General features: G+C 38.6%; 1 protein-coding gene, 1 long non-coding RNA gene and 1 other non-coding gene across 12 annotated transcripts; 1 reads left to right on the top strand and 2 right to left on the bottom strand.

The window, feature by feature from the left end:
* Positions 1–32,399: 32,399 nt before the first annotated feature.
* On the bottom strand, positions 32,400–133,999 carry LOC149140290 (uncharacterized). The gene is made up of 2 exons (XR_016264607.1): positions 133,517–133,999; positions 32,400–32,805 (listed from the first exon to the last, which is right to left on the bottom strand). It is a non-coding gene; the product is annotated as an uncharacterized LOC149140290 (long non-coding RNA).
* LOC149140292 (uncharacterized) lies at positions 53,372–56,548 on the top strand. 10 transcript variants are annotated; one of them, XR_016264211.1, is made up of 7 exons: positions 53,377–53,784; positions 54,896–54,972; positions 55,090–55,155; positions 55,274–55,321; positions 55,525–55,711; positions 55,857–55,945; positions 56,109–56,548. XR_016264211.1 is itself a non-coding variant. In XM_089447441.1 (6 exons), exons 2-6 carry the CDS (start codon positions 54,907–54,909, stop codon positions 56,132–56,134), a joined length of 267 nt encoding a protein of 88 aa, XP_089303567.1. In that variant the 5' UTR covers positions 53,372–53,784; positions 54,896–54,906; the 3' UTR covers positions 56,135–56,548. The 10 variants fall into 10 exon arrangements, 4 of the variants coding, with proteins under 4 accessions (XP_089303567.1, XP_089303564.1, XP_089303563.1 ...); XR_016264212.1 differs by having other exon boundaries at positions 55,525–55,672; positions 56,109–56,145; XM_089447441.1 differs by lacking the exon at positions 55,274–55,321 and having other exon boundaries at positions 53,372–53,784; positions 55,653–55,672.
* Positions 87,417–87,490, bottom strand: TRNAP-UGG (transfer RNA proline (anticodon UGG)). The gene has a single exon. It is a non-coding gene; the product is annotated as a tRNA-Pro (tRNA).
* Positions 134,000–141,664: the final 7,665 nt, after the last annotated feature.

The following is a 141,664-nucleotide window of genomic DNA, read 5'->3' as shown; positions in this document are numbered from 1 at the left end:
GGTAGTTTTATTTATGATTTCTCGTTCATGGATGTTGATAATATTTTTCCAACCCCGCCAACATCCCACATTACACCTACAAAATTTGGCAAAACTCCTGACCCATCACCCACCTTCCAACCTTTATCTTTTCTAAGATGAAGAATTCAGCACCTCCATCACTCACAGTATCTCCTTGACTCAATTCTTTTCCTTCATCCTTTGTCCCTCCATCATCGAAATCCTTCACCCTTCCTTTCAACAAAAACTCCCAGACAGATCTTCCAAATGATTGGCCCTGACATTAACTTTTTCAGGATGAGAGATGTAGACTTCAGCACAATCACTCACAGTACCTCCATCCTCCATCCCTCCATCCCTCCATCCCTCCTCAATTCCGGACATTAAAATTTGATCTCCTGACTCTAACATGTAGACTTCAAGACAATATCACTCCTCAAACCTTCTCTCCCTGATTCTGACACCTTAAACCTTCTCTCCTTGACTTGACACCTTAAACCTTCTCTCCTTGACTTAACACCTGGTAATACAGTTGTCACCTACAATAGTCTGACCTTCCAGAGGACCATAATAGAACATCAGACTATCAAAGACTGTAACCCGATTACTCCTGGAACCAAGAATTTAGGATGAATTGATTCCAAGAGGTTGATTATGAATAATACTTACTGTTGGATCCGGGAAAATAGGATGCAAGAGCTTTGTATTGATTACATACCCTAAAGGCTGCTCGAAAACAGTAATGTCTTTTTTCCAATACCTACCTATTATGAGTAGAAAGAGACATATCAGGATGAAAATATCTCTTGGTCCAGAATCTGTTAAATGAAAGTTCGTCACATTTTCAACTTATATAGAATATTCAATGTAACATAGACAACAAGTGGATGGGAGTTCATATTGTTCCAATTGCCGCTATTGCAATAACAATGATTCAATTTGAAAGGTCGAAGAATATTCAGTCATTTTTTTTTATCGGGAAGAGAATCTCATAGATTCTGCCACAAAACCACTGATTTCCGGCAATGCAAGAGAAGCCATTTCAAAACTACTGGACATAGTTGGTATAGACCTACCATTTCTTTCATCAAGAAGAAGAGTACGTATCCTATCGTCACTTGTTCCCGCTAAGAAGAAAAATGTCGCATCAATTGATTCATGAAAGATCATTTTCAAATGGATCCATTGAGACTTGTATCTGCCGTGGAACCGATAATTACAAAACCATATGGGATAGTGAAGACTATCCTCCTTTTCCAATTCTGTTGACCAGAGAAGTTGGAGCTGCATAGACGATTTGAACCATTCCTATCATTACCAACCACAGCGAAAATAAATATAAAATGAGTATGAGGTAGCAATTCCATGTTTGAATTAACCCATTCCCTTTTTTCAAGTGAACTCCGGCTACTAAAGCATACATGTACTATAATAATGCGCTTACCCATGTAGGGTAACCGGGTATGTGAAAAAATTGGCGATTTCATTATATAAGCGATGAAGAACCCTAAATAGAATACTATTTCTTATCCAATATTCCTGAACCTAATGTTGGTCTATCAGATCTCTAGAGACCTATACTTAAAGCTCCGATTAGCAGAAAGATAGAATTACTCGCAGTGTATTGTGGCCAAATAGAAACGTCTTTCCCCCCCCTCCCTCCGTATGGATAGAAGTGGGTGAACGAAAATTTATTCCAGTTCCCGCATAGGAAATAAAGGTATAATATATCGAGGAGCAAATGATCCTAATTGGCTACTGTATATTGCTAACATCAGTAAATGCAACAATCGAGGATTTTGAGTAATTGGCCAAGCAACTGAAATGGCCAAAGTGGTAACAAATCCTGTCAAATAGGTCCGATGGAAAATCCGTCAATTCCCATTCTCCAATGAAAATCAATAAGATCTGTCCAGTTATACTCTTTATTCTTTCAATTGGATCAATAATTTATCAAATTGGAAATGGTAATGGATGGAATGTATATATAATGAAAAGGAGTTAGAGTAAACAAATACCTAGAGTATACCATCGAATTAGATCATTCCTTCCTTCTATGGGTGGGAAATAATGGGACTAAGGAACCCCAGATATAGGTGAACCAACAATTATAGTTGAGCGAGCCAAGGTAATTCGCTCATTATAGAAGATACTTTGCATCTCCACTGATAAAAACCCATACTTGAGATCTTGGATCAAGTATGGGTTTTTATTAGTGGATAAAAAAAAATATTAATATGAAATGGATTTAACCTTTTTTATTGTGCATATTGATCAGTAAGCTAGACCCATACTGCGCGTCGTCTCATGCCATAAATAAACACATACACTCAAGAAATCTGTTGGACAAGCGGATTCACGTCACTTACAACCTGCGCAATCTTCTGTTCTTGGAGCAGAAGCAATTTGTTTAGCTTTACATCCTTCCCAAGGTATCATTTCCAATACATCTGTGGGACAAGCTCGTACGCATTGGGTACAACCAATACATGTATCATAAATTTTGACCGAATGTGCCATTGGATCTCCATTAGTTAGTAAAAGGTTTTAATTTGATAAGATCATATATAGCCAAATCTTCTAATATATGCCCAATAAAGATGGCTAATAACGGGATATTATGAATATAAAATGAATCAATAATTGTAATCTCCATTATATTTGGAACCGATCTGTATTTTTTGGATCATTTCGATCCCCCCAGATCACCCCGAATATGGTCCAATCATGACAGGTAATTTTCCTAATGATTTTTATATGGATCAATCATGTTTTTGATCGACCGTAATACTATAGAGATTTTGATAGATTCTGGTCATATAGAATAGATATATCTTCTAAGATATACCTTATTTTTTGATAAGGTATAGATATACCGATATACGATACTTCATCACCATTTCGACAAATGAAATTGATCGATACGAATTGATTATATGATACAATGTCAGTAGCTGATAAAATAGTTGTTTCAGCATCTACAATAGCTATAACAAAGATTGATAAGATGCCCCTGGCCGGCTATATTTTAAGATAATCCGAATATGCTACTGAATTTGAATCGACCGTATGCAGTATTGGCGACACATAAGTGCTCTAACCACGTTTTGACTTGTAATACCAATAGATAATGAAGAAAGCACCTCGAACTCGAATAAGTGTATGCTCGAGCATAATAGATCAACCCCTTATACCTTTATCTTCTCAGATACAAAAGTTATATTTAGTTTGTTATTTTCCATTATCTAATGATCTTCTATTATAAGATCAGGAATAGAATTATACTTCTCATCATACTTATTAGACGAAAAAGATATCCAGGTGGATTCATTATGTGCGCGAGAATTTCCAATATTCTGACTCATGATCGCATTCACTAAAAAAAACGTGACCTTATCCACATACCTAATCGGATTTAAATATTTGTATTTCAATGGATCTGGGAATTACATGAACTGGTCTATAATTCCGTTGGTTGATAATAGACTCTGATCAATAATACATGTGACATTCTTAATCAGATTATAAATATCTCGATCCTTATTTATGATCCATCCGGAAAAAAGGTATGGTCTCGACCCATCAGTCCTCTCTGATCGAATCCAAACTGAATCTGAAGAATTGGTAGAAATTCTTTAATCAGTCAGAATGTTCGTCCATAGTTCCTTCGGACAGACAAGTTAAACTTTGAATTGTTTTAATTCTCGAATCTTTGATCACCGATATTGGTAAACGTCCCGAAGCAATATAATCATAATTTCATTCATGACAATCATACATAGGTTGGGAGTTCATTTTCTTCAATCATAAAAAGAAAATTTGATGAACAATACTCAACACAATTTCCACGAAAGATGCAAATTCCAGAATAAATACTATAAATTACCAATTGTTCGTTTTTCCAATCAACAACAGGTGGATTAATCAGGCATAAATGCATACTCCACAAGCAATACTTTGAAAGAATCTGAAGTGTATTCATCCACGAAATCGAGGATGGGAGATCCGTTTTTTATAGGGAGATTTAATAGTCATAGGTAAACGATTCATGTGATATAATGATTATGCATCATTCGCATACCTGTAGCAGAAATAGATCATATATCATGTCCCTATCTCCAAAAATAGAAGAGAATGGAGTTTTTGGAAAATATAAGAATAAAAAGTTTGAGCATCGATATTCGCCATGAAAAAAACCAGGCTATAAAAAAAAGCTATACGACCCAACTTTAGCATAATCACTCTGCTATAGCTAGCCCTTTGGGATACATATTTCCTGATCGATCTTTTCGGTGCATTTACCTTTATTGCCTCTGCGAACATAGTAGTGCAATAATCCCATTGCATTACATAGGGGAGATATTGTTCGGTTCTAAACAATTTGCTTAGAACCTGCTGGACTAGTACCCCCATTGGGTGGAAGGCCTTAATAAGCCCCAGTGCCAGAGAAACAAGCCTTTCAATAGAGTTTCCATAGTGAATATCATCAGCTGTAAAGCTCCCTATTGTGGACTAGCTGACCGAAGTCTTTCCATTTGGACCTGACTAGTACCCCCTATTTGGATGGAATGCAAGCCCTAGAGTCTTTATTGATACAACAAACTATATTTAGCCTCACTTAACCCACTTAGGAATGAATGGATGCCACCTCTTGGTTGAATAATGAATGCTTAGTCAGTTAGTGGTAAGTAGGTAGGTAGGGTAGCAGCACTATCACTATTTCACCTCGTCAGCCTACTTGATGATGGAAGTGGATGGGTTGCACAGGAAAGGAGGAACAACCCGGCGTGGGTGGATCCTCGGAACTGCCCTATTCATGAATTACTGCCCCAGAACTGATGAGATTAGATCAGATTATGGAGTGGGGTTGGCACTTAACTCAACAATACTTGCCTTCCGCCAGGAAGAGGAGGGTAGGCATGGCATGATGCTATGAACTCCCTACCTTGGTTCCACACAACCTCTTTACCCACCTTAAGACCTAGACCTGGTAGCCCTCACTTGGATGAATTAATCGAGTGGGGACATTTACCCTTCTCTTATCAGGACCGAATCAACCAACCTTCTTTAACTGCCAAATAGAAGCAACAAATGGATCGGGCCATAAACCACTAGCCTATCTTCATTACTGGATCAGCCATAATTCCCTAGAATCCTCGTGCCCAAACTAGGAGGATTCAAGTCCTTGTGCCCAAATTGGAAGGACTAGGCAGAGACCCAGAGACATATCACTTTGCAAAGAAAGAAGAGAATAAATGAAAATGAAAAGAATAAGGGAATGGTACGAATCCTATTGATTTTATTGCTGAATTCATAGATTGAATTGAATGGCATAATGTCAGGAAGATGAGATTATGAAGCTCTTCGCTTAATCCATGGGCAAGCATGCTAAAGACTGGTACTATGGCCTCCCTCCAGAGTAAATATCTTCGTTCCATGGACTTTCTCGTTATTTGAAAAGAAGCATGGTGGAATATCTATTTTCATGACTAGGGTTGAATCATGTATATATAAATCATCAACATTCATGAGTTATTGGAGCTTCGGGAGTGATAGGCAATTATTTGTAGCATAACTAGTGAGGTCACATAATGCACATGGGGGTATGTTATGAGTGGGTGCATTGGTCAAGGTGGCCATGGCTAATATGGTAGTAATTGAACTCCCAAGCTTCTTATTCTTGTCCCCAACCCTTAGTGTATTCTTCCCATTGGGTTGTATAGTTGGTGGTGTCTATGGTTGTAGTGCTAGGTAGGTGTGCATGGGTCGAACCTAATTTGAGATTGACTAGGGGGTAGGTACCATTGACAAGGGTTGAGGGGCAAGGATTGGTTCCAAAGGCACACGTTGTTGAGGGAAGCTAGGTGCCAAAGGAATGGGTGGATGAGATGGGTTAAGGTATCTTATTGGAATCCTGAGAGTAAGGTTAGGCAAACTTAGTGTTCCCATCACTAGGGCGTTAACCATTCCAGGGGGAGGGTAAAGGAAAGTTCTTTAAGTGAATGTAAGCCATGACCTAGGGATCCCACCCCACCCAAGAGCTAATGAAACCAAAGTAGAGGGCATCCTAGATGGTTGAGATGAAGGTTCAATCACTGAGGTAGGTGTGGGGTTAGCCAGTTTTTGGGATGAAAAGTAATTGTACACATGCTAGATGCGCTAGGTATTAATACTATAGGAGGTGGAACATATTAGGTACCTAGTAAGGTGGAGTCTTTCAAAACTCCGAGGTGCATGTTAGTGAAGGAGGATATGGTTTGGTTTCCATCAAGTGTAGGAATAAGATTGTTTGGATTAAGCTAAGATTTTGGATCATAGTAAGTGACTTGATCCACGGTTGTGATCTTTCCATTATGGGGAAACATCATTGTGCAACCCAAAGGCATCCTTACATAAGAGAGAATAGCACCTAAATGAGTTACAGAAGCTACGAGAGCAGATCTAGCGAACACATAATATGCAGATCCAAGAGTTGGACCGGAGCTTTAGAGAGAGCAAGAGGAGAAATCCAATAGCCTTTATATGATGTAAAAGAATAGTACTAGCTGGTGAATGTATACCCCTTTCTCTATTTTAAGGAGATCTTACTCCATTGGAGCCAATTGAAAACACGGGATTGGAAGCATATTCGGTTACAGCATCTATATAATCTCTGTGAGCACTCGACTAAAAGCGGTATTCCTCTCCCTTATGGTCGAGCCCCTCCGGTCCTCAAATCGTAAGCAGTACCGGTTTCAACATATGAATCATTAGAGACAGCAGGCCCAATAGCGAGAGCAACAACCTTAGGAAGCTTTGAATCAATAGTTGGACCATTACCTCTTTCTATCAATCGTATCTATGGGGTAGCTCCCTCTATGGTGAGAGTAGGCGACATCGGATCAACGTGTTATTCCTTAGCATCCTCGGTGAGCAACCGGAAAATTGAGAATGATAGGAAGGACGAGGATCAGAACCAAGTGGAGTATAGAAATTACCATCGGCAGAAGCTGGTGAGCCATCAAACAGAAGGAACGGAGATGCAAGTAAGCGAAGGTAGGCCCAAGCATTCTAATCTCAGTTTCGTTACTCCAATCCTATTTCTAAACCATATTTCTATCAGTAAGCATTTTATAAATAGCTAGTTCAAAACTACTGGGCATCATCCCTTGCTTTGCTCGGGAACTTATAACTCACAACTGGAGCAAATCCTACTTCTATCGGCTATCGGAAAACAGTAGGCTTAGCGAGAGATCCTAGCTAGTACCGTTGAGCAGAACCAGTTGCGTAGTATGAGTAATTCCCTCCAATCGTGATTAGTGCACTTGGTCAATCATCTGAATGAAAGCTTCGATACCGAGGGGAGCAACATATGGGGGTGGAAACAAACTACTTGTATTTATAAGTTTAGGGTGGAGTCCTTCCATCCTTAGGAGCTTCGTAATCAGTTGAATATTGAGAGGCAGATTATTGGGCAAAACCAAAAGCATGAGAATGGGCGGAACTTACTCAATCATACCAGCATGCATTTCTTAGTGCCAGTGAACCACTTAAGTACTCATTCATTACTCCTGAGCCATTTCCCTCGGATCTACCTGGGAGTATCCTTATATTACGTGGTAGGATAGCCTAATTATCGAGTTGTAGCAGACATAGCGGAAATGGTATTTAGTTCCGGTTCAAAAGTGACTGAACTGGAAAGATGAAAAGCTTATGGTTAAAACAGAAGAATCAAAATTGGAGGTACCGCCACCAGCCATTCAGAAGGTACCCCTATCGACTCGTACGGGTTACCCAATGATCCGTAGCTTTTATCCATCATCCATTACTATACATGAATAAATGTCTTCAATCGGTTTAGCAGTTGGGGCAGGACAAGGTAAAATAGAAATCATGGTTAAAGCTACTAACGGAGGAATCTAATAAGCATTCTAATCTCAATTGGTTCAGTCATATCATGAACAGTATCGGTAGGAGAAGGCACCTTCTCAGTAAGAGTAGCTATAGCGGGTTAACAAATAAATAGATATAGATAAGAGAGTTACCGAACACAGGCATTCTAAGCTCAGTTGGGTTGGAACATGTCACTCAGAAAGCAAGGTAGACATTTCCAATCCAAGAGCCTTTATTCGTAGCATTCTTTTTGAGGACAGGGTAAAGCTTTTAACCAGAACGACAAAGTGTCAGAAAGCAACTCCTAGGCAAGAAGGCTCAGTACCGGGTGAGAGAACCATAGGAGTGGCCTTTTCCAGGTGCGTAAGGGTAAATGGTCGCATATCGATACCTTTCATTTCAATCATTTCTCATTCCTTTCCTACTCCGTCCCAAGTAAGCCTTTCTAAGCATATATCATTCTAAACCAATATCTCTTTCTAACCGTCGAACAACCTCGCCCCTGGCTCGGAAAGGACCCCTATCACTCATCTCATTCCCCAGGCACTCAATTCTAGCAGTTGGGGCATCATACCTACGAGCAAGAAAAGCTGGAAGTGGTGGAGTATAACAACTAAAGCCAGGTGGTAGAGAAGACATACTCATCCACATACCAAGGGCTGTCATTGATCTTCACTGTTTGCCCCAGATGTCATGACATATGTAGCAGATTGCATCGCCAAATTGACTGGGTATGGATAAGTAGGGTAACTGGCTACTCCTTGTCATTAGTCATGGTAATCCTGTACCATAGAGAGTGTGTTTGTGGTTTTCTATCCTGCTCAACCTGTTATATATATAGATAAGTGAGAGAGCTAATGTGGGGTAGAATTGCGTATGATCCCGATTCCTAGGTATTGGGGTATACCCGATATTGGGCTCTTTCGTTGGGCTGCGAGGACCTATGCATACCCATTGAATGTATAAACTACTACTACTATAGAGATCCTACCTATTGCTTCCTAAATAGCTTCTACTTCCTAATCCCTACTTTCTAGTCCCCTATGATGTACACTTCTCTATTGATTATATAGATATGTTAGATTCTTCCCTCCACTTTCATGTGTGGTTTTGATCTAGCCTTGAGTAGATTGAATTAGACCTAGAAAGTCATTGAAATGCCAGGTCTTATGAGGGAAACTACTTTTTACCGGGTGTGCGCAAACCGATGGCAGGGTGGAGGCGAACCATTCGGGGTTAGGGCCGTGGGATTGAACGAGAAAGAAAGACATAAACTCCCACGGCGGGGGTTCGATTCGGTTTGCGCAATAACCCTAATATCTTAGATTGACTGTACCCTTCATTCGGCCTACTATACTCTAATCTACATGACTGATGTGCCATCCCCGCCTACCATGAGGTATGGGGCTCCAGTAGGACCGGTAGTAATCTTCTTGTTCATCCCTCCATCCGCTTCTCCATCCCCCACTTCTAAGAAAGAATAGCTAGAATTACGTATATAATATCTAGAGATCTTCCCCCTCTCCTTTACGCCATGCTTCTCTCCCCTCTTCATCATGCTTCTTCCCCTTCGTCAAGCATCTCCACTCCTCCGTCAAGCATATTCTAATTATCCGTCGTAGGTCGATCTAACCAGATTGCAGTCAATCCTTCGTGTTCAATCCTGGTTAGTGGCTTGTTTCCTTCTTAGCTTGTCTTTTTTGCTGGCATCTCTTATTGGTCAGTCAATATCTATATGGTCGGTGAATCTAAACGGTGAGTTCAAGGGGCTAGGGCTATAGATTGGGGCAAGGACCCCTGCACCGCACTGCACTACACCGAATAAATATTCAAAAAAGATAGGCCCGATAGGGACTCGGCCGAGGTTACGAGGTCGAGGAATTTCTTGCTTGCCCGCATCGGGAAAGGTGCCCTAAGGCCGCTCTATTGTGAAATAGAGGATGCACAAGCAAACTCGACCAACGGGCCGCCATCAAGGATGAAGGATGGCTCACCTGACAAAGGAAGGTGAGGAAAGCTCAAGCCTTCTATTTTGACTGACTGCTGTCTGGGGCCGGGCCAAAGGTGATTCGTTTCTCCCCCCGGCTGGTCCCTTTCATCGCTATTCCTATTGGACCAATTCGGGAATAGATTGAATCTTTAAACGACGGCGGGGAAACACTAACTCTCTGCCTTGGTGCCTCGCTCTCGCTTGGCCTTCAGTTCACATGGTAGATGTATATCAATTCACTCAAGACCAGGTAGGTCTCGGGTGGGTGTTTTTCACTCTGGTCAGGTGCGTCGAATCACTCCATTCTTTTTTTGCTAAACCAAACCATTGAAAACGAAGATAAAGTGGGTGGTACGCAAAAATGAAATAAGGAGTAGGGGCACCCCCTAAGCTTGTCGGGCATCTTACAAACGGCGTTCCCGGCAGCAGTGCACTAACATATCTCTCGGCGAACCAACTATTCTTCTTTGGCTTTGGCCATTGATACGAGATCGAAATGAATGCTCCCAAACTATTTGACAGGCCTCCACTGCGATTTCCAGATAAGCTCCTTAACCTTATCTATGAAACTGTGATTAACTATGATCGAGTGAGATGGGAGTGGGAACACTGGAGACCAACCTGACCTTAGTAACGCTAGCCACCGCTTCTATTCAGGGAGCCAGCCATCTATCTAAAGAAACCTATCTTATTCCTTATTCTTGGTTACGCCTTGTCGATCTATAGCAAGTAGTACATTCAGAGCTACTTAAACACTTTCCTCTCCCCTTGGTCGAGCACTTCGTTCCTGGGTGATCCATTTCCGTGTCGTTTATGGTATGTTGAACGACGTTTACGATATTACAATAATGCAAAAAGTCTTATTATTATATATCATAAACTAATATGATAATATTAATAATACTCACTAATAAACTAAGAACACATCGCAGCATTTCATAATTTATTGTAATAGATACAGACATGCAGATGCTTATGTGATTGCCGCATGAAGCTATAGACAGGTGACAGGCAAGGAGCTAAAAAAAGTATTGGCAAGTAAAGTTACAGGAGTACAGAGATAGAGTACAGATACAGCCACAGCAAGCAGATCTCAGAAGTAGGATGGAGGAAGAGTTGGGCTATCACAGTAAAGAGGAGGAAATCAGAGAAGAGCACTTCAGGCCTGGTAATCTAGATAAAGGGACTAATGGGCACAAAGGCAGTATGGAGCATGCAGATTTGGAGACTATGATAAGTCTCAGGAGGGAAGTCCTGAGTGTAAGAGCTTATAATGAAAGAATCTTGAAGGCACAATAAAAGCAGAACCAGATAAATGAGCATATAGTGGAGAGCCTATGGCTGTGACTCGCTCACTCACTCGGCCCCGTACCGTACCGTATCATGATCATGCAGGGGGGTATGGCCTCTCCGGGTATGATTGAACGTGTCCTTTTCTCTATTTTAGAACCTTGGGAACATGCCTTCTCTCCCGTCTGTTGGAAACTTGTCTGCAATGTTGGAGTTTTGGGAATGGCTCTACCTATCTACCTGCCTCCCTGAATGGATCTCCCCCTATCCTATCCCTGAGGTTTGGTTCAAGGCTTATGGCAGTGAATGTAATAAGTTGAAAGGCTAAAGGAGATAGGCTGAAGGCTTCTGTAAAAAGGTGAATGGATTGTGTCTCCCTTGTGTTTCCATGGCCATGGTAAAGTGACTCATCATCCTCCTACTCCTCATCCAGCTCCAAATATATCGGTTGACTCTGGTATGGGGAAGGCTCATAATCCATCTCCTCCTTAATAAATCCGTAAAGTTTTTTGTTGTGAGGTGGCAAGAATAGAAATGGTTCTAAATCGAGAGGGAGGGGTATCAAGATCGATACGGACATTCATCCATTGAGATCGAAAACTCAAATTGTCTTTAGGGTGAGTAAACGAACTCTCGACCAGGGGGAGAGGTAACTCGCAGAATTGATCAATTACCTGGGCTTTAATAAACTTACTGGTCCCCCTATCGATGTATCCCCTCGGCAATATAAAACCACTTTGTCCCTTCTATCTCCCTACGCGGCGAAAATGCATTAAGGTTCGGAGGGCTTGCGCTTCTGAGGGCAAGGAAACTTCTTCTATTCAGGAGATACCCTAATAAACTAGAACTCCCTGCCTCCTTGATCTCCCACTTCCTTGGCTGGGCTAGAACTTGAACCTACCTACCTACAGCCTAACCAGTGTAGAGGGTCAGGCAAAGCCCCGTAAATGCCATTTCCCGGTCATCTGGCTAACACAACGGGGAGGCGCTTAGATAAGTTGAAAGGATGCAATGTCCACATAGTTTCACCATCTTTTCTTCAATGTTTTGGCATCTTAGTGGCTCCTGCTGAAACTTCTGTAGTTCACTTTTCACAGTTGTACCCATCATAGCTGACCTAACCCTCCCTTCCAAAAGGTGTGGCCGAAGGAAGGTGTAGCCAGAGAACCAAAAGTGTAACCAAAGGAAAGGATTTGGTGTGATGTTTCCCCCTCTTTACTTGCATAAGTAGTTTGGACTAGCGACGTTGAAATAGATATATATTAACCTTCCTTCTTCTGATAGGTTGGTTGTTTGCCCAAGCCGAAGTGGTTAAGATCAACCAAATGCTACTCCGCCTAGTGCCCTATGCCCCTATCTGTTCTCCTGTCTCAGTACTGTTCCGACCTGTGTCTGTCTAAGCCCCGTCCTCCCTGTGGCTAAGGTATGTCCTCGGTAAGCTAAGCACCTGCTTGGTTCGTTCTGGTCGTAAATAAGCTAACTAGTTATTATGGTCCTATCCGTTAAGCCCGCCTTGTTGTGCACATGAAAAAACCAGTGAATGACCGGCGGATTCAGTAGCAGCCTCTGCAGTTGCTCGTGAACCAGTCGATGATCCAGTCGGTGAAGCAGCACCGTCTAAAGATCCAGCTACATAATCAGCGGAATAAGCGGTTTAAGCAAAGGCAAAGCCGGCATCCCCGTTCAATAGCCTATTAAAGAGCCCTCACTTCGCCCGGCACCCCTTCCTATTCGAGATTCAGTTGATGACCCATGATCCATTGATTCATTTGATGACCCAGAAGCAGGAGTTTACCTTGTTTACACAGCATAAGATCCTTTAGTTCGATGATCACCATCAGGAGAGGCAGAGACTACAGTTGCTGTGTTTTTCCATCCAACTCTTTTGCAATCTCATCTCTGCACTCATCTTTTAATCTATTATCTGCTTGAAGTTTTGCAATCAAGGCACTCATGACTTTGATCCTTGTCTCTAAGCCTACTTGGTCAGTAGCATTGATTTTCTCTTTAAGATGGGATTTAGGTAATTTGACAATACCTTTGGCTTTGGCCCCATACTCCAAGGTGCTAATTTTTTTTTGAATGTCTTTTGGATCAGTGCTTGCACATAGAGTCATCAATATCCTAGATTCATCATCTTCAAAAGAATCCTGAAAAAGAAGAGAAGTTTACAAAACCCTCCTATTGGAAATGAATAAATGCATTGACAAATATTATGTTCCCTAGACCTGCAAGTGTAAAAGCTATCTAGAATCATTTTTATAGTACAGTATAGCAGAGATTTACAGAATCTAAATCATGTTAGTGAAATGGCATACATCATGTTACGGTTTAAAACACAAAATACAAATAGATCTTGCTATTGAAAGGTCAGTGATGACTACCATATGAAGGCCTTCAACCACTCTAATATCCCACATTGTTGGATGTGCATCATATTTGCTAGGGATGAAAAAAGAATTATGTGAGAATAAGTGTAGAAATTAGGCAAAAGAGTAAAGGACTAGTGCCAATTAAGAAAAATTAGAGCCACACAACAAGTTCATTTTGCAAGAATTAAATTCATGCATTGACGAAGTCTGGGTGAAACTGGTGGAAGTGGAGAATAATTCAAAGGCACTGATAGGCATTTAAAGGTTATAAGATTGAAGGCCAGGCAAATGGCAACAAGGCATGACTTCTTGTGGCTTCAAGATAAACTCTATAAACTTGGTGGCTAGTTGGAAGTTGTGCAGATGGAACTTAGGTTTTGCCCACACTTTGTTTGTTTTGATGAATTACAAGGTCAGGCCAAACTTTTGTTTGTTATTACAATTTTATAGTGAGGGGATCTTGATTTCACGGTTGCTAATGTTATGCATTTCTTTAAGTGAGGCTTCATGCAGTTCATGTTCATAAGACAAAACTGCCTCTCTATCTTGTTTTTCGAGACAGTCTCTAAAATACTCTATTGTTCCTTTCCTTAGCTCTACTGATGTGTATCAGAAATCTAGCAAAAGTTCTAAACTATCGAATAAACAGTCTCCAATTAGATATGAGAAATTGTCCACATGAAATAAGTGATGCTTTTGCAATACTAATTGCAAATTGTGTTTCTCAGACATAGGAGACATGATGACGACTAAGTGTTCGATGCAATATTATGTTTAGTGATGCAATGCAATTACAAGTCACAGAATCATAATAGAAAGTTGAACAATGAAAATGAATATAGAACAGGAAGTGATTGTGTGAACCTTTGGGACTGCAAATGTCTACTGAGCTACTCAGACTGCTTATGTCAGTTAGCATCCAATGCACAGTTTTGATACCAAAGTTCAAAATACGACTGCTAAGATAAAAAAGAACCTGTAGAACCTACTGTACGTTAGGATCAGTCATTGTAAATGTATTGATCAATGTATATCAATCCAATGACTAGTCAAAGACAGCTTAAAATTAATAAGTGAAATCAAGAAATTAGATACTTGCTAGGTTCTGCAATCCAAATTCCCAATACTGCATAATCAAACTAATGAAAGGAATGCACCAGACCTTAGGAAAAATTAAAAAATACCCCTGTCAAGAAAATTATAACCTAGGGTGGAAGAGATCTATCATGTGCTTGTGTTTTTTCCAGTTGGGTTGTGCATTATTGTAATTTATTATATGCTTCCCCCAATTATTCCTATGTTCTATCTAGATCAATATTGAGAGGAATGAAATGAACAAAGGCTGTAAATTGCCCCATAAGGCATGATAACCTGTTGTTTGATCTTTGTTGTTATTGATTTGAACCTTACAAATGTCATCTTTTCTTGCACTTAGAACTGGGCTACCATATTTTTTCTAGAATCTAAACATGACTTTCATAGACTAATTACTTGTCCTGTCTAGCCAATTGTTTGTGGTTGATAACTACTAAAATTCAGATAGTGCCCAACCAAGTTTTCCCTTTAAACTTTAATTTCCTATTAGTTACTGCCATACTTATTAGAATGGCTTGGACCCGCCAGAAAGTGAGTGTAATATAATCTCTTGCCCACAGTCCTTTTGTAAAATGCGACATCATTTTGATTAGGTTCATGCTCCCAGGTCTGCAGAATTTCCAAACACAGGATCTATACCATACTTAGTTATCTAGTATCTTCCCCTCATTACTTCCACTCTTTCATGTATCTTCCCCTCATTACTTCCACTCTTTCCCTTTATAGATTTCCATATCACTGACTATCATATCCTTTCTTCTGTGCAACGAGAAGTCTGAGCCTATCACACTCAACTGCCAAAACCTCACTTGCAATCTAACACCAAGATTTTATTTGAGATTTGCCTCTGATGTCAGATACATCACTTAATTTCTGATTTACTTTTGCTATCACATACATCATTTCATATGCCATCTGCCTCTGATGTTAGATAGATCACTTAATTGCACCGATTGCTCACTTAACTGCACCGATGCATATCAAATTCCGCACCTTCCATCTTACAACATTGAAATGGTAAGTTCTTTGTTTTATGGCGATCATTAAATACCGGTTGCTCCAATAAATGCTCTTCAGATTGGATTATATCCTCTCCAATCTGATCTTGAAGTATTTCAGCTCCATTTCAAATCAGTCCGTATATGTATTTATTTTTGCACCTGTCAGAAATTTATCCCGCATTCAAGTGTTGCGATCTTGCACGGCTTTCCCTATTTGGTTGTACAACACTTTTCGGTTGCATCTCTTTTAGCACATAGGTTCCAAAAATGCGCGTTCCATGAGGTTGAACAAGCCTATACAAACATCCATTACCCACTGTCTTTCAAACTTTTCAAATGATTACCTCTTGCTTCCAGTAAAATATTCTCAAAAACTCAGTTCCATTCACACTTAAAACCAGCTTGCAAACACGTTGAACTCTTTTATAAATTGGCAAAAGCAATGCCTAATTCCTCACCTACAAAAAAAAACTACCTTCTGCACCTACATATTGACATACATCTCTCTACTTCACATAACATGGAATCCATTAGCATAAGCCAACTTACTCAACTAGCAACATTGTTTCTCTTAGCACTTGTTCTCATGACTCTTCTGATTATGGACATCGTAAAAGTATAAGCACAAAGAAAAAAGAAACCAAGAAAACAATAACATCTCAAACGAGGAGCATAGGAATCTACAACAAGTACTTGGCTATTAGACTATCCATCTACTGCTTTTGCCTCTACAGTGTCCTTGCCAAGGAATAGAAATAAGTGGCTTTTGGGTTCAATTCTTGTCCTTCTTCTGGGTATGGTTTTGCACAATGATTATGGAGTATATTTGAGTTACAGCTCACATTTTTGAGGAGAGATTGTCAAAATTCTGAATCTCAGGCCTATTTTGGCATTATTTTACGCATTGTCTTAATTCCCGTCTTCCTTCTCTGTTACAGGTCTATACAAAAATTTGCAATCACCTAGAAAGGAGGTTTTCTTGAGTGTCTTCCCTGATAGTCAGGGTTTTGTTAAGTGCTTCTTAAAGGTGAGGTGTGCCTGTTCTAATATTTCAGTGAGATCAGATATAGATTTGCTATTTGGAAAAGAAAATCACTCCTGTTTGGCATTTTGTCTGATGCAAATGTTCCTGGTGAGGTGGAACACAAAGTCATGTCCTATATTCTTCTCCAAAGAAACCACCCTGGTTTCAATCCAAATACGTGTCACTGCTTGTATGGATTAGTAAGTGCTCTGATTTCTAAAAAGAATGGCGTTGCTTGAACCTGGTAGCTGGTGTTTGGATGAAGCCAAAGCTTGAGAGTGAAAATGTCACATAGGATGACAGAGTTAAAGATGATTTTAAGATCGTTGAATCTAAACTCAGGACTGACTCAAGGCCTGTGGTAAGGTGAACAAGAATCTGACCTAAGGAACATGCTGAAGCGTGACTACAAGCAGCCATTTATTTCTCTCTTTACTGAAGGTGCTACTTCTGGTTGAAGCCTAGCTTGCCCACTTCGTTGGATCCTGTTAGCTATCTCTCTAACATGCTTGTCAAACCAAAGTAAGACCTTACCTAAATCACCTACCCTCAAAGCCTAGTATATCTTCGGTACTTTCGCTACAAATTGGCTATGAAACTACCGAATCATATACATCTTCGGTACTTCCCTCTCCTTTTAGTCGAGCCTGCTTGCGCACCCTATGACGCCCAGAACCTATGCTACTGGAGCAATCGAACCTACAAGCAAATCCTATCGCAATGCTCACTTGCTACGAAAATCTATCCATGGTACCAACCAAACACTAAGTTCACGTCATTCACACCTCGTTCCAAATAGCACCAATCATACACATTGGGAGAAACACGAAAGTCGTAAACACACATAGAGAGACAGAGGGAAGCACATATTGACAACGGGGGGAATTAAAACCGAATGGACACCCCTAAGCAACCAAACATCATCCGGAGCACATATCAGTCGGGAGGAGCAGATCAATCGGTGAACACAGGTAAGGAAGAGCATACAGATCCATGCAGGGACATAGATCCATCAGAAGAAGCACACATAACATCGGTGGAGCTACGCATCCTCAGTCAGGAGTATACATTGATTGTAGGAGCAAAATGTGCAAAGACTTATTTCAAAAACACTTGGTAATTGCAATTAGTTATTTCAATATTATCTCAAGCTTGGTAATTGCAACATGTATCTATTATTTTGATTTAGCAAATTGTTCTTTTCATAGCCCATCAAGAAAAGTCGTTAGGCGAATACTTCTAAACATAAGGCAAGGCCCTTACATGTTACAGGAAGGCATTGCAAGGCCATTCTGGTAAGTTCATCACTTATAGCTCAGGTAAGGTATAACCTTCTAGCTAGCGATTTGAGGGGAAGAAATCAACTCAGCCTGCTTCTGTAAACGCAGCTGTGAGCTACCCTCCCCAGCACTTTGTGTATGTCCATTAAAAAATTCTCATAATCAAGATAACACCAAACAAGAAGAACAGTATACAGAATTTGAAGCATCCATACTAAGCATCAACTTCTACAGGCATCCCATTGAAGTAAAAAACAAAAAAACTGGCTGGTGTTCCTAGAGATCATGAGGGATTGATCTCCACAGATTAGAAGGCATTTCTGGGTTGATAGAATAGAAGAACATAAATATGAACAGAAACAGAGCAGCATGAATAGAAACAGAGCAGGTGGCAGCGCAGCTTCTAGCTCTTGGGCTGGTGTATGAGTTATGCTTTATCAATATGTTGGGAGGTAGGCTCGAACTGTCTTCCCCAGCTGCTTGGGATGGGAGGCACTGTATTCCTAAGTTTGTCATAGTTCTAGAAAAATTCTATGTGGTTCCAATCAATTGTATTCCCAGTGACCAGGTTAACGATAGTGTTAGTTGAAGTTATGTTAATTGACAATCTGTTCTCCAGACCAGATTGGGAACAAAAGGAAGAGAAGTTTCCCCCGATGGCTCAATCTCCGAGAGGCCCAGTTAACAGAGATGGCAGATGACAGGAATCCTTGGTAATTGTTGAACTGTATACAAAATCCATTAAAGAAGATACAAAGAACACAACAGTTGAAGGACAGAGAGGAAAGCTTCGAGTTAGTGATATAAAGCCTGAGTCCGGTTGCATCATAGAGTTAGGAAAAAAGGAACCTTCAAGAATAACCAACTTTTCTCAAATTCGGAGAAAATAGGGCGACTGGCTCCATGCTTCCTTTTGAAAGGGTCATATTCAGAGAATGAATGATCAATAGCTTATACATATAAATATATTTTACCATCCGTTTTGAAATATCAACACTGAGAAGGCTAACTTGACAAGGATTTTTTTCATATTGATGATATTAGAAGCTACAATCTATCTGCTAAATATATATTCATCTCAATCTTTCCAACTCTGCTAGCATATAAGTCAAAGAATCTTCTTGTTATATAACCTCTCAGGTTAGACACAAACATAAAATAGACCCCATACAAAATAAATGCTAACAATTAAGACATTAGACCTATCAAGCAGGCTGATACTCTTTTCAGAAAGTTTTCATATATATAGAAAACTGTCTCAAACAATTGATAACAGCAAAGCTTCTTGCAATTACAACTCTAAATGAGTTACAGTGAATCTCCAAGTATGAGATTTATCCTTATGCAAGACAGAAAATGATCAAAAGAGCCCTCAAATGCATCCACTCCCAATGAAAAACATAGATCTCAAATGCATCCACTCCCAGTGAAAACACAGATGGTCCATTAACAAAGTTAATGAGTCCAGGCAATCTTCATGTTGCAAGATAGCCTCTTCAACCCAAAGGAACAAGCATATGTCTATAAAATATTTCCCTTCACCTAGCAGGTTTAGATATTCTTGGTTATATGCATATGGAGAAAAACAGGTGCAAACCACTAAACTGCAACTGCTGCCAAACAAAACTGGAAACTTGCATACGATACTTTCCCTGAAAGGAATATTGGCATCAATGATACATTTTTCAGTCCTGAGTTTAGATTCAACGATCTTAAAATCATCTTTAACTCTATCATCCTATGTGACATTTTCACTCTCAAGCTTTGGCTTCGTCCGAACACCAACTGCTACTGGAGCCCTGCTATTTCCAATCAAGGCAGTCTGCAATGCCTCTCCTTTGTCAGCCTGATATTCTAGTTTTGTAATCATTGACATCTCCCTGCGCCTGATTAACCAGTAACCCAAAAAGCCCACCATTCCTAGTAGTGTAAACCCTCCAAGAAAAGGCCCAAGTGCAGCTCTTAAAGTACTTGTTTTCTGTTTCTTAGGAATTTCTGCAACCACATGAGGGATGCTGTTTGGAACCTGCTTTGATGGTGAAGGAGCAAAACTAGAAACTTGAATTGGCTCTGGTGGCAGTGTCATGAAGACAGCAAGCAATCAACCAACTTTGGTATTGCATTCGGTTGCATTCGGTACCTACCATAGCATTTAATGCTTTGAACTAATACTAACATTAGTTTAACACTTTCAAAATGCAAATAAAATGTAAATGAAACCGATGAATATGAGGAAACAAAATATCAGTGTTTATGTTGCAAAGAAGTCAACAACCTTTCTTAAAATTGAGAAGCATGTCAGGTTCAAGCAACGCCATTCTTTTTAGAAATCAGAGCACTTACTAATCCATACAAGCAGTGATGCGTATTTGGATTGAAACCAGGGTGGTTTCTTTGGAGAAGAATATAGGACGACTTTGTGTTCCACCTCAGCAGGAACATTTGCATCAGACAAAATGCCAAACAGGAGTGATTTTCTTTTCCAAATAGCAAATCTGTATCTGATCTCACTGAAATATTAGAACAGGCACACCTCACCTTTAAGAAGCACTTAACAAAACCCTAACTATCAGGGAAGACACTCAAGAAAACCTCCTTTCTAGGTGATTGCAAATTTCTGTATAGACCTGTAACAGAGAAGGAAGACGGGAATTAAGACAACGCGTAAAATAATGCAAAAATAGGCCTGAGATTGAGAATTTTGACAATCTCTCCTCAAAAATGTGAGCTGTAACTCAAATATACTCCATAATCATTGTGCAAAACCATACCCAGAAGAAGGAAAAGAATTGAACCCAAAAGCCACTTATTTCTATTCCTTGGAAAGGATGCTGTAGAGGCAGAAGCAGTAGATGGATAGTCTAATAGCCAAGTACTTGTTGTAGATTCCTATGCTCCTCATTCAAGATGTTATTGTTTTCTTGGTTTCTTTTTTCTTTGTGCTTCTACTTTTACGATGTCCATAATCAGAAGAGTCATGAGAACAAGTGCTAAGAGAAACAATGCTGCCAGTTGAGTAAGTTGGCTTATGCTAATGGATTCCATGTTATGTGAAGCAAAGAGATGTATGTCAATATGTAGGTGCAGAAGGTAGTTTTGTTTTGTAGGTGAGAAATTAGGCATTGCTTTTGCCAATTTATAAAGGAGTTCAACGTGTTTGCAAGCTGGTTTTAAGTGTGAATGGAATTGAGTTTTTGAGAATATTTTACTGGAAGCAAGAGGTAATCATTTGAAAAGATTGAAAGACAGTGGGTAATGGATGTTTGTATAGGCTTGTTCAACCTCATGGAACGCACGTTTTTGGAACCTATGTGCTAAAAGAGATGCAACCGAAAAGTGTTGTACAACCAAATAGGGAAAGCCGTGCTACACTACTTTTCAGGTTCTCCAGTTGCTGTGTTTTTCCATCCAACTCTTTTGCAATCTCATCTTTGCACTCATCTTTTAATCTATTATTTGCTTGAACTTTTGCAACCAAGGCACTCATGACTTTGATCCTGGTCTCTAAGACTACTTGGTTAGTAGCATTGATTTTCTCTTTAAGATGGGATTTAGGTAATTTGACAATACCTTTCGCTTTGGCCCCATACTCCAAGGTGCTAATTGTTTTTTGAATGTCTTTTGGAACAGTGCTTGCACATAGAGTCATCAATATCCTAGATTCATCATCTTCGAAAGAATCCTGAAAAAGAAGAGAAGTTTACAAAACCCTCCTATTGGAAATGAATAAATGCATTGACAAATATTATGTTCCCTAGACCTGCAAGTGTAAAAGCTATCTAGAATCATTTTTATAGTACATTATAGCAGAGATTTACAGAATCTAAATCATGTTAGTGAAATGGCATACATCATGTTACGGTTTATAACGCAAAATACAAATAGATATTGCTATTGAAAGGTCAGTGATGACTACCATATGAAGGCCTTCAACCACTCTAATATCCCACATTGTTGGATGTGCATCAGATTTGCTAGGGATGAAAAAAGAATTATGTGAGAATAAGTGTAGAAATTAGGCAAAAGTGTAAAGGACTAGTGCCAATTAAGAAAAATTAGAGCCACACAACAAGTTCATTTTGCAAGAATTAAATTCATGCATTGACGAAGTCTGGATGAAACTAGTGGAAGTGGAGAATAATTCAAAGGCACTGATAGGCATTTAAAGGTTATAAGATTGAAGGCCAGGCAAATGGCAACAAGGCATGACTTCTTGTGGCTTCAAGATAAACTCTATAAACTTGGTGGCTAGTTGGAAGTTGTGCAGATGGAACTCAGGTTTTGCCCACACTTTGTCTGTTTTGATGAATTACAAGGTCAGGCCAAACTTTTGTCTGTTATTACAATTTTAGATGTTTAACCATGTAGCTATACTCTCTTCGTAAATAAAAGGATTTGTATATCATACAAGAAAAAGATTAATTAAAAGCTAAAGGGCATAATTAATAAAAAGAAGGGCTAAGAATTCAAAATTGTATCTTTGAAATTTATTTCTTGCGAAAAATAAAATAATGATCAAGAGCAACTATTTGACATAATTGAAAAAATCTATTGTAAGCAATCAAACCTCAAGGAGATGAGAATCTTCTTGACATAGATTCGAGAGTGGAGGTTCTAATCAATGTCCAATGGAGGGTGAAGGTTGCTTCAACTTGCGCCTCTGACATGCCTGACCAGGCTTTTAGCAGAAATTTTTAGGATGCTAGGGCCTGCTGGTTTAGTTTTTCTTCTGGCTCCTGGAACATGTCTTGTTCAATCATGTAGTTTCTTGTGTTCGAAGATTGAACTTTGAAGGTCAAGGAAACAAAAATAAAGCACAACTTATCAAGCCTCAAGGAGATGAGAATCTTCTTGACATAGATTCGAGAGTGGAGGTTCTAATCAATGTCCAATGGAGGGTGAAGGTTGCTTCAGCTTGTGCCTCTGACATGCATGACTAGGCTTTTAGCAGAAATGTTTAGGATGCTAGGGCCTGCTGGTTTAGTTTTTCTTCTGGCTCCTGGAACATGTCTTGTTCAAACATGTATTTTCTTGTGTTTGAAGTTTGAACTTTGAAGGTCAAGGAAACAAAAATAAAGCACAACTTATTGCAGGCTTCAAGATAAATTCCACCAATTTGATAGAAAGTTGGCAGTAGGGTGGATGGAATTTAGGCTTGGCAAGTGCTTTTATCTGTTTATGCTCAAAAATTAAAAGCTTGCTCCATGATTTTGTTAGTTGATACAAATTTTCATGTTTAGTGTCATATACCTATGCTCCCTTGGCAAATTAAAGGATCTGTAATGATTATATCATTTTGAAAAAAGACTACAATGATAGGTCCATCTTAACTATGAACTCAAAATCAAACTAACTGAAACTATTTAAGGTTTGTGTCAATCTTAACTATGAACTCTTTAAGGTTTAATAGATCTCCGCCGTCGACAACGAAAGTATGGCTAGCTGATTATATTTCCTCAACATACAGTAATTAGGTGCTAAATAACCACTGGTTCTATCCCAAATTTATTAAACATCTATGTGCTGCTGGGCTAGATTCATCACTGAGCAAGGTTGAAACCATGAATGGCATAGACTAGTGATATCGCTGAATTCATGGCATAGACTAGTTATATCGCTGAAACCTTCCCGACGATGGTTCAACACAATCCAAGGCATGACTTCTTGTGTCTTCAAGATAAACTCTATAAACTTGATGGCTAGTTGGAAGTTGTGCAGATGGAACTTAGGTTTTTCCCACACTTTGTCTATTTTGATGAATTACAAGGTCAGGCCAAACTTTTGTTTGTTATTACAATGTTAGATGTTTAATCATGTAGCTATACTCTCTTTGTAAATAAAAGGATTTGTATATCATACAAGAAAAAGATTAATTAAAAGCTAAAGAGCATAATTAATAAAAGGAAGGGCTAAGAATTCAAAATTGTATCTTTGAAATTTATTTCTTGTGAAAAATAAAATAATGATCAAGAGCAACTATTTGACATAATTGAAAGAATCTATTGTAAGCAATCAAGCCTCAAGGAGATGAGAATCTTCTTGACATAGATTCGAGAGTGGAGGTTCTAATCAATGTCCAATGGAGGGTGAAGGTTGCTTCAACTTGCGCCTCTGACATGCCTGACCAGGCTTTTAGTAGAAATGTTTAGGATGCTAGGGCCTGCTGGTTTAGTTTTTCTTCTGGCTCCTGGAACATGTCTTGTTCAAACATGTATTTTCTTGTGTTCGAAGTTTGAACTTTGAAGGTCAAGGAAACAAAAATAAAGCACAACTTATTGCAGGCTTCAAGATAAATTCCACCAATTTGATAGAAAGTTGGCAGTAGGGCGGATGGAATTTAGGCTTGGCAAGTGCTTTTATTTGTTTATGCTCAAAAATTAAAAGCTTGCTCCATGATTTTGTTAGTTGATACAAATTTTCATGTTTAGTGTCATATACCTATGCTCCCTTGGCAAATTAGAGGATCTGTAATGATTATATCGTTTTGAAAAAAGACTACAATGATAGGTCCATCTTAACTATGAACTCGAACTCAAACTAACTGAAACTATTTAAGGTTTGTGTCAATCTTAACTATGAACTCTTTAAGGTTTAATAGATCTCCGCCATCGACAACGAAAGTATGGCTAGCTGATTATATTTCCTCAACATACAGTAATTAGGTGCTAAATAACCACTGGTTCTATCCCAAATTTATTAAACATCTATGTGCTGCTGGGCCAGATTCATCACTGAGCAGGGCAGAAACCATGAATGGCATAGACTAGTGATATCGCTGAATTCATGGCATAGACTAGCGATATTGCTGAAACCTTCCCAAAGATGGTTCAACACAATCTATCTTGGAGTAGGTATTTATTAAGAATCTGATTGAAATATTCAAACATGGAATCTTGAATATGAAGATGACTTACTTCTAAACTCTGGTTTACCCATAAAAGAAACTTAGCATCTTCCTAGGAAATTGGTTGTGACAGACTGTTTAACTATGAACTCAAACTCAAACTAACTCAAACTATTTAAGGTTTGTACTGGCATAGGTCCATGGCATAGGTCCATCTTAACTATGAACTCGAACTCAAACTAACTCAAACTATTTAAGGTTTGTGTCAATCTTAACTATGAACTCTTTAAGGTTTAATAGATCTCCGCCATCGACAATGAAAGTATGGCTAGCTGATCATATTTCCTCAACATACAGTAATTAGGTGCTAAATAACCACTGGTTCTATCCCAAATTTATTAAACATCTATGTGCTGTTGGGCCAGATTCATCACTGAGCAGGGTTGAAACCATGAATGGCATAGACTAGTGATATCGCTGAATTCATGGCATAGACTAGTGAAATATTCAAACAGGGAATCTTGAATATGAAGATGACAGACTTCTAAACTCTGGTTTCCCCATAAAAGAAACTTAGCATGTTCCTAGGAAATTGGTTGTGACGGACTGTAATGAGATACTTCATCCTCTTAGTATCTAAATTTGAAAGAGGCTAAAATATATCAAATATATTGAAAGAAATTAGGTTTCTTAATGAACTAAGAAACATCGGTAATTGATCATTTAACTAAATGCTATACCAAGGTTCAAATACAAGTTAATATTATAGATAATACCAACTTTTTCTAGTCACACATTTAATAAGGATGCAATTTTTGGATCAATATGAACTTCGATTTCTTATTTTAGAAAGCTCTCCTTGTTGTTCTCTCATCTTGAATATCAGCTCAGCTTCTATGTCTTGGACCTTATCAATTTTGACATGTGCTACACTACTTTTCAGGTTCTCCAGTTGCTGTGTTTTTCCATCCAACTCTTTTGCAATCTCATCTCTGCACTCATCTTTTAATCTATTATCTTCTTGAAGTTTTGCAATCAAGGCACTCATGACTTTGATCCTGGTCTCTAAGACTACTTGGTCACTAGTATTGATTTTCTCTTTAAGATGGGATTTAGGTAATTTGACAATACCTTTGGCTTTGGCCCCATGCTCCAAGGGGCTAATTGTTTTTTGAATGTCTTTTGGATCAGTGCTTGCACATAGAGTCATCAATATCCTAGATTCATCATCTTCGAAAGAATCCTGAAAAAGAAGAGAAGTTTACAAAACCCTCTTATTGGAAATGAATAAATGCATTGACAAATATTATGATCCCTAGACCTGCAAGTGTAAAAGCTATCTAGAATCATTTTTATAGTACAGTATAGCAGAGATTTACAGATGTTTAGAAACTCTAAGAAGCCAAACTAGGTGAGTCTGCATGGGCTTCTTTCTCTAGAGGCTTCTTTCTCCAGAACTAGTCAGTCCTATTAGCAGAGGAACAATTATAAACCTGTTACTAGGAAGCACTGCATGCAAAAGTCAGCCTACCAATATAGGGTATCTACTATCCAGTCAAAGTTATATCCTATTGCATGCAAATGTATTGAGATCTACTTTAACCCATGATCTTAACCACCAATAGAGATCAAAACTACTCTTTTTAAATTATTTTATGCACTAGCTCAGGTTCATTTTTAATAATGAATATGTTAATAATGCCCCACATTAAGGTCTGTCTTAAAACCTTGAATTGGTTGTATAAGAGCAGCTAGCTACCTAGCACAATACCTTGAATTGGTTGTATAAGCATAAGAGTAGTTGGCTCTCTGGTACAATAAAAAGAGTTCAAACTATTTTATGCACTGGGATAAGTCTATCTTAATTATGGACTCGAAATAATTATTATGGACTCAAAATAATTATTTTTTGGTACAATAAAGAGTTCAAACTATTTTATGCACGGGCATAAGTCCATCAAATTAGTTATTCTCAAAATAATTATTTGAAGTACTGGCATAGGTCCATGGCATAGGGCCATCTTAACTATGAACTCGAACTCAAACTAACTCAAACTATTTAAGGTTTGTACTGGCATAGGTCCATGGCATAGGTCCATCTTAACTATGAACTCGAACTCAAACTAACTGAAACTATTTAAGGTTTGTGTCAATCTTAAGTATGAACTCTTTAAGGTTTAATAGATCTCCGCCATCTACAACGAAAGTATGGCTAGCTGATTTATTAAGGGAAAGATGTATAGATTTGCAGGAACTGTTATGCAGGCCCAATATGAAAAAAAAATTGATACCTCCAAGTGATTAAGATGGATAAATTGGTTGTATAAGAGCAGCTAGCTACCTGGCACAATACCTTGAATTGGTTTTATGAGCATAAGAGCAGCTCGCTCTATGGTACAATAAAAAGAGCTCAAACTGTTTTATACCCTGGCATAAGTCCATCTTAATTATGGACTCAAAATAATTATTTTCGGGTACAATAAACAGTTCAAACGATGCGCTCAGATTAAAATATTAAATATTTTAAGTATTTAAATAGGTCCATCTTAACTATGAAGACGGAACTCAAACTATTGAAGGTTTGGTTCAATCTTAAATATGAACTCTTTAAGGTTTAATAGATCTCTGCCATATACAACGAAAGTATGGCTAGCTGGTTTATTCAGGGAACGATGTATAGATTTGCAGGATCTGTTATGCAGGCCCAATATGAAAAGAAAATTACGATGGGTAAATTGTTTGCTAATAGGTCCTAGTTTACTTTTTATACATTTTTGTTGGGTCGTTTTCTTCTACTTTTTTGACATGAGATCAGAACTCTGTTTCCTTTTCATTTTAGTTTATTTAGCAGTCCACATGTGACACACGTGACAGATCTCTTCCACCCCAGGTTATAATTTTCTTGACAGGGGTATTTATCTCTTCCACCCCAGGTTATAATTTTCTTGACAGGGGTATTTTTTAATTTTTCCTAAGGTCTGGTGCATTCCTTTCATTAGTTTGATTATGCAGTATTGGGCATTTGGATTGCAGAACCTAGCAAGTATCTAATTTCTTGATTTCACTTATTAATTTTAAGCTGTCTTTGACTGGTCATTGGATTGATATACATTGATCAATACATTTACAATGACTGATCCTAACGTACAGCAGGTTCTGCAGGTTCTTTTTTATCTTGGCAGTCGTATTTTGAACTTTGGTATCAAAACTGTGCATTGGATGCTAACTGACATAAGCAGTCTGAGCAGCTCAGTAGACATTTGCAGTCCCAAAGGTACACACAATCACTTCATGTTCTATATTCATTTTCATTGTTCAACTTGCTATTATGATTCTGTGACTTGTAATTGCATTGCATCACTAAACATAATATTGCATCGAACACTTAGTCGTCATCATGTCTCCTATATCTGAGAAACACAATTTGCAATTAGTATTGCAAAAGCATCACTTATTTCGTGTAGACAATTTCTCATATGTAATTGGAGACTGTTTATTCGATAGTTTATAACTTTTGCTAGATTTCGAATACACATCAGTAGAGCTAAGGAAAGGAACAATAGAGTATTTTAGAGACTGTCTCGAAAAACAAGATAGAGAGGCAATTTTGTCTTATGAACATGAACTGCATGAAGCCTCACTTAAAGAAATGCATAACATTAGCAACCGTGAAATCTATTTAGACAAAATGGCTAGATCTGCCTCAAACAATATACCCCTAGCATCTAGAGGTCTATGGGGAGATATTTTCTGTATCCATTGGCTCTCAAACTGGCTGAAAATTCCAATTAGGGTTTGGTCCAAAACAAAGATGAGAGTCTATTTGCACTTCAATTCAAGTGTTACAACAAATACTCGTGACATATTATTCCATGACGAGGATCCTCTGAATGGGCACTTCGAGCCTTTGGTTCGTAGGCAGCCTACAATTGATTGTACCTTCCAACAACAAACCGATACCTCAAAGAACAATACTGAACCGCAACCTGAAACAAAATGTCAATCTATTGAAGCTAAATTAAAACCATCTTGTCACTTAAACAAGCACAAGAGAAGTGTATCTTTGCATGTGCTTAAGGACATTGCTCCGAAAAATTTGAAAAGACAAAAAATAGGCATTGAGTATAACAAAATTACAATGAAACAACAAGTCGTTCTAGAAAACATAGAAGATGTTAGTGAGACACTGAGATTTCGGTCACTTAGAAACATGTCTGCTATGTCTGAGAAACACAATTTGGAATTAGTCTTGCAAAAGCATCACTTATTTCGTGTGAACAATTTCTCATATCTAATTGGAGACTGTTTATTCGATAGTTTAGAACTTTTGCTAGATTTTCAATACACATCAGTAGAGCTAAGGAAAGGAACAATAGAGTATTTTAGAGACTGTCTTGAAAAACAAGATAGAGAGGCAATTTTGTCTTATGAACATGAACTGCATGAAGAGTCACTTAAAGAAATGCATAACATTAGCAACCGTGAAATCTATTTAGACAAAATGGCTAGACCTGCCTCAAACAATATACCCCTAGGATCTAGAGGTTTATGGGGAGATATTTTCTGTATCCACTGGCTCTCAAATTGGCTGAAAATTCCAATTAGCGTTTGGTCCAAAACAAAGATGAGAATTTATTTGCACTTCAATTCAAGTCTTAAAACAAATACTCTTGACATATTATTCCATGACGAGGATCCTTTGAATGGGCACTTCGAACCTTTGGTTCGTAGGCAATCTACAATGCATTGTACCTTCCAACAACAAACAAACACCTCATATGAACAAATGAACTTATGCAGTAAACAAGATAACATAGAAACATGTCTTCTTCCAAGTAAAGAAGATACAAGTGAAATAAAGATATCTCTAGCTAATGCTAGAACATCTGACATAGCAACCGCCACAAATACTGAGGAGGTTGTAATGTTTCATTCATCACATTCCTCAAAGAACAACACTGAAACACAATCTGAAACAAAATGTCAATTTGTTCAAACTAAATTAAAACCATCTTGTCATTTAAACAAGCACAAGAGAAGTTTATCTTTGCATGTGCTTAAGGACATTGCTCGGAAAAATTTGAAAAGGCAAAAGATAGGCATTCAATATAACAAAAGTACAATGAAACAACAAGTAGTTCTAGAAAACACAGAAGATGTTAGTGACACACCGCACACAGAAGATGTTAGTGACACACCGAGATTTCGATCACTTAGAAACTTGAAAAAACATATTAGAAGCAATGCACAAACAGAAATTGTAACTTCTTGTCCATTAGACAAACAGTCAAAAAGTTTATCTTTGCATTTGCTTAAAGGCATTATTCGGAAAAAATTGAAAACACAGAAAATAAGACTTGCATTCAACACAACAACAATGAAACAAGAAATAGTCATAGAAAACGTGGACTACAATCCATTTGCAACAAGATCAAAGGATCTTTCAGCACAATCAAAGAAATCAGGAAAATCTGAGACACTGAGATTTCGATCACTTAGAAACTTGAAAAAACATATTAGAAACAACGCACAAACAGAAATTGTAATTTCTTGTCCATTAGGCAAAGAGACGAAAAGTTTATCTTTGCGTTTGCTTAAAGGCATTATTCGGAAAAAATCGAAAATGCAGAAAATAAGACTTGCATTCAACACAACAACAATGAAACAAGAAATAGTCATAGAAAACATGGACTACAATCTATTTGCAACAAGATCAAAGGATCTTTCAGCACAATCAAAGAAATCAGGAAAATCAGGCCTATCGATTCAATCAAGATCAATGAACAAATTAACAGAATTATCAAAGTTTGATCAAATATATCAAAGACAAGTAACTGACACACCTATTTTCAATTGTTCATCATGTGAAACAACGTTTTTCAAAAGAGACATTTGCTTTGTGAAACAAGAAAATCAAGCAAGACAAAATAAGATTAGGAAACTATCAACTAGTTTCGAGAATGTTAAATCTCGTGTTGAAAATCGCTACATTTGTAAACACTGCAAAAAAGCAATTGAACATGAAACAATTGCTAAATATGTAGTTCCTGAACAGATAAGAAGAAACAATGCCACTAGAACACTCACACAACTCACTGAACTAGAAGAAAGACTAGTTGTATTAAGATTGCCCTTCTTGCAAATAAAAGAAATGGGCCATCGAAGAACCACAACTAGGCTTAACTACTAGGCTTAACTGGAGGAGTCATCAATGTCCCCACTAACATTTCCAGAATTCAATCTGCATTGCCTCGAACTATAAAAGACACTGACACGGTTTCCGTTGTTCTCAAAAAGAGTTTAAGATTCAAAAGTGCTTATGCATTTGGTCGAGTTCGAGTTCACAAAGTGATGAAAGCATTAAAACAATTATGCAAAAGGATGCTTTACAAGCTCGAGAATGCTACCATAAATGACAATTGGAAAGAGGCATTCCTACAAAACCAAGAGGCATATCAAAGTTCAAGTGAAGCTGAAGATAACGAACACGATAACCAAGAAAACGATGAACCAACGACAAAAACATTGGTCCATGGATTCATTGATGCACACACTGTCCATGACCTTGTAAATAAACAAATTAACATTGCACCTGTTGCCGGATACATGCCATTAGGAATCTTCAAAGATAAATACTCAGAAGACATCTCCAAAAACTTTACATATCAAAAGATTTGTCACTGGGAAGTGCTGCATAAAAACCACGATTTTGCTTATCATACTACAAACCTGTTTTATAAAGCAATTCACATTATCATAAATTAGGTCTTGAATACAATGTGGATTAGAATTAGAAAAGGGCAGTTGAAAGGTAGAAAACTAGTTGCAAAAGACGTTAAGTCAAAACCGAACCTAGATCGTATTTTAAATTCTAACATTGGGTACATGGACCTAAAAACAATTCGTACCTCACGTGACTACCACCAGCGAATACGGAACAAACTCTATGCAATGATACGACAACTAGGGCTGCCCACTTTCTTTGTCTCCTTTAGCAATGCAGAGCATCTTTGGGATCCTTTAATGCATGCATTGAGAGACATAAAACAAAACACTATAAGACCAAATACAAATGAACTCGATGAAAATGAACCTAGCTCATTAATAAGAAACGACCCTATTACTTGTGTACGTTACTATAGATCTAGGAGGGATGCACTACATCAATTGATATCTCATGATCACAAGTATTATGGAGAGCTCAATGACCACTTCTATGTAACTGAATTCCAAAACCGGGGCAGTGAACATGAACATGGTTTACTTTGGATAAAATCTGCACCAATCTATGGTCAAAATACAAATATTGAAGTCGAACAATTCGTTGACAATTACTTGTCAACTAATTCACTCCTACTTGCAAAGGAACTTAGAGCTCTACAACACCATTGTCACACAAAAAGTTGTAGGAAGCATGCAAATTCTAATTGCAGATTTAATTTCCCAATACCACCGATGAAAGCAACAAAAATACTTGAGCCTCTTGAATTCGATAGTGATAAAACAAAAGCACATGCAAAGCTAATCTTTGAAACAATAAACAGCACAAGATATAGTGAAAATGATACATTTGATAGCTTTTTGGCCAACCTTGGACTAGTACACAATGAATACATACATGCTATCCAGTGTACACTAAATCGAACAACGCTCTTATTGCAAAGAAAACCAGTTGACACCTGGACAAATAACTTCGCAAAACATATTCCAGGAATTTGGATTGCAAACACTGATTCCCAATTTGTACTTGACTCATATGCAGCTGCAATGTATTGCAGTTCCTATATGACAAAAGAAGATAAAACACTCACAAGAACATTTAAAAACATACGCGACGATCATGTGAAAACAAAATCTGATATCCTAAATACCATTAGTTCTTTAGGGAAAGCTTTGGTCAACTTGCAACAAATGTCTGCACAACAAGCAGTGCATATTGTGTTATCACTTCCACTAAACTGTAGTTCACGAAAGTGTGTATTCATTAACACATCTCTTGTCGATGATCGTGCATTTGTTCTTAAAAGAAAAAAAGACCTGCAAAAGGAAGCAGATGACTCAGAAGACATAATGTGCCCATCAATTATTGACTACTATGTTCTACGACCTATCGCTATTGAACTTGTATGCTTAGCAGAATTTGCATCTAGTTATACAAAGAAAGGACAAGAACACAAAAAATCAAGTAGACCATATGTCATTCGATCTGTTAGATATAACAAATACAAGGACATTGAAAATCACTGTAGAGAGCAATTAATGTTATACTATCCCTATCGAGTAAGTGAAACTGCAATTAAGCAACATCACACAAGTTGGCAATCTGCATATCTTGCATTGAAAGAAATAGTCAAGCAAAATGAACAAAAGTTCAAATTTGCTACAACAACTACATGGGGTGACATAGATGACGCAATGCACATAGTAGAAATAGAAACTAAACAAATATTCGACATAGATAGTTTGAAATCAAATGAAACAGAAACTATAACATTTAACAAATCGATAGATGACAAATACGAAAACTATGACTTCCAAAATGACTTGGAACATTTCCAAGATACAAAGAAGTTTGCTCTATGATCTACAAGGCCATATGAAATCGTCAAACAACCACATATACTTGAATATGTAGAGTACTATGAATTAATGCGACAATTAAACACAGAACAAGCAAGCATAGTTACTGATGTTATAACAAGAAAATTGTACAAACCAGATGAACTGATCTATTTGTTATTAACAGGAGGTGCAGGAACAGGAAAGACACACACAGCCAAGGCAATCTTCCAATCCTTAGTACGCATACACAATGTGGCATTGCCTTATAACCCATCACAACTAATAGGAATAATCACTGCATACACAGGCAAAGCTGCCTTTAATGCTGGTGGTGTGACATTGCATTCTGCATTCTATTTGCCCTTTAACAAAGCAGATTGCCCCTCACTAAACAATGAAAAATTAGACACATTATCAAAGCATTTCCAACAATTGTGTGTACTCCTCATAGATGAGGCATCGCTTGTTGGTGCAACAACACTATATCAAATTGATAAGCGACTCTGACAAATCTTACACACACCAACTTCATACTTTGGTAATGTTGACATGATATTCTCCGGTGATCTTTACCAGGCAAACCCAGTCAGAGACTCTCTGATCTTTGAAAACCCAAAAATCAACAAAAACACAATTCCATACGACTTCTGGCCAGAGAAAATAAAATGTTATCAATTGCACACAGCGATGCGCCAAAAAGACCCATTGTTCATTGATGTACTAAATAGGATGAGATTAAACATGCAAACAGATCAAGATATTGCTTATGTAAACAATAACTGCTATAGGATCCCACCTTTAAGCCCAGTTTTCCCATACATTTTCTATCGAAACAAAGATGTCCATAATCACAATGCAAAACTGCTTTCACTAACAAAGGGGGAACAAATAATGCTCGTTGCAATTGACAACTACGAGATTCCTGGATCGAGTTATTTTTCTTTTGATAAAGCAATCTCATTGCCATCAACAATTACAGTTAAACAAAACATGTTAGTTGAACTATATGCAGGAAATTACAATACAAACAATGGATTGGTTAATGGTGCTGAAGGGATTTTCAAATCCTATTCATCTAATAACAACAGACTTGACATTGTCTGGATAGAATTTTCAGACGCAGAAATTGGGAAACAACAAAGAAGCAAATTCAAACAACTATACGACATAAATATATTGCCAAATTGGACACCAATCTTTCGAATTGCAAAATCGCTAGCAATGTCTTGTAACAAATTACAAATTACAATTCGAAAACAATTTCCAATCCAATTAGCTTGTGCACGAACAATACACCGAACACAAGGGTTGACATTAGATCAACTTGCATTTGACCCAACTGGTGTCACAAAACATGGTCTAGTCTACACTGCATTATCACGTGTTAGAACTATCGACTCACTATACTTGATTAACAAATTGACACAACAAAACTTCCATGTCAAAAACAAGATAATCAATGAAATGGCACGGCTAGAAACAATTGGTGCATGGAAACTAGAATTCACAAAGAAGAAATCTGATAACAAGGATGTTTTATCAATTGCAAGCCTAAACACACGTAGTCTACGTGCACATATTAGTGACGTGATTCATCACAATGACTTAATGGACAATATGATTCTCTGTTTTCAAGAAACTCATTTGTACATTCCACCAATAGACAAAGAATTCTTATCATTCAATTTTTCCATTGCACATTCTACACATGGAATTCTTACTTGCATAAACAAAAAAATATCTATTAAAGCAACAAAGACATTTTGCAAAAACAAAACAGAGCTTACCCTAATTGACATGTACTTTCAACGGCCGATTTGCTTAATGAACATTTATGCAGCACCATTTGAACAAGTATCCACGATAATGCAAATAATTAAGGAAGCAAAATCGCAAACTACATATACTAATTGTGTTTTTTTAGTTATTGGTGATTTCAACATTGACATACAACAACAAACAGCTCGTAGCAAACTCTTTGTACAATTTATGGAAATGGAAAACTTACAAGAAATAACAAGCAAACTATCTCCGCAACGAAAAACAATAATAGACCATATCTGGACAACTTTGCCTATAAAACAGTGTGAAATAAATGTAACATGGGCATATTGGTCTGATCATAGCATATTCTATGCGCTACTACAGCTCTAACGACCCTTAGTACAAAGCAGTTTTAGCCTGTAGCAAAATCAATGTAGCATTGATATACAAGTTTCTCTACAATTTGCTAAACTTCATATTCGAACAAATTCTGTGTTATGCGAGCAATATCAATCTCCAATGGCCATACTAAAAGTCTATTTCTTGTAGCTTCCTTGCAACACTCTGCGCAAACTAATCTAGGTATGTAACCACACATAGAATAACATTATGCACAGATTTATTATTACATAGAACACATTTTGCTTGTAAACCTAATAGCTTGTACTCGTGTACACATAGAATAACATTATGCACAGATTTATTATTACATAGAACACATTTTGCTTGTAAACCTAATAGCTTGTACTCGTGTTGTACAGGTAACTAATATGAAAAGACAACACGAAGAAGTTACTGCTCCAGAGGCTTGCTCTCTCTCAGAGACTTGCAACGTCTCAGAAACTGATAAAAAGTAACTAAATAACCTTTAAATCTATTCTTACAAGTTTTATAGTACAAACATAATGTTAATTCAGATTCTTTTAATATTGTTCTACAGGCAGAAACAGGAAAATAAATCTGAAATAAGAGCTAACCATCAACTATGCACTCCGATCACAATACAGGAATTGAAAAGCCTGAAACTGGGAACAATCTTTCACGGTGACATTCTTGTAATATATAAAACAATGGTCGATCAAATACACGGAATTCAATTGTTACGTGCTGACCTAGTGGATAGCAAAGGGAATATGGCAATTACACTGAATGTGCCACATAACCTCATTGCTACTATTGAAGCCAAACTTGTAGTCAGCCAGGGAATTTGTATCAGAGATTTCAAGATCTCTCCCAAAACAGTTTATGACCATGGAGACTGTACGTGCATACTTGTTCTACATGACAAAAGCATCGTAGAAACAATCCCAGCCATCTGTACCCAATACACATTTGTACCGACAACCACTATTAGCCAACTCACAAGCACAACAACTGCATTCGCAATCGGCACAATAGTTGGTCTTGTAACAGCTGCAAAAGAAATAGGCGGTCAATATGTGCTAAATATCAAGGATGGCCAATCTCAAAAAGACAAAGCTACGGTATATACAAATTCAATCATTTATACTTTTTAACATTTAAATCATTCATACTTTTTAACATTTACTTACAATGTTAAAAAGCAATTACATTTAACACTAGTACATTTTGCAATTCAGGTTTATCTTTTCACTACATTTCAAGCAATTTTCAAATCCATACAAAAACAAATTTCGAAACAAGAAGCACCAATGGTACTATTTCGAAATCTTGTCAGAGGAAAAAAACATGGATCACTACGCACTTGCAAATCCACCTTCAATACAGCCGTCACTTCAAACAGAGTTCTTGCAGACCTGAGTAAACTAACTGTGTCAACAACAAAGGTTGTTTCATAGTCCACAAAATATAAATTATAATTCTTTATTTGTTGTTCTCCTAAATTATGCTCCTTCATTGAACGTCCTCCTAGAATTTTTATTACAATATCTAACGCCAAAATTGTACTGAAACATGGACCAGGTTAAAGGAATGTTGACGATTTCAAATATACATGCAGAACCTTTTGTTACAATCTGCAACAATTGCTCTCTTCCCGCGGATACATTTGGAACAGTTTTCATGGATCAACTTAATTGTTCCACATGCAAAAAGTACTAATCAGTATAAGTCTATCTAAGGCCAGCAGCAATCCCGTAATAGCATTCCACCGGTTTGTTTTCTTATCTTATCCCGCCCGCCTGGGTGGATGCTTTATCCCAGCAAGCTCTTTACTCCCTCCCGCCAGCCTCCATCTAGCCTGCCAGCCCGCTAAAAAGGCTAACCAGCCAGTTGGTTCTTATCCCACCCAGCCCAGGTAGTCACATTCCATCCATTGTTCCTACGCGTTAAGCTTTTCTCGTCATTCCATTCCAGTGAGGTGGGACTGTGGTCTTGAGGTATTCACCCCCCACTAAGCCTGTTTAGCGTAAGTTAGCAATCCATCAACGGGCAAGCATAAATCGCAATAGCGGGTAGGCTCCACTGATGGAAGGTTGCACTTTGTCCTTACGTTCACCGATAGATGTTCCCACCAGAAGACATTGAGCCAAGTTTACAACGGACGGAGCGAACCAACCCTGGCACGGCACACGGCACTATGATCGTGTGAATCACTGCTGCTAAATGCCTGCTGATCGAACTCGCTGCTTGCCGAAGGCCCCAAAGCTATTATAGTACTTACTTCCTTGGACCCCAAATACCCCCCTTAGTAAGTACTATCCCAAAAAGACTTACTTCCTTGCCCTCAGAAGCGCAAGCCCCTCCGGGACCTTGGAATATTTAGAAGAAGGGGGGGCCCCACTTAGTAAGTATTAAGTTTATTGCTCGATCTTGCTATGGAGATGATGAACGTGCCACCGCTTGCTTTTCTCATTGCTACCATCGTTCTCTCACCAGAAGAGATTGATACATGTTGTTACCAGACAAGCATATCGATTGAGACAAGGTGACACCAGACGATGATAGATGATAAGTCCTTACCGCCATACGAGAGAGGAGATGTCCCCATGTTCCCAACAGATGAAAGAGAAGGAACCGTTCAACCATACCCCGTAAACGCATCCATACCTGAGAGAGGAGAAGGAAGTTCAATTTACTTATTGGGTGGGGGGGCTTATGGTCGAGCCTGCTTGCGCATCCTTAACGTCAGACCTTAGAAGTACCTCTTACCGCGGAGAATAAGGCCTTACCAACAGACGACAGAGGAGAAAGGGCCCTTTCAATAATTACCTGACTTAGAGGCCTTCCCTTAGTTTCCCGACATATCTGCATCCTTCCTAAATCTTAGGGAGGATTAGGCCTGATTGATATTGCCACTAAGGTGAAAATCCCGCCAGTCAAGTAGCAAAATAGACTGGTCTTCCTGGGATGGATGGGATGGATCGCTGGCTTGGGATGGCTGGTAGGTGGGGATCGGTAATGAATCATATATGTAATTACGCTTTAGCTAATCGATCATACCAGAATATCATATAAGATCTAATTTCACCTTTTCTTTCTGATCTCTCGTTACCCGTGCCTTAGCCCAGTAGGCCGTCGGGACCTTTACCTCTAGTTCTATGCGATAGATCTATTCACTGGATGGCTCTACCCCTCTACCCTCCCTTAAGTTAAGCATATATTCTCTTTGGGATCCCACTACACTCTAGAGCGTACCTACCATGGGGTATCATTCAGTCCCCAACCCGGTAAATAGAGAGGGGAAGTCGGGGGAGTCCCCCGTATCTATAGAGGGGCGGGTGACTTATTAGAGTTCAGAGTCGGCAGGCACCCGGCTCTTTCACTTTCAAGATCTTCCTTCATCCCAGGATTCGGAGATCCCATTCCTATGCTCTGCTTAGAAATAAGAGATAGAGGTCCTCAACTCAGTAGTATAGTACGATTTCGTTGAAAACCTATCAATAACTGAAGTCGATATGGGGAGTTAGCGCCACTCCACAGTCCTTTCCTATATATAAACTCGAGTGATGGTCAGTTCGGTCAAGTGACGGTTGTATCTCGAGTAAGATAAACAACTAACTATTGGGATAAGATAAGACTATAGACGACTGACTTTAGAAGACTCCAACTATTCTACTTCCTTCCGGCTAGCGATAAATTAGAAATAGTCCAGTCGGGCCTATATTGTTAGGGTGGTTTCCCTCTGAACTGAAGGTTGGTGCGCCCCGAAGCCCTATCCATATCTATATCCGTTGGAGTTTCTTATATTACAGGTCGAGTCGCCTAGTGCATTGCCTTGTCTCGTTGTTCTTTCCGAGACTCCACCTTTGTGTGTTTCCACTGCGTTCCGTTGATGAACGGCCTATCTGGCTATTTTGATACCCGTATTTCATAACGCCTAAAGGAAGGAAGGTAAGCCCGGCAAATAACGAAGTCTTCCCTAGTATACTATCCCCATACCGGACCTGATACCAGTTTGGACTTGATTCCTGTACCCTTATATAAAGCCTGATACCAGTAAGGACCTCCCTTTACACTATCCCTGTACCTTGTATGTATAGGAGCTATCCCCAGAGGGCCAAGGAGATAAGGTAAGTAAGGACCTGATCCCTAATATCAGGACCCGATCCTTGGGACTTAGCCTGGATCCAATAAGCTAGTAGTTAGAACTACACTTGCTTTCTTTACTACATAACCCCATTGGAGTGCCTATCTTGCCTGGGTTCTTACGCTGGCCCTTCCCCTGCCAGCCTAAGGAACTCGCCTAGCAATAATAAGTCAGTCCCATTCTAAGTCAATCAGTCGAAGCACCAGGTCCGGGCAACTTCAAACACATTCCATCCGCCAGTGAAACCAGTGCTTATGAAACAGCTTAAACCACTGGCAGATACAAACGCTTTGGAAGGACCATTTGAACCAAAGCTCGTCTAAGCGGGGGTCTTTCTTTCAAGCATTGATTTAACGAGCACTAATCAACATCCACTAGATAGAATTATCTTCACATAAATTGAGATTTTGGCCTCGATCTTCTTAATAAGGCAAAACCAATCTTCCTCCTTGTATGCATTAGGCTTAAGGAAGAAGCCTAGATAGTTCACACCTTTTGGATTTAAGAGATCTGTGGTTTGTATCTTTCGAATTATTGACCGGAGAATCCACAGTATGAACATTTTTATTCCAACGTTTCAAATCCCAAATGGGATCCATCTTCAGGGTTTAAGAATGATGATATTAATTAAATATATTTCTATTAGCTATTAATATATTTTAATTATTATATTAATTAAATATAAATATAAATATGAATTATTTATATTTTTTAATATAATTTGATTTAAATATATTAATTTAGTTTATATAGGAATTAAAATACTTTTTTCCCTAGGGTTTAGAATTTTATTATTTTATTATCCATTTAGTTTAGAAATAGCCTCTTTGATTTATTATAATCCTTAGCTTTTATGCTATAATACATTAATTTCTATATAATTAATTAATACATTAACCATTATATTAACCAATTATAAATATTTAGTATTTATAATTGCTAATATAAATCAGTTTAATATATTGGATTAATTTATATAGAAATTTAATATATTTTAGTTCAATTAATCAAATTTCTAATGTTAGTTTAAGTTCTAATCCTAGATATAAACTTTAATAAAAATTTTAATAAATATTAATATAAAATAAAGTAATTTATTAAAAATTAAAATAAAAATAATAATAAAAATTTTGTTTCTAGCCGACAGTGGGTTATTTCTTGAGATTTGTCCCCATCAGTATTTATTCTATCTGAAGCGCTCTTCTTTATCATCATTCTTAAACCCTGAAGATGGATCCCATTTGGGATTTGAAACGTTGGAATAAAAATGTTCATACTGTGGATTCTCCGGTCAATAATTCAAAAGTTCACACCTTCTTACAAATATGTATAGTGAAAAGAGAATGATTGATCAAGAAAAGTCTTAACAAGAGCAGAAAATGACATGAGGTAGCGCTAGATTTCCTCTCATTAATTTTCATGTATGTGACTAGATTAAATAAATAGAGTATTCTTTTTATATGTGATATATTAGAACATGAAGCTACAGGAAAAATAAGCATATCGTCAACAAATAAGAGATGTGAAATGGCCACTAGATTGGAGATCTTGACGCCCGTCACATCATTTGAAGATATATCATGTTGTATCAACATACTTGAGGCTTCTACAATTAGAAGAAAAAGAAGAGGCAACAATGAAAATCCTTGTCTGAGGCCTATTATTACCTTGAAAAATGTATAAGGGTGTTTGTTTATGAGAATCACAAAATTGACCAAGATATACATCCCATAATCTAGTTAATATCTTTTAGACTCAGCTCGAACTGAATGAGATAGTCTCATAAAAATCCAACTACCGGCTATCGACAAGGAATAGTCATGAATATATTCATACCCCCCTGTTCCCCGGATACAATTTGATTCTCCTACGGCCGAATCCCAATTTGTGGGAACCATTCGATGGCTTCCTTATGAAAACATCAATTTGTACACGGGTATAGATGGTATCACCCCATTCTCTGTGGTATTGACCACATTTTTAATCCTTATTTGCATTTCAGTAGGTTGGTCCAGTACGGAAAGTTATGGGAAAGAGTATGTTATAGCATTTCCAATTCGCGAATTTCTCATGATCGTCATGTCTCGCATGCCGGATCTTTCACTATTTCATGTTCTTCCCGAAAGCGTGCTAATCCCTATGTTGTGCGGAGCTGAGCATCTTATATTCACTGGGGTACCCACCCTCTGCAGGAGCCTTGTGCAGTAAACCCCCTACGGGCGGATCTTCCGTCGTCGTCAAATTGAGTAGTCCCCGCGAAGCTCTCGGGAAGAAGGGTAGTCTTGTGCGTAGGCACAGCATTTTCAGTCGAACCCGTCAGATGACAGACATCTATCTATTTCTTGGGATCGTGGGGTACTCTGCTCCGATGGGTACCTCGCACGGCAAACCTCAACCCGCCTACTCGAGTATTGTATGGATATGCCGGAAAGGGTGCTCCTAGGTGTAGGGATTGTGCTTGGTCACGAGAAGTCATTCCTCGTAAAGCCTGGGATGCAGATACACTTGCGCGAATTCGGGTGACGGCTACAAGGAAGGGTGGCGAGGAAGATAAAGGGAACTGTACCCGACCAGGGATGGACGTAAACTCGTAAGCTATCAATTGGGTTCACAGGGATAATCGTCCTGGTCCTCCACAAAGCACTCGGGTTGGTTCCTTCCTCTGTCGTGCGTGGGAAACTCTTGAGGAGGGAGTAGGATGAGTTGCTAAAACGAACGAAATGGAGGATCGACCCGTTATGATTACGAAGACAGACTGTTGCATTGGCTGGCCAGCCGAGGGGGGCTCGGTATATCTAAATCTGAGCAAGCAAAAATAATAGATTGGTTCGATAAGAGGGTCCCCCAACTTGGATCACCTTAATAGAAAGCCCCAACATCCATTATAATGAACCCAATACCTCGAAATACATAACTCCAAAGCTTGCCGTCGTAAACTCAGAGGCTACTATAAGACTGACCTGGGCCATGCTTTGTATACATAGAGGCGAAATCACTTCTCTTCCAGAGGGAGCAATGAGAATTATTTGGCTTTGATCTCGCATCTGTGTATCCGGAGATATGGGATATGGAATATAGGGGCGGGAAGCCGTAACTTAGTTAGCCTATAATTGCTCAACGACGCAGCATCCATGACCCGCTGGTTATTGACGGCCCGCATCCATGACCCGCCTATTGATCGGGTTTTACAGAAGTAGGAGGAAGAACAAAGAAAGTCGGGCCGGATCAAATCATCATTCATTTCAGCTACACTAAGCACTCATCATTCTACCATTTCCCTCCTAATAACAATACCTTTACAGATCTGGTTTTACTTCTTGAGTGGTGTTTTTCTTTCTAATGAGATTAGCTTGCTTGCGCGTAGAGGTACAAATCTGTGCGTTTGTTGTCTCTGTCTGTAGAGGAACAGTACGATCCTGGACTGGCCTCTTTCGCATGACTTGGAGAGGCATAGGTCCATGCTACTAGAAGGCCTCTGAACTCCCGGATCCAACAGTAATTATTATTCATAATCAACCTCTTGGAATCAATTCATCCTAAAGTCTTGGTTCTAGGAGTGATCGGGTTACAGTCTTTGATAGTCTGATGTTCTATTATGGTCCTCTGGAAGGTCAGACTATTGTAGGTGACAACTGTATTACCAGGTGTTAAGTCAAGGAGAGAAGGTTTAAGGTGTCAAGTCAAGGAGAGAAGGTTTAAGGTGTCAGAATCAGGGAGAGAAGGTTTGAGGAGTGATACTGTCTTGAAGTCTACATGTTAGAGTCAGGAGATCAAATTTGAATGTCCGGAATTGAGGAGGGATGGAGGATGGAGGGATGGAGGATGGAGGTACTATGAGTGATTGTGCTGAAGTCTACATCTCTCATCCTGAAAAAGTTAATGTCAGGACCAATCATTTGGAAGATCTGTCTGGGAGTTTTTGTTGAAAGGAAGGGTGAAGGATTTGGATGATGGAGGGACAAAGGATGAAGGAAACAATTTGAGTCAAGGAGGTACTGTGAGTGATGGAGGTGCTGAATTCTTCATCTTAGAAAAGATAAAGGTTGGAAGGTGGGTGATGGGTCAGGAGTTTTGCCAAATTTTGCAGGTGTAATGTGGGATGTTGGCGGGGTTAAGGGATAGTCATGAATCTATCTCCCTCTCTCACTCACTCAACTCCTCACTCTGCATCACTGAGACATGAAATCACCACATGATGGATTTCATAATGACACATATAATGATCAGTCATGAATCTCTCTCCTTCTCTCACTCACATCTCTCTGGTCTGGTCCTTCTCTCACTCACATCGAATCTGGTCACATATCATCTGGTATGACACATATCTTGAGTCATGACTGGAAGAAATAGATCGACCATAATGACATATATAATATCTCTCATTCATGATCGGAATGAATGAACCGATCACATAATGACATATGCCCATATCGAAACATTCATGACTCGATATTTGTCATTGTGCCATCAAATTCCCCAATCCCTCCCAACCATGGCTTCTAAGGCGCTTTCCATGTCCTGCTCACTACGCAACATGATTCCAGTTCTAGGGCAGGGCTCTGATCCCAATGTCAATCCCATAAGCAGCTATAAAGGTCTAGCAAAATGGGTAACTAAAAAAACATGCAATGCATTCCTGTTCTAGGGCTGAAGATATAATCCTAGTTTAGGTAGGTGGGTGAAAGAGGCAAAGGTCTGTTCTGTACAGGTATGAAATCCTGGCTGGCTTAACTTAATAAGAGTGGATCTGCTAATCAACCTATAGCTAGAGCAGAGCGCTAATAATAGAGCATAGCGTTCTAAGAAAGAAAGCGATTTAGCCAATGGTTCGACGAACACTCAACGGAACGGAACTATGTTCCTCTTCCACCTAATGGTACAGGATGATACGGAACCATGTGAGTAATTAGACTAATGAACAATAAACGGGAGGGATGGAACATTGTTACGAAGCCATTCCCACTATGCTATACTATATACACTATTTCTATAAACTAAGAGCATCCCCATATGCTACCATACCAATCTACTAACAAAGCTAATGGTGAAATGGGAACCTGTTAAGAAGATCGAAAGAAAATGATTCATTGGGCACTAATACCTTTAGATTATTGTGCTATTGAGACCGAAAGATAGAATGCCTTCTAGTTGGGGAATGAGAGCGAATAATTATGACTACGACTGCCTTGGTTTGCTTGGGTCCGATAGAGTTAATGCCGGGAAGAGAAGTCTGGTCGGGTCAGCGAACAAGAGGAGAGGAAGACTGCCTTTATGAGACTGCCTGAAGTGAGGTCCGTCAAGGGCTCGACTGATAAGGAGAGGACACTGCCTTCTTTTGAAACTACAGAGATCCAGCTTCTGCACTACAAAGATCCAGCTCCTGCAGCTCCCGCTCATAGAGTTAATGCCGGGAAGAGAAGTGTAGCTGGGTCAGCGAACAAGACTATGGCTGCCTTGGTTCTGGGGTCCGATACACCTACAGCGAACAACCGGTTAATCGCTTCGCTCATTGGGCATTGGCCACTAAGACCTTTTATGAATTGTGCTAGTGAGGCCGAATGAATACGACCTTCTGTCTGGTTCGATTGCCTTGGGTCCGATAGAGCGAAAACAATTGGTAGCGGAGCCTAATAAGTATATTCCCAATTTGGCCCCCAAAAGGAGGTTTACCCGCTTGTCTGCTCATTTCTCATAGGCGAGGAAGAGGGGGCAGGCCATAGGAAAGGAGGGAGAGGCGGGAGAAGGAGAGCTCAGTTACCGTGTTAAGCAAGGAGCTGAACCCTTCTCTTACTGCCTTCACCCTAGAATGATGGAGGAGTCCCTTACCAACCCAGTCATTCAGCCTGAAAAGGAGAGGAGGAATCTCAGTAGGGTACGGCACTATGAATATCCCTTACCTTACTTTGGTTTACTCACTCTTTACCCACCTCCAAGAACTATACCTGTAGACTTCACTTGATGAATGAATGCACTTAGTGAGTCGGGACTGCTATGAACCCTAACCATATGAATAGTGAGTGACTCCGTCCCTTTACTTCACTTACTGCCTTGCCCTATGAATTTGGGTACCACCTATTACCCTATTGGGGTCCGGCCGAGCCTATTATACTCTTCTTCAATTAAGAGCCTACTGCAAGGAATGACTAGACCTACCCACCTATAGATAGAACTAGACCCATTAGCCCTTCCATTCTCTCCTGCATATAGAGTTTATAGTACCCAAGCAAGACTGATTCCTGGACCAATACTTCACTCTCTTTCGATCTTCTTATCCTTTTTTGATGGCGGCCCGTTGGTCGAGCCCTGCCGAGGGCATGATGGCGGCCCGTTGGCCGAACGATGGCAGCCTTTTAGTTCTTCAAGTTCCTCTCCTTATCAGTCGAGCCCCTGTCGGTCCTCTCTTTTGGGGGAGGGGCCCCTCCCCCAAAAGAGAGTTGTTCGTCTCCTCACACGTTACCTCACCCTGCCGGGGGCATGATGGCAGCCCCTCGGGGATTGGGGTGGGTGGGTAAATAGTGGTCGAGCCTTAAAGAGCATCCTCAGCTAGCTTGCAGGGAGCCTGACCAACTTAATGAACCACCGCAACATATATAAGATATTGGGTTATTTCATTAGGTGATTGAACCAAAAGGAGAGATCAGTATCCGGGTATCAAAGCCTATAAGCCCCTATAAGCCGAGTATCCAAGCCGAGCAGCCTAAGCCGAGGATCCTATTATCAAAGCCAAGGGGTTTAGTTCAAGATCGAGTAAGAGCTTCGAGAAGCAGCAAGACCTCCTCTTCAGCATGAACCTGGTAGATCAACCAACAAGCTCAAGCATCAAGAGCATGACCTAAACAGAAGCATGCATCATTTGCTCATATCATCTACGAGCATGTCGCATAAGATCTGGCCTGCTCTAATCTAAACAACTGCTAGGGGGGAAAGGTAAGTAAATGGGTAATAAAGGTAAATGGGTAATGTTTTATGGGAGCTATCAAATTGGGGCTCAACAATACCTCCCTCTAGGGCATGGGGGATTGAGAACAGGTCACGTAGAAGAACACCATTCTGGGCACGAGCTATCAGTAATGCCCCTCACTGACTGACTGGGGATCTTCTCCTATCGGCGGAAATGCATAGACCACGGTGGGGAATGAGGGTATTTCGAGTATTGGCAACCATCGGCACCTCCTACTGGGAATCTAAACTTGGCATAAAGTACCGGCATTGACTCCTGGTTATAAGCGACACCTGGCAATCATGGGTAAACAATCTGAAAGGGCATGTTTCACTAATAAGAAAATCCATTTCATGGGTCCGATGAGAAGGTGGCTTGGCCCTACAAGAGAAGCAATTTGAGATATTCAAACAAGCGAATGAGGAACTTTAGTTGCTCGACTGATAAGGAGAGGATGCATAAGCAGGCTCTCAATCTAGGGAGAGGATGTTTTCTAGAACCCGTATCCGGGCCAAGTATGCAAAAGCTGAGTATCCAAGTATAAAAACCAAGCGGAGCAGCCCAGTTGAGTAGTCCAGTCGAGTAGCAACCAAGCAATATCGCAGCAGCCATGCAGTCCGAGTATCCAAGCCAAGCTGAGTAGACCCGCCAAGTGGCCCAGTTGAGTATCCCAGCCCAGCTATTCCTGTGATTGAGTGCCTCAACACCTGGCATTTACTCTTTCATTGCCATCTGGATCGACTCTTGGATCGAATACCTCCATCTAGTGGATCGAAACCTACCTGGATTGAGTAGCGGCAAAGAACCTGGCATGACTACCAGCATCGCAATCTGGGATCACCTCTTGGCTCACCCCTATCGGCAGCAGATGTTGTCCTACGCCCCATGCCCAACGATGTTAATCAATATAATCAATCACTCCTCATCGGTCTCAAATCCTATATATAGTGTAAGGGACTCGGTCTATGGGAAGGTCTATACTGGGTAATGGGTATTAAGTGCTATGGGACTGTATTGAAGATAACTCCTCTCGGCATTGATGGCGAACCTCATTCATCAGTTCATAACCCTCATCAGTTAAGTGAACACCTCATCAGAGCCATTGTCCAACCCCGTTTCACTAGTCCTCCTCCCCTGGCATGCACGTATATAAAGCAATCAACCGTGAATTAGGTGAGCATGCAAGATTAAGGAGCTCTGCATGCACTCATTAGCTCCTGTATTATATATGCAATTATGCAAATTGACTTTACTGTGTGTACCTCTACGTGTATCCCCATAGAGAGTATCCCCATGTATTATTCCCCTTCGATTATATCTAAGCGCAGGTAGGAACGATGTTTCTGTCTCGTTCGTTGAACTGAAGCTGTATAGTGATCGGATAGGTGTTTCGTTCTGTCATCATGGCAACTGGGTGTCCTTCATCTCTTCCTCCCTTTCGTGCAACCCCTACCCATCCTTCACCCACGGTTGGACCTTCTTACCCGGATGAAGCTGCGGAGTACCCTTACTTTATTGAACTCCCGATAGAACTAGTCCTTCCACACGATTAGCAGCAACTTGAATTCTGATTCAACTAGTTGAATTCCGGAGCTAGATTAGTTGAGGGCGGCTAACTTGAACCTACCTTAACTATAGTTAGTTAGGGGTAGCCAGTGAGTTCTTCTTTCCGGAGGGTTAACCCCACTTAGTTGAGACTGAGGGTTCCCAATAGCTTTCATGTAGTTGGAGATGGGCTAGCTTCCGAACAATCCAATGCTGTTGGGGCGGGCTCCATCGACTAGCTATCAATCCAATAATGAAAGCATGCTCCTTCACCCAGGGCAACTTTATTTCCCCCATCCCAACGTAATTCTGGAGTTGGTGCTGCTGGCTACTATGGAAGGGGCCAATTCTCCGAACTAGTTTAATTGTTAACTACTGGAGCTACCAATGGTCCGGTGGAGGATATAGAAGTCCTTCCGAACAGGGGGTGAAAAGGGTGGCAATGAAGGACTACCCTTAGCTATAGCCAGAGGAAAGAAATATAATCGGGGGTCCTTCACGTAATCTTCCTCGTTCGAAACTGGTATGGGTCCCTGCCTGAGGAGCTACCTCGTTGGGAATCTGCCGTTGAACTCCGAGTGGCTTAGCCGACTTGAACTAACCTGCTGCTATCTAACCTGCTGCTAATTCTATTTCGTTTGCCGGGTTGCCTGCCCAAGCTCTTGCCTCCCAACTATTTTCATTAGCCGGAGGAAAGGAGTTGTTTGAATTCTCCCATCCGGTGTTCAGTTCAGGTAGTTACTTCCTCCTTCCGGTTGTCGTTAATGCAGCCTGCTGTTGAGCCTGCCGCCCACCCTCGGAGTTCTCCTTGCCTCTCACCCACGGTCTGGGGAAGACCTTAAATTAGGAAGGCTCGCTGTACCTTTCTATCCTCCCACCGGGTGGGAAGGAGCAATACACTGGGAAAGAACAATCGAATTCCTATACCTTTTGGGGTGGGGGCCTTACGGCACTAGATTGGTGGGGGTGGGTCTAAATAGAGTGCCTTTTAGGGATATATGGGTGCGCGGTCTGTGTAGGGAGGAGCGGGAGAGGTTGATCGAGCGAGAAAGCCCTAATATGGGTGAGCAATATAGTGCCTTTTAGGGATATTTAGGGAGATATGGGTCCGGTCTGTGTAGGGAGGAGTGGGAATTGGCCCTATTGGTCGAGCGCTAACTCACTGGTATTAATGAACAGCCTCTCCGATGGCGGCCCGTTGGTCGAGCGATGGTGGCCTTTTAGTTCTTCAAGTTGATGGCGGGGGCCCCTCCCCCAAAAGAGAGTTGTTCCTCTCCCTTTGGTCGAGCCCCCTACCGGGTCCTCTCCTCACACGACAGGCTCACCCCCACCCAATAACGTGGAGCTTTTTGACATTCTCCCTACGAGATTTGCCATTTGACCGTGGCGGAGGTTCTTCAACCTTGACTTCCTATTTGATCATCTTTCATTTTACTTATTGGGTGGGGGGCGTTGGTCGAGTCCCTCCGGGCCTCACCCTCCTAACCTCGGATGAGTCCCTTTGGGCCTTGGGGAGGTTCTTGCTAATTTCACTCCTCGATCTCCTATGGAGACGTGTCACTTTCATAGTGCAATCATGGATCAAAAACACCTTCCTTATAAAATGAATTAGGAAAGTAAGGAGTCTCAACGGGGTTGTGTCCATGCATTCTTGGTACTCCATGCTGCCAGTACTCATTTCAGCAGGTGGTTAATACACTACGTCAGTGTTACATACCAAGGTTCAATGCCCCATCCATTCACTTAATGCCATGAGTAGATCACTTTATGCCAGATTTCTATTTCTTCTTGTCCATTTGGGAACCAATTTCATAAGATAGTGTCTGCTCTCATTGACATGGACTAAGGAGGCATGGAACTAATCCCTAATGATTATTGCCAGGAGGTGTTGATTCAATATATGCTGGTACTTCGCTAGTCAATTCCTATGGGTAGCTCTAATCCGCTAAATAAGGCAGGCTATTCCACTAATTCAATGGTAGAGGCTTCTAATCCTACTACAGTGATCCAATGGGGAGGAGGAATCAGCAGCAAAAGAATCAATGGGAATAATCCAATGGGAGGAGACTCCTATATAAAAGAAATTCGCTGATAGTAAGTGCCCAAGAGGTCTTTGCTCACTGTTAAGCTGATACCAGCGCCAGTCTCATCTGGAGCCATATGTTCACAGGAGGTGGGTTGTTGCTGCTTTTATTTTACCCTGCCCAGGAGGTTTTATTTGTCTATATATTCTATTGCATATCTACGCTTAACTTATCCATTTGAATAGGTCTCCTTAGGCACCCCACCTACCCATTTCCTATTGTTGTATCAATCAATAGGTCTGCTCCATTGTAACAAGAAATCAATAATTGATATACGAGATCGCATCTCTACGTCGACCTTGTCCTGTTTTTAGTGACAAGGTAAGCATTCTCCACCCAGTAAGGTTATATAAATCACGAAAAGCACGTTATTACATATATAATGAATTACCAGCAGCCCCCAATAAGTAATAAAAGGGCCCCAGGGACATCCTAAGAGGGTTTGAACGCAAAACTATGAATATGGTTTTCGCATTTGAGGGCGTGAAACCCAATAGCGGGTACGTGACTTCTTCTGGGGCGGGCTCCCACTTATTCTAAGGCATGTATCGCTTCTTCCAGGACAGGTTCCACTTATTCTAAGGCATGTATCACTTCTTCTGGGGCATGTCCCACTTCGAATTAGGTGTAGTACGTATATGATTCTGGGTTAGACGTAGTACGTATATCCTTCTAGGGCGGATTCCACTTCCTCTGAGGCATGTTCCATATCTTTTGGCATGGGTTCTACTTCCTCTGAGGCATGTCCCATATCTTTTGGGGCGGGGGACTTTGATCCCGATAAGAAGGCGTGGTTCGCTTCTCCTGATGAGGAGGCGTGGATGTTCTGATCCTGGCTCTGGTAACTCAGATTCCGGGGGTTCTGGTGGTTACCTTTTCCAAGCTGGGGTAGTTGTCCTGGGGGATCCGCTATAAAGGTAGCGTCCTCCCATCAACTTGACTGGGTTATAAGGAAGGAAGGATATGACATAGCATAATATCTTAAGTAATGAAGAATATCCAATCTTGTTTCGATCCATCCAACGTGATTCGTGAAGAAGCGATTGTGATTCGTCTCTCCACCAGAGTTGTAGTTGTGCACTTTCAAAGTCGAAATCATTCGTCCCGTTTGAAGGCTCATAAGGTGTATTTATTATATATGAGTATATGCAATTCTCTCACGTACATTTTAGGTAATTGACTGATCGCCAGCCCATGACCTAAAGACTGCAGGTTTGAATCATGCCCCCGCCTCCCTTAAAAGGAGAAGGTTTCTAGACAGCATACTAGTAAAAGGATTCTAGTTAAGATGATGGCTTGGCCCTCCAGCGGAATAAAGAGAATATATGCAAATTAGATATAAAAGGGTAAGCAGCAGCAGGGCCCTCCAATGTCCATTGTTCCTTATGCGAGACCCTATTTGGCAACGGTATTTCATAAGAAAGAGCTAAAGAACCTCCCCAACTCTTTACTTATATAAGAAATCTACGCCTCATATCTTAGCTGGTTTTTTGAATGAAAATTGAGCATGTTAAGCACCTTTTACATATGGATTAGCACCTCATATATGACCAGTTCAGCCCTGCCTTTAACTCAGGCTAGCTCAAGATCAGACCAGCACTCCAATCTGCCCTCTTCACTGTCCTCTTATGCCTAAAATCAATCTACAAATGCAGGACAAGGCGCTGGTCCCAAGACAAATGGATCAGTCATACAGGGGTTGCAATCCTATATGCTATTCTTGGAGCAGTTACATACTTTCTAGGCAGCATCTGGGCGCAGATTTCAGGTGTGGTGCTGGTCTGACATCTGAACTGTCAGCAGTGGTTACATTTTATTTACAATTGTTGGGGCAGCAGTTAATAGCAAGGAGGGTACAGTTTTGAGGGTTAATAAAGCAGCAGAGGGGCACAGGTCTGACAGCATCAAGGCAGCAGTTACATTCTCTTTTTAGGTCATGGATTAACAAGCTATCTTCCCGTTCAGGGATACCAGCCAACAGTATGGAAAAGCTTACTTTTTTTCTGCAATTATAGGCCATGGACTTCTCTAAGCAATGCACGGCGATGCGCTTACTCTGAACATGGATTGCCCATTCCTTGCTGCCTGCTTAGTAGCCCTTAACGAATTCCTTAAAAAGCCCAGGTGAAAGCTCTTTTTGCTCTGTCCGAAAGAGCTCTGGTTTTCTCTCGGTGCGAGGGTCCTATTCTGAACCAGCCGCTATCACTTTGGCTACAGGAGAGCACTTCTACTCAGAGCGGCCAAGCTCACTTCGCGCCAAACCAACAATCTGCACGCTTAGCCGCATTGTTCATCTTGACAAGGAAGGAGAAAGGTCCCAGATAATTGTTTCTTCACCACTCCATGCACTGCTCCCAGTGCACCACAACGCCCCTAATTCCAAATGCACAGGCACTGCCATGACCTTGCAAGCCTCCAATTCCTTCAACAACTTCTGCAAGGAAAGCTAAGAAAAGAGCATTGAAGTCACTAGCATGGACAAATATTTGAACAGCCTCATCTAGCTAGAGGTGGACAGAATGAGTCAAGCAATCAGATACTTCATTTCGATTAAATGAATTTGAAAGATGGTTTACATGATAGTTTAAGTGAGCTTTGATCTTACAGTGAATGTAAGGTGACACTTGGTATTCATGCGGTAGCATGAAGTCCAGCTACAGCGGTCAGGAGATCCTATATAGCCAAGGAAAAGTTACTAGCCTATCTCTTGAAACTATTGAATGAAGTGGGGCTATTGAAGTTAAGGTGGAGACCGTTTATCGCTGGATTTTTAATGGGTGAAACGTTGATACGGCTTTCAGTTTATACGGATTCATGGTCGGACTGGCCTGTTCAATACGGGATGATACGCACGGGACGGAAGCCTCGGGCCAGATACTTCATTTCGATTAAATGAATTTGAAAGATGGTTTACATGATAGTTTAAGTGAGCTTTGATCTTACAGCGAATGTAAGGTGACACTTGGTATTCATGCGGTAGCATGAAGCCCAACTGCAGCGACTTTTATATTTTTATATATTCTAATTGTTATATTATTTTATTTAATGATTTTTTATATAACTTTAATTATTAGTTTTTTTCTTTTTATTACCACCTGGTAGCCTATTTATTAACACGTCCAATATTGTTCTCTTTTTTATTTTTGAAATACATATTTATGCAAAACCCGGAATCGAGCTCAGCATCGAGGTCAGCGTTTACAAATTGAACCATTTTATCTATTTTTGTCCTAATTACAGCAAAATACCCATTTTTTTTGAGGTTCGAATACACTATTAAAGTAGGATAAGCAGAAAATGGGGAAAAATAGGTTTGGGAATGCAATGGCTTGATTGGGCTTGAATGGACTTCTGGTGGCTCTGATTTGTCTATGCTTATCCGGAATTTGAGAATTCTGTTGCGCTCAGGGGCTAGAGCAAACGCTCTGCCTTGCAGTGCAAGAACCTCTTCAAGGATCGTGTAATAATATATTTATGTACAATATGCAATTTTCAATTCTATTATTCCCAGTCCTTGCATGACCCACCAAATTCCTACCTAGATTTGGCGGGTGTCGAGCCTGTAATTGGCGGAGGGGGTTATCGGCTAGCGTGATTCGAACCCTGTACAGGTCTTTCCTCTGAATTTTTTTTAATACGTTTTTAACTCCGCAATTTTTTATTTCTCTGTTCGAGTTTTATACGTGTATTGGCTTTTGAGAGGGGGGTTCGAGTTTTTATGGAGAATTTACAGAAGGTTTTGAAGTTATTTTGGCATTAATTAACACTGGGGTTTTGTATTCCGAGGGTTTTGTCAGGGAATTTGATTGATTTAATCCACCATGGGGATTTTCCCTTATGGGATATTCATCTGTTTTGGGTTTTCTTTTAATGGGTAATCAAGGCAATGGTTTTTTAAGGTTGCGTTGTTCGTAAGGCACACTTATTGTTTCGGCCCTCGATAAGGGTTTTGTTTTTATTTGTTTAATTACTTTGCTTTTTCTTCTTTTAATTTGTTAGAATGCTTGGTCATTTGGTTCCCAGTTAGGGTTTTGGGTTATAGGCACTCTTCTGAAATCGGCTTTAATTGGATCTGGATGTTAGCTTTATTATATGCATATCTCCTGAAATTTTTAAAAATTTCTCGAGCTTAAGATTTCTTTGCTTTTTCAAATTGCCTTTTTTCTCTGGTGATGCCTTTAGTTTCATTTTATGCGTTAGCTGTATAGCTTATAGGAGATGCTTTGGCACTCCTATGGCACTACAGGAATGTATCTCTTCCATCAAATGCTTCCAGAACTTGCATATGGACTAATCTGCTAATTGGGCACATCATCAGGCAACATGTTCTTTGTAGTGATTTAACCTCTGGCTCTCTGAGAAGGTTACCTACTTGATTTATCACTCGATACATATTCAATTTGATATTTGTTATATGGTTCCCTATTTTTGTGATCAGGTAACATTACCCTTCGGAATTTTGTTTCCTGCTATCTGCATCCATTGTGTATTTAATAGATTGTGAGTTCTTAATTGGATTTCAAACCTAGCTAGACTACCCAGCCATATTCTGAATGTGTTTCTTGACTAATTGTTTTCATTTGATTCGAGCATTGCTGGGTATCATTACCTTGGATGGTTTACAGTTTGGTTTATCAGGGTTATGTGGCTACTGCAGATTTGTTCCCAGTTTACTTTGAGAACTTTATGAAATTGTTTACTAGAAGCCTTGTTATGTTACAGATTTATGGACAATGACTGTCCCTATGGAGAATTCGCCTAGCTTGCGAGACAGGTCCAGGCGCTCTGCTCATCAAGAGGTAATTATGTAATTTTTCATCACCTTTTTCTTTTCCATTTTCAATGCTAAATCTGTATCATGCAACAGGTGAAGAGAATTCAATTCTGAAGGTCATGTCTCTTCTTGTTGGTTGCAGATGGCTTTGATTTCACGCATTAAACATCCTTACGTTGTAGGATATAAGGAGGCATGGGTGGAAAAGGTATGGATTTTTCTTTGGTGTCTTTTAGATTTTGCATTTTAGATCACCTGTTGTATAATTACAGGTCATGATTGGATTATTGTTTTGCCTAGTTTTCACATAAGCGCATACTCGTCAGGTAAGAATCATTCCAGCATCAGAGGCGGTGCACTGTATGTTGTTTGGGGTAATAATAGTAAACCGATCGCTTCTATGAAGCTTCACGCAAATTTTGTTTCTGTCGCCTGGTATTTTTGTCCATTTTTGTTTAAATATCAGCTCTGCAAGAAATTTAAGTGTTAATTTTGTCCGTTTTATTTAAATATAAATTCTTTTGCAGAAAATTAAGGTGTTAGTTTTGCTCCTTATTGCTTAATTTTCAATCTTTAGCAAGAAATTACGGGATTCACTATTGAGTGGATCACGAAGCGGAGAAATTTGAAGGACGGTGACTTAATTCGATTTCAACTTGTCTGAAAGATTACTTAACTGATTTACCTTCTCTTGAGTGGATCAAGGAGCGGAGCAAATTGAAGAAGTGAGACTTATTTCGATTTCAAGAAGTTATTTATGTTAGGTGTGAACGATTATTTAGCTAATTTTTCTGTACCTAATAGTTTTTTTATCGTTTGTCTCAACTGATATTTAGCTGATTTTTCTGTTTGCCCGGTAATTTTTATTGTTTGTCTGAATACTTTTTCTGTTTGCATGATAATTTTCAGTTTGTGTTCTCAAGCTCAGCAAAAGAAGCGGCAAAAATGGATTTTCATATCTATCTTGCCAGGACGAGCATGCAGACTTCTATTTTTAGGTCAGATACATTACTTCCTTGACAACATTTATGGTACATTTACGTGCAGGGTAGAGGCACTGTCGCAGTCATGCCAGGAAAAAACCTGAAATGTAAGTTACTGATCTGAATGGTGTTTTCATTAAATATTGAGCCATGTCTTGCTTGTGGGGTATAAATGCAGGCCAACACATTATTCTTTCTCAATAATAAGCGTGCACGTTATCACAAGATTGGAATGAAAACGATTTATGACAGATTTGTTTTTATTATCTGTAAAGATGAGCTGTGCTTTTCTCTCAGAAGTCGAAATGGATAGTTAATGACTCATTTGTCATTTTCTTTGAAAAAGATCCGTGCAAGGTAATGAGGTTTAAATCGATGAAGAACATGGAGCACATGTTATGCAAAAGGTGCAGCGAAATTTTATGCCTCGGATGTGAATGACCGCAGAACATTACAGCTTTCTGTGTGCTGCCCAGCACTGCTTCTCCTAGAAAGATAGTGCAGTTTCTTGAATGTGCACATTCTATAATCGGGATAAGGATGGCTTTATGTGAAATGAACTGTGTTTTCTACAGTTTACTCTGAAATAAATCAATGAATCAGCTCCTTTAAATTTCAGTTTACCTATCAATGAATCAGTTCATTTAAATTTCAGTTTGCCTTTGAAGCTTTAGGCAAGTCAAATCGTTGAAACCACTACAAAATACGGCATTCAAACATCATATCCCTTTGCCGAACTTTCAAATGGCAAAAGGTTGTAAAATTTCATCTCTTGAAACCTGTAAAAAACCCTGTATTTAACTTCTTAGGCAAAGGGAGATCGTTGAAACCACTGCAACAGGCCGCATTGAAACCTCATATGCCTTTTCCGAATTTTTAATGGGAAAACTGACTGTAGAAATGAAACATGCCTTTGCCGAATTTTTTCATTTTTGTATTTGTTTCTTCAGTTGTCTTTCTATGTATATGTCTATTGTCAATGGGGCAATGGTTCAATAGTTAACCAGTGTTAGTGTTAATCCCCTCACCAAGGTTCAAATCCCCAAAGTAACATGTTTCACCCCTCATGGGCCAGTTTCTATGTGCAAACAGGCTGGTGTGTGCTTCACCCTGCATGGGCTGATCACCCAGTCAATGAGTCATTCCATCCACTTGAGGCCAAGAGCTAGTCCTGTGCGACTTTGGTGGACCTGTTGTTTCTTAAGCAAAGAATTCTCATTTGAGTGTAATAAAGTCAGTTACAATCATTATAGCGTTCCTGGATTGGGGGAGAGCATGCTTGCAGCATTGTGGTAAGAGGAAGGCAGTGAAAAGAAAAGTAGATGCCTACTTTTGGCATTCAAGTTGTTTATTTTTGCAAGGTATTACATATTTTTTAATATTAATCTGGAACAAAGAATTGACTAGTCAGCTGGACAAAAGTGTTGGTGCTGACGGTTGGGGCACTTGAATATAATTCATCCTTGAAACTAGTATGTTATGTTGTAAAGAACTCCAGTAGTAGTGTTGTCATATTCTTTTTAGCGCTAGTTGACTCCTGTGCTTGACTGTGCTTTTTGAAGAAGCAGAGTTAAGCCTACTCCTTCAAGTTTGACTCGTGAGTTTGACTATACTCGAGTCAAGTGTAAGTCAGACTCACTCTACAAGTTTGGCAATATCTGCATATATACTATTGAAAAGATGATCAGAGCATTAAAAGGATATCTATCCATTCTTCTATGCGCTGCTTTAAACTTTAGTGCCCTCGATGCTGTTATGATTTTCTGGTTCTTTTGCCAACTTTTTTTTGCCTGTTTTTTGTCTTCTCTGCTTCTAATTACTGAGGTTTTACTTGTTCTGTTCATCTATAAAGAGGGGAGGTGTGGCCTCTTGATTAACCTTGAGCTTATTGAAAAGGGTATGCATCATTGTTTCCAAGCTTCGACCCTTATAAGTTAAAGATGAATTAAGTATAATATTCAACAATTGGCTTATTTGAGCTAATAGGCTCGGAGTTTTCGTTCCTTTGTCTATAAAATTTGGGTCTATATCGGTGTTTTAAACATTGGTTAGGCTAGAATGGAATTGGTTTTTCTAGATCGATTTTGTAAAATGTGACATCATTTTGATTAGGTTCATGCTCCCAGGTCTGCAGAATTTCCAAACACAGGACCTATACCATATTTGGTTATCTAGTATATGTTTAGGTAAGCTTGGGCATTGCCCACCCCTATGCTTATGCACAGTGGAGTTATGGGTATGTATCTTCCCCTCATTACTTCCACTCTTTCCCTTTATAGATTGCCATATCGCTGACTATCATATCCTTTCTTCTGTGCAACGAGAAGTTCGAGCCTATCACACTCAACTGCCAAAACCTCACTTGCAATCTAACACCAAGATTTTATTTGAGATTTGCCTCTGATCTTAGATACATCACTTAATTTCCGATTTACTTTTGCCGTCACATACATCATTTCATATGCCATCTACCTCCGATGTCAGATAGATCACTTAATTGCACCGATTGCTCACTTAACTGCACCGATTGCATATCAAATTCCGCACCTTCCATCTTGCAACATTGAAATGGTAAGTTTTTTGTTTTATGGCGATCATTAAACACCGGTTTGCTCCAATAAGTGCTCTTCATATTGGATTATATCCTCTCCAATCTGATCTTGAAGTATTTCAACTCCATTTCAAATCAGTCCGTATATGTATTTATTTCTGTGCCTATCAGAAATTAATCCCGCATTCAAGTGTTGCGATCTTGCACAGCTTTCCCTATTTGGTTGTAAAACACTTTTCGGTTGCATCTATTTTAGCACATAGGTTCCAAAAATGCTCGTTCCACAAGGTTGAACAAGCCTATACAAACATCCATTACCCACTGTCTTTCAATCTTTTCAAATGATTACCTCTTGCTTCCAGTAAAATATTCTCAAAAACTCAGTTCCGTTCACACTTAAAACCAGCTTGCAAACACGTTGAACTCTTTTATAAATTGGAAAAAGCAATGCCTAATTTCTAGCCTACAAAACAAAACTACCTTCTGCACCTACATATTGACATACATCTCTCTACTTCACATAACATGGAATCCATTAGCATAAGCCAACTTACTCAACTGGCAGCATTGTTTCTCTTAGCACTTGTTCTCATGACTCTTCCGATTATGGACATCGTAAAAGTAGAAGCACAAAGGAAAAAGAAACCAAGAAACAGCCACTAACAATAACATCTCGAACGAGGAGCATAGGAATCTACGGCAAGTACTCGGCTATTAGACTATCCAGAGGAGCATACGAATCTACAAAGTACTTGGCTATTAGACTATCCATCTACTGCTTCTGCCTCTACAGCGTCCTTCGAGATGTTATTGTTTTCTTGGTTTCTTTTTTCTTTGTGCTTCTACTTTTACGATGTCCATAATCAGAAGAGTCATGAGAACAAGTGCTAAGAGAAACAATGCTGCCAGTTGAGTAAGTTGGCTTATGCTAATGGATTCCATGTTATGTGAAGCAGAGAGATGTATGTCAATATGTAGGTGCAGAAGGTAGTTTTGTTTTGTAGGCGAGAAATTAGGCATTACTTTTGCCAATTTATAAAAGAGTTCAACGTGTTTGCAAGCTGGTTTTAAGTGTGAATGGAACTGAGTTTTTGAGAATATTTTACTGGAAGCAAGAGGTAATCATTTGAAAAGATTGAAAGACAGTGGGTAATGGATGTTTGTATAGGCTTGTTCAACCTCGTGGAATGCGCGCTTTTGGAACCTATGTGCTAAAAGAGATGCAACCGAAAAGTGTTGTACAACCAAATAGGGAAAGCCGTGTAAGATCGCAACACTTGAATGCGGGATAAATTTCTGACAGGTGCAGAAATAAATACATATATGGACTAATTTGAAATGGAGCTGAAATACTTCAAGATCAGATTGGAGAGGATATAATCCAATATGAAGAGCATTTATTGGAGCAAACCGGTATTTAATGATCGCCATAAAACAAAAAACTTACCATTTCAATGTTGCAAGATGGAAGGTGCAGAATTTGATATGCAATCGGTGCAGTTAAGTGAGCAATCGGTGCAATTAAGTGATCTATCTAACATCAGAGGCAGATGGCATATGAAATGATGTATGTGACGGCAAAAGTAAATCGGAAATTAAGTGATGTATCTGACATCAGAGGCAAATCTCAAATAAAATCTTGGTGTTAGATTGCAAGTGAGGTTTTGGCAGTTGAGTGTGACAGGCTCGGACTTCTCGTTGCACAGAAGAAAGGATATGATAGTCAGCGATATGGCAATCTATAAATGGAAAGAGTGGAAGTAATGAGGGGAAGGTACATGAAAGAGTGGAAATAATGAGGGGAAGATACTAGATAACCAAGTATGGTATAGATCCTGTGTCTGGAAATTCTGCAGACCTGGGAGCATGAACCTAATCAAAATGATGTCGCATTTTACAAAAGGATTGTGGGCAATAGATTATATTACACTCACTTTCTGGTGGGTCCAAGCCATTCTAATAAGTATGGCAGTAACTAATAGGAAATTAAAGTTTAAAGGGCAAACTTGGTTGGGCACTATCTGAATTTTAGTAGTTATCAACCACAAACAATTGGCTAGACAGGACAAGTAATCAGTCTATGAAAGACATGTTTAGATTCTAGAAAACATATGGTAGCCCAGTTCTAAGTGCAAGAAAAGATGACATTTGTAAGGTTCAAATCAATAACAGCAAAGATCAGACAACAGGTTATCATGCCTTATGGGGCAATTTACAGCCTTTGTTCATTTCATTCCTCTCAATATTGATCTAGATAGAACATAGGAATAATTGGGGGAAGCATATAATAAATTACAATAATGCACAACCCAACTGGAAAAAACACAAGCACGTGACAGATCTCTTCCACCCCAGGTTATAATTTTCTTGACAGGGGTATTTTTTAATTTTTCCTAAGGTCTGGTGCATTCCTTTCATTAGTTTGATTATGTAGTATTGGGCATTTGGATTGCAAAACCTAGCAAGTATCTAATTTCTTGATTTAACTTATTAATTTTAAGCTGTCTTTGACTGGTCATTGGATTGATATGCATTGATCAATACATTTACAATGACTGATCCTAACGTACAACAGGTTCTGCAGGTTCTTTTTTATCTTGGCAGTCGTATTTTGAAATTTGGTATCAAAACTGTGCATTGGATGCTAACTAACATAAGCAGTCTAAGCAGCTCAGTAGACATTTGCAGTCCCAAAGGTACACACAATCACTTCCTGTTCTATATTCATTTTCATTGTTCAACTTGCTATTATGATTCTGTGACTTGTAATTGCATTGCATCACTAAACATAATATTGCATCGAACACTTAGTCGTCATCATGTCTCCTATGTATGAGAAACACAATTTGCAATTAGTATTGCAAAAGCATCACTTATTTCGTGTGGACAATTTCTCATATCTAATTGGAGACTGTTTATTCGATAGTTTAGAACTTTTGCTAGATTTCCGATACACATCAGTAGAGCTAAGGAAAGGAACAATAGAGTATTTTAGAGACTGTCTTGAAAAACAAGATAGAGAGGCAGTTTTGTCTTATGAACATGAACTGCATGAAGCCTCTCTTAAAGAAATGCATAACATTAGCAACCGTGAAATCAAGATCCCCTCGCTCTAAAATTGTAATAACAAACAAAAGTTTGGCCTGACCTTGTAATTCATCAAAACAGACAAAGTGTGGGCAAAACCTAAGTTCCATCTACACAACTTCCAACTAGCCACCAAGTTTATAGAGTTTATCTTGAAGCCACAAGAAGTCATGCCTTGTTGCCATTTGCCTGGCCTTCAATCTTATAACCTTTAAATGCCTATCAGTGCCTTTGAATTATTCTCCACTTCCACCAGTTTCACCCAGACTTCGTCAATGCATGAATTTAATTCTTGCAAAATTAACTTGTTGTGTGGCTCTAATTTTTCTTAATTGGCACTAGTCCTTTACACTTTTGCCTAATTTCTACACTTATTCTCACATAATTCTTTTTTCATCCCTAGCAAATATGATGCACATCCAACAATGTGGGATATTAGAGTGGTTGAAGGCCTTCATATGGTAGTCATCACTGACCTTTCAATAGCAAGATCTATTTGTATTTTGCGTTTTAAACCGTAACATGATGTATGCCATTTCACTAACATGATATAGATTCTGTAAATCTCGGCTATACTATACTATAAAAATGATTCTAGATAGATTTTACACTTGCAGGTCTAGGGAACATAATATTTGTCAATGCATTTATTCATTTCCAATAGGAGGGTTTTGTAAACTTCTCTTCTTTTTTAGGATTCTTTCGAAGATGATGAATCTAGGATATTGATGACTCTATGTGCAAGCACTGATCCAAAAAACATTCAAAAAACAATTAGCACCTTGGAGTATGGGGCCAAAGCCTAAGGTATTGTCAAATTACCTAAATCCCATCTTAAATAGAAAATCAATGCTACCGACCAAGTAGTCTTAGAGACCAGGATCAAAGTCATGAGTACCTTGATTGCAAAACTTCAAGCAGATAATAGATTAAAAGATGAGTGCAGAGATGAGATTGCAAAAGAGTTGGATGGAAAAACACAGCAACTGGAGAACCTGAAAAGTAGTGTAGCACATGTGGAAGGGGAGAAATGACAGTTTATAGAGGAAATGCTAAAAATAGATGGAAAGTTGATAAACTTGATTAACAAAATTGAAAACAGCAGAAAGAAGATATGGGAAAAAGAAACCAGGAGGTATACAGAAATGCAAAAAAATCAAATGAAGATATGTGAACTTGTTGATAAGGTCCAAGACATAGTAGCTGAACTGATATTCAAGATGAGAGAACAACAGGGAGGGCTTTCTGAAATAAGGAATCGAAGTTCATATTGATCCAAAAATTGCATTCTTATTAAATGTGTGACTAGAAAAAGTTGGTATTATCTATAATATTAACTTGTATTTGAACCTTGGTATAGCATTTAGTTAAATGATCGATTACTGATGTTTCTTAATTCATTAAGAAACCTAATTTCTTTCAATATATTTGATATATTTTAGCCTCTTTCAAATTTAGATACAAAGAGGATGAAGTATCTCATTATAGTCCGTCACAACCAATTTCCTAGGAAGATGCTAAGTTTCTTTTATGGGGAAACCAGAGTTTAGAAGTCTGTCATCTTCATATTCAAGATTCCCTGTTTGAATATTTCAATCAGATTCTTAATAAATACCTACTCCAAGATACATTGTGTTGAACCAACTTCGGGAAGGTTTCAGCGATATCACTAGTCTATGCCATTCATGGTTTCAGCCCTGCTCAGTGATGAATCTGGCCCAGCAGCACATAGATGTTTGAACCAGTGGTTATTTAGCACCTAATTACTGTATGTTGAGGAAATACATTCAGAAATTTGTGCCCTAGCCATTGAAAACCTGAGTTAAATCTAGGGAAAATATGTGCTCATCCGATGAGCGGAAGCATAGCTTCTAGGGGCTGAAGATTTGGGCCCTCAAGGTTCAGGTTCCCAGCTAGAAAGGTTATAAAGAGGAATGTTAAACCTTGAACAATTCTGCATCCCTGAAGTATAGATGCGAAGGAATAACCCTGAGAGAACTTCCTTTTCATAATCCTCGGCAGCTTGCATTACCACCTTCATTATAATTTGAAAGACATCCATGTTAGGACCAGTATTACCTTGAGAATCACTCAACGAAATAGCTGTTTTAGTGACAGTAAATGATAGATCCCCTGTAGGGAGTTTAATCACATAACCAATGGTAAATTTCCCATACCTAAAACCAGCGTGATAAGCATACTTAATTACAATAATGATAACTAAGGGGAAAAACAAATCATGGTTTGCAAGATAAACAGTTCTTAGGCACAATAGAAATGGGAAAAGAAATACATATTCTCCTTCAGGCTCTTAAATGCCGGTTAATGCAAGACGCCGCGAGAGCAAATGGTAACCGTAACTTGCCAAGATAAAAACTGAAATCGTACACAGCCTAGGTAAAAAACTCAAATCCTACAGAGATTGAAATATATCAAAAACTAAATCGTACACACCCTACGTAAAAAACTGAAACCCTGCAGAGGCTAAAATATATCAAAACAATGTAATAACATAAACAGTACCTGAAATAGACCAATGTAGTGGAGCTGAAGCAAAAATAAAAGTCGAAGCGAGGTAACCACGAAATCATTTCTAACCTAAGTCACCGGATTCGTCCTAAACCCCCTGCGAATCCCGAATCCGGCTAATCTGACACGATTCGGTCTGGATTCGTGTCCAAATCACAGGACACGTCGTGTCTGAGGGCGTGTCGCGATTTTCAGGGGCGTGTCGCGATTTTAGGACACATGTCCGGTTTCCATGACTCGGTAAGCTCAGCGCGGGTATGAAAAGGGTGTGTTTTCTCATTAATATTTTCATTTGGTAAGTGATTTGTGCTGTTGGCAAGTGATTTGTGTTGTTGCAGCAAGGAGTAGAGCATTTTGGCAGCTTCATGATCAAGTCTAGGCCCTAGTATTGATATGCTATTCATGGTAATGTTAAATTCTTAAAGTAAAAGTGACATTCTCCTTAATCTTCATTTTCATCCTTTTACTTAAATTTTTAACATTACCATGAAATGACTCAGGATGTTTGAGAGTGGTTCCGGCCTCATTGGATTTCATATGGAGAAAATAGAATTTTAGATTTCATTCAAAATCCAACAGACTTATCAGTTTTTCAGGATTTTAGGATTGGGGGGTTGCAATGTTTCCATTGAATTTTGTCATGTATTAGGGTATGGAACTCGTAATTAATCAAGAGCACCAAACCAAGAGCTTCTGAATATGTCGCTCTCGCTCCCGTTTTCGCTCTCGCTCCCCGCTTTCGCTCCCGCTCCCAAGTAACACTGTTCCTGATGATATGGGTCTGGACACCACTGTTGAGTTGGCATTGGCCAACATGGATCTCAATGATCCAGTGCTAGAGCCTGTTAGATTTGATGACTTAGAGGGGTCAGCCTCCATACTAGCAGATGCAGAGGCGACTATGGATACAGGGGAGGAGGAGGATGCAGAGGAGAGCAGTGGGGACCATGATGATGGGGACAGTGATGCTGATTCTGATGCTGATTAATGCCTTGAGGTTTGTATAACTGTAGTTGTTTTATATTTTCTATTTCTATTTGCCATTGGCATTGCACCAACACTACCTATGTAACACATTTTGATTTGATGACTTAATGAGAAAACTACAGTTGTCAGTGTGTTTATCTTACTATCTTGTAGTTGTAAGTTGTCTTTTAGTTATGAATTATGAATCATGATTTAAATTTTTAATAGATTTATCATTTATGTGACCAGTACCACTGACATTTATTTGAATTTTGTATGTACTATGCATGCTAATAGCTACAGATGAAGATCTATGTTTGAAATCAATAAATTTGTATCATTAATTAAAATTTGTGTAAGAAATATGATAATATCTAATTTTTAATATATATATATATATATATATATATTTATATATATATATATATATATATATATATATATATATATATATATATATATATATATATATATATTTAATAAAATAATATATAACGTGTCCTGTTCTGGGGGGTCAGCGTGTCCGAATCCGACACCACGAATCCCGAATCCTACGTGTCCCGAATCCCTGTGTCAGGTGACTTAGTTTCTAACTTTATTATATAACAACAAAAGTAACTTCCACGTAGCGGACACTACATGCATAATGTGAAATGGAATGAAATGTGTACACAATGAATAATTAGCAGGTAACACGTACAAATGACCTGACTCATTTTAACTTCCATCAAATCAGCGTCCGCTACGTGTACGTTACTTTTGTTGTTATCTAATAAAGTTAGAAATGATTTTGTGGTTACCTCGCTTCGGCTTTTATTTTTGCTTCAGCTCCACTACATTGGTCTAAGCTCCACTACATTGGTCTATTTCAGGTACTGTTTATGTTATTACATTGTTTTGATATATTTTAGCCTCTGCAGGGTTTCAGTTTTTTACGTAGGGTGTGTACGATTTAGTTTTTGATATATTTTAGTCTCTGTAGGATTTGAGTTTTTTACCTAGGGTGTGTACGATTTCAGTTTTTATCTTGGCAATGGTTTTTTTTTCTCTGTGAACAAATGGTTGGTTAGGAAGGGACCTCAAACTGTAGGACCCTGGCAAGTTACGGTTACCATTTTCTCTCGCGGCGTCTTGCATTAACCGGCATTTAGGAGCCTGAAGGAGAATATGTATTTCTTTTCCCATTTCTACTGTGCCTAAGAACTGTTTATCTTGCAAACCATGATTTGTTTTTCCCCTTAATTAAGTATGCTTATAACGCTGGTTTTAGGTATGGGAAATTTACCATTGGTTATGTGATTAAACTCCCTACATGGGATCTATCATTTACCGTCACTAAAATAGCTATTTCGTTGAGTGATTCTCAAGGTAATACTGGTCCTAACATGGATGTCTTTCAAATCATAATGAAGGTGGTAATGCAAGCTACCGAGGATTATGAAAAGGAAGTTCTCTCAGGGTTATTCCTTCGCATCTATACTTCAGGGATGCAGAATTGTTCAAGGTTTAACATTCCTCTTTATAACCTTTCTAGCTGGGAACTTGAACCTTGAGGGCCCAATTCTTCAGCCCCTAGAAGCTATGCTTCCGCTCATCGGATGAGCACATATTTTCCCTAGATTTAACTCAGGTTTTCAATGGCTAGGGCACAAATTCCTGAATGTACTTCCTCAACATACAATAATTAGGTGCTAAATAACCACTGGTTCTATCCCAAATTTATTAAACATCTATGTGCTGCTGGGCCAGATTCATCACTGAGCAGGGCTGAAACCATGAATGGCATAGACTAGTGATATCACTGAAACCTTCCCAAAGATGGTTCAACACAGTCTATCTTGGAGTAGGTATTTATTAAGAATCTGATTGAAATATTCAAATAGGGAATCTTGAATATGAAGATGACAGACTTCTAAACTCTGGTTTCCCCATAAAAGAAAGTTAGCATCTTCCTAGGAAATTGGTTGTCACGGACTGTAATGAGATACTTCATCCTCTTTGTATCTAAATTTGAAAGAGGCTAAAATATATCAAATATATTGAAAGAAATTAGGTTTCTTAATGAATTAAGAAACATCAGTAATCGATCATTTAACTAAATGCTATACCAAGGTTCAAATACAAGTTAATATTATAGATAATACCAACTTTTTCTAGTCACACATTTAATAAGAATGCAATTTTTGGATCAATATGAACTTCGATTTCTTATTTCAGAAAGCCCTCCCTGTTGTTCTCTCATCTTGAATATCAGCTCAGCTTCTATGTCTTGGACCTTATCAACAAGTTCACATATCTTCATTTGATGTTGCTGCATTTCTGTATACCTCCTGGTTTCTGTTTCCCATATCTTCTTTCTGTTGTTTTCAATTTTGTTAATCAAGTTTAGCAACTTTCCATCTATTTTTAGCATTTCCTCCATAAACTGTCGTTTCTCCCCTTCCACATGTGCTACACTACTTTTCAGGTTCTCCAGTTGTTGTGTTTTTCCTTCCAACTCTTTTTCAATCTCATCTCTACACTCATCTTCTAATCTATTATCTGCTTGAAGTTTTGTAATCAAGGCACTCATGACTTTGATCCTGGTCTCTAAGACTACTTGGTCAGTAGCATTGATTTTCTCTTTAAGATGGGATTTAGGTAATTTGACAATACCTTTGGCTTTGGCCCCATACTCCAAGGTGCTAATTGTTTTTTGAATGTCTTTTGGATCAGTGCTTGCACATAGAGTCATCAATATCCTAGATTCATCATCTTTGAAAGAATCCTGAAAAAGAAGAGAAGTTTACAAAACCCTCCTATTCGAAATGAATAAATGCATTGACAAATATTATGTTCCCTAGACCTACAAGTGTAAAAGCTATCTAGAATCATTTTTATAATACAGTATAGCAGAGATTTACAAAATCTAAATCATGTTAGTGAAATGGCATACATCATGTCACGGTTTAAAACGCAAAATACAAATAGATCTTGCTATTGAAAGGTTAGTGATGACTACCATATGAAGGCCTTCAACAACTCTAATATCCCACATTGTTGGATGTGCAACAGATTTGCTAGGGATGAAAAAAGAATTATGTGAGAATAAGTGTAGAAATTAGGCAAAAGTGTAAAGGACTAGTGCCAATTAAGAAAAATTAGAGCCACACAACAAGTTCATTTTGCAAGAATTAAATTCATGCATTGACGAAGTCTGGGTGAAACTGGTGGAAGTGGAGAATAATTCAAAGGCACCGATAGGCATTTAAAGGTTATAAGATTGAAGGCCAGGCAAATGGAAACAAAGCATGACTTCTTGTGGCTTGAAGATAAACTCTATAAACTTGGTGGCTAGTTGGAAGTCTTGCAGATGGAACTTAGGTTTTTCCCACACCTTGTCTATTTTGATGAATTACAAGGTCAGGCCAAACTTTTGTTTGTTATTACAATTTTAGAGCGAGGGGATCTGGATTTCACGGTTGCTAATGTTATGCATTTCTTTAAGTGAGGCTTCATGCAATTCATGTTCATAAGACAAATCTGCCTCTCTATCTTGTTTTTCGAGACAGTCTCTAAAATACTCTATTGTTCCTTTCCTTAGCTCTATTGATGTGTATCGGAAATCTAGCAAAAGTTCTAAACTATCGAATAAACAATCTCCAATTAGATATGAGAAATTGTCCACACGAAATAAGTGATGCTTTTGCAATACTAATTGCAAATTGTGTTTCTCAGACATAGGAGACATGATGACGACTAAGTGTTCGATGCAATATTATGTTTAGTGATGCAATGCAATTACAAGTCACAGAATCATAATAGCAAGTTGAACAATGAAAATGAATATAGAACAGGAAGTGATTGTGTGTACCTTTGGGACTGCAAATGTCTACTGAGCTGCTCAGACTGCTTATGTCAGTTAGCATCCAATGCACAATTTTGATACCAAAGTTCAAAATACGACTACCAAGATAGAAAAGAACCTGCAGAACCTGTTGTACGTTAGGATCAGTCATTGTAAATGTATTGATCAATGTATATCAATCCAATGACCAGTCAAAGACAGCTTAAAATTAATAAGTGAAATCAAGAAATTAGATACTTGCTAGGTTCTGCAATCCAAATGCCCAATACTACATAATCAAACTAATGAAAGGAATGCACCAGACCTTAGGAAAAATTAAAAAATACCCCTGTCAAGAAAATTATAACCTGGGGTGGAAGAGATCTGTCACGTGCTTGTGTTTTTTCCAGTTGGGTTGTGCATTATTGTAATTTATTATATGCTTCCCCCAATTATTCCTATGTTCTATCTAGATCAATATTGAGAGGAATGAAATGAACAAAGGCTGTAAATTGCCCCGTAAGGCATGATAACCTGTTGTCTGATCTTTGCTGTTATTGATTTGAACCTTACAAATGTCATCTTTTCTTGCACTTAGAACTGGGCTACCATATTTTTTCTAGAATCTAAACATGTCTTTCATAGACTGATTACTTGTCCTGTCTAGCCAATTGTTTGTGGTTGATAACTACTAAAATTCAAATAGTGCCCAACCAAGTTTGCCCTTTAAACTTTAATTTCCTATTAGTTACTGCCATACCTATTAGAATGTCTTGGACCCGCCAGAAAGTGAGTGTAATATAATCTATTGCCCACAATCCTTTTGTAAAATGTGACATCATTTTGATTAGGTTCATGCTCCCAGGTCTGCAGAATTTCCAAACACAGGATCTATACCATACTTGGTTATCTAGTATCTTCCCCTCATTACTTCCACTCTTTCATGTATCTTCCCCTCATTACTTCCACTCTTTCCCTTTATAGATTTCCATATCGCTAACTATCATATCCTTTCTTCTGTGCAACGAGAAGTCCGAGCCTGTCACACTCAACTGCCAAAACCTCACTTGCAATCTAACACCAAGATTTTATTTGAGATTTGCCTCTGATGTCAGATACATCACTTAATTTCCGATTTACTTTTGTCGTCACATACATCATTTCATATGCCATCTGCCTCCGATGTCAGATAGATCACTTAATTGCATCGATTGCTCACTTAACTGCACCGATTGCATATCAAATTCCGCACCTTCCATCTTGCAACATTGAAATGGTAAGTTTTTTGTTTTATGGTGATCATTAAATACCAGTTTTCTCCAATAAATGCTCTTCATATTGGATTATATCCTCTCCAATCTGATCTTGAAGTATTTCAGCTCCATTTCAAATCAGTCCGTATATGTATTTATTTCTGCACCTGTCAGAAATTTATCCCGCATTCAAGTGTTGCAATCTTGCACGGCTTTCCCTATTTGGTTGTACAACACTTTTCAGTTGCATCTCTTTTAGCACATAGGTTCCAAAAACGCATGTTCCACGAGGTTGAACAAGCCTATACAAACATCCATTACTCACTTTCTTTCAATCTTTTCAAATGATTACCTCTTGCTTCCAGTAAAATATTCTCAAAAACTCAGTTCCATTCACATTTAAAACCAGCTTGCAAACACGTTGAACTCTTTTATAAATTGGCAAAAGCAATGCCTAATTCCTCACCTACAAAACAAAACTACCTTCTGCACCTACATATTGACATACATCTCTCTACTTCACATAACATGGAATCCATTAGCATAAGCCTACTTACTCAACTGGCAGCATTGTTTCTCTTAGCACTTGTTCTCATGACTCTTCTGATTATGGACATCGTAAAAGTAGAAGCACAAAGAAAAAAGAAACAAAGAAAACAATAACATCTAGAACGAGGAGCATAGGAATCTACAACAAGTACTTGGCTATTAGACTATCCATCTACTGCTTCTGCCTCTACAACATCCTTGCCAGGGAATAGAAATAAGTGGCTTTTGGGTTCAATTCTTTTCCTTCTTCTGGGTATGGTTTTGCGCAATGATTATGGAGTATATTTGAGTTACAACTCACATTTTTGAGGATAGATTGTCAAAATTATGAATCTCAGGCCTATTTTTGCATTATTTTACGCGTTGTCTTAATTCCCGTCTTCCTTCTCTGTTACAGGGCTATACAGAAATTTGCAATCACCTAGAAAGGAGGTTTTCTTGAGTGTCTTCCCTGATAGTCAGGGTTTTGTTAAGTGCTTCTTAAAGGTGAGGTGTGCCTGTTCTAATATTTCAATGAGATCAGATATAGATTTGCTATTTGGAAAAGAAAATCACTTCTGTTTGGCATTTTGTCTGATGCAAATGTTCCTTGTGAGGTGGAACACAAAGTCATGTCCTATATTCTTCTCCAAAGAAACCACCCTAGTTTCAATCCAAATATGCGTCACTGCTTGTATGGATTAGTAAGTGCTCTGATTTCCAAAAAGAATGGCGTTGCTTGAACCTGACATGCTTCTCAATTTTAAGAGAGGTTGTTGACTTCTTTGCAACATAAACACTGATATTTTGTTTCCTCATATTCATCGATTTCATTTACATTTTATTTGCATTTTGAAAGTGTTAAACTAATGTTAGTATTAGTTCGAAGCATTAAAAGCTATGGGAGGTACCGAATGCAATATCAAAGTTGGTTGATTGCTTGTTGTCTTCATGACACTGCCACCAGAGCCAATTCAAGTTTCTTGTTTTGCTCCTTCACCATCAAAGCAGGTTCCAAACAGCATCCGTCATGTGGTTGCAGAAATTCCTAAGAAATAGAAAACAAGTACTTTAAGAGCTGCACTTGGGCCTTTTCTTGGAGGGTTTACACTACTAGGAATGGTGGGATTTTTGGGTTACTGGTTAATCAGGCGCAAGGAGATGTCAATGATTACAAAACTAGAATATCAGGCTGACAAAGGAGAGGCATTGCAGACTGCCCTGATTGGAAATAGCAGGGCTCCAGTGGCAGCTGGTGTTCGGACGAAGCCAAAGCTTGAGAGTGAAAATGTCACATAGGATGACAGAGTTAAAGATGATTTTAAGATCGTTGAATCTAAACTCAGGACTGATAAATGTATCATTGATGCCAATATTCCTTTCAGGGAAAGTATCGTATGCAAGTTTCCAGTTTTGTTTGGCAGTAGTTGCAGTTTAGTGGTTTGCACCTGTTTTTCTCCATATGCATATAACCAAGAATATCTAAACCTGCTAGGTGAAGGGAAATATTTTATGGACATATGCTTGTTCCTTTGGGTTGAAGAGGCTATCTTGCAACATGAAGATTGCCTGGACTCATTAACTTTGTTAACAGACCATCTGTGTTTTCACTAGGAGTGGATGCATTTGAGATCTATGTTTTTCATTGGGAGTGGATGCATTTGATGGCTCTTTTGATCATTTTCTGTCTTGCATAAGGATAAATCTCATACTTGGAGATTCACTGTAACTCATTTAGAGTTGTCATTGGAAGAAGCTTTGCTGTTGTCAATTGTTTGAGACAGTTTTCTATATATATGAAAACTTTCTGAAAAGAGTATCAGCCTGCTTGATAGGTCTAATGTCTTAATTGTTAGCATTTATTTTGTATGGGGTCTATTTTATGTTTGTGTCTAACCTGAGAGGTTATATAACAATAAGATTCTTTGACTTATATGCTAGCAGAGTTGGAAAGTTTGAGATGAATATATATTTAGCGGATAGATTGTAGCTTCTAATATCATCAATATGAAAAAAATCCTTGTCAAGTTAGCCTTCTCAGTGTTGATATTTCAAAACGGATGGTCAAATATATTTATATGTATAAGCTATTGATCATTCATTCTCTGAATATGACCCTTTCAAAAGGAAGCATGGAGCCAGTCGCCCTATTTTCTCCGAATTTGACAAAAGTTGGTTATTCTTGAAGGTTCCTTTTTGCCTAACTCTATGATGCAACCGGACTCAGGCTTTATATCACTAACTCGAAGCTTTCCTCTCTGTCCTTCAACTGTTGTGTTCTTTGTATCTTCTTTAATGGATTTTGTATATAGTTCAACAATTACCAAGGATTCCTGTCATCTGCCATCTCTGTTAACTGGGCCTCTCGGAGATTGAGCCATCTTCTCTTCCTTTTGTTCCCAATCTGGTCTGGAGAACAGATTGTCAATTAACATAACTTCAACTAACGCTATCGTTAACCTGGTCACTGGGAATACAATTGATTGGAACCACATAGAATTTTTCTAGAACTATGACAAACTTAGGAATACAGTGCCTCCCATCCCAAGCAGCTGGGGAAGACAGTTCGAGCCTACCTCCCAACATATTGATAAAGCATAACTCATACACCAGCCCAAGAGCTAGAAGTTGCGCTGCCACCTGCTCTGTTTCTATTCATGCTGCTCTGTTTCTGTTCATATTTATGTTCTTCTGTTCTATCAACCCAGAAATGCCTTCTAATCTGTGGAGATCAATCCCTCATGATCTCTAGGAACACCAGCCAGTTTTTTTATTTTTTACTTCAATGGGATGCCTGTAGAAGTTGATGATTAGTATGGATGCTTCAAATTCTGTATACTGTTCTTCTTGTTTGGTGTTATCTTGATTATGAGAATTTTTTAATGGACATACACAAAGTGCTAGGGAGGGTAGCTCACAGCTGCGTTTACAGAAGCAGGCTGAGTTGATTGTGTTGCCACCCTAACCTGCCATGAACATGTTTCAAGTAAAGCAATGCATGAAGATGTTTTATTAAAAGCATTACTGTTGAAATGATCCACAGCTAGTTTTTCCCCAATTACAGCTCTGATTACAACTGGAATCAATGGCCATGTAAATTCTTCTTTTAGTTCACTAATGTGTTTCATTATTCTGAGCACTAGATTTTCAAGCTTGAAACTTGCATCTCAGTATATTTGTAGTTAGTGTATGGCCTACTTATATCCACTAACTTGCTGCTGTTTCAAATGAATTTCAAGGCAGTGGATTCTTTAAATGTTATGGTTGTCCCTTCAAGCTTGCTAGCCATGGCTGCTTGATAGGTCTAATGTCTTAATTGTTAGCATTTATTTTGTTCAAAGCCATAGGAATACAGTGCCTCCCATCCCAAGCAGCTGGGGAAGACAGTTCGAGCCTACCTCCCAACATATTGATAAAGCATAACTCATACACCAGCCCAAGAGCTAGAAGTTGCGCTGCCACCTACTTTGTTTCTATTCATGCTGCTCTATTTCTATTAATATTTATGTTCTTCTGTTCTATCAACCCAGAAATGCCTTCTAATCTGTGGAGATCAATCCCTCATGATCTCTAGGAACACCAGCCAGTTTTTTTGTTTTTTACTTCAATGGGATGCCTGTAGGCGAGAATAGCTATTGGATGGTTCGATGACTGGAATCAATGGCCATGTAAATTCTTCTTTTAGTTCACTAATGTGTTTCATTATTCTGAGCACTAGATTTTCAAGCTTGAAACTTGCATCTCAGTATATTTGTAGTTAGTGTATGGCCTACTTATATCCACTAACTTGCTGCTGTTTCAAATGAATTTCAAGGCAGTGGATTCTTTAAATGTTATGGTTGTCCCTTCAAGCTTGCTAGCCATGGATTTCTTGGAATTTTGTTAGGGTATTCAAACATACAAGTGCTCGAATATTGATATTCATTTTATACGAAGACAAATATTGTCAATGATATTCTGCAGAGACCTTATGGATTGTATTGGTCTGTGAGTTGATTGTGTTGCCACCCTAACCTGCCATGAACATGTTTCAAGTAAAGCAATGCATGAAGATGTTTTATTAAAAGCATTGTTGTTGAAATGATCCACAGCTAGTTTTTCCCCAATTACAGCTCTGATTACAAGTAAAGCAATTGCATGAAGATGTTTTATTAAAAGCATTACTGTTGAAATGATCCACAGCTAGTTTTTCCCCAAGTCTCAGGCTGAACTTAATGCAGGGACTGGCTTAGCAAGTCCCTGCCAATGCAAAAAGTCGCAAAAAGTCTTGCAGAAACGAAGGGAACGGTTCAGCTTCATCTGCCCAAGTATCATTCATTCTGACATCTCCAACAACTTCTTGAGCAATGATACCAGCGGACATCTCCAGCAACTTCTTGAGCAATGATACCAGCTGCTGCTACCAAAGAATCAGTGAGAGTGGATTTTCCTACCACACAAAAAAGCACCAAGCTCATAGTCAGACATTTTGAAAAATAAGATGCTACCAAAGAATCAGTGAGTCTGCAAATACAGTGAATTTTCAGGTGCTCAATACAGATCCTATTGCCAATAATTTAATAATTTTTATCATTGGAAATTCAAAAAAAAAATGCTATAAAAGTATGACTTATCCCTATGTTCGCAGACAATACTAAATCTTTCTACATAAGCAGCCCATAAGAATGATGTGTGTGGGTGTCGTGATCATACAGATCAAAGTAATAGAAATATGTGAAAAGCGTACACGATATATTGTTTGCACTTAATAAGCAGCAAATCATTTCAACAAAAAAATTTAACGCCATATACATTACTTTCAACTCAACGCGGTATTTTGGTCAATCGCAGCTCCATCCAACCAATCTGGAGTAAGTTAAAGGGTTAGTAAATAAACAAGACAATTAACATTATATATTGAAAGTAGTGACTGTGAGGGCTCTAAATCTTCATTAGGTCTGCAAGAATGTTTAGCTAGTTGTTTCTGTACATTATATGACTTTTAGAAAGGATCCAATGTCTATGCTTTATTTACTATTTTAAAATTTGTATTACTAATGTATACAGGAAAACCCCGGGACTAGTTTTACAGCGTAGTTTATGTTCTCGGCGAGTCTGGATTGAGAGCAATTCATGCAAAAAAGATGGTAGTCTTGTTGTTAAAACAAATTCACGCAAATACACTAAAATATTGGTTAGAGTGGTGATTTAAATCTTAAGTACTATGCCCAAAATCATGTGACTATCTTTGTCTTTTTTTCATATGATCTATCTGGTTAATGACCATGCTAATGTTTGAACAAACTCTTCTATTAATACGTTATAAATACATTAAGCCTCAAAAGGAAACTAAGCTCTAATGAGTGGAACACCTGGGATTGGGATTGACTTTTGGTTTACATAAGCGCTGAAGAATGTGTTTTCCATATTTGACTGTCCCAGATTCCGCCCTTGGCATGCGCGACTCCATGTGAGAAAGGGTGATCTTGCTGCTCCACGCTTCGATGACAGGTGGCAAAGAAGATACCTCATAAAAGTACCACAACCCTCAAAGCACGTTTAAGAAATCACCTTCAACAAATGTCATATATTCAAGAAATCACCTTCAACAAATGTCATATATGGCTTGACACTTAGTCAATATGCATTCAAATGCCCATGCAGGCTGGCAGCAATGCTTAGTTTTATACTTTTGGTCACATTTCAAGTCTTTTAGTTTTACATTCATATTTGAGTGGTCTCATAGGAATTAGATAACGAGAATTGCAGGGCCGTGAGATGCGCTTCGTAAATATCCAGATATAGTGCTCTGCAAGCCCTCTCGACTACCTGCCTGATGTTTATAGTAAAAGGAATGGCGTAAAGAGGATTGAGAACATAATTCCGTTGTCTTACTCCTATCTTTGTCAAGTTGAAATATTATATCTCTCGCAGGCCTAACTCCCGAACATATGTAATATATAAACAGCTTCTGTGGAGTGAAGCATGGATATTTGGTAGAGAATGTGGTTCCCTCTGTTGTAGTTGGCCGTAAGCTCATTCCATCTATGCTCATAACCTTGTACTGCCTTTCTTCTAGCCCCTGTAGTTACGACCGGTTATTGCCATGTTTCTACCGCCGAAAGGAACCTCTTTAAAAGCAAGGAGAGGACCTTAGGGATCCGAGGCCCTTCTATTGAGTCGGTGAGAAGGCCTGTTCTTGTCCAGCATTAACAAGCCAGTTGAGTTTCTCCTGCACAAGGAGGCTGTTAGGGCTCTTGAAATAAATCAAAACAGAAGTTGAAATTTCCAATGTGAATAAACATCAGGTTATTGACCAGAAAAGCTGGTTGAGGCGGTGTGTGATGAATTATTTGCGTGGACTGGGCTACAATGCAGGCCTCTGCAAATCAAGATGGGAGCACATTGGTGGATTCCCTACAGGGAATTATGAGTACATAGATGTAATAATTGATGGAGACCGTTTCTTTGTGGACATTGATTTCAGAGCACAGTTTGAGATAGCCAGACCCACAACTGTATTCAATGCCTTATTGCAGGGTTTGCCCAATGTATATGTGGGCAAGGCTGAGAGATTGAAGCAGGTCATTGAGATCATGTGTGACTCTGCCAAGAAATCCCTCAAGAAGGTGTCGGTGTTATTGACAATTTGCAGAGCAATCAAGGGAAGTGTGAGTGATCACTGTGCTTAGAATGCTACCTGCCTAGTGGTGGTCAACAAAAAGGTCCTTGAAGGGTGGAGAGGAGCAGTTCAGTCTTGTGCCTCTGGCTTCCTTCCGTGGCTGAAGGAAGGATTCTGAGCCTTTGGCATGCAGAAGTTTTGTGAAGCTTGAGATTAAGTAGAAGGATCTTTAAAAGTAATTGGAGTATTGTAACTAGTCTAGTGATGTATGATCTCTTCAGCATGTAAGGAGGATTCAAGTTGTTGTGGGGAGGAAAGAAGGGCAGTGCCTATCACTTAGTCTTGACTGCAGATATAGATGAGCAGAGCAGCACCGCGCAACTAAAGCGAAGGTAGAGTAAGCAATATCTGTATATCTTAAAAATATTATTTAGAGCTGAATTTATGAAATTTAAATTTTAAAATCAAAAATAAAACCCAATTCATTCATTTTTAATATGGCCTATCTAGTGAAGCCAAGGAATTACGAGGACAGCGCAGAGTAGCCAGAATCCGAGGAAAAAGTATTTACTATGCGGAGTCAAAAAATGAATTCGGTGGGTTACGAGAGGAGGGAATCTTTCATTTTAGCTAGCCTACACCCCCGAGTTCTACAGCGTGAGATTGATCCAGTTGCCCTGCTACCTGGGTAGCTTTCCCTGCCTCCCGGGAGTTCAGTTACATCTTTCTTTCTCCTTGTCCTCCCACACATAGTTTCAGGGAAGGGACTCCGAACCGGGAAGCTTGTCCTCCCATCCGATTGTCCCATCCGAGGGTATATATTATATTACGTAGATGAGCGCAGAGGAAGGGCAGTAGTTGAGGGACCCTGATGCCCTAGCCTAAGATTAGAGGATGGGCGGCTTTTCAATGAAAGCCTCCTCCCACCAGAAAGAACCCACGGATAGAAAAAAAGCTTGCCTGGCCCTAAGAAATTAGGGAGGGGCCGGTAGAATTCAATTACTTCAATGTAGTTTCCTTCCTCCCTACTGGAATAGCACTAGTCTACTCCTTATCCTTGTTGCCTTCTCATTCACTCCTCCATGAACTCGTCACATTGATTTATCCACACCCGATGGAAATGAAAGCTCAGGTAGGCCGGCCATTAAGTAGGTAGGCTCCTCGTTTACTTCCGGTTGAGCTATAACTTATATCTCGTTGTATGGAGTTGACTTCCTTCCTTCCATCCTTACTTACTTCCTTCTAGCTGGTCCCTAAAAGAAGTGGGGGTTCTGATCTCTTGGGTATGAGAATGACTGGCTGGGAATGTCCTTATGGCTATGGATACTGACTATGAAACTGGACACGTACAACTGGTAACTGAGTATAGGTGGGTTGTAGAGCACTGACCTTGTAACACCACTGACTGGTTGTATCACATAGTATAGTTCATGCACAAAGTATAGGTTTGATGAGTAGAGGTTCCTGAGGTTCATGCACTGAAGAGGTTCATGCTGCACGTTCTAGTTCATACTGCCAACTGGCTACTACGACTTATGAATGGCACGTACCTCCTGTCAATCTGTGTGTGTGTATGTGGTATGTGTAGCTCTACGTGTAGCTGTAGGATTAGGCCCCATTGAGTAGTCGCCTCCCTGTGGATTAGTCCTCTTCGATTAGTCCCCTTCGATTAGTCCCCTTCAAGTAGCTCTATGTGTCGCTGTGTTATTAGGCCCTCCCTCTCCCATTGGATTAGTCCCCATTGATTATACCCCTGCCATTGAGTAGACTCATTGAATAGCCCCTGTGATTAGGCCTTGTGAGTAGCTGTAGGAACCCTCACCATATGAATAGTGAGTGACTCCGTCCCTGTGTTTTTCCTCGGTAAGCTAAATCAACCGTGCCCTCTGGCCGCTCCTTCCGGCCAGCCTCATTATCAGACTAATTAGTCCCCTCTGGGCGCTCCTTCCGGCCAGCCTCATTATCAGACTAATCAGTCCCGTCTGGGCGCTCCTTCCGGCCAGTCTAATCAGAAGACAATTTTGTTTTCAATCCAATCCGTGGAACTCAATTGAAATGCTTGTAAGTAACAACTCCATGTCTTTTCTCAATGCCTTCAGATGGGTAACATGTGCTATAGAGACCTTCAGATGGGTAACATGTGCTATCTCTCTATAGATGTGGGCAATCAGTCACTAATCGGTGCCACTTCCTACTTCCGCTGGACCAGCCCTCTGTCCAATTAATCAATCAATCAAATAATCAATAACTAACCAATGCTACCCCCCCATTGCTGACTGTCATTCCCTGACAAGCGTGACTGCAACTAAGTGTTTGTCTGTTGCACGATCCATCACCAGGTGCATTATAAGTAATGCATTGTTCATGTCATCCACTCTAGGTAGGACCCCATTGTTCCATATGTACAACCCCGTAGGGTACAGCTCTATCGGTTCTGTCAATGTGTCTCTGAAAGGGGATATCTGACTATTGGCTATTGGCTATGACAAGCTGGCTATGCCAAGGGGTACTAAGACAAGGCTCGGCAATTCCAACTGGCTATTAACAATGAACGACTAGCGAGTATTGGCAACACTGACCATCAGTCAAAGAGAACCGGCTATTTGTGTCTCTCTGCTATGATCGACTATGAAGGCCCCTACCCTCCTCTCCTCTGATCTATGTCTATGTCTATTTCTAGCCCAGCCCACTGGCCACCCAACCCCGGCTTCTTTAGTCCCGCCGGGGTGCAAAAGAAGCAATCTACTTCCATTTCCTTGCTTTCCTAACGTCAAGAAAGCAAGAAATTCCTTGCCCCACAAGCTAGGCAACTTGCTCTATAATCAACACGTTTGTCTTTCCATGGAAATCTTGTTTCTCATTCGTAGGGTGAATCGAAAAGCGAACAAGCATAAAGCAAGAGATCAAAAGGTAGCCATGACAGTCTACTTGAGTTCACATGGCTAGGTGTATTTAGCGTAAGTAATCTAGATAGACATTCCTTCGGCAAGCAGATGTGGTATCGATCAGGAGGGAGTGTGCCTAAGAGTGTCAAAATCGTACCGCACCGTACCATACGTGAGGGGTATGGCCTATCATTTGGGTAAGTATTGAAGTAGGGGTCCATCTCCTCTGTCGTGCATGGAACCTGGGTTCAATGAGAAAACAAGCAACCCAAGTTCTGAATTTCCAGGTAGAGCAAGAGATATATGGCAATAGATAGACGAAAAGGTAGCATTTGCTCGATCAACAATTGTTATTTTCTCCCATCTATTTATCTAAGGGGTGTGAGGACGTCAATAAAAGACCCTTATCAAATTGAAATGATCCTAGCTCCCACACATCTGCTAGAACGGGGGGCCACCATTTCTTCATTCTCTCTTACTGAGATTCAAGTAATAAAGTAAAAGGTCAAAGGTCTCTATCAGCAGGTGAGCATCAATAGAAAATAGAGAAGGCGTGTAGGAGGTTAGGGCTTTCGGTGAAGTTCCCACTTGGTGTGCTGGCTCGAGTAGTCCCAGATGGGCTTGGTAAGCTTGGTGGTCTAGGCTTATAGCTTATTATGGGCTTGGCTTAAGGCTCAAGGCTCATGGCGTAAGGTTAATGTGGTTCGTTTAGCCCCTCCCTGAAGACCCTTCCTTCCTTTGTGTATGATCCTCGAAATGTATATCGACGTATGTTTCAAGTTGTTGTAAATCCTCCTTCTTGTTGTGATGGTATCGCTAGTGGTGCTTCAATAACAGTGTCAATGATTTGGCCCCCCCGTACCGTAGTGGTTGGGTGGATGTGGTATGTAGTGATGGTGACTCGGGTATGGATGTGATGTTTAATGAGGTATCATGTGATGGGGAAACTTCTATCTCGGGTCTGTTGGACGGGGTCTAGTGAACAATGTTTTTTGTTCTCCTGTGATGGGGCCCTTCTCTTTGGGTGGTAAGGATGCGCAAGCAGGCTCGACCATAAGCCCCCCCACCCAATAAGTAAATTGAAACTTTAGTTGCTCGACTGATAAGGAGAGGATGCCCCCGGCAGGGCTCGACCAACGCCCCCCCACCCAATAAGTAAAATAAATTGATTGCTTGCTTGACATTAGGAAAGCAAGGACCCGGAGGGGCTTGCGCTTCCTAGTGCAAGGACCCAACAGGGGGCTCAAATGATAAGGAGAGGAATTTCTTACTTGTCCCGCACCGGGCAAGGAACGGCAGGGGCTCTCAATCTAAGGAGAGGGCTAATCAAAATCTTTCGTACCCAATATGAGCCAATATAACTACCCATCGAGGTATAATCTATCTCCCGATGCAAGGTATAATCTAAAGCCCCATGTTCTCTACCCCCGAAACTCTTCCCTTGGTCTCTACACCTCACATTGCTGATCATTGCCGGGAACCACTAGTCGCAGGTGTTGATGCACTCAATCCCCTGATACTTCATGCCAGGAGTCGATGGCTTCTTGTAGGTTAGGTTTTGGAACCGATGGAGCACGTCTTCTTTTCCGTTTTTCAACCGATGCATGATGCTTACTTACGATTCACCTGTTGATGAGAAAAGTTGCTGAGCCCGTAGAATTACGTATATAATGTAAGCTCTTATACTGACCCATCTTACGGGCGGGATAGGCACAGACAACAGCCCACATCTTACAAAAAAAGCTACCTATCATTCCCCGCTTTCGTACCCTATTGAGCCACCCCGAGATAAAGAAAAGAGAAGTTCAATTTACTTATTGGGTGGGGGGGCTTATGGTCGAGCCTGCTTGCGCATCCTTACCGTCAGACGATGACAGAAGGAAGCCCTTACCGCTAGAAGAAAGAGTTTACCTTCACAGGCGAGTCACCATCACAACTTTACACATCCACCCAGTACGGTACTACAACACGGTACGTCACGGAATGACCATGTGAGGCACACTGCCTGCTAATCGATACTACTTGCTACTTACCGAAGGGAAGTCTCTTGCTTACTTACGCTAAACATACCTAGGGATTTGAATAAATGATAGGACACAGTGGACCTGCTTCTCTCTTGCTGCTTGCTGACATGCTGCTGGACGTATCGGAGTGGCCGGGGGGAGGTGATACTTAGAAACCATTCCCCAAAATCACCCATTGCAGCCAAGTTGACAACAGGCCGAGGTTGAGCCTAGTTCCCAATAGATGACGAGAAGGACCACATCAATGGCTGTCCCACATCAATGGCCGAGAGGCACTTTGATTCAAAGCCTTACTGGCTTTCTGTCTGTCTGAAAGGGAAATGTAAGTCTGGGTGGCTGGAATGGGCATTGGAATAAATGGCTGGCAGAAATGGTGGGGGGGAAGCTATCAATCAATTTGTGGGGGGGAAGCTATCAATCAATTTGTGGGGGGAAAAAATACTAGTTCTGCTCTCTGGGATATCTTGCATCCTATTTTCCCAGATCCAACAGTAAGTATTATTCATAATCAACCTCTTGGAATCAATTCATCCTAAAGTCTTGGTTCCAGGAGTGATCGGGTTACAGTCTTTGATAGTCTATTGTTCTATTATGGTCCTCTGGAAGGTCAGACTATTGTAGGTGACAACTGTATTACCAGGTGTTAAGTCAAGGAGAGAAGGTTTAAGGTGTCAAGTCAAGGAGAGAAGGTTTAAGGTGTCAGAATCAGGGAGAGAAGGTTTGAGGAGTGATACCGTCTTGAAGTCTACATGTCAGAGTCAGGAGATCAAATTTTAATGTATGGAATTGAGGAGGGATGGAGGATGGAGGTACTGTGAGTGATTGTGCTGAAGTCTACATCTATCATCCTGAAAAAGTTAATGTCAGGACCAATCATTTGGAAGATCTGTCTGGGAGTTTTTGTTGAAAGGAAGGGTGAAGGATTTGGATGATGGAGGGACAAAGGATGAAGGAAAAGATTTGAGTCAAGGAGGTACTGTGAGTGATGGAGGTGTTGAATTCTTCATCTTAGAAAAGATAAAGGTTGGAAGGTGGGTGATGGGTCAGGAGTTTTGCCAAATTTTGCAGGTGTAATGTGGGATGTTGGCGGGGTTAAGGGATTTGGGTCATCCGCAAATCTCCATCACCCGGCAAGGCAGGCTCAAATGAGCCTTGATGGTGCCCCATCACCCCACCTTCCAACCAAACATCCCTCAGAGCCCTCCAAGAACCTTTTCTTTTATAGATGAGACATGTAGACTTCAACACTCAACCAATCCTTTACCCGCCAACATCCCTTAACCCCGCCAACATCCCACATTACACCTGCAAAATTTGGGAAAACTCCTGACCCATCACCCACCTTCCAACCTTTATCTTTTCTAAGATGAAGAATTTAGCACCTCCATCACTCACAGTACCTCCTTGACTCAAATCTTTTCCTTCATCCTTTGTCCCTCAATCATCCAAATCCTTCACCCTTCCTTTCAACAAAAACTCCCAGACAGATCTTCCAGATGATTGGTCCTGACATTAACTTTTTCAGGATGATAGATGTAGACTTCAGCACAATCACTCACAGTACCTCCATCCTCCATCCCTCCTCAATTCCGGACATTAAAATTTGATCTCCTGACTCTGACATGTAGACTTCAAGACAGTATCACTCCTCAAACCTTCTCTCCCTGATTCTGACACCTTAAACCTTCTCTCCTTGACATGACACCTTAATCCTTCTCTCCTTGACTTAACACCTGGTAATACAGTTGTCACCTACAATAGTCTGACCTTCCAGAGGACCATAATAGAACATCAGACTATCAAAGACTGTAACCCGATCACTCCTGGAACCAAGACTTTAGGATGAATTGATTCCAAGAGGTTGATTATGAATAATACTTACTGTTGGATCTAGGAAAATAGGATGCAAGAGCTTTGTATTGATTACATACCCTAAAGGTTGCTCGAAAACAGTAATGTCTTTTTCTGAAGAAGAAATCATGGTTCCTTCTTACCGCCTTCTCTACAATGCCTACTGTACTTATGTGCGGGGGACCCCGTCAACCTCCCCCCACAACTTGCTTACTTTACACAGTGTTACGGGGGGGGGAAACAAACAACCTTAACACAACCTGAACGAATACTGGCCCGTACCTCAGGATAGTGATAGAGAGATATGATAAGTGCATGACCCGAAGAGAAACTCTTGTCATTGTAGGGTGTTTTCGGTCGACCGAAAAACATCCCCTCTCCCATATGCAATCAAAGAGAGGGAGAGAAGGATGATAGAGAGATAATGTGAACAAGGAAAGACAACTACGTAGAGAAAATCACGCCAAAAACTATACCATTTGGGTAACTAGAGAAAGATATAATGAAGAAAGCATAATTACATATATAAATAATGACCATCAGTGTAGACCGATTAACTTACTTGATCTTCTCTTCCCTTCTCTGGGGTGAGGTATAACCTTTCGCTCAAATCAAGTTACTGCCTGGGATCTTCATAGCTATCAGGGTCAAGTGTTTCCAGTGATCAAGACTTGCCTAATAAGGTATTAAGGGATCATTGGTAATAGTATAGCCTAGTAATAAAAGGATAATAACGAACGATAGTGAGGTAGAGTAATTGGTCGACTCGTTAGGCCCATGGCCTGAAGACCGCAGGTTCGAACCCAGCCCCCACCTCCCAAAACGATATCTAGCACAGGGTCGTAAAGTAAGGCCCTTTCTTCCCAGTCCTGATTCACCCTCTTTTCCTTAATAATGTCGACTAGCTATACCTGCCAATAGAGATACTTGCTCTACCCACCATGATAATAACGTTCCTAAGCTCCTATGGTTTCAAACTTCCCACCAATATCACTGAGCTCACCGAACCAATGGAGATAAGGAAGGGTTGCTTCCCGAAACAATCTCAATGAATGAGTGTACCCCAACTGATGATAGAAAAGATAGAGAAGTAATGATAGTTAGAGGAAAGAGATGCTGCTTCAAACTGATAACTGATAACCGATAGAGATGGCTATAGGACTGCTCCATCACCATAGCAATAATTCAGGTTATCTCCCTTGGCGGTTCCCCTTGATAGTTGCTTTAGAGTTGCACCAACTAATAGCAGTGAATCTGGGTCTTCAAACACGGGTTGAAAAGACTTCCCATAGTGGGATTGAAAAGACTGTCCATAGTTGCGTTCATAGAAGTAAACACCTCACCCGCAAGGTCTGGATTCGGTATTTTCTATTGAGTGTGGGACGAGGAAACCGATCGAACCCCAGGAGGTCTTTATTCGGTGTGTTCGCTTAGTGAGTGTGCTTTCCAGCTTGTGCAAGGCTTCCTTACCTTTCTCGAGAGCTCAGTCGCCGGTAGAGGATTCTTAGCTCTGGCGAACTACTCTTGCCTTCCTTGGTTCAAGGGAAACCATTCCTAGATTCAGATTTTGGGCAGGTGCAAGTCTTCCTGCTTAGGTATGAACTCGTCCTACTTACATCGAAGAGAATATGATAGTTATCGAGGAAAAAACTGGATCTGCTCGATCTCAAACTATAAAGGACGCTGGGCGAGATGCTTCCTCTATCTCTGGTAATGGTGAAACTCTTGCCTCTATGGCTTAAGGATCTAAACTGCTTCAGGCTCTACCACTAATGCTGCTACCTATGTGGGATCAACTGATTCAAGGCCAACGACTGGACTTGGAACTCAATCTCGATTTGCTTCTGGAATGGGATCAAAGTCAAATGGCTCTGGTTCCGCCTTTACTACCAGTGGTTGATCGCCTCGCAACAAAAGAAGCAGTTACTAATACATAATCCCCAGTGCGAGCAAAAGCGGTTGTTTCATTTGTTGATCCAGCACCATCAGTATCCAAGTCAATAGTCAAGACATCGGGACATTATTCACAGAAGGCACCTTTGCTCAAGAATACTCTAAATAATTCATTATACTTGGCCCAAGGCTTATTATTTATTGGCCTTGGCCCGAAGTGATTAGCTTGGGTAGTCTCTGTTTCTGGTGTTCCAGTAACCTTTCAATGGCTCCCTCAATGAAAGGAAAGTGTCTGAAGAAGCGGGCTACTCCCCGAAAATGCCCGCCCGTAGGTTCCAGTGTTGTCGGGGCAAACTCGCTCGTTCTGCCTGCTATCGTGATCCTGTTTTTAGATCCAGTAATCGAAGTTCCCCGCCCGCTTCGCTCGGGCTATCCTTTCGCCTCCTTATCGCCATGCCAGTGAACAAGCCTCAAAGTAAGTCCGATAATGAATAGGATTGGCATCTGGATATTCATTCTCAGATGTATCCGTGAGATAAGATTTTACAATACGATTGACTGGATTGGCATCTGGATATTCATTCTCAGATGTATCCGTGAGATAAGATGAGATGTTCATTCATACATATCCTATAGTAGATATAGGATCCTGAATTGGTACGAATTGGGACAATTGATCTTTTGTATTCTGATCTCAAGGTTACGAAAAGAAAAATTTAGGTAATTGTCTCATGAAGATATGTATAAACCATATTTCATTTAGTCCTTCCACGCCTACTATAACTATAATTAGTTATTTCGGTTTCTTATTGGCTTCTATCATTTTCACCCTAGTCCTATTCATTAGTTTGAGAAAGATACAACTTATTCAAAATGAAGGAAGGGGAAACCCTCTCAGTTCACTATTTCAATTTCAATAATTTTATTTATTCCCTCTATATAAATTTCTGATCATTGAGATTCATAGCAAATTAAGGGTACTATCCAGTATAGCTATTATGCCTACTTATTCCGTTGAATAGAAATGATTGAGGCTTTGCCATCCGGAATTGTGTTAGGTCTAATTCCTATAACTTTGGCCGAATTATTCGTAACTACATATTCACAATACCGACGTGGTGATCAATTGGATATTTGATCCTGGAATATCCTCCAATTTCATTGGCCTCCTACTTTTCCTGGGAGGTCATATTCCATTGCTCATTCCAGTTGGAATGAATTATCGATAATTTTGAGGGTTGGATTTGATAGGAACAGAATCACGCTCTGTAGGATTTGAACCTACAGCATCAGGTTTTGGAGACCTACATTCTACCGAACTGAACTAAGAGCGCTTTCTTTAATATTCGGAGATGAAGGAAAAATACCTTTTGTTGATACTCTTAGAGAAAAACACTTTCGCATCTGATACGATTCAATTATTTGATGTTCCCGTCGAATCGATATCAAATGATCTTTCATTCCTTTCTTTCCATAGAAAAGAAGGGAAAGGTAGGGATGACAGGATTTGAACCTGCGACATTTTGTACCCAAAACAAACACGCTACCAAGCTGCGCTACATCCCTTCTAATCATTAGACAATGTTATTTTAATTTTATTTTATAGAATTCGAAATCTGTTTCCCACATTTTTCCACCTTCATTTCTCTTCGGTCTCGTGAGTGAAAAGACTTTATACATGTAAGGTCTATTATCTAGAATATCACTATTCATTTGTTGAAAATAATACTGAGAGGGGGGGTGAATCAGTATTATCAAGCAATTTAATAAATCTTCCTTATTTGATCTTTGAATTATTTTTCCATGTCAGTACCATAAAATAATGAGCATGAAAAACAGATAATCACACCAAAGAACACAAGATGTAAGGTGGAAACCCAATGTGGGTGAAAACCACCTGCTGCAATATGTCTCTATCTTCTTTCAATTTAGAAACTTCTTTTACAATGATTTTGTACTGGTGCAGTCCTTTACCAGTACGCAGGCTGCAACCTGCAGAGAGCTACAACACTCTCTCTTTCTCGTTTTCCAGTCTACTCCTGGAAGGGAGCTACAACCCCCTACTTCTTTTCATAAAGCATCAGATGATCAACAAGTACATAACAGATATAGACCACTACAGATATCAGATCAGCAATAACAGAAACAACCCAGAACACCTTATCAACAGAGAAAATCAGTCAACAGAACATCTTAAAACAAAGACGCAGTTTTTCTTTCTGTGGCCTGCGACCAGACGCCGTTAACTTTCTGCTACACTGCGTCCACACGCAGATATCCTTCTGCTCCGCTGCGTGCCCACGCACTGTTCCTGTGACTGCTCTGCGTTCTGTTGCTTCAAGGACGCACCCAAGGATACTATCGCGCCGCGTCTTTCGCTACAGAGACGCACCTGAAAACATTATCGCGCCGCGTCCTTCTGCTTCAGAGATGCACCTGAACCTTGATCGCCCTGCGTCCCCACGCAGGTCTCTTTCTACTGTACTGCGTCTCGGCGCACTTACCCTTTACAGTATCAGCGTCCCAACGCACTTGCTCTTTACAGTATCAGCGTCCCGGCGCACTTTCCCTTCACTAAACCTGCGACCCTTCAGATGTAAATGATATGAAGACTTCAGAACAGACCCAAACAGTCAGATCTACAGATCTGATCATGCGCCATAGAGATCACAGTCCATTAGAAGATTCGCCCTCTTAGATCTGGACTAGATCTCACCAAATAAGATATTCAACCCAAGACACTTGCTCAATCCAAATGAACTCCTTTGCTTTATATAGGCAAGCTCCTCCCCAAAACATGGAACAATACCACGAGCCGACACCATAGAAACACAAAACCGTCGGCTAGATACCACACAAGAAACCCCCACGTGCTTTTCTCTGCCTTGAAATGTGTGCACTGGGTAGACGCACCCCCTGAACGGCTGGCCGGCGTCCCTGGACGCGGGTTCTGCATGGTATACCTGCGGGGGCGCACTTTCTGAACCGATTGCCTGCGTCCTTCTTAATTTTCAACAAACTGAGAGTCTTACCACTGGAGTTGCCATCAAGTACAACATCTGTAACATACAGTCATACCAGAAAACATAATGCCAACAATCTCCCCCTTTGGACTTGATGGCAACCTCACAAACTTCAGCTTCATTCTCCCCCTTTGTCATCAAGGGCAAAGGGTATGCTTCCCCTAAGCTCATGCTCCCCCTGAATATGAACCAGATCTGCAGCAACGCACCACCATGAAAGAGATAGAGACATATTGCAGCTATTTTCAAGATCTCCTTCTCCATAATGCCAACAATGCATTATGTGCTCCCCCTGAGCCTGTACCACCAATAAGAAGAAGTTCAACAAGATGATGCATCAACAACCCCCAGCTTTTGCCTGAGGTATTCAAACGTGTCCCTGGGCAATGGTTTGGTAAGAATATCAGCAACTTGTTCCTTGGAAGGAACATACTCCAACTTGACTTTCTGTTCAAGCACTTGTTCCCGGAGAAAATGGTACTTGATTGGTATGTGCTTGGTTTTTGAATGCATAACCGGATTCTTTGAGATGCTGATTGCACTTGTGTTATCACATAAGATGGGGAGAGGTGGTGTACAAGTGATTTGAAAATCCTGCAAAGTCTGCATCATCCAAAGGAGTTGAGTGCAACAAGATGCAGCAGCAACATATTCTGCTTCAGCTGTAGACAAGGCAATCGAACTCTGTTTCTTGCTGAACCAAGATACCAGTCTGGAACCCATAAAGAACGCACCACCACTTGTGCTTTTCCTGTCATCCACGCTTCCGGCCCAATCTGCATCTGTATAAGCATGAAGAGTAAGATCTGTATCTCTAGGATACCATAAGCCATAATTTTGAGTCCCTTGAAGATATTTGAAAATTCTCTTTACTGCCTGAAGATGAGTCTCCTTCGGATTTGCCTGAAATCTTCCAACTATTCCAACTGCATGCATGATGTCCGGTCGGGTACCTGTCAAATATAGTAAACTTCCAATCATAGATCTGTAGGTTGGTTGATGTACTGCTGCAGATTCATCATTTGCACTGAGACTACATCCTGTGACCATGGGTGTACATACTGGTTTTGCATCTTCCATGCCATATTTCTTCAAAATCTGCTTGAGATACTTGGTTTGAGATAAAAAGATTCCTCCTTCCTTTTGTTGGATTTGCAAACCAAGGAAATATGTCAGTTCTCCTAGCAAGGACATTTCAAATTCTTTCTGCATGACCGAGGCAAAGCTTTGACTCATAGCTTCTTCATTGCTGCCAAAAATAATGTCATCTACATACACAACAAGTATTAGTAATTTGTCATTTTCAATTTTTATATACAGATTGCTATCTGCTGAACCTTTTGAGAAGCCTTGTTGATGAAGATATTTGTCCAACCGGTAGTACCAAGCCCTTGGAGCTTGTTTGAGACCGTAGAGAGCCTTTTTCAATCGGCATACAAGATTTGGATCATTTCCAAGAATGAACCCATCTGGCTGTTCAATGTACACTTCTTCTTCCAAATCTCCATTCAGAAAGGCTGATTTCACGTCCATTTGAAATACTTTGAAGTTTTGAAAACTTGAGAGAGCAAGGAACATTCGGATGGCCTCAAGTCTTGCAACAGGAGCAAAAGTTTCTTCAAAGTCTATTCCTTCTTGCTGCGCATACCCTTTACAAACAAGTCTGGCTTTGTTTCTAATTACTTCTCCATTTTCATTCAATTTATTTTTGAAGACCCATTTTGTTCCGATAACATTCTTATCCTTTGGTCTAGGAACCAGCTCCCAAGTGTTGTTCTTTTCGATTTGCTCAAGTTCTTCATCCATTGCTTTCACCCAACATTCATCTTTGCATGCTTCTTTCACATTTTGTGGTTCAGTAGAGGAGAGTAATGCCAAATAGCTTGAGGCTTCTGCAACTGTTCTTCTTGTTTGTACACCTGCTTCTTTCTGCCCCACAATCTGAGATTCTGGATGATTCTTCTGAACATATCTGGATGGAGTTTTCTCTCCTATTCTTGTCTGCTCCTCTGGTTCTTCTTGAGGTTCTCCTTGGGGTTCTTCTTCATCATTCTGTCTTTGAGGGTAGCCTTCATCTTCTTCTATATCTTCATGATGTACTTGCCTAGGAATATATCCCTTCTCATCAACCACTACATCAATGCTGTCAACAATTCTGCCAAGTCTTTTATTGTAGCATTTGTATGCTTTGCTATGTGGAGAATAGCCAAGAAGAATGCCTTCATCTGCTCTAGGTTCAAGTTTGCCAAGCTGCTCATCAGTATTCTTGATATAGCATTTGCTCCCAAAGATTTTGAAGTGCTTTACCGAAGGAGTTTTACCACTCCAGAGCTCATGAGGAGTTTGAGTGCTGTTCACCCGGACATTTGTCTTGTTGAGAATAATAACCGCAGCATGTGCAGCTTCACCCCAGAAAGTTGCGGGAGTTCCTGATTCATCAAGCATAGCACGAGCCATTTGTTGGATTGTTCTGTTCATTCTTTCAACAACTCCATTTTGCTGAGGAGTTCTAGCTGTAGAGAATTCTCTCCTTATCCCATGTTCATCACAGAAATCGAAAAATTCATTTGAAGTAAATTCCCCACCTCTGTCGGATCTGAGGCACTTAATTTTGTGACCTGATTCATTTTCAACCAAGGCTTTGAAGGTTTGAATTTTTCGAATGCTTCATCTTTGTGCTTCATAAGTCCTAACCAGACAAACCTGGAGAAATCGTCAATAAATAATATCAAGTATTCCTCTCCTCTAGGTGTTCTTTTCCTGAATGGGCCACATGTATCTGTATGTACTAGCTCAAGAGGCATGCTAGCTGATCCCTCTTTCTCTGGAAAGTTAGTCCTGGTTTGTTTTCCAAACTGACATGATCTGCATATGGTGTTGTCAGGAATTTTGATATCTGGAAGATCGCGAACTGCCTGATATTTGCATGCTTTCCTTATTTGTGAGAAGCTTAGATGTCCCAACCTTCGATGCCATAACCAGTGCTCTTCATCCTTGCTAAGATAGCATTGTTGTTGTCCTTCTTCAAATATGTACAGATTATTTGGAGTTCTTTTGCCTTTGAGTACTGTTTTACCTGTATCAAGATCACGAACAAGACATCCATTCGATCTGAAAATAACCTCGGTTTTTTGATCACACATCTGGCTGACACTTAGAAGATTATGCTTCAATCCATCAACATACAAAACATTTCCAGCCTTGACCTTTTCTTTCAAAGGAGCAATACCTTTTCCTTTTATAGTTGCAGGAGTATCATTTCCAAAAGAAACTTTCTTTCCCTTTTCTAAAGTAGAATAAGATTCAAGTTTTTCTTTATCACCTGTCATATGTTTCGAACATCCACTGTCAATGTACCATAGATTTTCCTGTCCTTCTGCATAAAATGCTATCCCACATCTTTCTGTTTGAGGTTCCTTTATTCTCCATGTTTTGGTGCTTGTGGCTTGTTCCTTTTTCTCCTGAAACCTGCTCCTGCATTCAGAGTCTTCATGACCAAAGTTATTGCAAATAGAACATTCAACTTCATTTTCAAGAACCGAAAAGTTGTTATAGGTCCTCTTTGTAATCCCTGTCATACTTCTTTGTTTTTGAGCTTCCCTAGTCATGATTGTTTTATATGCAACACATTGAGCTGCTTTGTGACCAAAGTTATGGCAAGAAAAGCATTGTCCATTGAAGAAGCTTCTGCGGTTATTGAATCTACCAGCCAACTGATTGTAATTTCTATTTTCATCTATTCTTGAACCAAACTGAGAAGATTTTACCTGTGGCTGGTTGTAGCTTTTGTTCACCCTTAGGATGGATTGTCCCTGATAGTTTCTGTTTGTAATTCGTCCCTGCTTTACCTGATTATCTTCTTTGTTCTTCTGCTCATTTCTTCTTGCTGCATCAAGATAACTTTTTGAGGTGGATGCTTGAGAGGTTTCTCCATTATAGCCCAAACCTGTCTTGTTTAGAGGAGACCGCTGCACATTGATAATCTCATCCAAAGTTTCAGATCCTTTGACAAACTTAAGATTAATAGCTTTTGTTTTTTCAATTTCTTTTCTGAGACCAACAATTTCACCTTCTAGTTTTTCAAGATGTTTTTCCTTTTCATCAATTTGAAATTGCAAAGTATCAATGATCACATTCTTTTCTTCTATGCATCTCTTGAGTCTAGTAATTTCATCATAGAGATTATCCACATCTACAGCATCCTCATAATCATCATCTTCAAATGCCATTAACAACTTATATTTATTACCTTGTTCATCTTCATCACTGTTTGATAAGCCATCACTATCTTCATGGGTGTAGTAGCTTTTCTTATTTGCACTTTGTTTCCTGTTCCATCTAGCAGGTTCTTTTCCTTTATCCTTATAAGGACATTTTGCAGCATAATGACCTACTCTTCCACAAGCAAAGCATTTGAAAGGTAGCTTACCTCTGAACCTTCCAGAACCCTTTTGAAGATTTCTGACAAAATTTGATTCTTCTTCCTCTTCTTCTGGAACATGGCTTGCTTCATAGTAATCTTCTTTGCCTGATGCCTTAAAAGCAGCTTCCCTTCTGTCTGATGGACCTCCCTTTCTCATTTCATAAGCAGTTAGAATTCCATGTAGCTGAGACATAGTGAGAACACGGAGATTTTCCTTTTCTTCTATTGCAGATACTTTAGATTCAAACTTGGGGGATAATGATCTTAGAATCTTTTGAACTACTATAGTCTCTTTTATTTCTTCACCCAAATTTTTCGTACAATTAACAATCTCATCTACCCGAAGAAAATAATTAGCCACACTTTCATCATTATACATCTTGAGAGTCTCATATTGAATCCTGAGAGTTTGAAGTTTAGCTTGTTTTACCTGTTCATCTCCTTCATAGCTAGTGATCATTTTGTCCCATATCTCTTTTGCTGATTTGAAGTGCATGACCTTCATGAATTCTGTTTGGGATATACTTCCTAATAGAGTACTGACTGCTTTTGCATTTGTTTCATACTACTTTTTCTCAGCTGGATTTGTAGGAGTAGCTGAAGGAAAAGCATAGCCTGTTTCTACAATGTTCCAAACTTCTGTACCAAGAGATTGAAGATATGCAGTAACTCTTACCTTCCAATAATTGAAATTTGTCCCATCAAAAATAGGTGGTCTGATTGATGCTTCTTTCTCGTAGTTGCTCATGATAAACGATCTACCTTCAAGCGATCAAGCTTTTCTGAAGGACCTGCTCTGATACCAATTGTTGAAAATAATACTGAGAGGGGGGGTGAATCAGTATTATCAAGCAATTTAATAAATCTTCCTTATTTGATCTTTGAATTATTTTTCCATGTCAGTACCATAAAATAATGAGCATGAAAAACAGATAATCACACCAAAGAACACAAGATGTAAGGTGGAAACCCAATGTGGGTGAAAACCACCTGCTGCAATATGTCTCTATCTTCTTTCAATTTAGAAACTTCTTTTACAATGATTTTGTACTGGTGCAGTCCTTTACCAGTACGCAGGCTGCAACCTGCAGAGAGCTACAACACTCTCTCTTTCTCGTTTTCCAGTCTACTCCTGGAAGGGAGCTACAACCCCCTACTTCTTTTCATAAAGCATCAGATGATCAACAAGTACATAACAGATATAGACCACTACAGATATCAGATCAGCAATAACAGAAACAACCCAGAACACCTTATCAACAGAGAAAATCAGTCAACAGAACATCTTAAAACAAAGACGCAGTTTTTCTTTCTATGGCCTGCGACCAGACGCCGTTAACTTTCTGCTACACTGCGTCCACACGTAGATATCCTTCTGCTCCGCTGCGTGCCCACGCACTGTTCCTGTGACTGCTCTGTGTTCTGTTGCTTCAGGGACACACCCAAGGATACTATCGCGCCGCGTCTTTCGCTACAGAGACGCACCTGAAAACATTATCGCGCCACGTCCTTCTGCTTCAGAGACGCACCTGAACCTTGATCGCCCTGCGTCCCCACGCAGGTCTCTTTCTACTGTACTGCGTCTCGGTGCACTTACCCTTTACAGTATCAGCGTCCCGACGCACTTGCTCTTTACAGTATCAGCGTCCCGGCGTACTTTCCCTTCACTGAACCTGTGACCCTTCAGATGTAAATGATATGAAGACTTCAGAACAGACCCAAACAGTCAGATCTACAGATCTGATCATGCGCCATAGAGATCACAGTCCATTAGAAGATTCGCCCTCTTAGATCTGGACTAGATCTCACCAAATAAGATATTCAACACAAGACACTTGCTCAATCCAAATGAACTCCTTTGCTTTATATAGGCAAGCTCCTCCCCAAAACATGGAACAATACCACGAGCCGACACCATAGAAACACAAAACCGTCGGCTAGATACCACACAAGAAACCCCCACGTGCTTTTATTTGCCTTGAAATGTGTGCACTGGGTAGACGCACCCCCTGAACGGCTGGCCGGCGTCCCTGGACGCGGGTTCTGCATGGTATACCTGCGGGGGCGCACTTTCTGAACCGATTGCCTGCGTCCTTCTTAATTTTCAACAAACTGAGAGTCTTACCACTGGAGTTGCCATCAAGTACAACATCTGTAACATACAGTCATACCAGAAAACATAATGCCAACATCATTATGGTGATGAAACATCTTTTTCCTTTTCTATAAGTAGGACCACAGCCCAGATCACATTATATATATTCATCAGTTCCGAGTTTTGTCTAGGATTCATAACTATTGATACGGTTGAATCACTTACACATTATGATCAATAAGGAGAATTTACAATGCAAGATCTAAAGACCTATCTTTAGACAGCGCCTGTGTTAGCTATTTTATGCGTCAGTTTTTTAGCCGGCCTATTGATAGAAATCAATCGTTTTTTTCCAGATGCTCTTATTCTTTCCTTTTTTTAATTTTTTTCCTCCCCTTAAAGCCAAGGGAAAAAAGATTGTGCCAGATTGACTTCTCGTACTTCTTGGAGAAATTAGTGCATTCAGCCCCAAAAAGGATCTAAGTTTAGGACTGGAAGGGGGTAGAATTCAAGTAGAAATATCGATCTAAAGATTCTTTCCTTATTCAATCTTGTAAGTAAAACTGAAAACTCACTCCTGATCAATCATTTTTTTACTTTCAAATGTTTCACCGTAGGATCTCCGGCTATCAACTTCTATCCCTTTTTCCCTTTTTCTTTTTGAGGTTGAAAAGAAAAACCAATATTCAGAGTAAGTTTATGGCCAAGAGCGGAGATATAAGAGTAACAATTACTTTGGAGTGCACTAGTTGTACCCAAGATAGTGTTTATAAAAGATTCCCGGGGATTTCTAGCTCCGAGATTGGTGGGAGCTAGACCCAATCGAAAAAGAATATTATCCAAACGCATTTCAAGTAATTGCAATAGGACCTGACCCGTTGAGCCTTTGGCTCTTCTAGAAATACGAACATATTTCAGCAAACGCTCTCAGGCATAACTTGTCTCCATCCGCTTCGTATCAGCTCAGCCCGGAGTTTCCAGTATAGCGATCCTTACCCTACGAGCTACTATAATATATGTTCTCAACTTGATATCTATAAAGATATATGGATCATCCATATCCAATTTGTTGTCCATCTACCATAGTAGACTCACTCATTCATATATGATGAGGGGGCCCTTTTAACTCAGCGGTAGAGTAACGCCATGGTAAGGCGTAAGTCATCGATTCAAGTCCGATAAAGAGCTCATGTTTCCCACGAAGAAAGAGGGCTCGGGTGTCCATTTCTATTACATAGATAGAAATATTTTCACCGAAATATGAAAATGACAACAAATTGGATTCGGATCCAGTCCGTTTTTTATCTTCTTTTATGGGCCAATGACGGGAATTGAACCCACGCGTGGTGGATTCACAATCCACTGCCTTGGTCCACTTGGCTACGTCCGCCCCGGAAAAAACCAATTTATCTATCTACAGTCATTTATTCCAAGAATAAAAAATGAGCTAACGTTTGTTCTTATGTGGTTCGGTGACCTCTGATAGGGGATCAAAGCAAGATCGATGATTAACTCTCGCACAAGTTGTATGGCTTATTATCAAATATGTGATAAATATGAAGTATTTTGTATTTCTCCCGGAGAAATATCCCGATCCCATCTTCCCTCCGTTCTTTTGAACATGAAAGAAGAATCTTTCTTCTTTCGTATCGATCCTTTGTCTATTCACTCATGGGAGATAATTATTGTCTTTCCCTATTAGATTTTAGTTTTCAACTAACACAGTTTTGCAGATTGGTTCGGTAGATCCCATGTTATTCGAGTTGTAACGAACGGCCATAGCCATTAAAATGGTTCGGTGTAAATGGAATAGATCGAGATCTATCTCGATATTTATTGTATGTTTTATCTTGATACTAAGATCTTGTCCATCTGAACAACTCTGGGCAGGGTATTTGATCGGAGAGTCGTTGTTTAAGATCAAGGTTGTGGCTGTGTCGACAAGTTCGACCCTATTCACTTATCATATATTCAGATTCGATGAATCTAGACCATTTGAACTTGTATCCTTCCTTCTCGTATTAGAAGGTATAGGGTTTTCCAATCTGGAAAATTTTGTTATCTTACATGCACGGTTAGGATACAATCAAGTTCTTTGTTATATTATTATGCAAGTTATGGGACAAAGATACAAATTCAAAGGCTCATCTACCGACGGAGATAGTGAACATTTGATGAATCAAATATAAATTTGATTGTTGTCTTCCAGTTAATTCGTTTGAAAGTTTAGGTCAAGCGAACAGAATTGGTAGGCGTCAATCGATCCGTGGAACGTATCAAATCTTTCACATATAAGTTCGTTATGAGATGAGCCCACTCATCTCACAATGATATAAAATCATTTCGGACAGATCTATTGCCGAGTAGAGATCTATTTGTAAAGGGGCAGAAAGCAACTTCTTTTGGGTCGCTGTCCATATAATTTCTGGACAAGGGTTAATAGTTTCTTTCTTTCGTCCCAACCCAACAGACTTCTTTTTTCTATTGTTTGTTCCAGAATGCATTCCATGAAATATGTGTATTCTATAAAATAGTGGGGTAGATTAAAGCAAACGTTGGTCCAGATGTAGATCTAATATGCATAGCCGGTAGATTGCATTTTTGTGATATGTTACCAGAACGAAACTAGAGGCAAGGAAGAGTGTTTGTCCCAATATGAAAATCTTGTCTCAAAAACCATGTGATGATCTTAGGTGAAGAAAGAGAACGAACCAAAGGTTCGCCTTTAGCTAGGATGGATCAACTCTAGATAATTTCTCTGCCCAGGTATTCGGAATATCCATCGTACTTGCCACTTCTATGGTTCAAAAATAGGCTCGATTTATCGCACAGAACTTATTGTAGAGAATCCTAGTTGATCAAGATCTTCACCCCGATAGCAAGTTAACCTACAATTTCGCATGCAGTATTAGAAAGAAAGGAGTTTCTACATTCTACAATTTTGATGCAATATAAATTTCGAATGGAAGCCAAAGATTCTACCTTAACTCATAAGTAGATGCTTACATCAGATAGCCATGGTAATGGATATTGAAGAAAATTACACAGTTGAAAAATCCAAATATTTCAACTACATGGATGAGGCCTTTTGTCTCCTATGCTTACCAATTTCTCTAGAATTATTATTTCATGTTGAAACATGCACAAATACAAATTGAAAGTTTGGACTACTTTGGAGGCACTCTTTGGGAAGCAGGATGAGATGTGGGGTCACATCCCTGAAAATGAGCTCAATTCATTAGATCCAAGCAGTTTTGAAAACATTCAAGATTTGTTCAAAAGGGTAGCAGTTTTGAAAACATTCAAGATTTGTTCACAAGGGTTAAAGCCTTGTTACTCTACTTGAAAGAATGTGGATTCAAAAAATCCAATTAAGAAAATTAATTCTTTCCATATTAAGCAAATTAATTCTTTCCATATTGTCAAAAATTGGATCCAAAGGATGATATATTTTTCTCCACCTTTCATACGAGTGCAACCTAGAGGATGCATGGAGTGCAACCTAAAGGATTCCCACACTTTACATACTTTCTAGGCAGCATCTGGGCGCAGATTTCAGGTGTGGTGCTGGTCTGACATCTGAACTGTCAGCAGTGGTTACATTTTATTTACAATTGTTGGGGCAGCAGTTAATAGCAAGGAGGGTACAGTTTTGAGGGTTAATAAAGCAGCAGAGGGGCACAGGTCTGACAGCATCAAGGCAGCAGTTACATTCTCTTTTTAGGTCATGGATTAACAAGCTATCTTCCCGTTCAGGGATCCCAGCCAGCAGTACTGGAAACAGACGCTCTACCTTGAACGGATCAATCACCTCAACTTGCTAAGGATTTTATAGAGTCCCTAATACTTGAGGGAGAGAAGCCAATAAATATGAGAACATTGAAAAGTTACAAATCCCATGCACTCATTTTGTATGAAAGGGGCAAGGTCAACTTGAAGTCCAAGTAGAAATCCAAAGGCAAAGGAATGGAAAAACAACTAGTTTCAAAAATGGGAGGCAATCCCAAACCTCCAAATGAATCTACTAGCTTGAAGAAAAAGAAGGGAAAGAAGGGGAAATCATAATGTAGCTATTGCAACTGTGGTTACCATTTGAAATCATCATTCATGAAGAAGAATATTGATCTCATGGCATAGAATATTCAACAAAAAAATCTTGGTGACTGGGTTCCAGAGACTATAAAAAATAATTAGGGAGAAAAGGCATGTGAAACAAGAGGGAATTCACATGGATCAATTGCTATCCATTCTTCTCTTGTTGCATGGATCATAGATTTTACAACTTCACAACACATTGAAGCCACAAAATATTCTCTCTCATATTTAAAACCATATTTTAGTTCTCCTATTCTCATAGGATATGATTCTCCAGTAGTGGAAACTAGAGAAGGGATGGTAGATCTCAAAGATGGAAGTTTCGAGAATGTCCTGCATAAAAGCATTCAATAAATATTCTTTGTGGGTATCAAATACCCAAATGACACATGCTAGCACTAGAAGGAGATTCCAATTCACCTTAGATTTGATAAGCATATACGACATACAAGATAACTCCAAAATTATAATTGGTAAGGTAAATCATCAGTATTGTTTGTACATTTTTTCTAAATTTTTTCCTTAATCAGATTCCACTTTACTACTAATACATGCAGACGATGAAATTAGAAATTAGAAATTGGGATGCAAGGTTTGGACACTTAAATTTCAAATACATGCAACAACTTAGCAAACATGGGATGGTGAAGGGCCTACCTGCCATAGAATATTTTGATGGAGTTTGTGAAGGATGTGCTCTTGGAAAACATCCACAATAAAATTTTGGGAAGGGGAATGCACAAAGGGCCTCATGCGTTGGAAAATTAGAAAGGCTGAAATATTTTCTTATGATGATAATTACTTGTGATATTCTTGTGATCTTATTAAATTTCTTATGTTCTTCTTTTATGTTTTCTTCATCAAGCGATTATCAAATGCAAAACATGAAGATCGGTGACACCAGATGTAGGCGAACAACCACGGAAAAACCCCTATACAGGGGAAAACCCAATCAAAAAATCTTCCTTTAGTAGTTTCACAAGACAAGATGAGACAATCCAAGACTCTTTGACCTAGACACATACTTCGTCTAATCACCAAGTCAACCCTTCCTTACTCTTTAGATGATAACCTTCTAGCAACAACTTTGACCTTGCAGCAGCAGAACTTCGACCTCTCTAGTAGCAGAACTTTGACTTCTGTAGCAGAAGAACTTCAACCTCTCTAGTAGAAGAACTTCGACCTCTCCAACAGAAGAACTTCGACCCCATTAGTAGCCCAATAACTCCGCATGAGAGAGAGATAGCCGAAAAAACATCAATCTAGTCCTTTTCTTGCAATTCTCCTTCTTCTCTAAGAACTTCCCAGTTTTTCTATTACTCATTTTTGTGTATTTAACTTCTTGAGTTAGTGAGTAAATGGATCGAACTACACTTCTATATATAGCCTCTTTTGTGGGTCGAATTACCCTAATGTAGGCCGACTTCATCAAGTAAGGGCCGATTTGGTGTGGGGGTGACACATAGCTTATTTAACTCAATAATAATCCTTTTTACATTATTCAAAAGCCCAAGAAGGGCCTCATAAAATGGAAAATAACTCTAATGACTCTAGATAAAACCTAGAAGTCCCTAATGGGGACTTTGACCTAAAACACGATGATCAAAGCATGAAACCCATGCTTTAATAAGTCATAATTAAAATATTTTTTTTTGTTTGTTTTTTCTTTCTTTTGATAAAGACATTACATTATGTATATATATATATTATTTTTGTTTTTTCTTTCTTTTGATAAAGACATTTCATTATGACTCAAATACAATTATGAAGGCCAAACCTAGTTACATTGATTCGGACTTAAACAGGAACGCAACATATTACAGATATAACCATAAAGACAGATATGCAGCGGAAATAATACTTCATTTCATTACTGTAAAATACTGAAATATGCTTACAAACAGAAATGGAAATAAACCAGCTAGGGCGATGGTAGCTTATCTCTGAGAAGAGATGTGTCGGCTACATGCCTCTGAACTGTCTTACAATGAGGCTCTAAGGCCTATTTATTGTTGAGAAACAATGGAAAACCCTTAACATTCCAAAACCTAACCCTAGAAGATGAAACGCCAAACTGTGGGCCCCGTTTGGGTAAATTGGTACATCAACTTCCCGAGGTCATAACTTTGGCATACGATCTCCGTTTGATGCGTAAAATAGCTCGTTAGAAAGATCTATCCGAGCACTACCACTTTGGGAGGCAACATCGGTCCTCAAAACATCATTTAGGGCCTCAAAACGGCTCTGGGAGTTCAGGACCCGAAAAACTGCTAAAAATAGTAAGTTGTGCTACAATTAAGGAAACTGAAAATGCTGAGAGAAACAATGGTGGGGGTCCAGGTGGACTTGGCAGGTGGCCACCAAGATCCACCTGGATCATTCCTCCCCCCTTAGGAAGCAATGGTCCCCATTGCATTGAGTTCCTCCATGAGATGAGGAAACTTTTGCTGAACATGGTCCCTGGTGAGCCACTTGCCCTAGTGAAGGAGTTGGCCTGCTTTGACAACTCGATACAGTTGGATATTCTGTTGGTGAGTGTTCTTGATATGTGTGTCCATGATCCGATCAGCTGCAGCTTGTTCCATGCAATCTGGATTTAATTCTGTGGGTGTGAGCTGTTCTGCAATGTCGGATGTGTCTAGAAATGGTGGAAAATATGGCCGAAGGCGGTCCACATTGAACACTGGGTGTAGGCCAAGGAATGGGGGAATGCTGAGCTCAAATGCATTGTCTCCCACAGCCTTAGTAATGGTGTAAGGACCATATCAGAGTGGTCTCAGTTTCCGATAGGCTCCAGTAAGGCGTTCCTTTTGCAAATGCAACCAGACTTTATCGCCCACCTGAAACTTGTGTGGCACCGATGTTGATCATGTCGCTGCTTGTACTTGGCATTTGATTTCTCCAGAATGTCATGGACCTACTGGCGAATATGTTGGATGTGCTCAATGAAGCTAGTTGCCTTATTTTTTTCAAACTGGACATGAGCCGAATCTGTGTGAGTAGCTGCAAGTGGCATGGCCACATCAATGGGGCATAGTGGCTGGAATCCCAAGCCCACTTGAAAAGCGCTGTGGCCAGTCAAGCTGTGAAGAGCTCGGTTGTAGCTGTACTGAACATAGGGGAGGCTCTCATCCCATGTGCGTGGATGCTTTGAGTTGTACATGCGCAGAATGTGTACAATCATCCGATTGACAACCTCTGTCTGGCCATCAGTTTGAGGATGGAAGGCTGTGGACTTAGTGAGTTTGGTGTCCAGCATTGACCAGAGACTGACCCAAAATGTACAGAGGAACCGACTGTCCCGATCTGAGATGATAGACTGTGGGATCCCAAAGTGCACCCACACTCGTTCAAAGAAGAGTTTAGTAGTGGCTTCTGTTGTGATATTCTTTTTGCAGGCCGCCATAATGGCCATCTTCGAGAACCTGTCGATGACCACAAAAACACAATCATTTCCATGCTTAGTGGAAGGAAGGCCTGACATGTAATCCATGGAGATGGATTCCCAAGGTCGACTAGGGGTAGGCAGCAGGGTATACAGGCCTTGGTTCTTGATGGTTGGTTTGGCAATGGCACAAGTAGTACATGATCTAATGTACTTCCCGACATCCTGTCGAAGATTTGGCCAATAGAAATACTTTTGCAGTATTGCAACCGTTTTCTCGACCCCAAAATGCCCAGCATCCCGACTGTAGTGTGCTTCCCAAATCATCTTGGCACGCTCGCTTGAAGGAACACAAAGGTGACCCAGGTGGCATAACAGGGCATCCTGGAGGTGGAAATCTGGAACATGCCGACCCCCCAAGAGTTTCTGGTATGTGTGGCCAAATTCTGGGTCGCTTTTGTAGAGAAGTGGCCAATCAAAAATCTCGTGCCCACAAGAGTTGAGCACGGTGGTTAATGCCGTGATCGGTGGTCAACTGAGGCAATATGCAACATTATTAATGTTGCCCTTCTTATACTTGATATTCAAATGGAACTATTGCAGATATGTAGACCACTTCTGATGGCGATCATTCTGCAATTTCCCCTGGGTCTGTATGAACTGCAGGGGTCGGTGGTCTGTGTGGATGACCATTTCCTTCCCCAAAATGTAATGCTTCCATTTTCGGCAGGCCTGCACAATGGAATACATCTCTTTATCATAAGTGGGATACTTCCGGACTGTGTCTGAAAGTGTTTCACTGTGATATGCCATTGGATGCCCGTGTTGAGTAAGGACTGCCCCAATAGCATAGTCAGAAGCATCTGTCTCGACCTCAAATGGTTGTTGTAAATCTGGTAACGCGAGCACTGGTGCTGTGCAGAGGCGATATTTTAACTCTATGAATGCCTTCTGTTGAGATTCAGACCAAAATAATTTCACTTTCGCTCCTCCCTTTGTGACTTGACTCAAGGGCCAAGTGATATGAGAAAACCCCAACATGAACCTGTGGTAGAAGTTGGCAAGACCTAGAAAGCCGTGGAGCTCTATTAGAGTGGTTGGAGATGACCAATCCCGAATGACTTGGATCTTGGCCGGATCCACATAAACCCCCTATTCATCAATAATGTATCCCAGATACTGAACCTGGGTCATGCCAAAAGTGCATTTCTCCAAATTGGCACATAGCTTGTGTTGCCGCAGTGTTTGAAGAACCTGTCGGATGTGGTGGAGGTGCTCTTCCCAACTCTGGCTGAAGATCAGAATGTCATCCAAGTATACCACTACAAATGAGTTGGTGAATGGCCGCAAGATGTCATCCATTAGCCTCATGAAGGTCGCAGGAGCATTCGTCAATCCGAAAGGCATAACCAACCATTCGAAGAGGCCCTCCTTGGCTTTGAAGGCAGTCTTCCACACATCAGAGGGTTCGATTGGTACCTGGTGATATCCTGACTTCAGATCGATCTTGCTGAAACATTTTGCCCCCTTTAGTTGGTCCAAGAGGTCATTAATCCATGGGATCGGGTACCTATATGGACAGTGATCTTGTTCAGCACCCGATAGTCAATACAGAGTCTCCAAGTCCCATCCTTCTTCTGTACCAACACGATCGGGCTCCCACAAGGCAATGAACTCGGACGGATGTGACCTTTCTATAGTAGCTCCTGAATCTACCTCTTGATTTCATCGTTCTCCAGAATGGAGTGCCGATAAATTGGTCCATTGGGTAGTGGCGCACCTGGGGTCAGATCGATGGAGTGCTTGACCTGACAGTGCAGAGGAACCCCTGCGGGGGAGGTGAAGATGTCCTCGTACTCCTTCATGACCTTATCCATCTGTAGTTGTCGTGTGGAGGGGTCCTGTCTGGAGACTGTGGCCACCATCTTCTTCTTTCTTTGAGGGCGTATCATCAGGAAAACAAATTTCCCAGTCTTGGAAATGAGCTTATTGCATTGTTTCGCAGTAATCAAAGAGATGGCGGTAGGCAGTGCTACCTCTGGTATCCTGTACAACTTATTCCCAATGTAATAATAACAGCATGGGGCCTTGATTCATACACAGCATGTCGCTTCCACAAGTATGGTTGTCCTAATAATACATCACAAAATTCAAGGGGAGCAATGTCACACAATACCTCATCCGTGAAGGGCTTCATGTTGTATGGAAGGCGACACTGCTGGCTCACGCGAAGATCCCGTCCTTGGTGAAGCCACCCGATGGTGTATGGTTGTGGATGTGATGTGGTCGGTAAGCCCAAACACTTCACGACCTCTGCCGAAATGAGGTTCTTTTGGCTCCCGCTATCGACAATGAACTATAGCGGGGAGCCCTTTACCCACATGTGGGAGTGGAAGAGACGCTCCTCCTCCTCTGGATCTTCGGGTTCATTTTTCTAGATCTTGGCGGTAGCAACAATGGCGTTGGGATCTGCGTCAATGATCTGCTTCCCTTTGTCATTCCCCTTGTCAGGTTTTGACTCAGAGTCGGAACATGCATCTGATTCTGGAACCTTTAACTCAGCCACCAGTGACTGCTTGGCCCGACACTCACTGGTGTTGTGAGTGGAGCTCTTATGGAACTCACACCATTTTCCCGTGTCCTTTTTCGTCTTCGTGGCGCTATTCTTTGCTTGCAGCTTTGGCGGGTTGTCTTGGGCTGCCCCGCCTTCGCTTTGTCCTTTGTTCTGTGTTTTAGGGGCACCTTTCCCTTTCTTTAGATTCGCAGATCCAAAGTCTCGCTTATTTTGTTTAAACTTCTGCTCGATCTTGACGGCATATCGGTACGCTGTGCTGCGCGAGGAGATGTTCAGGAATTGTATTTCTTCCTGGATGTACTTGTGCAGGCAGCCACGGTATTTGAGTATCAAATGCTGCTCCGTATCCTTGATACCCAACTTTGTGCGAAGGGTATGGAAAAGATTGGTGAACTCCGGCACCTCTTGGTCCCTTCCCTGCCGTAGCGTGGTCCATTTTATGTATTCATCCTCATAGCTTCCGACAGGGTAGTACTGCTCCTTGATGGCATCTCGGAATGAATTCCAGGTGGGTACAACTAAAAATAGTGAGCCGGTATTTTCATCCTTCTGCTCGCAGTAGGTTTCCCACCAGTCCTTGACGTGGGGGGCTGCTTTGAGAAGAGCGAAAACAATCTTTTCTTGACTCGAAAATTCATGAACAGAAAAATAACCCTCCAGCAGATTTAACGATTTTATCTACGACATCTGCGTCTATCTGACCCTCAAATTTGGGGTTTTCAAAATTAACTTGTACCTTAAAGGGCATGGCGTTTCCAGAGTAGCTGCTGGAAGCCAATGCGTCGCTTCTAGGTAGCTACTGAAGGATTTGGGCAAAGTTGTCCATCATCGCGTTCCGTTGTCGCTCGAGGGCTTCTTCGAGCAAGATTTTGATAGGATCTCCTGCCCCCTCGTCTTTCTTCTCATCTGCCATAGGAGGCCGTCGGGATTTGCGAGGCTGGTCTCGCAAAGGTTCGACCAGTTCAAGCCCTAACTCCTTATATCCCGACCTCGTTGGGGACATGCAAAGAAAAACAGAGAAAAAGCAGACCGCTCTGATACCACTGATCCGGACTTAAACAGGAACACAACAGATTACAGATATAACCATAAATACAGATATGCAGCGGAAATAATACTTCATTTCATTACTATAAAATAATGAAATATGCTTACAAACAGAAATGGAAATAAACCAGCTAGGGCGATGGTAGCTTATCTCTGAGAAGAGATGTGGCAGCTACATGCCTCTGAACTGTCTTACAATGAGGCTCGAAGGCCTATTTATTGTTCAGAAACAATGGAAAACCCTTAACATTCCAAAACCTAACCCTAGAAGATGAAACACCAAACTGTGGGCCCCATTTGGGTAAATTGGTACATCAACTTCCCGGGGTCATAACTTTGGCATACGATCTTCATTTGACGCGTACAATAGCTCGTTAGAAAGATCTATCCGAGCACTACCACTTTGGGAGGCAACATCAATCCATGGACCTATGTTGCCCCAGATTTCCCAAAAAACGTCGTTTAGGGCCTCAAAACGGCTCCGGAAGTTCAGGACCCGAAAAACTGCTAAAAATAGTAAGTTGTGCTACAATTAAGGAAACTGAAAATGCTGAGAGAAACAATGGTGGGGGTCTAGGTGGACTTGGCAGGTGGCCACCAAGATCCACCTGGATCATACATTCTTCAACACCTCCTCCCCCTTAGAGCTTGTTCATATTGATCTTATAGGTCCATTTCTTTATCCTTCCATATGAAAAGATAGATATGTACTCACATCCATAAATGATTGCATGAGATACAAATGGATGTACTCTCTCAAATTGAAATCTATAGTGTTTAAGTATCTGAAGATTTTCAAACTGCTTTAAAAAATGCATTCTGGAAAGATGATCAAGATAATCAATATAGATAATGGGGGGAAGTATTCTGACAATGATGTCTAACAATTTTGTGATAAAGTAGGAATACATGTAAGGACCCTAAATTCAAATACCAGAATATGTAATTTAAACACATAATTTAAATAATTTATTTAATGAATACCAATTGGTATGCTCTGCTGCGAAGCTCTACTGCAAATTGTTCTGCTGCAATTCTTGTTCCGGCTGTGTTACCAAAACAGCCAAAACCACCTTGCCGAACTGGGTACAACCTGGGTACTCAGTCTAAGAATGCTTTCCAATCGAAGCAATCTAATCCCTTGTGCCCAAAAACTCCAGTAAAATCAAGACTCAAGAGTGTCTGTATCTCTGTGTTAAAATTGTTCTCCATTTTTCCTCCTCCCCCTTCTCAAGATTTCCTTCCTCCTTTTAATTCCTCGTCCACCGCCTTCTTCCCATATCCGTGTCATTGCTTTGTTACATGTAATTTTATAAAATCAAATCTTATTTGATTGTTACGTGTAATTTTATAAAATCAAATCTTATTTGATTTTGTTGATTAATTTTATAAAATCAAATCTTATTTGATTTTGTTGATTTTATTTGGATATGGAGATTTGATTTGGTAAAAGTTTATTTATTATTTTAATAGATTAGTTTGATTTATTTAATTTATAATTTTAATTAATTTTTATTATTATTTTATTAATTTTAATTTTTAAATTTAATTTGTAAATTAAAATTAACATTCTCTTTTAGTTTAAGGATTTGTCATATATGATAGTTTGGCGAGGTATTAATTCATTACCTCAATTTATATCTTTTCCTATAGTAACCGACTTATATATAGTGCAATACATGTGGGTCCATGCATATGTAGCTACTGTATGGAGGTCTCGTATGTGTGCTAATATTTGTATTTTATTTATAGTTATATGTGGGTCATTACATACATCCCTCCTTTCAAAAATTTCATCCCGAAGTTAGGGTTTCCAAAATATATTAGTGATTAGTGTGAGCATATAAGTCTTTGTATTTCAGGGTTAAATTTGTTTTATATGGGTAATTAAAATTAGTTTTCTTGAATATTTTAAGATTTTACAATTATAATATTCATGTTCTGCCCCTATCAAGTTCCCACACTATTCTAGAATCATCCTATCCTTCCTAATCTCTGTCGCTTCCATCCTATCTGTCCTCTACTAGAGTATGCCATGGCGTTAGCTATACTCACTGACCATTTGTAGGCTCTCAAGGGTATCAACGTTGATTATATCAACTTGATTGCTCAGTAGGCATCTGGCAGTCATCATGACACGTCTAGGGTAGTGTGATTCACACAGTCCTCTCATGACTCCACGTTTTGGAGGATAAACGGTGGGTAATACCTCCACCCCTCCTAGTGGGACTAGAGTCAACGTTCTATCATGGAATCTCATTGAGCTTTAATTGTACTGAAGTTTTTGTCATCACGTGGTCATTTTGGTAACCTGCAATGTAAACACTTGTCCATATATTATAACATATGCGTTGTCCATATATTATAACATATGCATCAATATTTATAAAATAAACAGTTTCTATATAGCTCATACATGTTGTTATCTATAGTATAACATACTTGGTCATGTCCTGCTCATGTTATTGGCTTTCATATTGAAATTGTAATCATTCTTTTATTTCTATCTCATTAATCATATTGATATGCATAAATGAAACAAAATTTATAATATCTTAATTCATATCATAATTCATGATTTAGACTTTATAGCAAGGTTAATCAAATATTGACCTTCATCTTGGTATCCACGTACCAGTAGAATTAAGTAGATAACATATATCATATTTCAGTAACATAAAAATTAATTAAAATTATAAATCAAATTAATTTATTAAAATAATAAATAAACTTTTACCAAATCAAATCTCCATATCTGAATAAAATCAACAAAATCAAATAAGATTTGATTTTATAAAATTACACATAACAAAACAATGACACGGAGATGGGAGGAAAGCGGTGGACGAGGAATTAAAAGGAGGAAGGAAATCTTGTGAAGGGGAGGAAGAAAAACGGAGAACAATTTTAACACAGAGATACAAACACTCTTGATTCTTGATTGTACTGGAGTTTTTGGGCACGGGGGATTAGATTGCTTCGATTGGAAAGCATTTTGAGACTGAGTACCCAGGTTGTACCCAGTTCGGTAGGGTGGTTTTCATCGTTTTGGTAACACAACCAGAACAAGAATTGCAACCAGAATAAGAATTGCAGCAGAACAATTTGCAATAGAGCTTTGCAGCCGAGCAGACAGGTTGGTATTCATTAAATAAATTATTTAAATTCTATGGTTAAATTACATATTCTGGTATTTTAATTTAGGGTCCTTACAATACAATTAAAACACATGGTTCGTTACACTTTAAGTAGAAGTGGGTAGTTGAGAGGAAGAAAAATTCGTTGAAAGAGATGGCCAGTTACATGTTCCATGCAAGGTCTCTTCCTTCCAAATTGTGGCTTGAAGCAATCAACTACACTTCATACGTACAAAATATATCTCCTCAAAAATCTATTACATGAAAACAACTTTTGAAGCATGGAATGGCATGCAACTAGAAGTTATACATTTCCGCATTTTTGGATCTCGTGCATGGCTTTGGATTCCTTTAGAAAAGAGAAAGGATTTGGATCCTCAAAACAAAGACTGCATCTTTGTTGGATATCCATATGGTGTAACGGGATACAGGATCCTAAATATTTCAACAAAAAATGATTTATTTGAGAGGAGTGTATACTTTGACGAAATTCCTGTGAAGGCATCTAAGGAAAACCATGTAGAAACTTTTGTGCTTCCCCTAATAAAATAGCTAAGAGATGATGCATCCTTACATTCAAAAGAAAATTTAGATCTGGGTTTTGAAACTAATTCAAAAGATCATGAGCATGCATGTAAATATTTTTATTCCTGACCACTTTTGACATAGAAGTGGCACCTCGTGAATGATCTCTTGGATGATCCTACCATGAGATATCAAGTTGATGAAACACTTCATTCACTCACAACTAGAAAACTAGTTATTTCCATGCATTCCTACACTGTTCTAGCATTAGACTTTGAAAATTATAAAGAAGTTGATGAAACACTTCATTCAATCACAACTAGAAGACTAGTTATTCCCATGCATTGCTACATGGTTCTAATAAAAATTAGAAAGAAGTTGCAAGAAATACTTTTTGGGAAGTAGCTATTGATGATGAGTACAACTTCCTCATTAAGAACCAAATTTGGGACTTCATTAAAGTCACTTCGTATTGTAATCTTATGAAATGCAAGTGGGTTTACAGGAAAAACAAAACCGTGAATGGACTTGTGAGTAGATACAAAGCATGGTTGGTACCGAAATTATTTTAGCAGGTTCACGACATCGATTATAATGAAACCTTTGCTCCAATGGCTAAAATGGACTCCATTCATCCAACTCTTTCCATTGCAGTAGAAAGAAGGTGGGGGTTTCACCACACAGATGTGGAGCATGCATGGATAATATCAAAAAGGAAATTTAGATGGAGCAACCACAAGGGTATTTAAATAATTCATCTTTAGTTTTCCGACTCAAGAAGTCTCTCTATGGCCTCAAGCATGCACTTAGAGAATGGTATCCTAAAATGGATTCCTCGTGTAGTGAATGTCTCCCTTTACATTGAAAATTAAAGGTGTGATTCTCAATTTTCATTAAACTTAGCACCATGGGGTCTAACCAAAACCTGTCATGTGATTGTGGTCAAGATCAAGAGCTCAATGCCAAAGGAACTTAATCCTACATCTTAAAGATTCATTGGTTTTTGTAATAAATTGAAATTACTAAAATCCACCTTTCTTCTTAGATCCATGGTCTAAGGGGATCTAGGATTTGTAACCTTCCCTAAGGTCGGGATATATCCAAATTTGGATTGACATTTCAATGAATTTTATATCCAGGGGGTAGAGTTGGATGCAACAAGGTTCGAATGCGAGCAAGACCTAGAATCCCTTAAGGTGCATGTAATAAAATTTTAATAAAATATAACTACACCTTGATCCATATGCTCCATAGGGTCCGACAATACAGATTCTCTAGATGTATCCAGTGTCTTGGGAAATCTGGTGGTCTAGGAGCCTTTGAGGGTGTTAAATTTAACAAAGAGCTGGATGCCTAGATCCACGCCTTAGTGGGTCCCACGTCGATCCAAGCGGGTCCAGTTATTCTTTCCTCTTTCATCTTCTAGTACCAACTGGATGTCGAATTATGACTATTGACAACCTTCGTGATGGAAATATGATGAGTACAACTTGCTCATTAAGAACAAAACTTGGGACTTCATTATAGTTACTTCGTTTTGTAATCTTATGAAATGCAAGTGGGTCTATAGGAAAAATAAAACCGTGAATGGATATGTGAGTAGATACAAAGCATGGTTGGTAGCGAAATTATTTTAGCAGATTCATGGCATCGATTATAATGAAACCTTTGCTCCAATGTCCAAAATGGACTATATTCATCCAACTCTTTCTATTGCAGTAGAAAGAAGGTGGGGGTTTCACCACATGAATGTGGAGGATGCATGGACGATATGAAAAAGGAATTTAGATGGAGCAACCACAAGGGTATTTAAATAATTCATATTTAGTTTTCCGACTCAAAAAGTCTCTCTATGGCCTCAAGCATGCACCTAGAGAATGGTATGCTAAAATGGATTTCTGGTGCAGTGAAAGTCTCCCTTTACATTGAAAATTAACTGTGTGATTCTCAATTTTCATTAAACTTAGCACCATGGGGCCTAACCAAAACCCATCATGTGATTGTGGTTAAGATCAAGAGCTTAATGTCAAAGTAACTTAATCCTACATCCTCACGATTCATTGGTTTATGTAATAAATTAAAATTACTAAAATCCACCTTTCTTCTTAGATCCATGGTCTAAGGGGATCTAGGATTTGTAACCTTCCCTAAGGTTGGGATATATCCAAATCTGGATTGACCTTTCAATGACTTTTATATCCAAGGGTGGAGTTGGATGCAACAAGGTTTAAATGCCAGTGAGACCTAGATTCCCTTAAGGTGCATGTAATAAAATTTTAATAAAATATAACTACACCTCGATCTCTATGCTCCATAGGGTCCAACAATACAGATTCTCTAGATGTATCTAGTGTCTTGGGAAATCTGGTGGTCTAGGAGTCTTTGAGAGTGTTAAATTTAATAGAGATCTGGATGCCTAGATCCATGCCTTAGTGGGTCCCACGCCGATCTAGGTGAGTCCAATTATTCTTTCCTTTTTTATCTTCTAGTACCAATTGGATGTTGAATTATGCCTATTGACAACCTTCGCGATGGAAATATTCTTCACTCCAATTATTCACAAACTTTGCTGTAAAATTCAAATCGAGTCGTCATATATAATTTAGACATTTCTCTTCACTCCCGAACTAATGAAAGTTATTTTTAGGGGAATTTGAATTAATATAAAAGTGGTTAAGGGAAGTAAAACTTCAATTCAAGTTTAAAAAAACCCAACATACAAATATTTTTAAAAAACAAATGATTAACACACAAGCACTCTAGAAAGAAATCAGAATGTGGGTGTCTTATCAAAGAAAAAATTATAGTGTACTAATACCCTCAAAGTAATTCTCATTCCTCTTGCTCACATACCCGCGGTGTCTGTAGGATAAAAGTTTATATTTATAAAGAGAAGAAAACATCTCGAAGTTACATATGTTCTTTCTCTAGAAGCCCTCTATTAACTAACTAGTGTAGTTCTCACCTAAGGGACACGTAAGCATAAAAAACTAGATACTTGGTGGATAATTATTTATAAGAAGTTTCTCCCTCATGGGAAAAACAAAATGTGTAGGGTTGCTCCTGCATCAATTCCTATTTACTCTCTCAACATTTCATTTGATGTAATTTGATCCAAATGCTTATATGGTAAGAGCATCTAAATATCTATTGCTTAAAGTGCTCTATGTAGATGATCTACTAATCATAGGTAGTTCATCCTCAACCATTGCTAGAATCAAAACTGCTTTGCATGATAGGTTTTCCATGACAGATATGGGTTTATTACACTTCTTCCTTGGAGTACAAATTAACCAGAATGATTTGAAGGATCAATTTTTTTAGTAAGTATGTGAGAGATATCTTAGTTCTCTTTCACATGACTGACTGCATGCCAATAACTACACCTTTCTTATTTATCGACTCGAGGATGGAAAGAATACAACATTGGTTGATTACACCATGTGCATACAACTTGTGGGGAGTCTCCTCTATCTCATTCACTCTTGTCTATATCTCTCATATGCAGTAGGTGTAGTTTCTTGACACATGCAAGAGTCGCATGAGTTGCATTGGAAAGCTACCAAGTGCATACTCAGATATGTCTAATAAATCATCAACTATGTGATTGATTTCGCAGTAGGATGCAATTTGGATCTCATTTTCCATATTGATTCATATTGGGCTAGTGATAACACTAATCACAAGTCCACTTCAGATATGTTCTCAATTTGGGTTCTAGAAAAAACTGATTAGTGATTTATTTATCATTGGCAGAGGTTGAATACATACGTGCATTCAACATTTCCATTTAGGCCATTTGGTTGCATAACTTCCACACTAATCTTGATATCGTATTTCATCATTTGACAAGCATTTGGTGTGAAAATCAAAGTGAACTAAATTTGTGTCGAGATCCAATGTAGCAGCAATGAACAAAACACTTGAGATCCACATGCACTACATATTAGAATTATTACATGATGGGTTCATCAACCTACAATATTGTCCCACTTCTGAACATACTATCAACATCTTCATGAAGACTTTCATTAAGTAGAATTTTCAATTTTTGTTAAATCACCTTGGGGAAAAGGACATATTTTCCAATTAGTTGTCTTTCTTTTTTAGTATTGTATATTGAAGGGGGGTTTTGTTCCCATGTGGTTTTCCCTCTTTCCTCTTTTTGCATACAATCCATTTTTTATCTTCTTTTATGGAGAAAAATGGGAATTGGTCCCATTTTTGTTAAATCACCTTGGGGCGAAGGACATATTTTCCAATTAGTTGTCTTTCTTTTTTAGTATTGTATATTGAAGGGGGGTTTTGTTCCCGTGTGGTTTTCCCTCTTTCCTCTTCTTGCATAAAATCCATTTTTTATCTTCTTTTATGGAGAAAAATGGGAATTGGTCCCATGTATGGTACGACATCAACAATTCCATAAGCTTGGGCTTCTGTTGTTGACATAAAAACAATTTTGTCAAGGTCCTCTTAAATGACATTTTCAGTGTTGGGGGGTTTTGTTCCCATGTGATTTTCCCACTTTCCTCTTCTTTGACTTGTTCTATGTTACTTAGATGCATTGTAAAATTGGTATGTTACATGGGTTCATGCGGGGACTAATTCATTTTGTTCTCTCTAGTAGTTCTTAGGGGGTAGGGGTAATTTTAAAATGGTTATGTTACATGGGTTCATGTCGGGACTGATTCATTTTGTTCTCCCTTGTAGTGCTTAAGGGGAAAGGGGGGAGGTTATTGGACATAACACACCCTTGATTGTACTTTAGTTAGACTAGAGAGTGGAGTCATGCATGGAAACCTCATTATTATCATCAAGAGGGAACTCCACAAGTGCATGCATGAGTTTTACTAATCTCCACTTACATGAGACATTTAATTGATGACTACATGGCTAGTTAAATAGAACTAGATGTCAATGTTCTTCATTGCATGTTCACCTCTCTATTCACTACTAGAGTCACTTCTATATTATTTTCGCTATGTAGAATATATTGTATTGAATTATATCCTCTCATAATTTTCTTTTTTAAGAATGAATTGATTTGATTAATTATTTCCTCTATCAGTTTTCTTTCTTCCTTCTTTGCAAGTTTTGTTCATTGTTTCTAGCTAGATCCAACCTATGCAGATTTAGCTACAATTTCACATGAAGAGATGAAATAATTTCTAAATTATAGTCCAATATTATGGCCAAGGAGTAATTAGTTGTCCTTATCTTAATAGCCTGGTAGACTTGTACGTTGTTTTGAGGTGGTGTATGCCACAATTGTGTATGTTCAAACTGGATTACTTAGAACTCAATAATCTAAACATTTGTTAAACTACAAACATAAATCATATTCACATGCATATGTCTCAATAGTAGCCCCTTGAGAAGTAGCATCTCTGCATTAAAACATGAGCTCAAGTACTAAATTCTACTTCCCAAATATGAGACCTACATTATTAACTCCCTATCTCCTATCAGAAAAGATGCACCACTATTGGCTCAAACCATTGATCGTAACCATCAACTACAAAAAATTTAGGAAGTTTATGACATTATTAAAGAATCGATTGTGTAAATAAATAAATTCTTTGTATGATATTGCTTCTTATTTGGAAAGGATTGAAATATGTAAAGGAACTATTAAATCTTAAATAATTGAAAGATATACCTCCAAGGATTGGAAGGATCCACACGATTACATGAAAAATGACTCTAAGATGAGTGCATATATTTTAGAAAAGATAGTGGAGAGAAACATGAAGATCGTTTGTGAATAAGAAGTAAAGAAAGCTAGAGACAACCAATGGTAACTTATTCGCAACATCTTAAGGTATATTTTCATATAGAAATCTCAAAAACACTTACGTTAATTGTAAAACTAATATAAATATTTATATATTTTATGGCCTATTTCCACACTAATCAAGGGAGTATTTTGAAGAAGTCATGACAATTAATGAGTGGCTAGAAAACTAGCCACAAAAGCAAGAACACGGTCAATATTGCTAAGAAGTAGGAACTTGAGAAAATGTAACTAGCCACAAAAGCAAGAACACGGTCGATATTGCTAAGAAGTAGGAACTTGAGAAAATGTCTTATGCATCCTGGTGGGAGTGAGGCTACACATCCAATTTCAATGTTTTATTTGAAACTAATGTGCTTGAGTGAGACTGCACATCCGATTTCAAAATTTTATTTGAAACTAATGTGATAGGATTACACGCCATATGAGTTATAGTAGCTAGTAGCTACTAATAAAAGGGATTCCTAAGAATATTTTGGACGTGTCTCATTTTTACAGCTGCCTAGAATCTTAAAGTGACAATTCTTTCTTAAAACCTTGTAAATATACAATTTATTTTTAGCAATAATCTCTTACTTGAATATTCTAACATACAATTATTTTAGCAATAATCTCTTTAATATTCTATTCTAGTTTTTAGAGAAAATTATAAACCATGCACAAAGCCAATCATTGGTGTGTATTATCTTCTCCTATCTATTGTATAGAACATTATTCACAATCCAATGAAAATAATTAAAAGAACACACTGCCCATCATTGATTATTCACAATCAAATGAAAATAATTAAAAGAACACACTGCCAATCATTGAGTTAGTGCATGATGAATATCACACTTTCCATAAGGTTCTTAAGACTGCCACGAGTACATGCTTTAGATGAGGTACTAAATTTAGAGTAGTCCCATCATCTAAATGAAGTGCTTAATATAAGAAAGTGAATGAGATGCTTAATGGAACAAGAACTTAGCAAATGAGGGTGTAAATTTTAAATGTTATTATTCAAAATCTATGGGGAAACCTTGTATCATTCTTAGAAATGGCTAATCTTAGCCGCTTCATAGCATGTGCGACTTGGTTTATAAATTAGACTCTTACTATAGTAAGAAAAAAGTAGGTTTGAACCAGACTTATCATACTGTTGAAATTGACCTTATCGTGTATTGAACATGAAGCCTTATTAGAATAGTACAGGATAGTATTAGTTGTGTTTTGAATACTTAATGTTATATATTGCAAATGCCTTAAATATAATTAGGAAAATTATTAATCTATGGTGGTATAGGTTTATCTGTACCTCTTCCTTTTTCTCAATAGGTTCCATTCTACTTCCTTTTTCTTAATAGGTTCCATTCCAGGGCATTTGACATTGTATATTGAAAGTAATGACTTTAAATATCTGAAAATCCAATTTCAAATCCTTTGGGATGCATACAAACTTTGATAACCAATAATGTTTGCCATCATAAATGAAAATTAGAAAACGTCCAGGTGTCAAATGAAATAATGGAAATTAGAAAAATTAATTAACAAGAGTGTGTGATAGATATGTCATACACAGATAATTGTTAAACGAAGTCTAATGGACTTTCCATGCCTTCTAGAGAAAAAGTAATTTTGGAGTAAATTTCCTTGAGCGACACATAGTTGAGTCCTCCAAACTATCTATAACTGCTTAAAATATGGAGCTGAAGGTTAAAACATGACTCCAAAGTATTGGCTGCCACATCGTTGAGTCCTCCAAACTATTGTATCTGCTTAATATATGGATCTAAAGATTAGATATTTCTATATACCACATCAACCCCTCCTGCGATCCTTAGGTACGGCCACGATGGGACTAATCTCAATGGTGACCACAATGAGAGGGGTTATCAATGATAACCCTTATGGAACACTGGGTATCCTGTAAAAATAGGTCATAAGATTAAAAAATCATTTGGTCTTTGGGTATCAATTGATAATGATTGATTGGTGAAGAATTTGCTTAATCATCCAAGACCCAGAATTTTGAGAGACAAGAAGGGTTTAGTTCATATGTCCAGGAATTGTAACAAGATTGGATAGTCCAACAACCCCTACTATTGTAGGATTTTCCCTACAGGGAAAGGAGGTGAGCCTTTGAATTAAGTGTTCTTCTAAATTCCCATATTTCAAATCTAAAAGGCTACTTCATAGGGTAGATCTTTATGGAATGAACTACTTCATTGGCTACTTCTACTGAACATCTCGCCAATTCAAACATTGCTCTTCATAAGCCAAAATTTAAACATTGAATATGACCTTATATGTGATATAATGAAACTTTATCTTCTCCTGCAGATAAATCTAGTTTTGGTTTCCACATTTAATATGTGATGGTATTTTTTAAATGCAGAGTTTAAAAGGACTACTATTTTTCAACTGTAGAGTTTAGTTTAAATGTAATCCCAGGATGAGCAAGTAATGACCTTATAGATTTTCATACAATTGAATTGTTAATGTTTTATCAACGACTTACTTTTAATCGTAATTTCCAAACAGTGGATTCGCTGATGAGTAATGTCCTATTAGAGATTATACAGCTCACACATAAACATTGAATTCTGAAACACTTAGAACTTGTCTTCATTCATCCGCTGAACAGGCTTTTATACATCGCAGAGAACTTTCTGGAGTCTGATGGGGCGGTGGCTTCTTCAGGAAGCTTGCCCATTTTGTCAACGATTTCTAGAAACTTCATTAAAACATCTGTTGAATTCTGGATCAAGACAGCTGCTGTTATAATGATGTTCAACAGACATATTAAAGTTGCTGACGTCTGAACAGTGGTCGCGCCGTTTGAGTAGTTGTGATTAATGGTCTGACACCTCCACTTAATCACAACTACTCAAACGATGCGACCACTGTTCAGACATCATCAAGTTTAATATGTCTGTTGAACATCATTATTACAGCGACTGTCTTGATCCAGAATTCAAGAGATGTTTTAATGAAGTTTCTAGAAATCGTTGACAAAATGGGCAAGCTTCCTGAAGAAGCCACTGCCCCATAAGACTCCAGAAAGTTCTCTGTGATGTATAAAAACCTGTTCAGCGGATGAATGAAGAATTTTGTGTTTCAGAATTTAGTGTTTATGTGTGAGCTGTATAATCTCTAATTTGGTATCAGAGCTCAGGAGTGTGGGCTGTTTTGAGTTGTGAGAGGTCGCCCTGTGGTGCTGTGTGCGCGGTCCAGCGTTGTCCAGAAGATAGAGCTCAGGTGAGCTGCTTGGAGGAGGACGAGTGGTGAATCACTGCGTGAGGCCAATTGTAGTGTCTATGTGTTGAGAACCGTCTAGAAGTGTTGATGTCCTGCTGTGCGCAGAGCAGGTGTGAGGTTGAGTTGTGAAGAGCTGTGAGACAGCTCAGTGTGGGCAACTGAGCCGTGAGCGTGGTGACTGAGGTCTGTGATAGAGAATTTGAAAGAAGCCTTTAGTGTTCAGTTGCTGGAGTTGTGAGGTAGTGTTGCTATGGAAAGGAGTGTTGTTCAAAAGCACTGAAGGATAATCGATGTTTTGCACATTTTTGTGCAAGAGAACGTGTGTGAGGTTGAGTGCTGTGAGTTGGAGTTGTGTGCTCTGAGTTGGAGTTAACAGTCAGAGCCAAAGGAGGGCTCGATGGTGTAAGCTGGAGCGACTGGACAGAGAAATTCATTAAGAGCATTGTTGAAAGAGCATTGGTTGATGCCTTTGTTGGAGACATTGCTGATTGTGTGTTGTGGATATGAGTAATATTCCCACACTCCGTGTGTGGAGATATCACTGTGATTTTGAGTTGTGAGACAGTGATTTGGTCTATTGGTGTGGAGGAGATACACGTTGAAGGATCATTTCAGTAAAGCTGCTCGTGAATCCCTGTAAAGGTGTGGCCAAGTTGAGGATCTGTGGAGCCTGTATGCTTGTGAAGCCGAGGTCGGTGCAAGTGAAGCTGCTGCGTGGAGGACCGTTTGCAAGTTTTTTTTTTTTGCTGCATGGATGTATTGCTTGTTGTCTGATGTTTATGTTGTTGCAGCTGCCATCGTGAACCAGAGGGCTGAGATCTGTGAGGCTTTGCCTTGTTGGTGTGTTGTGCCTATTGTCCATAATCTTTGCTGGTGTGAGCTGTGATTTGAATGCGTCGTTTGCTACCATTCATGAGCCTTTGCTGTTGACTGAATGGTTTGATCAGATCGAGAGACAAGATCTGTATTTTTGAATCTAGATCTGTTGTGTGTGAGAGAAGCTTTTTGTGAGTGTTGACTGGATTTATTCGTTGATCAGGCCCTCAGCAGTTCATTTTCAAGAGATTGAACCCGTTGTGCAGTAGAGTGTTACAGATAGGGTCGATCGCTGTGGAGTGACTCTTCGTTTTTATGGTGAATCGATGAGGCCTATTTGAATCAGTGAGGTATGGTGTTGTTGATAGTCTCACTTTGAGGCCGAGTAGCAGTGTGAGCAGTGAACGTGGAGCTGCGCTTAAAAAAAAAAAAAAAAAACCGTTGTTCAAAAGCATGGTAGAGGTGTGAGCAGATAAGTGGGTTGCAATATGTGAAGCAGTGTTAAAGTTTTGGTGAGTTGTCAAAGCACCGAGGAAGAGTGCCAAGAGAGAGATGATTGTGGAGTCTTGGTGAGGCTGCGTGACCTATAGAGGGTCGAACAAGGTGTGGAGGTTAAAATTATTGCGTGGAAGAATGTGGAGCTGTCACCATATTTCTTTCATTAAAAAAATTCCCATCTGTTGATGTGCCATAGTTTTGTTAGTGTGTGCACATCGAGGAGGAGATTTGTGTCTTTGTCAACTACTGCCTATTAGTGGTGCCCGGTGTTTGGAAGGTGTTGGGCGATGTGTTCCAAGCCAAGAAGGATTGAAGGGCGTTGATGTTGAAAGAGTGTGAGCGCTGTGTGGAGATGATTCTTTGCAAAATTCGTGCAAGTGGGTCTTGTTCAAGAGAGTGTTGTTAGTGAGCACCGTTTGTGATAGCCAGCCTGTGTGGAGAGCCAAGTACAAGGTCACTGATCTAATTGGAGGAGCCTGGAGGGCCAAGGAGAGCCAAGAGAGGCAGTAGAAGAGGCATTTTGTTTGAAGTGTGATAAAGCTAGAGCGTGAAGGAGCCTGTAGCGAAGCCTCAACTGCAAATTATTTTGAATTTGACTCTATGGTAGAATGATGTTCAATAGACATATTAAACTTGCTGATGTCTGAACAGTGGTCGCGCCGTTTGAGTAGCTATGATTAATGGTCTAACATAATGACCTTATAGATTTTCATACAATTGAATTGTTTATGTTTTATCAATGACTTCCTTTTAATCGTAATTTCCAAAGAGTGGATTCGTTGATGAGTAATGTCCTATTTATTCATTCCAACCACTGACCATTAAACATAAATGTTGGGAATATCAATCTTATTACTATTGATAAGATGTTATCTAATAGAATTTTTCAATCATGAGCTTCCCTTCTTGGTGAAGGCGTCGACCTACTCTTTCCATGTATGATGCTTATGAAAATGCATCCCAGTTGTTGGAGCATTATTCAATGTTAATTTGCATTCATACTCTGAGGAATGGAGAGAGCTTCCCTTCTTGGTGAAGGCGTCGACCTACTCTTTCCATGTATGATGCTTATGAAAATGCATCCCAGTTGTTGGAGCATTATTCAATGTTAATTTGCATTCATACTCTGAGGAATGGAGAGAGCTTCCCTTCTTGGTGAAGGCGTCGACCTACTCTTTCCATGTATGATGCTTATTAAAATGCATCCCAGCTGTTCGAGCATTATTCAACATTAATTTGCATTCATACTTTGAGGATCCATTATTGAAGAGTAGCTGAGAGATGATTTTGTCTTTTCAATTTGAAAATTGCGTTGGAAGGCTTCTCTTTAAGTTGTTTCGTGTTCTTCTTTCAACATATCTCGTCAGAGGCTTTATGTGCCCAAATCAATGATGAATGCATGAACGCTGCTCATTAGTTAGATATGCAAAAAAGTATTTTATCCTTGTCTTATTATAACTTTATTGTAGCCATTATATAGATAAGGCAATGATCGTTTATTGTTCCATATTCTTCTTTGTACACATTGTTTGGCTTAGTCATTTCTAATGGTGTTATAGACAATCTTTAAGTTGGTTCGTGTTGTTCTTTCAACATATTTCGTCAGAGGCTTTATGTGCCCAAATCAATGATGAATGCACGAACACTGCTCATTAGTTAGATATGCAAAAAAATATTTTAGCCTTGTTGTATTATAACTTTATTGTAGCCATCATATAGATAAGGAAATGATCGTTTATTGTTCCATATTCTTCTTTGTACACATTGTTTGGCTTAGTCATTTCTGATGGTGTTATAGAGAAGCACAAAGAAATTTAGAAACAACAACACAAAACACAAGTCACACGAGACAGAGATTGAACAAACAACAATGGGGAAGAAATCACGGGCTTTACATTACATTACACCCCTTGCCTTTTTCGCATTCTCAGGCTAAAAAAAATTACAATATTGTAGAAGGTGGACAAAGCTCTAGAATAAGTTATACAATGATTTCTACAAGTCAATGACAGTGGAGTTAGTTGGTGGGTGATGGAGTTGATTGGCCTGTTGGAAAATTACAATATTGTAGAAGGTGGACAAAGCTCTAGAATAAGTTATACAGTGATTTCTACAAGTCAATGACAGTGGAGTTAGTTGGTGGGTGATGGAGTTGGTTGGGACATGGGCGGTGTTGTCTGCGTCTTTGTTAGACTTTACATTTCACATTCTTCCACTTGAAACTAAATGAAGACACCGACAACACTGCCAACTCCAATGCCAACCAACTCCACCACCCACGACTTGTCGAAATCATTGTGTAACTAATGAAAAACATATGTAGAGAATCGTAGAGTTATGTCCACCTTTTATAAATTTGTAATTTTCCTCAGCCTGAGAATGCAAGCAAGGCAAGGCCTGCAATGTAATGTAAAGTCTGAGATTTCTTCTCCATTGTTGTTTGTTCGATCTCTGTATTGTGTTTTGTGTTGTTGTCTCTCAATTTTTTTTCTTCTCTGTAACCCCATCAACTACTATTAGAGCCTGGTATGCAAGCAAGGCAAGGCTTGCAATGCAATGTAAAGCCTATGATTTCTTCTCCATTGTTGTTTGTTAGATCTTTGTCTTGTGTTTTGTGTTGTTGTGTCTCAATTTATTTTTGCTTCTTTGTAGCCCCATCAATTTCAGTGTGGTTTGCAGACAAATGAGCCTTAGGGGAAGGTGTTTAACCTCCTAAACTCGATTTACCTCAAATATTGTTTCCCGACTATCTGATATCACTTACGAATCGATCTAGGAACATGTGTGTGTTTCACCTCCTGGGTTTCGTTTTGTTCCTGAATATCCTATAAGGACTGACACAACCTATCTAGATGTATTCTCAATCTATGTGTATATAGAAATGGAGAACCATTTTTACATGTTTCTCCCATTCTTATCTTCGAAATTTAAACATTTCTGAATGTACTGTATTTATAGTGTAGAGTTAGAGGAGGATCACAAATTCCGACTTTTCCAATAGCTACATAGAATATTCCCACCATCCCAAGTGGGCAATGAGAATGTTGTCTTAACCATCGAGGATTGTTGGACAAGTAAATAAGTTTTGGTAGTTCAATTTCCAATATAATTAACTGAGGGTTAAGCGACAATTTTTGACATTTTCTAGGGAAATGTCAAATATGAAATCGAGTTTCAAGCAATAATAGAGATCATAGTTTTCACACAACACAGGACATGCAAAAACGCGCACCCATCACATGAAATGCAAAAACGTGAAAAATTGCCTTTTTGGGCTCAGGCCTAGAATTGCAACTTTACAATTTACCTTGTCTCTTAGGTATTTTATGGTGGTTATTCTTTTTCATGCTTATCATTTTAGGTCTCAAAATTTTCTCTGTGATAATAAACAATTATAACAAATTACACATTTTAAAATTTTCTTCGCCTCTTCTATATTTATAGTCATAGATGATGTCACAAAATGAAGACTCACTCAAGAGTTTTCTTATTTCATTACCATCACTATGATTTATACATCCATGAGCCAGAGAATCAAAAGTGATCTCCACTCATTGAAATTTACTTCTTAATGACTCCCACCGACTATCATCTACCGCCGACGGGAAAAATGGCCAACGCAATTGTGATTAATGTTCTCACATATTCACCAGGCCTCTTGGAAAGGCTAAATTTGAAATGTGTAGAAGTAAGTTGTGTGTTGTAGAAATTCCAAATTATGTTGTAAGCCTAGCTGAGACTTGGACCAGCGTGCAAGTTAACATGTAGGTCGTGATTAAAGGGAGGTGTCTGAACATTAATCATGACGGTGCCGACCACTTTTCTCTAGTTGGCAGTAGATGATAGTTGACAAGAGTATATAGGAAATAAATTTCAGTTCAGTGGACCTGTTATTCAATCTACGACTCAACCAATGTATAAATTGCAACCTTTGGTAATGAAATTGGCAAGCTTTCAGTGTTTTCATGACATTCATTAAATCATAATTTGAGTTCTTTCCATCATCATATTTTATTGTTGTTGCAAATTCCTCTTTATCAACAACAACCATAGTTGTTGGATGTACCACCTCTACTTCAAAGAGGCTATTAACTTTTTCAGTTCATCAATTGTTATTGAGTCCTCAACTTTTCTCTCTACATTGTCTTGCATATTTCTATAGATCTTCATCATCGTCAGCTTTCTCACTATACCTCATTTCAAGAACAACCCAAAATATTTTTGCATCACATATAAACTACTAGACAAAATGTTTTCATCCAAAGCTGATATATTAAGAAATTCCGATAAATCTACTAAACCAAGTAGTCCCTCCATTTTAATAGCCCAAAGTTTAAAACTTTTACCATTCTAATGATGGTAAAACTAGCATTAATCACTTTAATATTGCACCAATGTCTTCAAATTCTTCCCGCTGATCTAGATCTGCATTTTGATCCTCAAGTAACATTTCATATTTTTCTGTAGCTTCTTCCCTTTGATTCTTTATTTTTCTGTAGCTTCTTCCCTTTGATTCTTTCTCCTTAGTTGTTTCAGTTCTCTCTCGCACTGTTTAATTTTCCTTTGCCAACCCATGACCACTATGCATGCTCCTTTTGTCTTCTACAATTTTTTTGACCACAATCAGCTAAGAATTGACATCAATCAATTAGCGATGACAACAAATTCTCTTCCTTTAACATTGCAACCAAATCTCTTCAATACTTCAAATAAAAAGAGATGTTACCACTGCTTTGGTTTTCGTTTTTTTTAAATAGTCAAATATCTCCCCAATATATTAACCAACCTTTTAATAAACCCACTCAAAAAAAAGTCTTCAAAATATTACGTGCACTTTAATCCAAATACAACTTTTTATTTTTATTTTTTAATAAATAGCTTAAAATATCTCAAAAATAAAAAACCTTCTACTCGCTATTTATAAAATCACCCATCCACGTTGCTGGTAAGGGTAGAACGATGTTTCTTACAGCTTTTACAATAGATCCTCCATGGTCTTTTGTCAAACTTCGTGGTGGTCTAACAATCACCACACTTCCACACACCAATCTCACCACTGATCCCTCACAACGGCGCTCATACAAAACTATATCACTCTGCACGAGGCCTTCACACCACAATCCCTCGTGGCTCTAGCTCTGATATATCTCTTCCCACGATGTGCCATCCAATTCGTCCGCGATGTGCTGGGAAACACTCCGAGGAGGACAAACTCATAACGCACAAGTAGTCACCACTATGCAATGCCCATTTCTCTGGGCAGCTCGATCCACAACACACTCTTTTTCAACCCACAATGGGTCCTCACACGGTGGCCGCCAAAGTCATCTCTCACTATCATCTCACGATCTATGCACAACAGTCAGATCTCCATGTCATGCGGAAACAACAGTGACAACCCTCATCACACCTCTTCAGCGTGAGTCTTCTTGACCAGCGATCTGCTCCTCTAAGTAGTTAAACTGAAACATAGATTCAACCTCGACTGCAATTAAACAATGACTTTCTTCTCCTCCAGGTGGCTCGATCCACCCTCTCCATGGCTCTATAATAATAACAGGGAATACAAATCAGCTCCATGACAACCACATACGGCTTCTCCTTGCAAGCACACTTAGCAAACCCAATCACTCGGCTCTTTAGTGAAATCAGTTATCCACGGCATCACAAGATGGCCGCATACAAACTCGACGTTCCAACACAAATACGCCAATCCCTAGCACTCGCGGAAATAGTAAGCAAGAATCCTCACCTCCTGTAACAAGGAAACTTGCCAATTTCATTACTAAAAGTTGCAATTTATACACTTGTTGAGAGTGGCAGATTGAATAGTAACTCCACAGACTAAAATTTATTTCCTTTCCTACAGACTATCATCTATGGCGGACTAAAAAAAACAGTGGACAGTGGTCGGTGTTGTAGTAATTAATTTTTTAACCTCCGATACACTCCCAGATAATTAAAAAGAAAAAAACCACCCATACAAAAAACCATCAATAAATAATTATAAACATTCAACTCGGAAACTCCTATAACTTGTATTATCGGGAAGATATAAGATTTTGAACACTTGTGTAGAAATACATACACAGAACCACACCAATAACTATTAATGGATGGGATTCAGGCAACATTTACTTTTAAAAAAAATCACTATCCGTTCTATTTAGGTAGCGAAGTAAAAACACGGCCGAAAAGCAGCACCATCTAATGATATTTGTTGCAAATTGCAATCCAAACTAGCTGGCTTGATGTTGTGCTCAGCCCAAAGTCTACATCTACCATCAAACTTCTTGCAATAAAATATTTCCTTGATTTAATTTCTACCAAACTAATAAATTAAATGGATAATAAATATCATCGTTTAAAAATGGGTGAAATGTCAAATTTGTAGAGCATGAACCCTGTCCTGCGTTGCCCTGTAGGTTATACAATATTATAATACGTGTACTTTATACAATACATAGCTTTCGTATATTTATAGTCAGCCCAAAGTGTACACCTACCATCAAACCTTCTTGGATTGCAAGAAGGGCTTATTTCATTTACATCACATATATATAATATTTCATTGATTTAAATTTTACCAAACTCATAATTTAAATGAATAGTAAATATGACCATTTAAAAATTGGTGAAATTTCAAATCTCCTAGCCTGAACCTGTGAATAATAAATATCGCCGTTTAAAAATCGATGAAATTTCACATCTGTAAAGTCTGGACCCTGTCTTGCGCTACCCTGTAGGTTATACAACATTATAGTACTTATATTTTATACAATATATAACTTTAGTATATTTATAGTATATACAACTTTAATATATTTATAGTAGTGAAATACTTATTGGAATTTGACAAATATTAACTACCATGCAATAAGTCAATGATTGATTTATTGTTTTTGCATTTTGTTGGTTGAATCAGAATAAAGTGATTCAAGGAATGAGATGGAAATACAATAAACCAATCATTGACTTATAGTACATAATGGTTGATATTTACCTTACAATTTATGATATTTAGATGAAAATAAATTAGTTTGGCTTTTCAGGCGAATAATAATATTTTTTGAATGTACAAAGGACTCGGTATCAAGGAAAACATTTGGAAAAGTCTAATTGTGTAGACATAATATGTTAAAATTTCAATTCTAAGTAAAATGAACCTAAAATTATGAAAACACCAAAGAAAAAATATCAAATATCCTCTTTACACTACTGTGTTCAGATTTTGATCAATGTGATAGATCAAGATTTTGATGTTGATAAGTGGTGATATGTAGATTTCATATTTATCTATGGAACATGATACCAAATATGTTTTTGGAGGAGAAATCAATACCATATATGTTTTTGGAAGTTGAAAGTCCATTTTGGAGGAAAGAATAATATCAGTAAATGCAATGCAATAATCAATTATAATTGACTTATGGTTATTTTTTAAGGATTAAAAGAGATTATCAATTAACACCATGCAATATAAGTTCATTATTAATTTATTTTCAAGAAATATATGACATTATTCACCTTCAAAAGACGAAAAGAAAACAAGCAAATTTTGATTTATTAAATAAAAAATAATTGTTTATAAACAATACTTACTCTTGACACATGAAGAGGAATTGCACGGGTTCAAGTGGACTCGACTTCAAAAGGTCAAGTGGGATGGATTGGCTTCACAATCCATTGCATACTGACATAGCAGGCCCTGTGGGGTGTATAACGTGTAAAAGCAAACCCTATCGGGTGTAGGCAAGTGCTATTTCATGGACTATAGCATCATTAATGCACTAGATTGTCGTCACCCGGAGAGCCCATCGCATGCATGGATGCATGGATGCACATCTCATCACTCAGCTGCGGCAATGCCCGTTCCTACCCGCGTCCGGCGCCGGTGTCCCTGCCCGCCTCCGGTTTGAGGACATAATCAGTTCACCAACCTATCCATTAATGGACTTAAACTCTGCCGCCGCCTCCGTAGTTTACCAACTCAACCCGCGCATTAACGGTGCCGGGATCCATAAACTCCATACGCTATCGAGATTTCAACCCACGCAATTACCGGTGCCGGGATCCATAAACTCCATACGCTATCGAGATTTCAGACCCGCGAAGAAGAACACGGCAGAGCAGCCCCTGCAACCAGCGAAGAAGAACACGGCTCTGCAGCAGATGCGTGGGTTGAGTTGGTAAACTACGGAGGCGGCGGCAGAGTTTAAGTCCATTAATGGATAGGTTGGTGAACTGATTATGTCCTCAAACCGGAGGCGGGCAGGGACACCGGAGCCGGACGCGGGCAGGAACGGGCATTGCCGCAGCTGAGTGATGAGATGTGCATCCATGCATCCATGCATGCGATGGGCTCTCCGGGTGACGGCAATCTGGTGCATTAATGATGCTATAGTCCATGAAATAGCACTTGCCATCGGGTGTATAAAGTGTAAAAGCATGTTAATTTGTCAATAATGAATTTCATAGTCCATTTGTACAACCTGTTCAGAATTCCTCATCCTTAAAAATGATATTAAAAGAATTAATACAAAATTATTTATGATTTAAATTAAATAAACTTGACTACCTGAAAATTAAGGTTGTTACATTAATAGTTGATTTTTTGGGTACCTTATATTAGTGACCAAAGGTATTGAACTTGTGGTATGTATTGTATTACATGTAATGAACCTTTTTAAAAAAATTAATACAAAATTATTTATGATTGAAATTAAATAAACTTGAATCCTTGAAAATTAAGGTTGTTACATTAATAGTTGTTTTTTTTGGGTACCTTATATTAGTGACCAAAGGTATTGAACCTGTGGTATGTATTGTATTACATGTAATGAAGCTTTTAAAATGTTTGGGGATTCTCCACTATAATGAGTGGGGATTCTCCACTATAATGTGTGGTATGTACGGTATTACATGTAATGAAGCCTTTAAAATGCTTGGGGATTCTCCACTATAAATGTGAACAATTGTGCCCTAAAGGCTTACTCTGTAAGAAAGTGGCCTACTTTATAATAATATCTATTATTGGTTGGTTTTTCCCTAAATATAGTTTTTTAAGTAAAACATTGTAGTTTACTAATTGTAGTTTTCTAAGTAAAACATTGTTTCTAAGTGTTTTGTTATTATTATTCCTATAGAATTGTTTCTAATCCTAAAATATGATATCAGAGCCATGAACTATTAGCCTGGTTAATAAATTCATGATTTGGTTATGGATATGACTAAATGGGTTAGGCTTAAAGTGTAAATGTATTGATACATTGTTCCTTATACTTGTAGGTTGGGTTCACAACTTGTCAGCATGATAAAATTGTTAATGCTCAAACTACTTGTGTAATGGAGCGAATGGAGGCTTGGCCAGTGATGAAGCTGGAGCCATGGGGACAAAGTACATGGGTGGTGAAACCAAACCAATAGAAGCAGATGTAGAGAGGGTGATAATAGGGTTGATTTGTGAGACCCTATCTATCTTGGTTCAGAGGGTGAAGAAAGTCTACCAAATGAGAATTCGCTAGCAATCATATGAAACAACACGCCTACTACCATGCAACCTTCGGTGGAGAGACATATGACAGTTCAAACTCTTTGAAAATTCCTCATAGGATGGACTCACTACTTGGTTCTGTAATATTTGAAGAGAAACTGCTTTCTTTTCACAAGGGAAAAGTTGTCAACTAGAGTTTTACCTGTACTAGACATGATATCAAGACCCACCATCGTATCTTCAATCTATTGACTATGCTAAGGAATGGAAATGACATTTGATGAGTTTGGGAGGCCATTTATTTTAAAATGGAGCTAGATCTAGTGGCCATCAGTGCTATCGCTGTGTGGTTAGAGACCTCACTTACAACCATGAGAGACTCGTCGTCCTGGGTGAGTGGGGATTCATCATCACCACTAGCGACTACCTAGAAACTCCAATCATTAACGAAAATACCTAGTAGAAGTGCATAAGGCCATGATGGTTGGGGCCAAAGGATCATGTCCTAGAGAAGGAGGCGATGATTACTAAGGGCTAGAGTCTTGCAAGAAATATGTAGAGCCCCACCACTAGCGACTACCTAGAAACTCAATCATTAACGAAAATACCTAGTAGAAGTGCATAAGGCCATGATGGTTGGGGCCAAAGGATCATGTCCTAGAGAAGGAGGCGATGATTACTAAGGGCTAAAGTCTTGAAAGAAATATGTAGAGGTTGTGAAGAGTTTTCTTGTTAGTCAGATAATGAAGAAAAAGTTATTTAGCATGATCTTCATGAGGTAGATATAGGGATTAATGATGACATGGAAGGGAGAAACGAGCTAGAAAATATCGTTCATGGCAGTATTTTGAGCCTCATAACAATGTTTATCATGTTTCGTAGGATGATATCTCTCATGTGAGCTTTGAAGAAAGATAAGATGGGAGGATGGACATGGTCATGACACTCAAATGAATCAAGAATGCTAGGGGCCAAGCAAGTTGACCCAATGGGTTTTTTTAAGCCTCTCATAAATAGGTGAAAGAGAAGGGATTGGTCCCACAAACTTAGTAAGGACAATAATAAGTTAGTTTGTTATGCCAGCTCTATGGGTAGTGATTGGTGTTCGGAAAAGCGTGCAGTAGGGACACCAAGTGTTTGACAAAAAATGGTGTACAAAAAAAATGGACCACTCAAGAATGCTCGTGAGTTGTTTAAAAGAAATGCTTAAATGAGTTTCCTTGGAATGTGATTTGTTGGGTATGAGGTGCACTAGAAGATAAGCGCACAAAACTACATATAAAGTTGGTTATTATGAAGCAATATGAAGGGGGTACTTGGTGTGTAGGAAAGAAGGTATGTGAAAGCATGAGGATGCTCGCTTAAGTGCTAGGATAACGATAATAGCCCCACAAAAAAAAATGATTTGTTGGGTATGAGGTGCACTAGAAGATAAGCACACAAAACTACATATAAAGTTGGTTATTATGAAGCAATATGAAGGGGGTACTTGGTGGGTAGGAAAGAAGGTATGTGAAAGCATGAGGATGCTCGCTTAAGTGCTAAGATAACGATAATAGCCCCACAAATATATATATATATATATATATATATATATATATATATATAATAATGGAATAAAGTTTTTTACATGTAAATCGTCATATGATTGTAAGACATTACAACATGTGTACCCTTGGTACATAACATGTGTACTCTTGAGCTCTTGATATATTAAGAATGAATAAGTCTGAGTGTAGACTTAGTGATATAATTATACTAAAAAGGGAAGGGCTGTGGAATTAGTGTAATACTACTTTTACTTTTTTAAATATTCTAGCACCATAAAACGTCATCAATCTCATATGTAAAACATGAAACAAATGGTTTACTCTCATATGTAAAACATGAAACAAAAGATATATGTGGAAACTCTTTACCGAGTAAACCACAAAAGAGAAAACCACACACAAAAGAGAAAACCACGCGGCTTCTTTAAAAAATAGTTCTTTGTAAGCACCCACTAAAAAATTGTTCTTTGTAAGCACCCACCTACTGTTCCACTAATTTGTAAAAACATACCAACAACATAAACCAAATCCCTTAATTTGTAGGCACCAACCTACTGGTGCCACCAAGGTGATTTGTAGCCTGACGAATGCACTCTATTGCTTTGTAGGTACCAACTTGGAAACACCAATCTCCTATATTCTTTGTCCTAAAAATTGTTTCTATTTCAATAATAAACTCTATAATCTACTTTGTACTGGTCACTGATATGCTCTATAATCTTAGTTACACTCGTGAACTTGCTTTCCCTATTATTTGTTCAACGATAACCAACTTGTCTCCTTTTTTATTAAGGACATGTTCAGTCACTACTTCAGGTGTCACATGGTCTAGATGCTGCCTTCAATCCCAATTATTCAAACTGGCACCTTCCCTTCCGAACTGGTGCTTCTTTCAATCCCAATTCTCAAACATTAGTGGTTACAGTCATATATCACCAACACCCTAATGTTGTTGACAGGCTTACAGGCTTCAAAGATGACCAACATTTTAACCATGTGCTTAACTATGAATACTGGGCACTTATAATACTTCATACGCCCTCATTTATTGGGTCCACGGAACATTGAAGGATGTCACTCTATGTTTACTCATTTTCTCGGAGAATAAACTTCACTCTACCTTGACCCGGGGCACTGACACCACCAAATTTCACATTTACTAATTGATGGAGTTCAAACCTCAAAATAATATTGCTTTATACTTTCCTATTGAAAAGATGTCCAAAAACCCTTTTAACACTGAAATCTCAGCAAAACCAAGACGTTTGAAGTACAAACGATGGAAACAATTTATGTCGAATGCTGGAAAATTCATTGTTAGTTAACAGGTCTGGAATATTGACAAACAAATTTGTGAATCTGTGTAATGTGCGAGTATGTTGACATGCCCAGGGCACTTAGCCCTCAGCCGTTACTCCTCAGCACCCTTTATATATATATATATATATATTTTGTGTTTTCCCCAACTCAACGGGAAAGCACCTCGTTAGGTGTTACTTCTCAGCACCCTTTTATATATATATTTTGTTCTCCCCAACTCAACGGGAAGGCACCTCGTTTAACATTGGCCGTACAGTGCAAAACAGGTATTACATACTTCCCCGTTAGTTATCTATGGATAAATGGAGGCTCTGTCTACATAGATAATAAAATTTGCTATAATTTTTCTTTATTGCTAGCATATACTCCCCTGTAAGTTATATATGGATTTACGTATAAAAATGAAGAATCACGTTAGGGACACTTGATATCATAAAATTGGTTTGCCATTAAATGAGTAGCATCCATATCATTGTAGCATATGTAACATAGAGAATACAAATTAAGGATTACGCTAGGGACACTTGATATCATAAAATTGATTTTAACACTGAGATTTAAATCATAGGCAGTTCTTACCTTGACTTTGGCTGCGCTAACATGGCCCGCCGTAGAGTCTGGCAATTTCCATGGACGAAAGGTAAAGAGACCCATCTTCTGTTTCAGGTGACATTGTATTAGGCTCATGGCAATAACAATGGAGTTGTTGTTTCAGGCAAATACCATGTATTACAACTGTCAATGGCGGAGCAGTGCAGCGACACGGCTCATGCATGTTCGCCATATGTATAGACTCGCGACTCACACTCGGCTACCATCTTCTTAAACTTTTGATAGGACGTGTCCTTTTCACTCAAATAAGACTCACTACATGGCATCAAGACACGATACTTAACACATGGGCCTCCTGCATGCATGCGCAGGGCGTTGGTTCTGCACTTCACAGATTCTCTCTCCACGGAACCAAAATGTGGCAGGTCAGGGAGGTTGGAACCACATAGGTTTTTTGCAGTAACTGTGAAACGACAAGTCAGCTGCATGCTTTCTGTCCGCAACCCTGAACTGAATATCATGACATTTTTATAATTTTATATTTTTTGTGTACATCGGAATGATGCCATTTTTCATAATTTTAACTTGTTCTTTTCTGTGTCATTCGTAAATTTTAACAGAAATAAGTCTTAGAGTGAAAACTGTTTTTCAATGTTTCGTTAGGACTTACATGGAATGAGTTCAAATTTGTAATTAATATATAACAAAGGTAAGATATATCTACCGAGGATATGGTTCATTAGGACTTAGATGGAATGCGAGTAAATTTGTAGTTAATATATAACAAAGGTAAGATACATCTACGGAGGATATTGTCTTCATAGGTGTGGGAAAAGTTTATCGTAAAGAATGTCACTATTTGGCAACTGCTTGTAAAGTTGTGAAAAGAGAGTGAATACAATATAGGAATTTTGGGAAGAATCTTGAATGTGTTAGTCATGCACTTTTTGAAAGAATTATAAGTTTTAATTAATGAAGGTCTCTTTTAATATAAATTTTGATATTTTTAAATATATTTATTATAATGTTAATATTTAATTTATAATTTTATGAAATTTAAAATTACTTTTATTTTAAATTATTCAAGATTTTTAATTTTGAATGCTTTATTTTTGTTTTAAAATTGGTTGGAATTTTAATTTTATGTAATATTATTCTTGGTTCTAAAATATTATCAACCTTAATTTTATAGGTTTTTGTTTATTTGTTTTTTGTTTTTTTTGTTTTTTGTTTTGTTTTTAATTTCATAAATTAAAAGTTCTCGAATTTCTAAAATGTGTAAATAAGTTCATGTCTATATGTTCTAGCCTGTTGTTAAGGTGATCATTTCAATTCAAGCCTAATAGAAATCATTTCACTCACCTCATCTTATGTTATTTTTTTCTACACCCAATATTTTTGTACTAGGTGATCTATTTAAGCACATGAGGCTTTCACGCATAGGTAGTGGTAGACTTGACACACACATTTTCATACAAGAGGCCATTGATTACATCTCACTTGTTAACAACAAGTTACGAAAATGAAAGCACTCACATAATACTACACAAACTTGAGCATTTATGCTACCTTGCATGTCTAGGTTTAAGGTTGCCTCCTTGGTTTAAGAGAATCAACTCGCATACTCCTTAAGCATGAAGTTGGTTATTCCTATATGTAAGAAGAAGAAGATATTACATCACACCATTTTGGATTGTATATTAGCAACTTGGATTTAGAAGTTAGGTTTAATTTGTAAGTTGAATGAGCAACTCTCTAAATCTTATGTCTTTTATAATGAATATTTTGAATCTTCTTGGTTTTATTTACCTCTTACATATTAGCACCAATCATACATACCATAATGATTAGTAAGTGGATCTTAACATGTTGTCCCATGAAGTGCGCATGTTTGTATGACATCCCTCTAAAGCACACATGCATGCATGGTGTACCCATGATGATGTATCAACCTTTGGTTTCCAAAGATGTTGAACTTGGGCAGATTTGATGTTTTAAGATGGATGAAAATGTGGATCAATGCACGTCTTAATAGACAATGTCAATGAATTTTTTTTCTCAACAAGGTCTAAGGAGGATTGATGCATCATCATTGAGATAGCATACATAGATATGTACTTCATAGGGAAACCATGCAATGATGCATGATCCATTTATTAATCATTGTACCTTTGCTTAATGCATGTGGTTCATTATTCATAAAATTAATATTATGAAATTCATTTTCTATAGCTCTATATTTCATTTTTAAAATGATTATTTTACTTATTTAATTATATCAATTGAAGATAGAAAAGAATATGAGCCTAATTTTAGAATAGTTATTTAATTTAGAATATTACATATGTGATAATTCCATAGATATGCACAAATATCCAATGCCCTATAGACATTAAATTGTATCAATTAAAAAAGAAGATGAATATGCACTTAATTACATAGTATTTATTGTAATTTGTGGTGATATATGAGTGATGTTTAAAAGGATATTCATAAATATCCAATTTCTTATATATTTAAGTGTGTTGTAGGATTGTATATAAGGTTTGTTGGTTAAAATTTGAGTCTTAGTGCAATCTACTCATCCGTTTGTATATGGAATTGTTAATATGAGGATATAAGCATCTAGGATACATGATGAAAGTTATGAAGATTATGAATTGGTGATTCAAATTATATAATAAATTTTGTTGAAAAAAAAAATGATATTTTAAAATCTAAAAAAAAAACAAAAAAACATAGATTTATAAGATATATTATCTATAGTATTGGAAAATGAAATTTAGTGTTCTCACATTTTTATTTATAATTCATAATTCTAATTCCATTTTAATTCATTTCCTGATTATGTTGCTTTGGATGTTGCTTTGGTTTACAGTAATCTTCTTTGGTTTACACTATTCATAATAAGTACACATTAAATTAGTTGGTTGTTTAAGTTATGGCAAGGTAGAGTGCTTCACATTTTTATGAGTTTCTTTTGCATCCATGTTGTCAACAAGGAAACCAAAAAGAACATACACAACAAAAGACCACACACTATGGGTAAAAAGGATAGATAGTGGGTAAAGAAAGATAGACCGCCACGATTATGAGTTTTTAAAAGTCTATGTGATGAAACAAATGGTAATTGTAAATATAAAAAGCATTTCTGACACATGTATATGGAAAACAAATATTGATATCGATAAAGAAATATATTAATCAATAAAATAAATTAATATTTTTGAAATTTTGATAAAATTATTTGTAAGGTTTTTAATATAAAAATAATTAATATTATTTTTTTGTTATAAAAAAGTAATATATGGTTATCCATGTTTATTTTTATAAGATATTGTGATAAATTCATGTTATGATATAATAATAATTTAATTCTAAAGTTATTACATATTCAATTGATATATTATATTTTTAGCTTTTTAGAAAAAATGAACTACTATACATATTGATTTGATTACATAAGTTTATGGAGGTGTACATACTCTATCTCTTCCAATGTAACTTAGAATCTCCTAAGAGGAAACACATGTCATTAATAGTTGTTACTACGTGATGTAAAATTACATGTTTTACTCATTGTTATGATATAAAATATAACTTAACAAATTCATGTTATAATAATAATAATATAATTGTAAGATTATGATACATCAAATTTTGAGATCTACTTGTTGGGGAGACTATGGGAACCTTTATACACAATGATTTGATTTCAAAAATCTACGGAACTGTATATATTCTACCTCTCTTGTGAATTTACAGCTTTAACCTCATAAGAGAAAACATAAAATCATTCTTATCCATTGAATAATATAAAACATACATAATTTTATAGTGTCGATAGGCATCCCCTCTCCTTATTGGTATTAGGCACTTTAATCCTTTGCTAATTATAAATTTTGATCTGATGGTGTAATTTGAAAGATAGAAGTATATTCTCATCATCACCACTACATAAATTAATGGAATTCATACAACTTACTTTCTTGCATATCTAAATTACATGTTTAAACCATATTTAAATTGAAAATTTACAAAACCTAATTAAAATTTTACCATAACATTAGTTAATTTCCAAATTAATAAGAGGCAAAAAGATTAAAAAAAATGTTCTATTGCAATACAAGCATGTGGATCAAACTTAAAATGTAACAAATAAATTTGTAATGTAAATCAAATGGGTGTTGAAATGGAGGAATTTTAATAGAGCAATATGTTTAGTATTACGCATTTTTGTTTCATTTCCAATAAGTAATTTGGATTATTTGTCATTTCTCGCAAATTGGGTTTTGTATCAAATGTTAAACACAATTTTTTTATTTAAACTTTCTCCTTTTCCTTTTTTGGGTTCCTAGAGTTTATACCTTCTACTCAACCATTGTTTTGGCCTATTAGAGTTCAAAGGGTTGGTATCGGGTTCATTCTTCGATTGTGGCTAGAGTGACCAAACAACAATTCCAGACATAGGGTAATTACATGAAAATATAATTTAATATTATAGGTTTTTGAATAGAGTCTTACATTTGCCTATTGTAATTGTGTAATGGTAGATGTAGTAGCTTAGTGAAACACAAAGAACTCATCTATCCTTATTTACGCTATTTTAATATTTTTATAATGCTTAATTTTAATCCCGACAAATATTATTCATGTCTTTGTATCTCATTGAAAAGAAAAAGCAATATAGTTTTGATGGGATTTAAGGTTAAATCAACCACTACTTTTTAAAAGCAGATAATTATGATTTTTATTTTCTTGTTTTTGAAGAAAAAGAAAGGATGATATGTATTGGAAATAATCCCAATTACTCTATTTAATATTTATAATCACATCATTTTGGAGTACAAAAAAATATCATGTTTCAAATTTTAGTTAAAGCCATATAAAAGTAAATGAAGCATTTGAGTAATGTACACTTTTCATCTCTACAAGAAATCCATGATACGAAATCAACATCTGAGAATTAAAATAAAACAAAAATATTAGTGTGGTTAGAATGGTCATTTAATGCAAATTTGTATTGCATAGTATAAATTTGCATTGCACACAATTAAAGTGTGAACAAGGCAAATATATATTAAATAGCTTGATGTGTTGTCTTGTCGCGATATATAAAAGGGTAATGTATGTTTTAATATAATTGGTTAAGCTACGCTTTTTCCTGTGTGTGTCTGGAGTTTTTCACAGCACATGTAAAATATTGTTTTTACTATGTCTGACACAAAATAAGAGTAGATCTCTCCAAATATTGGTTTACTGTGGGTAAAAGGAGAAATAACCTCCGTTATCACAGTAGATATCTCTCAATATTGGTTTATTATGGGTAAAAGGAGAAATGAACTCTGTCTCTTCTTGTGAATTTAATTGTTCACATCAAAATAAACATCAAATATATATTTTGTAGCACACTCAACTTTAGAAATTGATTTTCTTTTGGATCTATGCAATATTTTGCTTTGGTTAGTTTTTCTCCTCCACATTTTCTTTAATGTGGTATCAGAGGTCTATTATAACGAGTTTATCGGATCCAAGTATTATTAGAGCAGGTTTGTTATAGGTGGAAAAAGATCCAAAGGTATATTAGAGTTTAACAAGGAGAAGATTTATATCAGTGAAATATGGAAGCTTCAAGAACAAGTTTGACAATTCGACTGATTCCTCAGTTTAATGACAAAAAACTATGATTATTTTTCAATCATAATGAAGAAATTATTTTGTTATTAGGATATATGGGATCTTGTAGAGAATGGATTCCAAGAACCAGTAATGCAACATCAAAAAATGCACTAGCACATGCAGAGAGAGGTTTCTTGAGATAAAATAGGAATAAGGACTCCATATCCCTCTACTACATATTCCAAGCATTGCATGAGAACAGTTTTCCAAGGTTTGTAACAGCAACAAAATCCAAGCAAAGATGGGAAATTCTTTCACAATATATTAAGGAATGGCAAAGGTGAAAACAACAAAGTTACAAATGTTGAGAAGGGATTTTCTAACAGTGTATACGAAGGAGTCTAGGACAATAGACTCATTTTTTACCCCATAAAGGTATTTTGTTAGTCTATGCACTTTATCTTATTTCCCTTGAACCTCATAACCAAGTGCTTGCTCCACATACAAATCCTCTTTTAATATTCCATTCAAGAATGTTGATTTCACGTCCATTTGATATACCTTCCACTTATATGACACTATTATTGCTAAAATTGTCCTCAATTATTCCATTCTTGCAATTGGAACAAATGATTTAGCATAATCTCTTCCAAATCATTTTTTGTATCCCTTAATAACTAGCCTGTCTTTATGTCTTTCTATCCTTCCTTCTCCATTTCTTTTGGTTCTATAGACCCACTTTACACCTATGAATTCTTTTCCCTGTGGAATATTCACTAATTCCCAGATATCATTTTCTTCTATAGCATCTATTTCCCCATCCATTTCCTCTACCCATTTTTCTTCCTTAATTGCATCTTCCAAATTTAGTGGATCATCTACATGTGAAATAAACAAAAAGGAGAATTCAGATTTTTGTTGCTTTCACCTTCATTTTGTTCATAAATATCTCTTAAATTTATGAATTTAATTCTTCTCAAGCTTGCCAAAGTTGGATTTGATGTGTCATGTGAAGTTGAACTTGTGGAATGTGGAGTTGTTGTGCCTGCATAAAAAATTCTTGTTGTTGATGATCTTTGTTTTCCACTTGGAGGAGTATTTGCTTGAATACATGAATTTGTCCTATTCCTTGATGAAGGCTTCACTTTAGAAGTACTTTGTTGATCTTGAATAGGTGTAGGAGGAGTCACCATTGAATAAGTGCTTGTTGTTACTAATTCCTCTCTGTCTTCTTGTGCTAGATTTGTTGCTACATTAATTGTCTTCTCCAAACTGCCATCCCATGCTTAATCTTTTATCAATTGTACATATCTACTGATTATGACATTTTTGGAAAATGAATTGTATAATATATATTATTTGGATTCATCACTATAACCAAAAATATGATTTTCTCCCCCTTGTTGTCTAATTTATTTCTTAACTCATCTAGGACACGCACATATGCCACACACCCAAACACTCTCATGTGAGAAACATTATGTTTTGTTTCATTCCATGCTTCTTCCAAAATCATGTTCTTTACACTCTTGGTTGGACATCTAATTATAATATAAGTTTTGCATGCTACAACTTCATCCCAATATTTATTTGAAAGATGCTTTGATTTTAACATACTCGTCAGTTCCATAATTGTTCTATTTCTCCTTTCATTGACACCATATTCTTGAGCTATGTACCTTGTTGTGAATTGTTTGTCACTTTCATGCTCCTTGTAGAAACATAGTAGGTCATAGATATATTAAACACCTTTATTAGTTCTCAAATCTTTGATGTTCTTCCCACTTTATTTTTTAACAAGAGCCTTGAATTGGTGAAAGCATTCAAACACTCCATTTTATGTCTCAAAAGGTAGATCCATGTCTATCTTGTGTAGTCATCTATAAATGTCAAGAAATAAAAACTTCCACCAATTGATCACGTATGCATTATTCCACACAAAAATAATGTATGATCTCCAAAGGTGCTTTTTCCCTTATTGACTTTTCAACTGTAAATGATTCATGATGTTATCTTCTAAAGATGCATTCTTGACATAAGTTGTCTAGTGTTTCTATAATTGGAAAACCCATTACCATGTATTTCCCATGTCATAAGTTTATACCTCCAAAGTTGAGATGCCCAAATCTTAAATGCCGGAGCCAATTTTCATATTTTATTTCTACTTGAAAGTTTTCTTGTGTGACTATTTCAATTTTTTTTCATCTTCTAGTGGGTTCATTGAGAGTTCCACTTGAGCAAGCTCTACCTGAAAACTCGATTTTACCCTTAGGGGAAACATTATATTGCTTGGCATTTGAAATTTTTCAATGAGGTATTTACATGGAAATTTATCTAGGATTGTGTATTCTCCATCTTTGAAAATGGATTTGTACCCCTTTTACATAAGTTTTCCAATACTTATTAGATTGTGCTTTAAGCTTAGAATAAAATACACATAAGGAATATACTTTTTCTCCCCCTTCTTCGTTAGAATGATGACACTTTATTTACCCATGATTGATACTTTGTTGTTAGTTTCTAATGTGACTTTTGATTTTACACTCTCATCCAAAT

Source organism: Pinus tabuliformis, chromosome X, assembly GCF_031772625.1.
Source record: "Pinus tabuliformis cultivar Carrire ecotype Pingquan chromosome X, CPIR1, whole genome shotgun sequence".
Lineage (NCBI taxonomy): Eukaryota > Viridiplantae > Streptophyta > Pinopsida > Pinales > Pinaceae > Pinus > Pinus tabuliformis.
Note: the sequence above shows the minus strand (reverse complement) of the source record. Positions and strands in the feature narration are given on the sequence as shown.

What these genes read in the sequence shown, in the direction of transcription:
- LOC149140292 (XM_089447438.1), top strand. Translation starts at nt 54,907, where the DNA reads ATGACTGTCCCTATGGAGAATTCGCCTAGCTTGCGAGACAGGTCCAGG. An exon ending in AGGAGGCATGGGTGGAAAAG is followed by an intron (nt 55,156 to 55,652) that starts GTATGGATTTTT and finishes GAGTGGATCAAG; the next exon opens with GAGCGGAGCAAATTGAAGAA. An exon ending in GAGCGGAGCAAATTGAAGAA is followed by an intron (nt 55,673 to 55,856) that starts GTGAGACTTATT and finishes GATAATTTTCAG; the next exon opens with TTTGTGTTCTCAAGCTCAGC.